Source organism: Zeus faber (genome assembly GCF_960531495.2).
Source record: "Zeus faber genome assembly, chromosome: 10".
Classification (NCBI taxonomy): domain Eukaryota; kingdom Metazoa; phylum Chordata; class Actinopteri; order Zeiformes; family Zeidae; genus Zeus; species Zeus faber.
In genome coordinates, this window is record NC_137199.1 from 22,389,273 (window position 1) to 22,491,772 (window position 102,500).

Here is a 102,500-nt window from a genome sequence, read left to right on the forward strand (position 1 = left end):
TGTGTGTCTGTGTGTGTCTGTGTGTGTCTGTGCCCGTGTCCTTATGTGACTCCACATAGAGGTGTGCACCAAAAACAATCCGCCCGTTCTCATTAAGATGAAAGCAACAGCTCATTCCCGCCTTTGTCAAACGGATTTGAGAAGAAAAGGAGTGAAGACGGAGGAGGGGAAAGTTGAGAGGCGGAGGACCAAAGCAGGAGCCGGTCTAACGGAGACGAAAGAAGAGGAAGTTCTGACGGGGTGGGGGCGGAGGCAGCAGAGAGAGAGTGGGATTTTAATCGTTTTTAAGTTGTCTCTCAACTCCACAACCTGGGAGTCTTAAGAGTCTGTGGCCTTTGAAACACTAAAGTTGCGGAATGAGAGATAAAACTCCTCACCTCAGCAGGATCAAAAAAGATCTACTTCACACCGTTTGTGTGGCTTTGTGTGCGTGTGCGTCTGCGTGCGCGTGTGTGCGGGAGTGTCCGTGCGTGTGTGTCTGTGTGTGTGTGTGTGTGTGTGTGTGTGTGTGTGTGTGTGTGTTTGTTTGTGCGTTTTCATGTCAGTCAATCACTGTCTCTCCTATTGACACCAGTGTTGGTGTGGATGGATGAATGCCGTGCTTGTTTGATTTATCCATAGTGCTTTGAGACAAAAAGTCTCATTTCCCTGTCACCATCAGCGCTGTTATTGCAATCTGACACACAAACAAACATTAAGACTGACACACACACACACACACACAAACACACACACACACACACGCATGCACACGCGCACACACACTGAAAGACAGAGGCACGCACACACCCACACAGATAGACACACGTTCGTTGGGGAATAACAGTTTATGATCTCCCCGGTTCCCCTATCTGAAAGTAGGGCAGCTTTGACTGCAGCATCAGCCCGAGATGAAAGAGTTGTCAGGCCTCAGCTTGGCGCAAAGCACACTTCACTAGCAACAGACACTCAGTCTCAGCCTATCTCCGCTCGCCTGTTGTTCTTTTCAGCTCTGCATGATGTTGCTTGCATTTATAAAAAGAAAGCAAAATAATAATAATAATAATAATGATAATTATAATTATAATAGTAATACAGAAAACCTCTACATGCCACGTCTCTTACCCTCTGCACGTTTTCCCCTCGACTGCAGACCATGGGAGCATGGTTGACAAAGCAGGTACCGTATCTTGACTCTGTGGTTTGTCCTCTAGCTCTGTGATGGTAGAAGCTGTAGCTGCTGTGTGTGTGGGTTTTTCTTGGCCTGGCTTGGCTCTCTAGAACCTGTGGTGCTATCTGTCCGTAGACTAGGGGGGTCCTCCAGTCTCAATGGCCGCTCCCCTCCTCGCACGGTGCGCTGTGGTTACCCACGGTGCACTGCACGGGGGGGGGGGGGCTCGTCTTTGAGCCTAGATGTTGTGGGGTGCTGTAGAACCGGGTGTGATACCACCAGTGCAAAGCGGGTGGTAATGTGCATGGGCGTGTGCGTGTGTGTGTGTGTGTCTGCCTGGTAATCTAAATATCACTGACTCGAAACCCATACTACGCATAACACATACAGTAACTCGGCTCAGGTATTCTGAGCGTGTGGTTTTTTTTTTTGTGCGTCAACACACTTGCTCCACGCAATGAAAAAAAGCTGAAGCTGTAGATGGAAAAAAAAAAACAAAGTAATTGCAAAATTTCATAGGCCACTGATCCAAGCCTTTAATGTTTTCTCACAAACAGGGCTGTTTAGTGTGTGTTTACATGTGGGTATTTGTGGCAACAGTTGGGCACAGTCGAGTGGCTAACAAATTAATCTGTGTGCCTTAATGTGTGGGCGTGTGTGCGCGTGCGTGCGTCGGACAGCCTGCGACTATTTGTTCTCGGCGGGAACCTCGACGGCCGCGGCAAAAAGAAAAACGAAAACGGGGAGAGAACAAAAAGATAACGGCAAACGAGGAAAAGGGAAAACAGCGGTTCTGTCAGGTCACGCCATGATAAAAAAAAAAAAAAACAACAACAACAAAAAAAACAACAACCCACATTCACAGCCAGAGGTTAAAACATCGACAACGACGATGACGGCGAGAGACGGGGGGTGAGGTTGCGGGGGGGGGGGTGTCTTAATAGTCGCCCCCCGTCCCCTCCCACAGCGGAGCGGATCGCCGACAGCTCAGCTCCCCAGAAGCACCGTCCATGCTGTCCTCTAACCCTCCAAACCGAATGCAGTAGCTCTCATTGTTTTATGAAGAGCTGGCTCGGGGAGGAGGAGGGGGAGGAGGAGGAGGAGGGAGGCGGAGGCGGAGGGCGGGGGTAAATCATAGAAGTAGAGCCGGAGAAAAAAAAAGATGGGGGTGGGGGGGGGGGGATTGGGGGTGGGGGTGCTGGCGGGTTGAAGAAGCAGCAGACGGAGAGGGGGGGGGGGGAGAGATCTAGTCAAAGGGCACGTAGAACGAAATCATCACTTTTTTTACGGTCGTCTCTTTCACAATAAAGGGAGGGAGTCGGCGCGGGAGGTTTTTATGTACGGCGGGGCCTTATCAGCTCCATCCGCGAGCGCCCCGCTCAGATTCATGGCTCCGACCTTTCCTTCGTGACCTTTAGAAGCAGACCGCGCCAGATACAGGGGGGTGAATGGCTGAACTTTTTTTTTTTTTTTTTTTTTTTTTTTTTCGCAAAATCTTTACTTTCTATCGCTGATGTACTTAATTCTTGGCGGGTTCACTCTTTCTCTCTCTCTCTCTCTCTCTCTCTCTCTCTGTCTCAGACTCTCTATCTAACACGGGCACACACACACGCCCGCGCGCGCGCACACACACACACGCGGAACCCGCGCACCACAAGCTACGCTGTGTGTGGTGACCCATAACCCAAGGCAATTTCTCCTCCTTTTTAAGGGGATTTCATCAGAGCCCAACTACATTAGTTGGGAGGGTGGACTTAATAGTTTCTGAAATCCCACTTTATTCTTGTTAGTATGAGGGGGAATCGACTGGGCCCCAGCATTAAAGAGAGAGGAGCCTATACTTTTGGCCTGTCCGGGCAGGCCGATCAATGCCCACTATGGATTGTCCTGTCCAAGCGCTTCATAAGTGTTTGGCTGCTTTAAATGGCAACTCCATTTAACAGGCAATCGCTGCTAACTGCCTCTGTTCCCGGCTCGATAGTTGGGGACAATCTATTCCAGTCTCCCTGTTAATACAACGTCGGGAGCTGTCCCTTGATGCAGAAAATGGTATTAATTAAAGATAAAAAACCTTGATTTGATTCCTCTTGTTGAGCCTGAGAACCTGGTTAACTCCCACCCCCGCCCCCCGCCCCCCACCTTCCTTGCATTTCGCCGGCCGAAATGAGACCGCATTCCATCTCTCAGAGGGTCCTTTGTTGTCTTTGCCGTCACCCCGCGGTTGAAGCATATGATAAAATGGCAATCGGGGTGGAATGCCTGTTAATTCAGCCCACCGCCGCGGACGAGATTGCGCTATTTGTATTCATCACGCCGGGGCTTTTTTTTTTTTTTTTTTTTTATTGATGTGGCGATTTGTTAGAGGGCACCAGCCTCCGGTCCAACTTGAGTGAAAATATGTTCATTAATCCACTGAGCAGGTCTCAATGAAAAGCATTTCATATTCATAATATCTGAGTGGGTTGTTTTGTCCTTCACACTCTATGTGGGCACGCTGCCACTGAAAGAGAAATGTCAGGACAGCTCAACAGGGTCTTTCTATCGGGGCTTCTATGTGGCTGTGAGTGTGCGTGTGTGTGTGTGTGTGTGTGTGTGTGTGTGTGTGCGTGTGTGCGTGCGTGCGTGCGTGCGTGCGTGCGTGCGTGCGTGCGTGCGTGCGTGCGTGCGTGCGTGCGTGCGTGCACCCGTCCGTGCGTGCATGTGTGTGTGTGCGTGCGCACGTGCACATATGCGTAGACTTTTTTTTTTTTTCCGCGTTTCCTCGTACGCCGGCTGTTTTTATCCATCATGCTCGCCTTGTTCCTCCGTGTGCCATTGGTAGGATTGAGATTGTCGCATCTCGCTCCCTCCTATATGGAAGAGGAAATCATTGTGACAAGTTTGTTTTTGGCTGTCTGCGCCGCCGGGGGGAAAAACACTGTCATTGTCTGTCACCGCGGCGTTTCCCTCTCCCTGACAGATTAGTGTGGCAAACACACTCCCAGATTAGAGGGCGCTGGGAGAGTGCAATTTATAACGGCGCGAGAGGAAAGTTTGTGGCAAGAGAGCGGATGCAAGGTTATTTTGGACAACGGTTTGAAACAATTTCAGCCGAGGCGGAGCTTACGGTCAGTAATTAACACGACTCTAAATTGACTTTTTTTTTTTCGGCCCCCGAAACATTCTCGCAGCGGCCGTTTCCGAAGATCGTTTAGCGGATTCCTTCATGCAGATTTAAAATGCAGCGGATGCCTTGGGTCGGACCTGCTCCTGCATTACTTGCAGGAGACGGAGCTGGCTTCAGGGCTTTAGATATTCAGTAGAGCTTTATGCATAAGCCGGAGCCAAGGGTTATGAGTTTCTAAACTGCTACCCCACGTACACACACCCACACACACACACACACACACACACACACACACACACACACACACAGCACGGTGTCAAACATAATGTCATTCTCTCATGAGACAGCATTACTCTTATGCCATCAGAATCCCATTACCTCCACTGAATCATAAGTGAGAGAGAGATGGGCTCAGAGAGAGGGGGGGCGGGGGATGATTGCACGCTGCTTTATCAAGTAAGAGAATACCGGGAAATCCATACAGACCTCTCTCCGCAAATAAACTTGTGTTACCAGCCCGGCACAGTGCTATATAGACACAGAGATTGGAAAGCACACGTGGAAATTGACCCGCAGAATTGAATTGATTCTGAAAAAAGTCAATACCTACAGTATGTAACCATGTGGTTAATAAATTGAGTAAAAACACTCGCAGTGAGTGTATGTGGGTGTGGTGTGTGTGTGTGTCTGTGTTTGTCTGTGTGTATTTGGGTTTGTCATCTATCTATATATATATATATATATATAGATATAATGATATATAGATATATAGATGTATGGTCATCACTGACGGCGCAAGGCTCAAGCAATCCAGCATCACTCTGTATTCCTCCCTTTATCCCCCCCTTCCCTCCCACCCTTTCCCCGTGCTCTCTTCCTCCCCTCCTATGCCTCCCCCCTTCCTTTCTTCTCAGACGGGTGTCCTAACCTGTGTAATGGGAATGGCCAGTGCACCATGGGACAGCAGAGCTGGCACTGCGAATGTCAGACGGGCTGGAGGGGCCCCGGATGCAGCGTCGCCATGGAGACCTCCTGTGCCGACAACAAGGACAACGAAGGAGGTGAAGGGCAACAGGGATTAAAAAGAGCAGGCTCCTACAATGGAAGGAGGGAAGGAAGGAAGGAGGGAAGGAAGGAAGGAAGGAAGGAGGGAAGGAAGGAGGGAAGGAAGGAAGGAGGGAAGGAAGGAAGGAAGGAGGGGGAAAAAATTAGGTTTCCTATTTCTGTAACTGCTGATGTACTTAATTCTTACTCTCTCTCCTTCTTATCTCTCACTCTCTCTCTCTCCCTCTCTCTCGCTCTCTCTCTCTCTCTCTCTCTCCCTCTCTCCCTCCAGATGGACTGACCGACTGCATGGACCCAGACTGCTGCATCCAGAGCCCCTGTCAGAACAGCCCTCTGTGCCGGGGGTCCCGGGACCCCTTGCTGGTCATCCAGCAGGGCCCGCTGGCCCAGCCCCGGGTGCGGTCCTTCTACGACCGCGTCAAGATGCTGGTGGGGCGGGACAGCACGCACGTCATCCCCGGAGAAAACCCCTTCAACTCCAGGTAGCGGGGAGGGGCCGAATCCTACCCGCGGCTCCGCCCGGCCTCTCGCTTGGACATGGTTTGTCGGCTCGATGGAAGTCGGCCGGATCGGGGGAGGCGCTGATTATTCGAAATTAATTGACGGCGCGGGGGCCGCGGCAGTGAATGAAAGGACGCAGCTGAATGAGTGAAAGAGGGAGAAATGAATAAACCCCGGTTGATGGACGGCTGAAAAGATCCGCCTCGATGGAATGACTGACTCTCTTTTGTCTCGTTCTCCCGCTCTCGCTCCATCCACCCCCCCCCCCCTTTCCCCGTGCATCTCTCCCCCTTCAGTTTGGCGTCGCTCATCCGGGGACAGGTGCTGACCACAGACGGGACCCCGTTGGTCGGGGTGAACGTGTCCTTCGTCAACTACCCGCACTACGGCTACACGCTGACGCGGCAGGACGGAACGTACGTCCGCCCTCCGCCAACTGCTCCGGGAACTCGATAATTATTTGGAGTGTGCGGGGGGGGGGGGGGGGGGATTAGGCAGAAGGCACTTGTGGTTTTAGCGAAGCAGCCAGTGTGAAAAGCGAGCGGCGGCGGCAGGATGAAAAGGCGACGAGTGAAAATCAAGTTGAGACGAGTGGACAGACGTGCGTTTAATCCTCCCACGGAGAGAGTGCAAGGACGATCTGCCCGATATATTACGAACCAATGGCGGTTGTAAAAGATGTGCAGCATTACCAGCAGAAGAGCACGGTTCTCTTCTAAAGAAGAACAGAAAGAAGACGTAGCGGAGGGAAAGGGGAAGATTTCCGACTCAATATGCACTTTAGTTATATGTTATTGAGATGATTTGTGCGCGCGACCGAGGAAAGTACTTTGATTTCTTTCAGTCGGAAATGTTGAAATATACAGTGACCTTCTTAATTTCATGAAAGAGTCATACTATTTAAATATACCCCAGTGCGGGCGGTTGTTAGATATTCTCCATGCTTTGGACCTATGCTGGGGAGGGGAGGGGACATTTGAGTGGGTCACCCTCTAATTTTAATTGAATACCCGTGACACAGTGGCGTGATTCCGTGCCATCACGACGTCAGTAGATTTTTATTTCAGCGAACGTCTTTTATTTTTTATTTTTTTACCCCTCTCCATTCCAAATGGCCGAGCCACTTAGTGAAAGTACACATCCACCGTACACGCAGAGCATAAATTCACTCTTCCCCCCGCGGCCATATTCCTTTCACACAACCTTCCATCTTCCCCCGTAATCCCCTCCAGGTTCGACCTGATTGCCAACGGCGGCGCGTCGTTGACCCTGCGGTTCGAGCGCGCCCCCTTCCTGAGCCAGGAGCGCACGGTGTGGCTGCCCTGGAGCCAGTTTTACGCCATGGACACCCTGGTGCTGAAGACGGAGGAGAACACCATCCCCGGCTGCGACCTGAGCGGCTTCATCAGGCCCGACCCCCTGGTGGTGGCCTCCCCTCTGTCCTCGTTCTTCAGCTCCAAGCCCGGGGAGAAACCCATTATTCCAGAGACGCAGGTGCGCCATCGCTCACCCTTGGCAGCCGCCTTATCTCCTCCCTGACTTTCATCCGTTTGTGCCCACTCTCGCCGACCGCCTGCTTGTCCGCTATTGTGTTTCGAATTTCCGCCGTCTGTCCTTCGCGTGTCCCTTTGTTCCTTTCCCAGAACCGTGACCCCCCCCCCCCCTACCCCCTCCGCCTCCACATCGCTGTTTCCGTCTCTAATCCCCTCACTAATCCTCGTCTCTTTTCACCGCCTCACTCTGTCTTCCAGGTGCTGCACGAGCAGATCGGGGTGCCAGGCACCAGCCTTAAGCTGTGCTACCTGAGTTCCCGGACGCAGGGCTACCGCTCCCTGCTCAAGGTGACCATGACCCCAGCCGTGGTGTCCATGGGCCTGCTCAAAGTCCACCTGATGGTCGCCGTGGAAGGGCACCTCTTCCAGAAGTGGTTCCACGCCTCCCCCAACCTGGCCTACACCTATATCTGGGACAAGACCGACGCATACGGCCAAAGGGTCTACGGGCTTTCGGAGGCCGTGGGTGAGCAGAGAGGAGGCTGTGTGCGAGCAATAGAGAGAAAACAAATGTCTATTTTTTTTCCCTTCAGTTCTGCACTTACTCACTGGATTATAAATAAACTTTACCAGCAAGGGAGCTCTGACCGTGACAGAGGGAGGCGGCGTTGGTTGAGGTGTCTTGAACATGAAATGATATACCAATTTCCCCACCTCAATGTATTGCCACAGTTAAATGCTTTTTATTCCGTCCGCCTATTTTTTTATCAAGGCTGAACATGCTTCAGCCAGTCAGCTGTAACGGCAGTGAAGGGTTATTAGCCGTCAGGGCGAGTTTGTGGTTAGCTGGCGCGGCAGCACGTAGGAACCATGGGACCGTGGTCCTATTACATTCCACCGCCACAGCGGCTCACAACCGCTGATGGCCGCACGCCGCCATCAGGCTGGAGGCGCGATCGACATCTGGAGCTCCACCCGGGAACGGGCCAATTTACCTCCAATCGCATCGGAACAGATAATGGACATGCAGAATACAGTATATCTCGGTTATATTTCATCGAACGCGGGCACAGATGTAGGCACAGCGCGTAGCCGTCCTCGGCGGTGCTGAACAGGTGTTCTTTCTGATGTGGTAGATGGGGTGCTAGCATGCTTCTTCTTTTAATGGGATCTCTCATCGTAACCGGCATCAGAGTGCAATACGCACACTTGAAGGACTTGTCTGGAGCTTCTCAGTTCATTCAAAGCCAAACATTAAAATTAGGTTTTTTTTATTTGATTTTAAATTTTTTAACTTAAATTAAACAAAATATATTTTTAACAATCCTTATTTTCAACTCCATTTTGAGAGAGGTGAAATGCAATTAAAACCTTGCCTAAACTCCTGGCCTTCGCGTCTATGTTTATGCCAATCAACGGGAATGTGTCAACACAGTTGCATGATGGGGAAGTAATGGTTCCCCAGGCAGAGATTGTTGCCGTGACAACCAGTTTGGCCTGCAGAGTTGGAGGCCTGTCGAGCAAAATGTTTTTAATTGATTTAGCGACACGTGATGGTGTTAGTTGGGTGTTAATGTGGGTTTGAGTATAGGTGCTAACTACCTGCTCTGCATATCATGCACGAATCCCGATTTATATGAACTTTTACTCGTTATGAAACTCTTCATATGAATATGGCCCCCCTGAGATTCCGAGATTACATTTCTATTAAACTGCTTAGATACTTGGCATTTTACCCGTTCGCCTCCGGCCTTCCTCCGCCCCAACACCGATCGAACTCCTCATCCTCCGCCGTGTCTGCCCACAGTGTCCGTGGGCTACGAGTACGAGTCCTGTGCCAGCCTCATTCTGTGGGAGAAGAGGACGGCAACCCTGCAGGGCTTCGAGCTGGACCCCACCAATCTGGGAGGGTGGTCGCTGGACAAGCACCATGTGCTCAACACGCGCAGCGGTACGTGCGCGCACACGCCGTCGCCCACGCTTGGGCCAAATTCGCCGGGCTCAAGGATCCTGCACATGCGCTCACGCCTCTGTGCGCTAATAAGATAATCATTTTTGATGCATTGTCCACTGCGCCATTATCTAAAATGGTTTTGATGTGGAGATGTCCGCCCGCTGTGCCAATCAATGTGCTAATGGAACGGACGCACAGCGTCTATTTCTCAGCGGAGCGGTACACACAAGCAAATGGCTTTCACCGCGCTTTCCTTTACACATAATAGTTAAAAAGCACGCGTTCATGCAAGTTCACGCATACATGAAATATTTCACCTTCAGCCGGCAAGATCCTTCACTAACTAGCTAATGACACCGTTGTGCCCGCTCATCTGTATTCCCCCGTCCATCTCCCGTCCACCCAGGCATTCTTCATAAGGGCAGCGGGGAGAACATCTTTGTGACGCAGCAGCCCCCGGTAATCACCAGCACGATGGGGAACGGGCGGAGGCGCAGCATCTCGTGCCCCAGCTGCAACGGCCTGGCGGACGGCAACAAGCTCCTGGCGCCCGTCGCCCTGGCAACAGGCATCGACGGGAGCCTCTACGTCGGGGACCTCAACTTTGTGCGCAGGGTCTACCCCTCGATGAACACCACCGGCATCCTGGAACTAAGGTGCGGTGAAGGGCGGTGGACCGGGTGGATGGGAAGAGGGGAACGGGAACGAGAGCGAGTGGAGAGAAGAGGGGGACATTTTATGGGCAACAAAACCGGCCGCTATTAAGGATTTGTAATTATCTGAGGATGAGACACCAAAATAGATCGGAATAAAACTAAAAATTGGGTAATTGGAAGTGAGTTCCAAACTATAAAAAGGAGGGAAAAAAAACGAGGAGGGAACAGATTGAGTTTACTACAGAAAGCAGATTGGGATTTTAATTTTGCTGTGCAAACGCCGCTAGAAAAACTGAGTGGGTTGGGTAATTACGGCGGCCGCGACAGGCAGAGGAACGCAGCCGAACACAAAAACGCGTGGCAACAAAAGAATTGAAATGCGCGACATAATCCAAACCTGCCGCATAAAACCCGGCGCGCCGCAAAACAAATGTGCACGGCCAGAATAGAAAAAAAATAAAAATAAAGCACAACAATGGAGAGGTTCTCTGTTCTCAACCAGAACAGCAGTTTAGCCGATCGCTGCCGACGTTCTAACATTTTGAATTTGCTGTTTCCATTGCCTGTCTTGGCCACCATAGAGCACCGCGGGGAGCAAGGGGGAGATGGAGATAACGATAGAGAGAGCGGGAGAGAGAGAGAGAGAGTTCTCACCATTTTTCTTCAGCCATTTTTTTTTTTTTTTTTTTACTCACATTTAAATGCCGTTCTTCACACCACAGCTAGCTCCCTGCACGCTGTTTGAATTAACATTTGTTGTGTTGTGCTTTTATCTCAATTCCACTCTCGAAGGAACAAAGATTTCCGGCACAGGTAATACTTAGTCTGTCTAAAAATAAAAAATAAAAAATTGCATTTCCTGGCAACAATAGCACTGTTTTCCGTGGGAGTCATTCTTCATAATAATGATCTTTATCTGTTTTTATCTGGTTTTTTTAATCTTCCACAGTAACAACCCCACCCACAAGTACTTCCTGGCCGTGGATCCTGTGTCCGGCGCGCTCTTTATCTCGGACACCAACTCGCGGCGCATCTACCGCGTCCGCTCTCTGACGGGCAGCCGCCTGCTCTCGGACAACGCCGAGGTGGTGGCCGGCACCGGGGAGCAGTGCCTGCCCTTCGACGAGCGCTGCGGAGACGGGGGCAAAGCCACCGAGGCCACGCTGATGAGCCCCAAAGGTCAGCCATGTTCTAACCTTAGCCCTAAAAAACACTTCCTCACTGAGCGACCTACCTGTTTAACGACCGCTCGGACCCACGACCAGATCTGCGACCAGTCTGTATGGTACAATACCGCGGCGTCTCAGGGTCAAGCATCTCATCGCGCATCACCCTTTATATACTATATACACTATATACTATATACACTATATACACTATATATACTATATACACTATATATACTTTATATACAATATAGACTTTATACTATATACACTATATACTATATACACTGTATATACACTATATACATCTCATCTCATCACCGTTCGCAGTTTGTCAGTATTCACTACAGTAACGTTCTCAATGGCCACGCCCCCTTACCGTCAAATAACAAGGGTCCTCGCTTATCGACCAATTCACTCAATGACCTGGTCCTAGGAACGAAGCTCGGGCGTTAAGTGAGGAGTACCTGTATCGCCGACCTTTCGCACGGACGGTAATCTACCGAGTGTTTTTTTTTTTTTTTTTTTTATTCTCTTCTCTATCATTTGTCTCTATCTGGAGACTTAACTAAAGCAGGGCAGAAAAGGAAGGAGGTTACAAACCCGATTAAAGTTAAACTTATTAATGGAAGGATTTTTGTGGTTCACTGGAGCTCGGAGAAAGGAGACGAACATTGTGACACCAAACTGTCAAGGATGTCACACTGTCACATTTCCCGCCACTGACGGATACGTGCGTCTGGTGTGTGTGTGTGTGTGTGTGTGTGTGTGTGTGTGTGTGCGTGTGCGTGTGCGCGTATGCATGCGTGCGCGTGTGTGTGTATGCGTAATTCTGTCAGTGCGTGGGCGAGTGCGGCCATTAATGCAAGAGCGAGAGCGAGGGGCAAAAGACATCGTAAGGAGCTACTAATTCCCTCTCACCTGTGAAACATAGCCGACCGGCAATTGGCCATGTTTTCGCTTCCCTTCTTTCTCCCTCTCTCGCCCGTGTTTTTTTTTTTTTTTCTCTCTCTCTCCCCTTCCCAGATTCTATTTACACCTCGTTTTCTCTGTTATGCTCTCACCTCAATTCCGCTCCTCTCTCCCGGTGTCTCCGAGCTATTTCGGGGCACGGCTGCCGAGAACAAATGCGCCCGGCGGAGCGCTCGCTGCCTGCTCGACTGACAGGGCTGACACCGCACCCACCGCTGCTAAAGGGAGGAGGGCGGGAGAGACGCGGGAGGGAGAGGAGAGAGACAAACAAACAAACAGACCAAAAAATACAGACAGAGAGAGAGAGAGAGAGAGACAGAGAGAGACAGGGGGAAATCAGAGACATAAAGAGAGGAGGGCAAGGCGGAGGAGGGATCGCTCCCTCCTCGTTGGGAGTCAGTCCGCAGGCTTTGCGGACTGTTTTGTGGGGATGGTAGCTCAGGCGGTAGAGCTGGTCGTCTAGTAATCTAAAGCTTGCTGGTTCGATTCCAGGCTCCTCCTGCTAGCATGCTGTAGTGTCCTTGAGCAAGACACTTAACCCCTAATTGCTCCTGATGGCTGCGTCCGTCGGTGTTTGAATAATTCTAAGTCGCTTTGGATAAAAGCGTCTGGTAAATGTAAAATGTTTGCGGGGGGGAAGGAAGAATCTTCTCGCCGTCGACTGCTTTGTTCGGGGAGCGGCATCAGTTCAACTCTGCATCACAACGATCCGTGAAACGAAGCGTTCTCCTGCAGTTCAACGCCCGTTCAATCCCTCTTGTTTCCGAGCCCTGTCGGCGTGCTCGCCATCGGTGCCGTCGCCGGAGCCGCATTTTCACACAAACAACGGTAGCGTTTCTGGGGTTCTACCCCCGCGAGTTATTGGGGTTAATCCCGGTGCCCTCTCTCTCCCTCCCTCCCTCCCTCTCTCTCTCTCGCTCTCTCTCCTGTGTCGTCAGGTATCGCGGTGGATAAGAACGGGCTGATGTACTTCGTGGACGCCACCATGATCCGTAAGGTGGACCAGAACGGCATCATCTCCACGCTGCTGGGGGCCAACGATCTGACGGCCGTGCGCCCGCTCAGCTGTGATGCCAGCATGGACGTCAGCCAGGTACTGCGGCGGTGGGGGAGGGGGGCGGAGGGTGGGGGAGGGAGGGAGGAAAGGCATTGAAAGCTGGGGGGCGGGTGGGGGCGGGGGTGATAGATGACGATCTAGCCACCCTGATGAGGAGCTCAGCCGAGGTGCCAGCGTGGAACCCGGCCAGGTAGGAGGGTAGTGAGTGATTGCTTCGGGGAGGGGATTTAAGAGGCTGAAGCCATAGACGAATGAATAGATCAAGGGAGTGAGCGCCGCTGTCACTTTGGGGAAAAATGAAGTACGGACCTGTCTAAACCCTGGCAACCTCTCGCCGGTCCTCCCTCCTCTCGGTGGCTTGACATCGGCCGCTTCTGCCCACTAGGTGCGCCTGGAGTGGCCGACCGACTTGGCCGTGAACCCCATGGACAACTCCCTGTACGTGTTGGAGAACAACGTGATCCTGCGCATCACTGAGAACCACCAGGTCTGTACCGCGAGGCCTGGAACTGCAAATCCCCCCGGGGAGGGAACGGTTTCATATATATATATATATATATATCGGGTTTTTTCGGCTCCAATTAGTTTATCTTCCACCAATTTAGAAAGAATAGGCTGGAATTTTCACAGTCTAGTGTTTTCATAGGGAACGCTCTCGCCTTAAAAGTTGTAGGGTCTACTGGGATGGCAACTTTGATGCTTAATTAGTTGCAGAAGTATTCCAGTGTGACAAAAACTCGCCAGGCGATCAAAGGTTATTCTGGTCAAGCCGCTGCAATAGAGCTACCATTGCTACGATTTCCACGAACAGTATCTCACGCGATCCGCAGGTGAGCATCATCGCAGGCCGCCCCATGCACTGTCAGGTCCCGGGCATCGACTACAGCCTCAGTAAACTGGCCATCCACGCCGCTCTGGAGAGCGCCACGGCCATCGCTCTGTCCCACACCGGCATCCTCTACATCACCGAGACCGACGAGAAAAAGATCAACCGCGTCAGACAGGTATGAGGCCGATTACTGTGTTCATCAAATTTTCCATTTTTCTCACCGGGGCTCAGGTCCTAAAATGGATGTCGTTTCCTCAGGTGAGCACCAACGGGGAGATCTCCCTCCTGGCCGGCACCACGTCAGACTGCGACTGCAAGAACGACGTCAACTGCAACTGCTTCTACGGCGATGACGGCTACGCCCCCGACGCCGGCTTGAACTCCCCGGCATCCCTGGCCGTCTCCCCCGACGGAACCCTCTTCATCGCCGACCTCAACAACATCCGCATCCGAGCGGTCCGGGCCAATCGTCCGGGCCCGGCCGTGTCGGGGATCGGGTTGAGCGGTTCCGGGGTGGGGCAATATGAGGTGGCGTCGCCACGGGAACAGGAGCTGTACGTCTTCAACCAGGAGGGGCTCCACATCCAGACGGTGAGCCTGGTGACCGGGGAACCGCTTTACAACTTCACCTACGGCCCCGACGGCGAGCTGGCTACCCTGGTGGACAACTGCAACAATACGGTGCGAGTGAGAAGAGACGGCTTGGGCCAGGGCGGCGGAGCCGGCCTGCTCAGACTGGTGCTGCTGCCGGAGAACGAGGTGGTGACCCTCGGCCTGGATCCGACCGGCGGACTGAGGAGCGTCTTGGCCCTGGGACAGGAGGTGGCTCTGCTGGGCTACAGTGGCAACACGGGCCTCTTGGCGACCAAAGCCGACGAGACTGGATGGACGACGTTCTACCAGTGAGTGCAATGGTGGCGGAGAACTCTTGTGTTTTGCCTTTCAGCGTGTGTGCCTTTAATTACTTGTCCTATCTGCACCATTCAAGTCATCTGACTTGACTATTCGCCTCTTCACACGTTAACCCGTCTTGTGGCACGGCATTCCCAGCAATTTACACAGCGCACTGCTGCCCTCCAGTGTTACTTCTGGGAATTACACCTAAAAGCAGTAGCTCACAAGAAAGGAGGAATTTTCTTTTCCTAGCTCGCAGAAATTCCTCGACCTATTTTTCAACATGCGCGTCTTTGTGTCGTACTCTCCTCGCCAACCTGTGCATCTCTGAATCCACAGGTACGACAGCGAGGGTCGTCTCACCAACGTGACTTACCCCACGGGCATGGTGACCAGTCTGCACCGCGAGATTGAGCGCTCCATCAACATCGACATCGAGAGCTCCAGCCGAGACGACGACGTCACCGTCATCACAAACCTGTCCTCCGTGGAGGCCTCGTACACCGTGGTGCAAGGTAGAGACACACGCTTTGACGCCTGTATTACACATTAAGTATTAAGCAGACGGAAGGAACTCGCGCTATTTCAATGTGTGCTTCTGCAAACACACACTGCTGCTGAGACAAACTAAGATATTTGGAAATAATCGATAAATTGTGTTTATTCAAGTTTTTACACTTCTGCATTATGTTTTTGGTTACCTTTATTTAATGGGGTCCTGTGATTTTTTTTTTTTTCCAAGAGCCAAAGTGGTAAGTTTCATGAAAACGAAAAAGAATATCCCATTAAAACAGACAGGATACAGACAGCAGGTACAATAATCCTGTTCATGAAAAAAAAACAATTGCACCCTTCAGTATCACCGTCTTCTAATGTGGCTTTGAGCTCGCCGAAGGAGACACCTACACGGTATGGTTATTCCACGACCAGGGTGGAGGCACTCGCAAAGCGTACACTTCGGGTGAATTTAATACCCCCGCCGTCTTGAGGTAAATATGCAAAGGGTCTCCTGACCAATTGATAGCATAATCATTTCTCACTTTTTCCCACCCCACTCTAGTTTCCCCTCTCGCCCCGATTCGAAACGACTAATACGTCGAAATATATGAGTGGCTCTTCGCCGTTTGAATACCATTACAGCTAAATTCATTAACTCATGTAAATGAACGCTCCATATCTCCCCTGTGTGCTCCCTCTCCCCGATCCCTGTTTTACACACGCACGCGCGCGCACACACACGCACGCACGCACACACACACACACACACACACCTAAGTACACACGCGCGCAAACACATATATTCATCGCCCTCACCCGGTTCCCAGGCTCCCTCAGCTTATTCAGTATGTTTAGAGAACAGGGAAAGACCGAGAATAATTGCCTCTCCTTAGTCCCCCACTGACCGCCACGAGTGGCGTGACAGAGGTATGAATCCCGGCCGTTAGAAGTCTGGAAGGCCTTGGAGAATAGGAATAAGTGCTGTGCGTATTTGCCCGAAACAGTTGAGTAGCTGGTGAAAAAATAAAAAAGATGAAAAAAAAAAAAAAAAAAAAAAAAAGTTACTCAGAGAGCTTTTAAGGTTTCCACGGCGCTGTGTGTGTGTGTGTGTGTTTCGAAGCAGTTCTCTGCTGAGTTGGTTGCTGATCGGTCTCTCTCTCTCTCTCTCTCTCTCTCTCTCCCTCCCTCTCCCTCTCTCTCTCTTCATTAACTACTGCGCAGCGAATCCCCCTTGCCCTCGAGCGGCTATACTTCCTCTTTCTCTTATCTCTCTCTCTCTCTCTCTCTCTCTCTCCCTCTCTCTCTCTCTCTCTCTCTCTCGTGCTCTTTCCCCCTCTCTCTTTCTCCATTACAGAGATTGTTCAGATAGAGGGAGCAGGGAAGATTTATCTAACGGCCGCTGTTGCCGAGTCAATGGAAAAAAAAGCTTCTCTTGTCTGTTTGAGGCGGTGTTAAAAATCTGCCTGCAGCTTTATTACAAATTGGCCATATGGATTACTGTCATTTACGGGCGGGGGAGGGGGGGGGGGCCTTCAACGGCAGACACCATCTGATCCTCTCACCTTTTGTAAAGGAAATAAAAGGCACCTCCTCCGCATCTGTCAGGCGTTCCTGGGGCCAATTTTTTTTTTTTTTTTTTTTTTTTTATCTTATCTACAATCATGTCATTGAGATCAAGCTGCCTGTTGGCACACACCAGACAAAGCAATTTACCGACCGGATTTCTCTTTTAAGGTTTTTCGGCGGTGTGAGTCGTTTCCTTTAGTTTCCCCCTCGTGCTTCCTCTCCGGAATATCTGGAGGTTTCTAAAAAAGACAGAAATGGGATTTGTCAGCTCCCTGCCGCCCCAGAGCCATTCCCTGCCATTATCTGACTCTAAAGGATTTGAGCCCCTGGGCTTATGGCTGGAGAGCTTCTTTGTATCTTACGCGTTTGCTAACACTATATTGAATTACGGTTTATATTTTAAATATTTATGACGCGAGTGATGAGACGATAAGTGCCTCACGTCCGTCGCTCTAATTTCCTTTATCATTTCGTAATGCCTTTGCGCCGCAGGGTTGGCAATGGCGGCGGTTCCTCGTTTGAACCTGCGTTTATATTGTTGTACAGACCAGGTGAGGAACAGCTACCAGCTGTGTAACAACGGGACCCTGAGGGTGATGTACGCCAACGGGATGGGCATCAGCTTCCACACCGAGCCCCACATCCTGGCCGGCTCCGTCAGCCCCACCATCGGCCGCCGGAACATCACCCTCCCCACCGACAACGGCCTCAACTCCATCGAGTGGCGGCTGCGCAAGGAGCAAACCAAGGGAAAGGTCACCGTGTTTGGCAGGAAGCTGAGGGTGAGCTGACTTGTTTTCCCGCCTGTCGCCGCGATGCCGGAGCTTTTTGTACTTGCATCTGTTGACACCTACTAAAGCTTATGTCTCTCCACTTAATAGCCGTTTGGTAATCGTTTTACGTCGTCCTTCCCTTCAGGCGCACGGACGCAACCTGCTCTCCATTGACTTTGACCGCAACACTCGCACGGAGAAGATCTACGACGACCACCGCAAGTTCACGCTGCGCATCATGTACGACGCCCAGGGCCGCCCGGCCATGTGGCTGCCGAGCAGCAGCCTGGCCGTGGTCAACGTGTCCTACTCCAGCACCGGCCAGCTTGTGGGGCTGCAGAGGGGCAGCATGAGCGAGCGCACCGAGTTCGACGCGCAAGGGCGCGTCGTGTCCCGCTCCTTCGTGGACGGCAAGGTGTGGAGCTACAGCTACCTGGACAAAGTAAGTTCGGCCTCGGCCGTTAAACTCATCATCATGGGATCACTCCCTCACTCTCTCCCGGGGCCGGGAGAGAGTGAGGGAGTGCATTAATTTGGAGCGGTGAATTGAGCTGATATGATATATCAGTTTTATGATAATGAGGGTTTAAATTAATAAGGTGAGAAAAAAAAGTGTTTCTCCGTCCCATTTCACGGAAGGGAAGTCATCCATTTCCATATATAATACAAAAGGACCGGTTGGTAATGATAATATGAATTTAATATGCTTTTTTTTTTTTCTTCCTTCTCCTATTTCCCTTCCTGCCTTCCAGTCCATGGTGCTGCTCCTGCAGAGCCAGAAGCAGTACATCTTTGAGTTTGACAGCTCGGGTCGTGTCACGGCCGTCACCATGCCGAGCGTGGCCCGCCACACCATGTTCACACATGTCTCGGTGGGCTACATCCGCAACACCTACAACCCCCCGGAGAGCAACGCCTCCATCATACACGACTTCAGCGAGGACGGAAGGCCGCAGGCCACGCACTTCCTGGGCACCGGCCGCCGCGTCCTCTACAAGTACGGCAAACTGGCCAAGCTGGCGGAGATCGTGTACGACAGCACCGCCGTGACTTTCGGCTACGACGAGACCACCGGCGTGCTGAAGATGGTGAACCTGCAGAGCGGCAGCTTCTCCTGCACCATTCGGTACCGGAAGATGGGTCCGCTCATCGACAAGCAGATCTACCGCTTCAGCGAGGAGGGGATGGTCAACGCCAGGTTCGACTACACGTACCACGACAACAGCTTCCGCATCGCCAGCATGAAGCCGGTCATCAGCGAGACGCCACTCCCCGTTGACCTGTACCGCTACGACGAAATCTCTGGCAAGGTGCGGGAATCTATTGCACGGGTTCATGTATTAACTTGTATGTAACGTAATGAAACCCTCAACCTTGCATTACCAAGTCTATTTAGATTTCCCCGTGCGTCCATAGCAACAGCCCTGAAAGGGGAGCCTGAAATCTCTATTTTGAGCAATTGCCAATCAGCTGCTCCACGGCAACATGCTAATACAGAACGGGCAAAGATGTAAAAGCTGAAACAAAATCATCTCCCTGACCTCCGTTCCTCTTGCAGGTGGAGCACTTTGGGAAGTTTGGAGTCATTTACTACGACATCAATCAGATTATCACCACAGCCGTCATGACGCTGAGCAAGCACTTTGACACCCACGGCCGCATCAAAGAGGTCCAGTATGAGATCTTCCGTTCGCTCATGTACTGGATGACGGTGCAGTACGACAGCATGGGGCGGGTGGTGAAGAGAGAGCTGAAGATTGGGCCGTATGCCAACACCACCCAATACCGCTACGAGTACGATGGGGACGGACAGCTCAGCGGAGTCAAGGTGGGTGTGCCGTTTGCACGGGGCGGTCGGCGGTGTTACCTTTCTGGCGAATCCGTTCTACATGTTTTCCACAGTATATTGCTGATTGGCTCCGTTTGTCATCTCAACACAGGTGAACGACCGGTCCATCTGGCGCTACAACTACGACCTGAACGGCAACCTCCACCTCCTGAACCCCGGGAACGGCGCCCGCATCACGCCGCTCCGCTACGACCTGCGCGACCGCATCACCCGCCTGGGGGACGTCCAGTACCGCCTGGACGAGGACGGCTTCCTCAGTCAGCGCGGCGCCGACGTCTTCGAGTACAACTCCAAGGGCCAGCTGCTCCGGGCCTACAACCGGGGGCCGGGCGGCTGGAGCGTCCAGTACCACTACGACGGCCTGGGCCGCAGGGTGTCCACCAGGAACAGCCTGGGCCAGCACCTTCAGTTCTTCTACGCCAATCTCAACCACCCCGCCAGGGTCACACACATCTTCAACCACTCGAGCTCCGACATCTCCTCCCTCTACTATGACTTACAGGTGGGCGCGGACAGGGGACAGGGGTCGGGCGAAAGCATCGGATGGAAGAAAAAAAAAAAATTCTGTATGCAAGTACAGTATGCTTTGAATAAGTGTTAAAACCAACTACGTAAACTCTCTCTGTCTCTCGTGGATCAGGGCCATCTTTTTGCCATGGAGGTGAGCAGCGGAGAGGAGTACTACATAGCTTCAGACAACACGGGGACACCCTTGGCCGTCTTCAGCAGTAACGGACAGATGATCAAACAGGTAACCGGCACGGGTCACACTCCCGAAGCTCGTTTTGTATTTCGGGATGAGTGGAATTAAATATTTTTTCGCGGCTTCCCCTCAGCTGGGCGAGTCGGCTCCGAGCCTTCTTGTAAAATAAGCGTCCGTGCAACACGGTCAATACCGAGCTCCGGGGGCCCATGTTCTTCGGCTTGAACCGTTCCCGCGCTAATCGATGGGGAAGCAAAATCGAAATCCTCCCCGAAAAAAATTCATATTCTCATATTCTATTCTATTTTCCGCCTTCCGCGTTACCAGGTGCAGTACACGGCCTACGGGGAGGTTTACCTGGACTCCAACCCGGAGTTCCAGCTGGTGGTGGGCTTCCACGGCGGCCTCTACGACCACCTGACCAAGCTGGTCCACTTCACTCAGCGGGACTACGACGTGCTGGCCGGGCGCTGGACCTCGCCCGATTACGGCATGTGGCACAAGATCGGCAAAGACCCCGCCCCCTTCAACCTGTACATGTTCAAGAACAACAATCCCCTCAGCGACATGCTGGACGTCAAGAACTACGTCACAGGTAGGTTGGAGAAAGGAGGGCGATGCCAGTGTGTTTCACCGTCCACTGCGCGAGACACTACGTCTGCTGCTCTCAGCGTGGTTCATCGGTTTCTTTCCCGGTACGAGCGGAAAATATGATGTCATACTTTGAAAGACGTTTCGTTCTTTGTCCCTCACTTCCGTCTCCTCCGCTGCTCTAGACGTGAAGAGCTGGCTGGTGATGTTCGGCTTCCAGCTTAGTAACATAATCCCGGGGTTCCCTCGTCACTCCCTCTACTTTGTCGAGCCACCGTATGAACTGCAGGCCACGCAGCACTGTGAGAACGGACAGGTATGTTTCACAGTCCTGTGCACGGTTCCCCTCATAATAACGCGGTTCCATGTGGATCCCAGACGCCCGGCTGTTCATTCTGGTAGATGTTCATGCGACGTACTTTGTGTTCATCACGGCCCAGGCTAAATGTGTTTAATGCCGCCATTCTTAACACATGCCGGTCTTTTCATGGAGAGCGATTTTGTAACTTTTCCAACCTTCTCGTGCAGCTTATCACCGGTGTGCAGCAGGCGGCGGAGCGCCACAACCAAGCCTTCATGGCCCTGGAGGGTCGTCTACTTAACAAAGAGCGCCGGGGGCGCAAGGCCAAGCCGGGCCACTGGTTCGGCACCAGCACGCCCATCATAGGCCGCGGAGTGATGCTGGCGCTGAAGGAGGGCCGCGTGGTGGCCGGCGTGTCCGCCATGGCCAGCGACGACAGCCGCAAAGTGGCTCTAGTGCTCAACGGCGCCCTCTACCTGGACGGCACGCATTACACCCAGGACGGGAAGGACTGCCACTTCTTCGTGAAGGTGGGCTCGGCCGACAGCGACCTGCTGGCCCTCGGGCTCACCAACGGGCGCAAGGCGCTGGAGAGCGGCATCAACGTGACGGTCAGCAGCCGGTCGAGGAGAGGGGCGACCGTGGAGTTTGCGGTGCCGTCATTAGCCCTGAGCGTTCGCTACGAGCTGGCCCTGGACGTGGTGGACGAGGAGAAGGTAAGACTGTTGGACCTGGCCAGGCAGAGGGCGCTGGCCGGGGCCTGGGCCAGGGAACAGCAGAGGGTCAGAGACGGGAAGGAGGGCAGTCGCCTGTGGACAGAGGGGGAGAGACAGCAACTGCTGACGACAGGCAGGGTGCAGGGCTACGACGGCTACTACGTGCTGCCTGTGGAGCAGTACCCAGAACTGGCCGACAGCAGCAACAACATCCAGTTCCTCAGACAGAACGAGATGGGCAAGAGGTAACAGCCTCCCCCGGACTCCTCCACGAAAGGGCAGAACCTCTCTCCCGTCACTTTTTTTCCTTGATCTTTTCCACCCAGCCTTCTTCATCCTTACTCCACTCGAATCCTGCGGAGAATTTAGCCAACTCATGGAACGCTGCAGGGACTTTTGAAAAGAAGAACTGATCAGAAAAAAAAAAGAAAAAAAAAATCTTATTGTTAATTTTACTGCCACCGGCAAAAAGAAAATGTTTATTCCAGCGTTTCTTTTTTTTAAAAACAAACTTTGAACGACTCAAAAAGCACTGATGAACTTTGAAAAACAAACCTGTTGCTTAATGAATAAGAAAATTCCCCTTTTTAAAAAAGATATTGATATTTTTGCCCATATTTTTTGGGTCACACTGAGAGCGGCCACGGCGACTACTGTCTACAGGTGGTGGAGTTGTGCTGCGTCGGTTTTCTGCGGCGAAGGCTTGTCTCCCATACAAACTGCAGGCAGAGAGACCAAATTTAAAAAGAAAAGGGGGCAAAGCCGGTCCAGAGTACGACCGTTCACAACTGCGGATCCGAGGACGACGTCACAAGTTGCGCCAAACGACATAATGTAAACGGCTGTACAACACTACCAGTCATCCCCCCGTCTCAGGCCCACCATTGCCCACGGACTTGTTCTTCTGCCACGGCAGCATATATCTAACCAAGCAACACGCAAACTACTGGCATCCTTGATTTTAAGCATTGCTGAAAAATAAACGATAAATACAGTAAAAAAAAAACTAAATAAAAAAACAAAAACAAACATTATATTTGTGGACAGTGGTATTACACGGCATTGTTTTACTTTGAAATGGGGAGGAGAATCATACTTCTAGATGTGTGTCAGACTACACTAAATTTTCCGGATGTTGCGTATAATGTAGATGCCGTAGTTTTGTACGTTTCAGTCGCGGTAGAATTGTGAGAATTTACACCAAGGCACTTCTGTACAGAGCGATCAAAAACACCCCTCACACGAGTCCAGAAAACATAGTAGTTACATGTCAAAAAGCTATTTATTTTATTTTATTCCTTTTTTATTTATTTATTTTTTCTTAGTACTATATGACAATCATGAGGGAGTCACCAGTTGGACACAAAATGAACTTTAGCGGATGAGTTTATTTTCTTTTGTATAATATGTAACAAATGTTCATTTTGATTTGTATTCATTTTAGTTGGTTGCCAGGGCAAATAATAGTCACGCTAAAAATATAAAATAAAAAAAAAAAAGAGTAATTTATGTAATAAAGTGTTTTAAAAACGGTTTATACTTTAAATAAAGTCTTTAAAACTGTGAAATCTGTTTTTTTTTTTTTTTTGTTTGTTTTTTTTCAAAATATATCTCAATGTACAGTGTATAGACCTACCTTTATGCAGCACAGTAGAATATTGTTCAGAATATCAAGTTTTATATTTCTAAGAGGAAGTGGCTTGTAACGTGCGAAATCTTTAGCTGGTCTTACTACTCTAGAGTTTTGTGACACTCGAATATTCCATATCTAAAATATCAGTCCCCAGTTTGTTTTTTTTAACGTTGGGTTTCTTTTTGGTTGTTTTTTTTTTGTTTTTTTTGTTTGTTTGTTTGTTTGTTTGGAAGCAGCGATATTACTGTCCTAGATCCCGAGAGCAGTAGCAGTAATGGATCCCTCTCACTGTGAAGAGACTCGTGCTGGATGTCATAATGTACCAAATCAGTATTATCAAAAGGATGATTCTTATACACTCAACTTAAACGAGACTCTTCTGAGAAGCTTATCAATAAAAAGTACTTGTTTCTTCAACGACCATGTCTGGTTTTCCTCGCGTCAGGTCGTCGCGTCGTTTGTCTGAGGTGGGGAAGCCTGAAGAGGAGCCGGGGATAACGACCTGTAATGGCGGGTTTTTCGGTTTTTCTAACCCGTCCCGTTAAAAAGTTCTCGATCGGGACAATACAGGAGTAAAACCGTCATCTCTGCAACCAAATTTCAAAAATATGGAAAACAGCACGTGTTTGGATTTGGAAATAAGCAGTGACCACACGTGTTGTATTATGCAGCTGAACAGCCAGCTCCAACATGACTTGGTTTTTTTTTTTTGTTGGTTTTTGTTTTTTAGAATGTGTTTATTGGGAGGGTGGGGCAGCTCTTTGAACACGTCCTAAGTCCAATCACCCGTTCAGATCAACTGTTTACCGACCCCAGTTGCCTTCAGATAAATCACATGCTTGTCTCGGTTTAAATATAGCCGGCGAGGGGGACACGTTATCTGCACCTGCAACTCAATCCCCTCCCAACGCCTCGGCCCGTCGTTCATCTCGGTGTTAGTTATTACATGGAGTATTAATTTTTGTGACAACTAGATAGCGGATCAAAGTTAATAGTTGTTATCGTGAAACGCCGGGGGCTGCGCGATACGGGAAACCATTTTGTAGCCACCCCCGCGCCGGTCAGTTGACCTTGTGCCGTTATAAATAGACGGCGTGACCTCAGCCGCGTGACTGCTGCATGCCGATCTATACCCTCTCCGGCTCTCGCACAAACACACTTACGCTGCGTCGAGACACAAAACCACATCCGCTCAATCAGGCATGAACAATCTTTAATGCAGGATGGTTTTCTTTCTTTCTTTTCTTTTCTTTTTAATACGCCAAAGCAAAAATACATCAAACAATTCATTTTGCGTGATCCGTTTCTGCCATTTCAAGGAATGTATGTGTTAAAAAAAAAAAAATTCAAATCACTTAAATACCAGGATCAGCGAGGGGGGGGGCGGGGGGGGGCTGGGGGGAAGCAGCAGACATTCTATGTTACAACAATCAAGGATGAATCGTCGTCACCTTTTTAGGAAAAAAAAAAAAAAAGGCGTGTTTCATTCATTATCATATGATTTACCTGAAGACATTCATCGGAAACCGGAGTCTGTGCAAATGGAGGAGGCGGATCAATTTCAAGCATCGGCTTCTTAAGAAGGACCCCGTGGCTTACTGGCATCCAGCGGCATTGGTAGCCGTTGTGGATGGGGGTGCGGGTGCGGTGGGGGGCACTGAGGGAATCTGGGGTTTGGGAGGGGGGGCGGGGATGCTTGAGGGAGTCATATCTTACAAAGGTAATAAGATCATAAAGTGCAAAGGAGGGTTCCACACTAAACGAGCCTGAGATCTGGGCGTTTTTAAATATGTGTGTGTGTGCGCTTGTGTGTGTGTGTGCGCTTGTGTGTGTGTGTGCGTGTGTGTGTGCACGTGCGCGTCTGGATCGCCGTACAGGGCCTGAGAATGTTTAAAAGCTCAGTGAGAAGCTGCTACAGGATCAGTGCTGATGCTGCACCACCAGTCTGGTCTCCGGAGAGAGAATATCGTAGACTTCCGAGGGAGAACGACGTTTGGCTTTTTATTTGCACACGAGCAAAGGAGGGAGGAGGGGCGAGAGAGAGAGAGAGAGAGAGAGAGAGAAAGGCTGGAGAAGAGGAGAGGTTGGGAATGGGTTTCCAGGCACAGAGATGGAGACGGGGGTGGGGGTTTGATGAGGTTAGCAGCCGGGCTGATAGCGTTATGTCAGCATGTCCCACAGACAGCAGCAACACAGGGCGGTCCAGCAGGCGGTCAGGCACGTGTCCCCTGTGTCGTCTCTCCTCCGCTCCTCCACCACGTACACTGGAGAGAGAGAGAGACACACACACACACACACACACACACACACACACACACACACACACACACACACACACACACACACACACACACACACACACACACACACACACACACACACACACACACACACACACACAGGGGAGGAAAAAGGGAGACACACAAAGGTATGTGAGAGGGAGATAAGATGGGGGTGGGGGATGTTAGAGAAGCGGCGTGAACAAGCTTTCGGACGATTCTGAAACTGCTTGATTTGGCCACTGCCCTTTCACTGACTCGGCAAGAGAAAAAAAAAAAAAAACAACAACATGAAAGTGATGCCAATTTCGGGTTCAGCGTGCAAAAATGTCAACACATCAAAACAGTAATGCTGTCGATTGTGGTCCACAACTCTGACCACAAGAAAGAGACACGTTCCTATCTATTGGTTTATCACTGTGGTGATGTATTTTCAAATGTACAATTAAATTACTTCTTAAGCATTTTGACTTGCACCACATAATTAGTCAGGGTTTATTCTGACATTACAAAATTAAATTCAAGGACTTTCAAGTACTTTTTAAGCACTATTACTTCCATTTTCAAGGACTTCCTGCAAAACAAATATAATCCATTTTCAATGTGATCTTTATTAATGAAAATATAATCCTCATCTCACTATTCTAGTCTATTATTTATAGTATACTGTAGTATAGTAGTATAATAGTAGTATACTGTGGGTGTGTGTATGTATATATATATATATATATATATATATATATATATATATATATATATATATATATATATATAATCTATTTGTCATCTATTTCTATTAGTGTCTATTTCCAACCATGCTGGATTAAATCAACGTTTCCTCGGCAAAATGTCATGAAAGCAATACTGGAAAAATGTTATTACGTTCCAATTTGAATAACAAATCCAGGAGAAACATCACAGGTTTTCAAATTTCTTTTTTTTTTTAAGAACTTTTCAAGCACTTCCGCACAAAAGGGGATATTTTCAAGCTATTCCAGTGTGTACATTTCTGAGCATGAAAGGCAAGAAATTCAAGCTTGAAGGACCTCAAGGCGTTGACAAGAATGCCAATGATTTGGCAGCAGGGGGCAGTACACCTGTTGGCCAATGGGGGGCCAGGGCCCACAGGTTGAAGCCACATAATCAAGACCAGAGAACTGAGAACAACTGAGAAACAGGATCAGCGCTGGAGGCACGGTGGCGTTAATGACGTTGAAAGCAAACAAATGTTCGCCCTGTTATCGTCGTCAAAAATACAGCTTCTGGTGTGGGTGGTAGCGCCTGTATTTACACAACTCTTAATTAGCCATAGGCAGAGTCGCCAAATTATCAATGCGGAAGGATTTTGTTCCACACGTAAACAAACACAAATTAAATAAATAAATAAATAACATTTAAAACAATTTAAATAATAAAAAAAAATAAAAAACACCACATCTCTCTGCGTATGTGTTTAATCATTCAAGAAAACAAACAAGCATGAAGCATGAAGTCGTCATGCTTTCGACAATCAGGCCGTTGGTTGCGTCAGGCTGTAAGTGAGGGCGTTACCAAGGTGACCAGTTCCCGGCAAAGCACAAAATGACTAGCTTACCCCTATCAATACCGCTCACTGATAATAATTTGACACTGTTGTCACGTAGGTTAATCATTACCACATTTTCCATCACAACGACTCATGGCCAAATTCTCCAATTCTATTCCCTTTGATCAAGCTAAAATGTTGATATTTGTGCCTGCTGTGAAAGCGGCTCTCAACCCCAGTCCTCAGAACCCCATAAACAAACAGCCAGTTAGAAGGGATTGATCCACTCCCGGTTTGCCAGGCAAATTAAATTAACCACCATGTCAATTTAATTAATGACCCTGCAGCACAGAAACTAGAAGTGGTGCAAGGGAACGTAGTTGATCCGTGATCCGTACGGGTCGCCCCCTCCCCCCTCGTCCTCGTCTCGCACGTGAACCGCGGATCGATTGCACAATTTAACCATCGTAGTGAAAAACAGTTTTACTGCCGCTGTCACTTTTTAAAGTGATGATTCCATAAATCTGGGTGCAGAGTTGCAGTGAAAAGGAGATGAAGGCAGACGCCGCTGTGTTTTACTCTGAAGAGCAATGATTGGTTCGCGGTTAACGGTTTACCCTAACCCTGTGTTGCTGCTGCTTTGCCACATATCGTGAAGCAAATGTCAGCGCTCTGCGTCTGCTCGTCGCCATATTGGATCCGTAAAGGTCCGCTGGTAGACAAATACGATGTGTATTGAGAGACGCAGACTTGGCTTCATTCTGACCCGATTTTCATGAAATTTGGTTTGTTATAAATGTGAGAAATTGAACATGATACTGTGATTAAATTCAGTTCCTGGGGGCAGATCTTATCATACCTTTTCATACTTGTTTCATTTTTAAGATTTTTTTTTTAAACATTGGACGTCATAAATGTTGTTTTCATTTAAGACCATGGGCAACAGTTCCTTGCTTTCAGTGTTTTCCAGAATAATTGGAAAGCAAAGATATACAGTGGTACCTCGACTTACGACTGCATCTACTTACGACTAATCCAAGATACGAGCAGCGACAGTCGCGAAAATTTGTATCAACTTGAGACCGACTGCTCCAAGGTACGACCGTGGAAATTTGCCGTTGCAGCGTCGGCGGCCAGTCAGCAGTCAGTCAGCAGTCAGTCAGCGGGCGGACTACATCGTGTATGCACATAGTTCGCGGCTTATCGATATTTTTTTCATATTTACTGTGTTTGTGCTGTGTATTTTGTTTATCTTCACCCTTCATGATTTCATAATTCATATGGGAGAAATTGCTTCGACATACGACTGTTTTGATATACGACCGTTCTTATAGAACAAATTACAGTCTTAAGTCGAGGTACCACTGTATTTGTCTCTTTTTTTTTTTTTTTCTTTGCCGATCCTAAAAAATGATCCGATGCATGACTCAAAACCGGGATAGGATCCAAAAAGTGAGTTTTGTGATCCGTTACACCCCTAGAAACCAACAGTACTTGAGGACTGGAATTGAGAACCACTGTGATTTGTTCTACAATTCAGACTTATCAAAACATTTTTTTATGAATATCTCAAGCTGACTATATTGGGGATGTATACTGGTGCTTTCATAAGATATTTATTTACACACAGATTGAGTAATAATCATTAGTTAGTCGTAGTAGTTGGTTAGATTAGAACACCTAGAAGTCTAGTGTCTGAAGTTTAGAAAATCACACTGCTTTACTGTAAGGCAGCCTATAAGATAACATGTACCCATACCAAGATCTTACAATAATCACAATTCTAGACAAGATCATATATTGACACTATATTGATATTTTGTCCAACCCTTATTGGACCTACATGCTACTTACTAATCCTTATACTTAACATTTCATTCAGATAAGCCTTTCCCACATTGTTCAAAGTCTTTCTAATTTGATATGTTTCAATAAATAACTCTCCCTTATGTGGTAGTACCCACCTGTGTTTTTGGGAGCCTCCCCATACATAGGTCCGGGTGGTGGCCCCCCCTGCCAGCCAAACTGTGGTTGTCCCGCGTACCCCTGGTAGGGAGGCTGTCCGGGGCCAGGGTAGGGGCCCCCGGATCCGGCAGGATAGTTGGGGTAGGCTGGGTTAGGCTGCTCCATGTTCACAGGGTATCCCTGAGGAGGATATCCTTGGGGAGGGTATCCCTGGGGGGGATGGCCCTGGGCCGGGTAGCCCGGGGCGCTGGGGCCAGCGCCTGGATACGGAGGGGGCTGCTCGAAATTCATCTGCACGTCACAGAATCACCTGAACAGCAAGAAGCGGCACAAAAATATAGATATTAGATATAGAGATATTAGAGTCTGTCCTGGGGTAGCCCTGGGCGACAATCAATGTTATTGTATACCATCTTTGACTATTATATTGTATTACTACTACTGTACTGACTACAGTATTGTACAGTTATGAAATGAACACTGTCTTATCCACCAAACTTTTATCATGATATGTGTTTTGAAATAATTGAGGAAGCTCTACTTAAAGAATACAGATTTGGTTTGACATTATTGTTGGATGTGATTATTTTAATTAACATCAGATGAAGACAATGTTAATCTACAAAAGGTAAATAATATGAGAATTATACTTGCAAATCCAAATCCATAAGCAATTAGTACACTTGATTCCGTGAAATAAAACAAAGTCATTTTGATATTGTAAGATTTTCCTCACACAAGGCCTCATGTTTCATAAGTAGGTAGACTTTCCTTAATTCTATTCCAATGAATAATAGCATATCCGCATATATGATACAATGTATATTCAGTGATCACTATATGCTTAAAAGTGATTTTATAAAAACATACTTAAATACAGGTACTCCGTTCCTAGGACCAGGTCGTTGAGCGAACTGTTCGATAAGCGAGGACCCTTGTTATTTGACGGTAAGGGGGCGTAGCCATTGAGAACGCTAGTGTAGTGAATACTGAGACTGCGAACGGTGATGAGATGAGATGTTCAAGTGATTATTTGTCACATACATACACATACGGTCGTACATATATGCAGTGAAATGTCATGACACCCGGTGATTACGCACAAGCTCTATGAGCTCGGAAAATACTCAAATGTGCGTAATCGACACACGGTGCTCGCGCAGGCGGCCGCAAGGGGCGGCGCTACAATCGCGATTCTGGGTTCTATAATTATATAATAGGATTAATTGTCTGTTGTATTAAATATACATCTAAATCCTCCTAAATGAAACTTTACCATAACTTACCTCCAGTACTATTAGGCTATACTGTGTGTGTATGTGTGTGTGTGTGTGTATATATATATATATATATATATATATATATATATATATATATATGGCTTACCTATAAGAAAATAACTTAAAAAATAATAAAAGAAAGTAGATGTGTATACAGTGTATATATAGTGTATATAGTATATACAGTGTATATATAGTGTATACAGTGTGTTGAGTGTATACAGTGCGTATAGTGTATTAAGTATATATAGTGTATATAGTATATACAGTGTATATATAGTATATAAAGGGTGATGCGCACTGAGATTCTTGACGCTGAGACGCTGTGGTATTGTACGCACAATACAGATTGGTCAGAGAGCTGGTCGTGAGTCAGAACGGTCATTAAACAGGTAGGTTGTGATGCGAGGAGTACTTGTAGTCATCTTTGTACATGAGGACAACTCTGTGTGGATTCGGTCTCTAAAGGGACATTAGGGAGTTCCCTCCGGCACCAATGTGATGCAAGCGTTGCCAGGACGGCACAACATATGACACTGGGCCGTGGAACCCAAAGCTCATGCATTGACTTAATGATGCCTCTTGCCAGCACATACATGTCGAATTCTTACCTCGCCCAACACCTTTCAGTGCAAGGGCAATGAGCACAGGACTGTTCACATTAGGCAAATATTGATATTACTAATCATAGGGTAACTGCGCAGTTATCTTAATGTGTGTTAGTTTCACAGAAACCTAGGGAAGGACGCCGGTACCATGCACCTTCCGGTTGTGTCAACGCAACAACTGTAAGAATATGTCAGCCTATCGTTCCCACAGGGCATACTAATTTGTTTGAAAACACAGCCGGGCAAAACACCGTGAACTTAACACACTAAGGTGCTTAGAATTTGTCAAACATTAATACATCCAAAGAGATGCATGGATATATCCATATCCAACTATATACTTGAAGTTAATTGTAATCAATCCATGAATGTAGTTAGATCCATGCCTTGAAAATGTTTCAAATTCCACTTAACAAAATAGATAAGGGAAATTATGTTTTGTGTTACAAGATCAAAACTGCAAGGCTGTACAAATTCACCAGTTCCAGACAGGGTAATTGCTCTCTGTTCATCAAAACACGCTCAATTTTCACACTGAAAGTTAGAACTTATTTTTGGAGTTATTAGAAGCTCATCGTAGAAGGCACAGTTATCCATGTTTGTGACGTTTTGAATGGTTAACAGAATAGTGGGATTATTTCCATGCATAAATCTGCCCTGGTGGAAAAATAGGCATCTTACGGGCACACACACATCGTTGGTCAATAATTTCACAAAGGCTTGGCAATTTGCTTTAGATTACAGCTGATCCACGTTGAGAATGTGCGTGTGCCTCTTATTTTGCAATGTTGTCCTTAAATGAGCTGGACTGAAGTCCATGCAGTAAAACACATCACCTGGCTTCACTCAAGGTGTCTGCGTCCCCAGTTTCCCCAGATAAACCCAGCAGCGCGTTGCCCTTTCCTTGACTTCCGTGTGTGCACTACAAACACCTAAGTAGCCGAGCAGCTCCCTCCTACTCTGCCGTGTGGCCGGGTCCGACTGTACAACCAGGCCACCGTCAAAGGCAAAATACCGTAGTAAACGCACTATCTATGCACTTTGTTGCATTCAGAAGATACTGCCCTGTACGCCTCAAACAAGTCAACGTATTACCAGCTCTTATGGAGGTCGCTCAAAATTACAATGTGTCTTTTTTTTTTTTTTTAACGTTGTATGGTACTGCTTGGCGCCTGTATCTAAAACAATCCTGATATATCTGCCCATGACATCAGTGGGAAAACCCATTCCAAGTTACTGTTGCTAATTTTAAGCAGCCCTAGTCATAAGATGTGTGTAACGCAGCGCGCGTTGACCGTACAGTTGTTTGATCGTAGTGTGTCTAGAATATGTTGCTGCTCTGTTGACAAATGTTAAGATCGTTATTTATTCATCAGGGTTGTTTTTTTTTTTTACTAAACTATTATTTTTTTATTTTTACAGCGCAGCGCAACAACTACTGCGTGACCATATATGGTCTATCATCATCCGGAGATCTTTGACCTTTTTGGTCGAACATTGACGGAGGCGTTAAAACTTCTTCCTCATTCGAACCCCGGAGAATGGAAGCCAAAACACCATGCCACACCACCTCAGGGAGTCCCCCAACCTGCTGGCAGATGCCGTGCACTCTGTAGCCATGGCAACCAGGCTCCAGCCCCGGCTTTCTTAAAAGACACGCGCATTAGCTCCTTTGTGCGTCGGCGCACGTTTCACCGGCTAATGAGAAACACCGCTCGTCCCCCCCCCCATCACAAACTCGCTCGGTCATTCTGCGCTTACGCGGCGGGCAGACGCCGCTTCTGCCTTCCTGGCACAAAGGAGCAGGGTGAAACATAAATCCCAAATGTCGGTTCTCGCCCACAGGCCTGCAGTGGGCGACCGCCTCACTGCGAGGCGTCCGCAGCCAGAGAGACCTGTCCGTGTTACAGCCTGCAGAGCTGGCAGGAACACGTCGGGGGGAGGGAAAAATAATCTAATCTACAGGAGCTGATTTGGAAGAAGGTGGAATAGTCTGCATCGCAAAACAATTTGGTGCACGTAGGTATGAAAAATAACACTTGGCTAGTGTTACGGGCCCAAATGGTAGCTTTTCGTGTACTTCTCTCATTGTAGGCCTGTGGATTCAAGAAGACAAACGACGACTGTAAACAGTAGTGTCCAGTGGGGCTGATAAATATGGAACAATATATTATTACAATTGTAACATGTGGAATTTCACACATGTATAGAGTTCAGTGGTAAGATAAATTAAAAAAATAAAAAGCCATTACATTGCACTATGGGGCCGTTCGAAATACAATATCTGACCAAAACGACTTCGTCAACCATCTCAGACCTCATTTTAGTTATTTATTTCATCGTGAATAATTGAAGACCACGGAGCTTGTGTGTGACAATTACGCCGACGTCCTCCCCGTTGAATCACATTTAAATAGCACCGAAAGAAAAACAACATGACAACAATGAAAGGAAATGACACGAGACTAGTGTTTAACGATCTCCAATAAACCCAGGGGCTCACTGACCGCATCACAACCGGGTGTGAGTTTACCTATTTGGACAAGCACAAATCCTCAAAAAAAAAAAAAAAAAAAAAAAAGACCAAATTTGTTGTTGTTGTTGTTGTTGTTTCTTTTGGGAGGCAACATTGTCCTTTATCTCCAGCAGCTTATCATTTATTAGTCAAAAGGTGTCCAGATATCTCAAGACAAAGAAAACGACTTGACGCACACGCACGATATATGCTACCATCCCATTTGACGTTGGCTGGGGAATTGTGGTTCAAGCTGTTTTTTGTTTTTTTTATCGATTCCAATATCAATTAAAATCATCATTCTCATGATCGACCATGATGATGGGGACGGTGTCGACGCTGTCGTTGACGCCGAGTTCCCCCTCACGCCGAACAACGAGGCCGTGGACATATTTGAAGCACACCTGCAGGCCCACCGTCCACGGAGCACTCAGACGTCCGGCAGCATTTCCCGGTCCCACGGAACTTCACGCGTTTTGGAACAAACAACGGTTGCGGCTGTACACGTACCTTACACCAAATGGGGGCCGGTTGGAATACTCCGTCGACAGCAGGACTCGCCCGGTGTTTATTCTCAATTATGATTGGAAACAAAGAAAAAACGGACCCTTCGGCGTATCGCGCTCGGCTCTGTTTCCCCCCGCAGGAGCCGCCCGTGCCCGCTGGTCTCAGTCCGGGTGCTCGTCCGTTTGTGCGGGGCCGTGACGTCACGGCGTGAACGGTAAAGCACTGGGGGGGCGGGGGGCGGGGGGCGGGGTGGGGGGATGGGGGGGGCGTTGAGTTGAAGAGTGTAACGGCAACGACAGGCTGGCCGCCTGATTGGCTGAGCGAGAGCCTCGCTGTCGGGGAGTGACCAATCGGAAGCGAGAGCGGATGAATCGATGACGCGCTTCAGTGACTTTTGACGCGTCCGGGAAACGGCGAAATAATAGCCTTATTACCATGAAAACCAGAGATTAATGTCTCACAAGGTGGAGGACTAAAACAAAACAAATATATATATATATATATATATTTATGGGCAAATCGGAGATGGACCATTTCTTTATAATATATATATATAATAAAAATAAGATTGTGAATGAGGCCCAACTACTGCAACATAAGCTCTTTGATTTAACAAGTAACTGTCGTCTGCGATTACATTGACCTTACTTACCAGTAGAAATGTCTTATCTTTATGAATTTAATTTAATTTTACTAAATAATTGATGATAACGTTAATACTGCTTAAAAAAAAAATATATATATATATATATATATATATGTATGTATACACTTATTACCTTGTGGGGGTATATTCTGTATAATATAATGTGTCATCGTGAGCAAGAGGCAATGCTGTTTCTCTTCCAGCAGATGTCACTCATTCCCCGGTGTATTTCACTCCCAGTTAAACTGTGACAGAATATTTTGTCTAACAGGTTAATATTTCCTGGCTTATCACTAAACACACCTTTTAATAAAGGCGTTTTACTTGCCGTTATTATTTTCCAACTGTCGCGCAGTACTGCGCGTCATGTTGTGAATATGAATATGTCTGTTAAGTTTCATATTGTGGGGTTGGCTATTCGGTTTGACATTCACCCCTCATAGTTCAATGACTTTTTATCTGTGCAATATTTCTGCGTCAGGCCTGCAGCACTGGCAGCTCCGCACCTTTTTAGACGAAACGGAGGAATCATATTGGTGACATCCTACTGTATACGACATAGTGTTCTGAAGAGGTTATTTGAGCTGAGAGAGGAACCCGAGGCCTTCATGAAGGAGGGTGGGCTGCATGTTTCCAAGCTCTGGTGATGGGCAAATCGCAGATGGACCATTCATTTATAATTGATATGTGACACAAGAGCCGAACACACTGAATCTGAAACTAAAGGGCTCAAGCCACCTTGTTGGGGTGGGGTGAGGGTCATCATCATTGTCCGGAAAACTGAGATCGTGGAAATGTCCACACACTACCAAAAACTGGTCGTTTACTGACATGAAAGACCCTCATGGAGAAGGGCACTCCATACGGCGGTGCTGACCATGTCGCCACAGGAAGGCGAGACTTCAAGACCTCTGCTTTTCAGGTGTTTGCTGACCTCAACATAAGCCATGTCATGCCATGACAGTGCTCCTGGTGAGGTAGGAGAACTCAGACCCGCAGTGCAGCCACGGCAGGAGGAAAAGCCGAGTGGATTGGACAATTCCTGAAAAAACACGGGACAGTTTGTGTCCCCCCCAAAACCAGGAGAGGACGCACCCCGGGCCAGGGGACCCGCAGCCTAGACCTCCATAGGACCTCTTTGTTTCCTCTTAGTATTTCCTCTTAAGATGCTTCATGAGGACTTGTGATATATCATCGTTATGAGGATGCTTTAGGATATATTATTTATGTGTTCATTTGTTATTGTGATTATACCTGAAGCTTCCGCTTTTCCGCATGTACACAGCATGAGGCGTGGCCAGGCTGCTCTGAACGAACGGTGTGGACTGTGGATGAAGCGTGACGAGTGACCTTCAAAACTTGACATATGTAGACTGCTGCGACATCACAATGACATGGTTGCCACAGCAACGGTAGGACTACTCACATTGGTTAGTGTGTGTGTGTGTGTGTGTGTGTGTGTGTGTGTGTGTGTGTGTGTGTGCACAGCGAAACTACTGAAATTAACGTCTAATTAGTCCCACGTCTGAAAAACTCCAGCGCAGACATTTGACGCGGGGTATTCACAGCTCAGTGTATCCCACGAGTCATCACATTAATAATCCTGTTTATCTTGTCGGATACAGTGAATTTTCCCAGATGTCGGGAAGGACAGTCCTCCAATGGGAACTATGCAAACTACGGGTTTTTTCACCCTCGCCCTTGAAAGTGTTTGTACACGCCATGGGCCGCGGTGTAAATGTTATGGGCAGTACAAAGCTGTCCCACCACAACCCCCCAAAAAATGAAATTGTGCATCTCACAATTTAATGTCATGAAATTGGTTACACCGGCTGTGGGGGAGGCGTCGTTCTACATGCCAAATTTGGTCAAAGTGATATGTTAAAATTAGATTAAGAAAACACTTTATTAATCCAGATTCAGGGTTAATGCAGGCATTAGAGTTGCAAGTCAAGAAAGAAATAAAAAAATAAAGATAAAAAAAAGCCTATAAACAGAAGTTCGCAGGAAGTAGCACTATTCTAACTAATGAGCCCAATATGGGCAGGTGGCGGTTATACTGGTAATACGATGGAATATTTCATATGTATACGTACAGGTACTCCTCACTTAACGCCGAGCTCCGTTCCTAGGACCAGGTCGTTCAGTGAATTGGTCGATAAGCGAGGACCCTTGTTATTTGACGGTAAGGGGGCGTGGCCATTGAGAACGTTACTGTAGTGAATACTGACAAACTGCGGGAACGAGACTAACAACGGTGATGAGATGTATACAGTGTATATTTTGTATATATAGTGTATATACTGCATATAGTATATACAGTGTATACAGTATATAAAGTGTATATTGTACGCAGTGTACAACGAAGACTGGTCAGAGAGCTGGTCGTAAGTCCGAACAGTCGTTAAACAGGTAAGTCGTTTAAGTGAGGAGTATATGCATATATATAGTCCGGTGAGATAGCCCTTATCAATACAATTATAACACACTGGAAAACATCATTGGCTTGAACTCATTCAAAATTTCGTTTATAAAACCTATTTTGAACACCGAAGAAATAGCGTTTTTTTTTTTTACTATTTCAAGCATTTTTTTTAAGTTGATGTGATGACTCCATTTTTTTCAGTGTAAGGATAATAATAGCAGTAATGGCCATTATAGTAATAGTAGCAGTAAAAATGGCAGTACCAGTGGTACTGATACTATTACTGGTACTGTACCAGTAAGACTAACACAAAAGGGATAGTGAGTATGAGTATTGAGAGTATTATACAGGCGTTATCGTAAACAACAACAACTATAATAATAATAATAATAATAATAATAATAATAATAATAATAATAATAATAATAATAATAATTATTATTATTATTATTATACATTTATTTATTGATTGCTTAAAATAAAATACATTATTTACATAATGAGGCTGTTTTTTTTTCCATCTATTTGTGTTGTCGCGGTCACTGAACTAGTTCATCCGCCCCTGCGGCCCACTCCGCGTTTCAAACCCTTCGCACCACAGCCTTGGTTCCCTCCCACGTGTCCGTGGTCTGTTCAAAAACATCACGAGGCTCCGCTGCAGCGAAGAGCACATGGTGACTGGAGCCGGAGCCACTGACTCTGCTTTCCCCGTGTTGGAGGGTGTTTTTTAACCTGCCCGGGATCAATTCGATCGCGGCGTTCCGAACGTCGAATCAAAAACCGGTTGCCGCCTCGTTTGCGAGAACTTTTTGTTGTTGTTGTTGTTGTTGTGGTTGTTGTTGTTGTGGTGGTGATTGTTGTTGTTGTTGCTGCTGTTGCTGCTGCGCGTATCTGCTGCGAAGCCATGTCGAGCAACGCGGACAAGTCGAAGAGCTGCCCCATCCCCACCAAGGTGCTCACCCTGAAGGACTGGTCCCAGCTGCCCGACTGCTACAGCCAGACGCCCGGGGGGACCCTGTTCTCCACCACGCCCGGAGGTACGCGCACCACGCGTGCACGGTTGATTTATGCGGCACTTTACGCGAAGTAAATCTTTTTCGGGGGCACGTATGCATGAGCACATGGACGCATACACCGATGCATACACCGATGCATACACCGATGCATACACGGACGCATACGCGGACATGCTTGAACGCAGCCAACGCACGCGCTCACAACATGAGGGGGGGTCGTTGGGGGGCGGCGTGCAAAGGAAAAACAACCTTTAGAGAACCCAAACTCATCAAATGCAATTAGTTGAAGCATGTTTTTGAATATTGGTAGTGAAGGGGCTGGTGTAGTGTGCTCAGGCAATGCATTCCAACAGATAATGAAGTAACTTAATTTGTTTTATTATTAGTATTATTATTATTATTATTATTATTATTACATCTGAGCAATTAGGCTTTATCACAATAAAGTAATGCAAATCGAGAAATGCTTGTCCCTATATAATACTTTTGTATATATGACAAAGGTTGATGAAATAATAAAATATGTATGTCTATATATATATATATATATATATATATATATATATATATATATATATATATATATATATATATATACACACACACACACACACACACACACACACACACACACACACACACACACACACAGTGGTGCAAAATGATGTAACAGAGGTGAGGGGAATAGGCACCCTGAGGACCTGTTTGATTATAGACACCAGTTCAGTTCAAGTGTATTTGTTTTGTGTCTCCGTGTATGTGTTTGTCTAGTGTCCTCCACTCTGTACTTCTATGCATACAGCCTGTTGACTGAGCCGGGTTAACAAAAGGGATTTTCCCTTTCGAGACCATCCAAAGTTATGAAGTTGCGTCGCATATGAAACAACATAACATTGTCTCCATTTACAGCTGCCACTGTAAGAAAAGTGCTGTGCAATTCAAATGGCAAGAGCTGTCTGCCCCGTGACCTCCGATGGGGGAATGGGGAGGGGGGTGGCATATGTTTTCAGCTGTCACAACAGCCAATTGATGGTTTCTATAGTTGTGGTGGTGAAGTTGGAGGCTGCCCTTCCCAACCACCCCCATTGCCTTTAGAAATGGTACAGTTCCGTACTTGGGTTGTGTATCTGAAGAATATGATCTGCATTACAATACAACACATCACAATGCTGATGTATTGAATTGTGATTTCATTTGGTGTGTGAGAACCAAGGTCCGTGGTCACTTTGCTTTCAGAAGTTGACAGTATCTGGTCATATCTGCATGAAATATAACCATATAACAACATTAACTGTTAAAGATAATGTGGACCAAAAAAAAACCCCAATTGGACTAATGTGCTTTTCTTCCAGGTTTCTCCCCTCTATGCTTCCAGCATCAATGCCTCTGTGCTAAAACTTGCGGACTCTAGCCAGGAGAGTAAATACAGAACTCCCCTTTCTTTCCATAACTGCACATTTAGATCGCTTTGCACTACATTTCCGAGGCTAGTTTACATTCCAGCTCCCCCTCCCGCTCCCCTTTTGTACTAAATAGGCAGCTCATTGCATAACATGTTTTTCCTTCTGTGTGGCGGGGGAATGGACACTGTACATTGCTGTTCAAACTCCACCATGAAATGCTCCGTGAAGCAGACCACTCCCTCACTCATATGATAAGCTAGAGTTGGCCCAAGTGCCCGCACACTGTAAACGGTTTGTTTATCTTGCGCGCAGTGTCTCAAAAGCGTCTGTTTTGCTGAGGAGCCGAATAAATGTCACCCCGTCGTTTGTCTGCGCCCAAAACTTTAAAAATAAATCTTCATCTGGCAATATACCGCGCTACGCTGGCCTAGCCAGCCACATGTGGCTTAAATCTCTATGATCCAAAGAGAGTGTGCTGTTCATGTTCCCTGATTTCCTAGAACTGAGTGTAAAGGCAGCCTTTATCCCTCCCCTCTGCTTCACTCCCCTCGCTCTTTTTTTTTTTTTTTTTTTTTTTTTTTTCCCCTCCACTGCATTGAGCACTGGGTGTGTTTGTTTGGCATGTGTCCAGTAGCCTTGTCAACCCATGATACACAGCTCTCCTGTCGGCCCCCTCCCCCCTCTGCAGTTGTGAAGAAGTAAATGCAACATGTCAAATGCAGTGCACACACGTTGAACCGCAGACCGCGTGCCGAACGTCGGACAAAGGGGCTTTTCCCCCCTCAACATACGAGGCAGGAAGTGAATCTGCCATCTTCCTCAGTGTGTTCCACACCTCCTTCATTGAGCCGGTGAACAGTTAACAGCTCGGCCTGTCCGTCTTAAACAACCCCCAGGAACATTAAGCTGGAGAGGGTGATATCGCAGGGTGAAAAAATTATTTTGAAAATAGCAAAGAGTCATCAAGGAGCTTTATGACGAGTGCACAATCGAGATAGGAGAATGCATAATGGATCACGTCCCTCACACTGATGGATACACAGTCAGAACACTGTCTTTTCCTGGTGTTGTTTTTCCTCCTCTAAATGTGTGTTGTTGCTTGAAACGAGTATGTAAGTGTCTTGCATAATCTAAAATTTCAACATGGGAATTCTTTTGTTCACATTTTCTGGCCCATTTGTGTCAGGACAGAGGGTTTATTTACATATTTCAGGTTAGTCCTGAAGCCCTTCCTTTGCTGTGGGGCGGGGCCGGGGAAAACATTGTTCCAATCTTCGCCTCTCTCCTCCTTAACAGGGACCCGCATCATCTACGACAGGAAGTTTTTGTTAGACTGCCGTAACTCCCCCATCGCCCGGACCCCGCCGTGCTGTCTGCCCCAGATTCCCGGGGTCACGGTACCGGCGACTCACCCGATGGGAAAGCTGCAGGAGCTCAAAGAGGAGATCGAGGAAGAGGAAAAGGACCTCGCAGGTGACCGGGCGCACGCACTCTTTTTTTTTTTTTTTTTTTTTCCTTCTTTCAGGGGAGAAGCCAAACTGATACGCGGGGCGATTCGACCCTGGCAGGCAGAACACGTGTCCGCGTGCTGGCGTGTGCAAACTTAGAGGCCGCTCTATGTGGGGGAGGGGTTAAAGTAGGAACAGGAATAACCCGATTGCACATCGCTCCCCTTGCGAAATCTATAGTGTTATTTTTTTTTTTATTTTTTTTTTTTTTTAACCGTCTATACTGCCCTGTTAAGTCCGGGTGAGGAGGCCGTGAGACGTCCTCAGATGCGCGCTGAAGTGGCAGCCCCGCGTTCACTGCGCAGTGTTCTCGTCCCCCATAGATCAACGTGCGTTCCTGCAGGTTCGCACTCGGCTCGGATGCCCTAAAGAGGACCGTGGTAAAGGGGCTGAATTCCGCGGGACTTCTCATTGTCGCCGCGTGTTTATCTTCTGCATCCCTCCGCTGCCGTACGGACTAGGCCCTCTGACCCCCCCCCACCCCCCACCCCCCCTCAAAAACTAGGCCAGGGCAGCCTTGGACCTGAAGACGCCATTAACATCGCTCGATGTGTTTGAGGCGGAGCAGAGGGGCGATGTCGCTCGGATCAACTTGGGAAACAATTTTTGACTTTCACAATTGCTGGCATTGCAAATAATACAAATCAAATGTACACTGCTCCCCTATGGAGAACTGTTGATAATTAACTTTAAAAGTCATACCGGAGGCGACTATTTCCATAACTCGGGTAAATTATTGAGCTTCTTGAACTTAAACTTCCTGTCGTCAGCCCCGCCCCCCGTCTGCACCCAATACCAGGGATGAGGCTACCTGTTATGTATGTCAGTTATTTGGGGTTACAAAAAGTAGTAGCCGGAGTCGTCGTGTGTGACGATACGTTGCACATCACACTCGGTGGAACTTGTGTGGATTCCGTAGACAAGTTGCAGACAGGCTGAGATTGTTGTTGGTGTGGGGACGGGGGTGGCAGGGTAGGTGGGGACAGGTACGGTTACAAAGCATTTTATCAAGCTCAGTTCATTCCACCTGTCAAGATAAGTTAGGATTATCTTTGGGGATTTAAGCTGAGCCTATTTTTTTTTTCTCTCTCTTTTGGTAAATAAAGTGTCAGCAGCACAGGATAAGAGAATTGCTGTTTTTTTTTGTGTTTTTTTTTTTTTTTTTTTTGTTATCATTGTTAATATTATTCAAATGTATTTATCCCCTCTCTGCTTTCCCCCTTCTGCAATAGATGACAACCAGTTTGAGATGGACATCTGAGCCGCAATTCTGTCTCCTGTGGAGAGAATGCTTTGGTTCCGGAATCTCTGTGGTCTCTAGCGACTGTCACGATAAGCTTTTTTTTTTTTTTTTTTTCTTTTTTTTTTCCCCCCTTTAAAAAAAAATAATAAAAAATTTTTTTGGAGGAAACAAAAAAGGTGGAGGAAACCTGTAGGGTGTTGATGGCCCTAATCAAAAAAAAAAAAAAAAAAAAAAAAGTATTAAAGCTTTTCCCTTTTAACGCAAACGGAGAGGATTTGTTGTTGTCGTAGACTCCCTCGAGAGCTGCAGCGGGAAGGAAATAGTATGTTTATTTTGACTTGAGATTATTTTTTTCTTTTTTTTTTTTTTTTTTAAGAAACCTTTTTTTGTAAATAATGATATGGTTCTAGGTTGCCTTTTTAAAAGCAAGATAATGCCAAATGATTACATTAGATTACATTGAGGGTAAAGCAGGGTTTTTTCCTGCCGGCAGTTATTTTCTTTTTTTACTCCCAAAGTGGAAGACTAGTTCCCGGACGTTCTCCCGACTTCCTCGCGTAGAAGGTCATCAGACAGCTTTGACCCAAAGCCTTCTCAGGCTGTGTATTCGTTTTATTTCATTTTCCGTTGGCTAATAAACTGTTATGTGAATAATTTCCAATAAAAAAAATAAAAAAATGGAAAATGGATGATATTTTATTCTGGCATGACATTGGATTATGTTTCAAATGTTTATTCCTTCTTCTCTATTTTAAGTGATGCTTTTGTATGCTTTAGAAATTTACATAATCAGTTTCTCTCTATTAGACTTGTGTTAGAAAGTAATTTCATTAACATTTGACGTGTTTGAAACCGCTTATTGTATCTGATTTCGATTTATTTATTTATTTATTTATTTATTTATGGCGGGGGTTCTATTCCAATTTGGTGTTTCTATATGTTTATATTTGGCTCACTCGGATACCAGTATTGGTACATTTCTAATCTAGTCTAAGGCTGTATAGGCCCTTTATGAGTGTATTATTAGATTTATAGCCCTGTTTGCGGTCTTACATAACCTGTGAGGTGGACGCATGGCATCACAGAAACCTGGAAGCGATCCAACAATGTACAGAAAGGCCACAACAACTTTTGGTTGTCATGATGAGGAAAAGTAAATGTTCCTTACCATGAGATGTTTTCTCATTGGTGAAATTATACATGCATTATACATTGGTGTATAGAGTTGTCCAATACAATGTAGAACTTTTATTAGTTCATGCCATGTGACTGCAAAATAATGTTTTGCTTTAGATAGTGCTCAATAGGTAAAAGAAGGGCAAAATTATTGGGAATATACTTATTTTGTTAGTCTAAAATAAATAGTTGTGGTCTCAATGATAGGTATGCCCATTTGTTGGCAGATTCACAATATTAACTGATTGTCAACATAATATCTAATACACCATAATATTGGCTGTGATGAGCTAAGGTTGAAAATTGCAATGGGCAAATTCAGGTTTTTGCGATATTTGGAGTTCGACACTGGATAGTTGCTTGTTGTTTTCACACAAGCTTTTTGAGAAATGACACATCATCCGGGGAGCACCAAATGTACTGAACTGGCTTCATTTAGGACTGTAAAGTGAAGATCAATGGCTGCGAGAAGAGATCTAAGCTGGTCCCCGTCGATGGGATGTGGGTCAGCGTGCTCAGCTGTCGGATTCTCATGAAACCTGCTGACGTGACGAGCAGTCTGTTTGCATTGAAGGAATGACTTCACTTTTAAGCGTAACTTATCTATTTACTCCAATACAATGAGATCACACGACTGGTCACAGTTGTGCGAGTACATAAAACAAAATAAAAAATAAAAAGTACACACCATGGTGTGTTCAAATCAGGCAAAAGAAAATACCAAAATAGCCGCACAGGTATGAAATTTATAGAAGCCGTAAGAATCTTATTTGGAATAGCACGTGATGTTTTGAGTGAATTAGGGGTTCAGTGAAACATGGGCAAATGAAATGACTCTGATAAGCACTGTGATGTTCTCATGTTGTTTTGTGTATGAGAACAAGGCCAGGTGGCAAAGCATGAGCCAATCTGATTGACGTTCCTTAAGTTCGATTTGAACTGTCCATGCACTTTACTTGACTTGATTGCAGGTCTTGGTCCCAGAGGCATTACCACTGCATGCACTTGCTATAAGAACCAAAAACCTTTAGCTGTCTACTCCACGTTTAGAATTAAGTTTCACACGGCGATAGGCCCTCTGGTACGAACAGCTCCCCAGATTCAAAACAAAATTGTTAGATTCAAAAGCCCAGGCTAAATAGAATTACATACACTGACACTCACATATAATGGAGCTACCAAAACCACACTTAGGTCTATACATGAAAATGAGTGAACTTTCACAATTTCCATAACTTCTCTGACATTAATTGTATGTATTTGAATAAACAAAGCATAAACGGCATTCATTATCGAGTGTTATCAAATATAGATGCAATTTGTATTATTCCACATTTGAAGCAGATGGCTATGGACAAGATAGGCTTGTTAAAAGGCTTAAAGCAACTCCTTTTGCAACTCATTTGGTCATTGTAGAAATCACACATTAAATGCTGTTATGAAAAGTCTCTGGTGACTGAAAACAACTTTTCATTGGACAAGCAGCACCCCTTCCCCGCCTCACTTATGTTGAAATGAAACTTGCTGAACTTGACCCCCTGCCCTTTTCCATGGACCAAATACGCAGCCATTTAATTTCCCCATCCACCCGCCCTACCCCTACCTCTGTGCGGAGGTGGGGTTGGGGGCGGGGGGGTTTCTATTTCTGTCCACCCCTCTTGTTGAAGTCAGTGGAACCGGCCCGGACTAAAGTGCTGGGGCAACGGTGTCAACAGACACTCAAACAGTGCTGGGTCACATCTCTCACTTGGGGGGTGGGGGCGAGATGTGACTGGATAGTACATGTCCCAGACAGGCACGTATGCACTGTATGCATGTACACATTCCCACACAGCTACATTGCAAAATTGCCAGTGACCAATAACTAGGTGGAAGGGGTCGGATATTTTTTTTTTGGCCTGAATTGAGGTCCAGATATTCAGAGAGGGGGTGTAAGCATGCAAACACATGCTTACACTTGTGATGATGAAATATGGATTAAATTGATGTTTTGGCTGGAAAATGTCTCCATTATACCTCTCAATTATCAATTTAGAGTCTTACATCTTAGCTGAATAAACAGCACCATCCTTCTATTACTTTCGGCTCCTACTTTTGCCAGAGTTGATTCAGATAGTTTCAGCAAATACACTTAGCGTACTTGGTTTGAAATCGGTGTGTTTTACACTTGACTGCCATGTTTTGGGGTAAATCTGGTGCTGCTTGCTCATGCATGATTGAACACTGTTTACTGCATTTAAGAGTTCAAACCTATAGTGCATGACATCTGAAATCTAGCCATTGCTTAACATGTTGTTATGGTATAAATACAACATCCATGTCCATGTGTCCAATCTGGATGTGTGGCAGGTTAAGAGAATTCTTAGACACAAAGACACTTCATTTATTAAAAAAAAAGAGCAAATACTATGTTTCTAATGCACAAGGCGGTTTCTCGTACACAGATTAACTGTGATAACTGAAATGTCCTTTCTCAGCCCTGGTCCCAGACTTAGTCTTGATTTAAAAAAATCTGATTTCCAAAAGGAAGAGTAGAGCTAATCTCGGTCTAAATGAAGGCTTCAATTAAACCTGGCCAGAGGCAGGTTTATCTTTGGATTAATGGGTATGGGCCTTCAGATCGACCTTGAGAATAGAGAAAATTGATAATCTGGACTAAGACCAACACAGACTCGTGCAAAAAGTGGGCCGGTACTCACCGGTACGCAGAACGGCCACTTCTACGTTTTAGTCTTTGGCGTACTGTGACTTTTTCTTGCGTGCCGGCACCTCTCACAAGCTGCCAGTACTCTGTTCTGCCCTCTCAAGTGGACAAATCCAGTGGACATAATGTAAAATCTATCATATTTTAGTGAGTCGGAGCAAACTTTTTCTTCTAACTATTAGAACGCATGAGCTGCGAGCTCCGGCTCATGCGCGAGCGATCAGCTCTGAAATTCCAACTTAGATGTCAACTTAAATAGCCCCCGACATGTGAAGTGAATAAGGGGAGCACCGGTACATATTTCTTTCCACTTGACCAAGACCAGACAGAAGGCGCTGACTAGTCCTCAATGAACTTAGTCGCAGGACTTCCTAGTCTAGAAAGTATTCATCTAAAGTTAAGCAACATCTCAGAAATTCATTTTTAGGATTTGCCTAGTCCTGATTTAGATTCAACAGCATCTGTGAAACCGCCCCAAGAAGTTTAAGACTATAATGTACATTTCCATTGCCTTTTCTCTTCCACCACCTGACTTGGCTATTGAACATACTGTACCTGGCTGGGCTGGATAGAGCGAACAGGAATAAAAAAGAAAAGTGTCGAAAACTATTTATGAGGTCGAACCTCATCCCAAAATAGATAAGCTCAAGCTTTGGTGCCCATCATTAGAAAATCTCTCCCCTATGTTGCGACCTATAGAGTGGGAGTTAGGGCCACGAGAGACAAACAGACAACCTTGGACAAACAATCAGGAGGAGCATGTGCCTTGAGGCAGCTTGGAGTGCTTCAATGTACATGTCTATTATTAAGCAAAACAATGAGTCACACCAAATAATGCCTCTGGCCTGTCACTGCCCTGAGCAGATAGTCCCTTCATACATGACAATCTCCAGTCAGAGTCTACTCCAGGCCAGGATCCAGTCCTGTCGGGTGAACGAAAAGAAAAAAAAATTGAATCAACCATTTTCATATGTGTGTAAGCGTTTGAAAGTTGTAAGTGATAAATACAAATATAATATTTAATCAAATACAAATGATGTTACGACGGAAAATCTATATGCAGATTGTTGCAATTATTTGTGGATCAAGAGATATTCGTCTCTCCGTGTTTTTTGCATTCAAAATTCTTAATACAGATTTGGGGATTGCACATTACATTTGTTTGTGAATTGTGGCGCAGAATTCCTTCCATAGGCTTGATCTGCTCACCGCGTGCGCACATATGGGCCACCGCTGATTGTGTCCAGCGACCAGTTCTGCCGTGTCCGCTCGGTTCTCTCCCCACATATATCATTCTAACCATGCACACTTTAAATATTGATTTTGATAATGAGCTAACTGAAATTGTACTACGCACTATTTTACTGCCCTAACTCATATTGTTACATGATCTGCATCGATCAGCTTGCTGAAAGGGAGTTCTTCCTGTGACAGCTGCTGGCCCTAGCCGCTTCTGGTATGATACTATATTCATACCACAGCATGAAGCACCACATGCCCTATGGAAGAATGTCAGAACTGGGAGGGTGTTCCTGAAATCCTGTTTCCCACTTTCATCTCCTGCGCTAGGATGGGTGCGTTGATGTGTACACATGCAAGAAGCCTTAAGACATCTTTGTTCCTCTGTGTGTGTGTGTGTGTGTGTGTGTGTATCAACCCTATCTGTACGCTGTTGGGCAACATGAGATTGAACGCAAACGTCTTTAGATACTGCAGATCAGTTTGCTGTGTGCATGTTCTACGTGAGTGTGTAAATTACGTCAGAGGCCAGATTTCCAATCATTTTTTGTCACATTAACCTCCCAGTCATAAATAGATCCCTTCTATGAAGGCCAAGTGACCAACTTGGATGTCTTCACAAAGCACTGGCGGTATTTAGCAGTAAGAAATGAAGGCCAAAGAAATGCCACTACTTATGTATAGCTAAGGACAAATTAGTTTGCACGAGTAATTTTATCCCTCATTTAAAGTCGGGTCATTTTCTTCAACACATGCGGGCCCATCCATACTGTTACAGAAGTTGTGCTTTTGGACTTAATTTATGGGTGCTCAGTTCAATGAAAATACATTTTACCTTTCAGAGAACCCGGAAAATTATAATACGTACTTAACACGACTACACTGGAACCTGTGTATCGCTTTCTGCATCTATATGTATTATTAGTAGTAGTTGCATTCAGGCATCCTGGTCTTGAAAGGATTTTTTTTTTCTTTTTTTTTTGCAAAACCAAATATCCTTATCCCATATGATTTTCATTTTTTGTAATTGTTTTCTACATTTCTGACAGTGGGGAATATGTCCCTGGGGGTCTGACATTCCTAAACCATCTGTAAACATGACTTTTAATTTGAAAGTGGTTTAAAAATAAAATTCAGAGTAAGAATGCGGGACTGGGCCACTAGATCAGACTTCTTGTACTGATGCATTTCTTGTATAGTTCAGGTCACGATAGAAGCACGTCAATGATGGTATTTAGTTTATCCGTATTTCCACACATCAAAATATTTTGACCGATACGAAGTTGCTTATCTTATCTAATGTCAAACGTTCATCTCATTGCCCTGGTGTCATTAATGGTGATATCAGAGCCCTTTGCAATAGATATATTGTGATTTTTATAATGCAGTGAGAATGGTGAATGATACACGGTGCAGTGTCTGCCAGTCCGCCCCGGTAGACCAATATGGGGCTACGGATACGCCATTATGAGAACCACTGCACTACAGCATGAACCTAGAATTGAAACTATAAGAACTTCATATCTTCAGTTATAAATGATGGGAACTAACATTTTCATTTTCAAATACTTTGGTTAAAAGAAGACGAACCTGTCCTTTAATGTAGCTTTAAACAACAGTAAACATTAAACCCTTTTAATAATGTATCCTTGTGTTTGCGTGGGCTCCTCCTGGTGTCCTTTTATTTATTGCACGGTCTGTATGACTGAATTATGTTTCTAGAGGCCAGGGAAAAGCTTTAACATCGGAATATTTATGTGTGTGTGTGTGTGTGTGTGTGTGTGTGTGTGTGTGTGTGTATATATATACATACATACATACATACATACAGACAGACACACACACACACACACACACACACGCACACACACATTTGATCTACTTATTTTGGATATGAACTGATATAGATACAGTACAAAGTTATTTGAGCTTATCTGAGTAGACAACCAATCCACCAACCCACAATGGGAATTTAAGAGGATGCAGACGCTCACCTTCACCTTTAGCAAATAAAGAGATGCAGGACGACCCTCTCACCCTCCCATGCACATCCATATTGTATGTAGAACAACTGAGAAATGCACTGAGAAAATGGTGTACATAGCGTAAGATATTTATTTGCACCCATGAATAAATCACATCTGATCACAAAAATAATCTTTAAATCTGAAGGATAATATCCAGCAGTAGTTGTAGCTGCATTTAGTACTTGGGCGCTGAGCAAGGGTGCTGTGAGTGTGCACATGTTGGGATGGTTTCACTTCCAGAAATCATGAACATAGTCCAGTTTACGTAGCAGGCTATCACGTGTTGATAGAGGAAATGGTTTGAGGACGTGCAAGGTTCTCAACGGCAAAATCATTCGATCAAGAATTTGGCCGTGGCAATCTTACACCTTACAACTGACAGCTGGAACGCCTAATTGAAGGGTGGAGGTGTTAGGCCCACGGCCTCCCAGCGCCACTAGAGGCTGCTCTTGCCCCATCTGCAGCTCCCCCCTTGAGCCTATTGCACACACCTGGGATCAACTACCTGCATCACTCCACACAGTATTAGGCTCCAGCTTCCCAGTCATTCATTGCCAGACCGTCAACTAGCTTACCCGAGTTGTACAGCTACTGGCGCCATTCCTAGTTCCAGGTTTGTGTCGCTTTGTTTCGTCTTCCCCTTACCTGCTTGTCTCCGCTCGTCGACCAAGGCTGTCCGTCCCTCTCCATCCGGATCCTGGACCCCTCCTCCCGGTCATCGTCCACCCTGCCCAGCCCTGCTCCATCCCTACCTGACCGGGTCCCCCCGGCCAGCTCCACCGTGTGGGCTATTAAACATCCTTCGTCTGCCTCCCGTCTCCCCGTGTCGTGCGTTTGGGCCTCTCCTAGCCCTGGTCGTGACAGGAGGAGGCAATTTGAATTTGACACGATTACAATAATGAGGGTGATGCAGACTCATGACACCACACCTTGATGGACTGGATATCTGGCATACCGGGCATTTTCCCAGTGGGCCGGCGCAACTTGGGCCTCTGTAATTAAAAGAATAAATAAAAGTGGCTAACTACCGCTGCTGCACCAGGGGGGGCCCCCAGTTCGCCAGCGCATCGTTGATCGGTGCACCATCGATGCGCTTTGGCTGTGCGTCCCCTTGCCCCGTTCCACCAAATAAAAAAAACATGTTCAAATATTTAAAATGCATCGATAAAGCCGGGAGTACATCAGCGATTAAGTCTGATCACACAAGAGGGAGCAAAGCCAGGCTGGCTGTTGGATGATAGGCACAACGGCCTGCCAAAGAAAAAGAACATTTGGATTCCTTCATCTGCCCAAGACATGCAATTCATTTTATTTGCTTTTATGTTAATCAAATAAGAATCGAACACACATACACACTCCCAGGGACCCTGCAGTGTAGGGGAATCTTTTTTGTCTTTGTTAAAGTTAAGCATCGCTTCTCTTGCCTTACCTGACCCCCCCCACACACAAACACACACACAGACACAGACACATACTAAATGGTTTGCTGTAATTTGCTGTAATATATTAATATATTTCAGCATCAAGATCACGTAAAGATTCACAGCTATTGATGTTTTTAATGTGAAGTCTAAAAGATGCTTAATTATTTATCATATTCCATAGATTATAGATTTGGTAAAATATATGAATATCTTTCTTAAAGACAAATTCACAAGAGGGCGGTTTCTACAGAACAGTTTAATCTTCGGCTGTGTTTATTCTTATTTTTAACATATCTTTGCTATCAACTGAATCGCATCATAACAAACACGGTGCAAACTTGAAAGCCAATTGCAGATGTACATATTTATTTGGTAGAAATTGGTTGTGTTTTTTTCTACGTCAAAATTGAACGGGGGGGGGGTTCTCATTTCAACGAGGTGTTCAGTTTGGAAAGATAAAAAAAAAAAAAAGGAAAGTATGAAAAGAAACAAACATTTAACAAATCTGACGAGTGTCTGACGTACACGTCATGCCCCACGGGGAGATAATGAACACGTCATGCAGTGACGTCATTTCCTGGCCTACTTGGAAGACTTGGGGATAAATGCTGCATTTTCTTGGAAATTCCGAGTCGGTACTCCCCAAGCCCGAACTAAATGTGTTCCATCGCTTGTTTGGGTAAAAACTGACGCCCGCAGCTCATGTGTTTGTTTGTTTGCTCGGCGGGCTTGTGAGTTATACAAGCGACAGGACGCGTGTTGACATAATCCAAACAACTATTGCGCGGCCGAGCTCGACATTGAACGCGTTCGCGAAGGGAAAAGACGGCCGCAACGGGGAACCGTCTTCGCCGCCGACGCTGTGTGACGTCAGGTGTCTGTGACGTCAGAAGCGTGCTCTCGGTTAAAAAAAAATAAAAAATAAAATAAAACAAGCTTCAAACCGCGCGATCAACCCCGACGTTTCAGTCCAACTGGCGCGCTTCCTTTGCTTTTCTCCGCCGGGCGGGTGTTTATTTTTGTTTTGGTTTTTTTTCTCGCTCGTTTTCCCCGAGCTCCGTCTTCATCGGAACGCAGCATAAGGAGGGAGGAAAAAAAAAAAAACCCCAAAAAACCGGGCTGGGTGGTTACGATCTCCCATTGGTCCAGAAATATGGAATCAGATGACGTGGTATTTCCGGGTTTCTAGTGTCGGTGAAGAGGTAACTCTCGGTCAGCCGCCTCGGCGCAGTGTCAAGCCTCCATCCCGGCCCGCCGCCTGGTCGCCTCCAACGGCCGCTGAAGGTAAGAACGTGGCACGCCGGCCGCTGGGGCTGGCTACTGTAATCGTCTTACCGCCGTTATCCGTTTGTGTGTGTGTGTGTGTGTGTGTGTGTGTGAGGGGGTTAATTGGTGCGGAGGTTTTTTTTTTAATCGGTTTCCGTTACTAGTGATGAGCGCGACTAGCACGGCTGGTAGCGGTAGCAACGCGTGTCCCGTTTTGTTCTCCGCTTATCCCGCTTCTTCTGATGGAGCGTGTCGAAATATTTGAACTGCCCATTAACTTAATGCATGAGAGTCCTATCTAGCTAAAAAAAAAAAAAACAACCACCACAAAATAATAATAATAGTAATAATAATAACAATAATAATAATAATCGTGTGTGTATTTATTATAATATGTAAAAATACACATATATATGTGTGTGTGTCTCTGCGTGCGCAAACACTCCCCCACAAGTTGTTTGTGGTTTGGATTTTCTTCTGTGATATTACTTGTTTCTTAACGGTGTACTTGACCGCAAGCATGTTAATTATATTCAGCACTATCTAGCTCCAAAGAACGCGCGTGTGTGTGTGTGCGTGCGTGTGTTTGTGCCATTTATTAAAAAAAAAAAAAAAAAAAGTTTTATAAATATCAAAAAACGAAACTGTACAAACACAATCTACATACATAAGTGGTGGTGGTTTGGATTTTCTTCTGTGAGAGTACATGCTGCGCTTGACCGCAAGCATGTTAATTCTATTCAGTTGGTACACCCAAAATGGCCATCTAATGTTTAAAGGAAGATGAATGACTCGTGTGCTGTATATTAGTAGAATAACACTTATTTTTACGCATGCCTTTCACCAAAATCACAAACTCGGTAAGCTCGGGCCTTCCTTGTCTAATTTACACGCACAACAGTCTGTGCTATACCTTATTGTGGCTGTAAAGTGTCAAATTCCTGCTTTGACACTTTCACAATGCCCGGTATTACAACCCTTGGATTCAAGATTCTTTGATTTAATACAGAAAATCAGATCTTTGTTTTGGGTTAGAGCTTTCATAATACATTCTTTTACTACTGTTGTGTCAGTCATGGGTCAATGATTGAGTCACATTGAATTGTAAGTGAGCCATAGTTCAGATCCTTTGCTGATACATGGAAATTTCACGGTCATTGGTGGATGTACCCAGCCTTGCCGCAGTGTAGTGAGCAATATCCACACACCAGTGTGTGGTTTCTACTTTTCCTCCTGTTCTGACTTAGTTCTGTATGTGGGTTGAGGCTATCATTTAATAGAACAAAAGGACTCTTTTACTTTCCAGTGCTGAGGTCACCCTTCCCGGTAAGGTTATCAACGGATCGCCCTAGAGTTGCCTTTCCCTAGCCACTGAGTGGGGTGAGCCCAAAGAGTAATGTCATTGGTTGGTGTATCTTCTCTTATCTAACTGGCAGAGCTGTGGTAATTGCTTAGCAGCTGATCTGGCCAATAGGGCTGTATCTCATCGATCACTCTCACATCCTGTCAGACTAATTCCGCAGCCAGCCCCCTCGGTTGTACAGGTGTTCAGTCTCATGTTTCATCCTTTTTTTTTTTTTAGTTTGGGAATGCTTAATGAAGTAAACTGCGTTTTGGATTTGGCAGGTGTCGAAAGCAATAGGTGAGTCTGTTGGAGTACAGGTGAACTGGGTGCAGTTATTTGTTTTCCTCACCACAATTAATAGCTCAAGGGGGTGGCCTTCTGGCCAACGGTCTGAATGACGTGTTGAAATGGGTTAAGCTGAAGTTGGACATGTAACAGAACCTGTTAAATTATCATTAATAATGATGTTTTCTACATTAATATTGTCATGTTTTTTGTTTTACTCTAGGTGTGATCCTCAGAAGACCAGGGAACCAGATATTCTCATACCAACTCCAACTGTAGAGTTTTAATTTTTTGGGATCCTTCAACATTGAGGGCTTTTGATTTAATCAGGACCCCCCCGCAGATTCTCTTCACCTTGACCACACGTCAAACCACTTTACTGCCTTCACTGCTTTCCCACTCCACAGACAGAGTATGGGTCTCTTCTCAGACTCTGCTCTGCATTCCGTCCTCCTCTTTCCTCTTCATGCCCTGGTATGGTTGTATTCTACACTCTCCTTCCTTCCCTGGTACTACATCACCGGCGCCGGGCAGAAGAAATCCCTGTCGACACGGATCAAGGGCCGCTCCACCTCGGGCAGAGCAGAGGGACCCTACCGCTCGGTGGACCACTACGACTCACTCGCCAAGGAGGACTTTCCAGGAAAGGACACTCTCGATAAGCTGTTTGAGTATGCTGTGCAGCGCTTTGGTCAATCAGACTGTCTCGGCACCAGAGATCTACTGAGTGAAGACAATGAGATCCAACCCACTGGTAAAATGTTCAAAAAGGTAGGTTTTTACTGTGGTTTAAAAAGAAATAAATATAAATAAAATGTCCTCACACTCATTCATCCAGTTTGTGACCAAGAAACGTCTAATTCTCTTACTAGCTCATTTTGGGGGAGTATCGCTGGCTGTCATACAAGCAGGTGGACACTATGGTCAGCAATTTTGGGAATGGACTAGCAGCTCTTGGGCAGCAGCCTAAAAGCACCGTAGCCATCTTCTGTGAGACCAGGGCCGAATGGATGATAACCGCCCAGGCTTGCTTCAGACGAAACTTCCCCTGTAAGAACTGCATGCTAAATCGTTTCAGTTCGTAGTTCCTGTGCTGCCTCCCTGTCCTATTTCCATGTTTGCTTTCTCTTGCTGACGAATATTGCGTGTCGCAGTGGTGACATTCTACGCCACACTCGGGGAGGAGGCCGTGGCATTTGGACTGAACGAGGCGGGAGTCACTCATCTTATAACCAGCGCAGAACTGCTCGAGACTAAACTGAAGGTGATCTGATCCCTGATCTTAAAACCGTTATCCTGTAAAACACTTAACTCGAACCGCACTTTCTCAGCGTTGGCTGCCACATTTCCATGTGTCGGATCAAGATAAATCATTATTTGTGTGAAGAGAAAATTAAATTAAAATGCATTCAAATTGTACGTGCCGCAGCTAAATATCGTGTTTCTATAACAAACACCTAAACACACCATTTTATAGCGCTTCAGTGTTTTGCAAACCTTTGCTGATACATGGACATAAAGATGGCTAAAATGTAAAAGTCCTCTTTCTTACAGTTTAGTTTAACATTTGACCATGTGTGGCTAGCTGCTCTGGAAGGAAGTCATTCTGATGTAGTTCTTCACATTTAATTAGCTTGAAAGTTTACCCAGCGGCTACAAATACTTAAATGGAACCTATTGTGCTCCAATTTACACATGTTAATATAGGCCTCTGAGGTCTGTGAGTCTTTGACATGAAGTATATTCCTGGAAGATACCACTCTAGGTTTTCTTAGAAGCCTCTATAACCCTCTTGTTCCCAATAATGGGCAATTTTTTTGTGGGGGGAGCCATCCTCCCAAGGCCCCGAGCTCTGTGAGCCAATGGCCTACAGAGCATGGCTTCCGAGTTTCATTGAATTTACTCCGTAACTTTCCCCTGGTTTTTGAACAAATCTGAGGCGAGAAGTAAGCAATCCAGTTGCTGAATCTTCACTCATATTCAATCTATGAGGCCTAATTTAAAAGTTAGTTCCGACTTTGGTTGCCGTGCTCCAAGCTTGTGGGAGACACGGACAGTGCGACTCGGGTGTGGGAACTTTAGTTTTCATTTTCTGTTCATGACAGAAAATAAGGAAAAGCACAAAAGGTTTCCTTTAAACTGATGTGGGAGTTGAAAAAGGTATCAGCAGCAAGTTATCACCATGCTGAGACCAATCATGTATACAATACTCAAAGCACATAGCAGTGGTACTAGAGCTAGTAGTGGGGATGAATAAAAAGTGTGCTTCTCCAGATTACTTTTTGAAAGACTTGAAATTGAAACTAGGTGGAAATTTAATAACAAATAGAAATTGATATCCATCTAGATCTTTTAGCCACATTTAGACCATTGAATTATTGTGATTTATTATTAATTACTTTTTGCCCGCTCAAGTGACTCAATTCCACCTTTTGTGCTTCTAAAATGTCTGTTTATGTCGATCATTAAAATAATTTGATAATTCTCCCCCCCCCCCCCCCCCCCTCCCCTTCATCTAGAATGTGCTAGCAGAAATTCCTAAACTCAAGCATATAATCTATGTGGACCAGAAAAAAGTGAGCACAGACGGCTACCCAGCAGGACTTACCATGCACAGCATGCAGGCTGTACAAGAGCTGGGGGCCAGGCCTGAAAACAGTAAGTATTGCTCATTAGACTTTAACCTTGTGGCTCTTTTAATACAAGGGCATTGGGTTTGGGATGCACACTTTCCATTAGTTAATCCTCAACATAGTATTTAGTTATTTGTAATTTATATACATTTTTTGTTCCCCGTCACATTAGTACAATAACTTCCATGAGGCTCCATTTTCGCATTCTTGTAGTTCAGTAGTGCAACTTCAAGAGTGTTGGAACAATGATGTCAGTTGTCAGAGTTGCTCAGCTGGTCGCGGTTTGTCTTGCAGTGAGCAGGCCGGTGCTGAAGCCACAGCCTGCTGACCTGGCTGTGGTGATGTACACCAGCGGCTCCACCGGCAGACCCAAAGGCGTCATGATCATCCACCGTAACATGATCGCTGGTATGACTGGCCAGTGTGAGCGCATCCCAGGCCTAGGGTGAGTTTCAGCACTCCTTTTTTTTTTTTGTTTTGTTTGTTTTTTGAGTATTCCTCTTTCTTGTTGACCTTTTGGTATAACGGCAATTCTTCTCAACAAAGATTTATTTATTTAAAATACTGCGATAACACAAATGGTTGTTCAGAGTCCTATAAACCACTTAAATAATCAGAACTTTGTGGAGTCACTTGGCTCCCTCCTCCCTGTTGGTGGAGGCTGGAGGCAGGTGTTGACTTTTGCATTCAAATATTTATTTGTTATTAGTTTATTTTTCATGAACTCTTTCTGCTTGTCTACTTTATGTTTATTTAGTCTACTGCCAACTGAGTTTTATAATATTCCATAGATGTCGCCGTAGCCCCTAAACCTAACGGTATTATCTCTGTGCTCCACCAGCACCAGTGACACCTACATAGCTTACCTGCCCCTGGCTCATGTTTTGGAAATGACGGCAGAGATCTCCTGTGTGACCTATGGCTGTCGAATTGGCTACTCCTCCCCACAGACCTTGTCAGACCAGGTAACTAATTTCATTCAAGGTCCAGGCCGGTTTACTGGTATTCATACTGCCTGGTTCTTATACTTGGCGGATTTTAACCGACACAATTGGTGAACTTGAGAAGTGTATTTTGGTTGATTGCCGCCTGGACCTAATTTTTTCTTCACATTTCTCTAGTCCACCAAGATAAAGAAGGGAAGTAAAGGAGACAGCTCCGTGTTGAAGCCTACACTGATGGCAGCGGTGCCAGTAAGAATCCTTTTCATATTCAATATTTAGTCTTTACCCAGCCACCCGTGCTCCGCTTGTTCTGTTCCCCTGCCGCCCGTTGGCTCAACTCTACCTAATCCTTGCCCTCAGTCTTTGTGTAAATGACTGTTGTTTCTGTTTCTTTACTTAACCAGGAAATCATGGATCGCATCAATAAGAACGTGATGAGCAAAGTGCAGGAGATGAGCTACATTCAGCGGACCCTGTTTACTATGGGCTACAACTATAAACTGGGGCAGATCAAGAGGGGCTATGACGCACCGCTCTGCAACGCGTAAGATCCCGCTCTCCTTCCAATGTATTGTTCAGGGGTAGTGTGTACTTTTGGTTGTCCCAGTTTAACTCGTGTACGTGCCAACTCACAAATTTTGTCCTCTCAATGCGAGTCACAACGTCCTCCGATCGTCCATCCGTAGGTTGTTGTTCCAAAAGGTGCGAGGCCTGCTCGGAGGACGGGTGAGAATGATGTTGTCCGGGGGGGCGCCCCTGTCCTCCACCACGCAGAGGTTCATGAACGTGTGCTTCTGTTGTCCCGTGGGACAGGGCTACGGCCTCACTGAAACCTGTGGAGCAGGAACGATCACGGAGGGTGAGTGGAAGAGGGGTCGATAAGAGCAGTGAGAGTGAGACATGAGCCCATGTGACTCAAGATGATTATGATATCAGTTGTGTAATAATATCGGTTGTGTTTGTTTTTGATAGTTGCAGACATCAGCACTGGTCGCGTTGGAGCTCCTCTCAATTGCTGTGAAATCCGACTCCGGGATTGGGCAGAAGGTATGGGAGGGGGGGGTTGGAATAAACAACGTGTCGTTTGTCACTGTTTCAGTTCTTCATACTGTCCATTTCTAAAAGAAGGGGATGGTGGCTTGATCACTTGTCATGTTTACAGGCGGCTACACCACTAAGGACAAGCCCCACCCCAGAGGGGAGGTCCTGATTGGTGGTCCAAATGTAACCATGGGTTACTACAGGAGCGAGGGCAACGATCACGATTTCTTTGTGGATGAGAAAGGTCAGCGGTGGTTCTGCACCGGAGATGTGGGAGAAATCCACCCCGACGGCTGTCTACAGATTGTGGGTACGCGTGAACTTGACTTTTTTTCTTCGTTGCACATCATTCGCTTTTGCCCGTCGGCGGTCATCTGAGAGCGCTCATGAAAGACAGGCTTTGAATTCCGTGTCACTAATCCATTTGACTGTGCATGTAACCATGACAGATAATCCCTTGTTTCTGCCTTATTACATGGTGCTAATATGATACGGATGCATTTGTGCCGTCTCATTCAGACCGTAAAAAAGACTTGGTCAAGCTGCAGGCTGGTGAGTACGTGTCGCTGGGCAAAGTGGAGTCCGCCCTGAAGAACTGCACACTGATCGACAACATTTGTGCTTACGCAAACAGGTGGGTTTCCATTTATCCGGGGAACGGTGGCGGCAAAGGCGCTAGAGGTGTCACAGTGGGTCTCCTGGTCTGAGTCATTTTGAAAATTGTCGATTCTAATGCAATGTGAGAAATTTCACAAAAAATAAATGCTATTTTTGTGCATTTCTATCGGTTGAGTAGAGGAAAATAAACTGTCTTCCTGAGAATTTGTTCTAGTGTTCAGTGTTAATGAATGGAATAAGGTGCATTATTATTATTATAGAATTATACCATGCTAATCACATAAAATAAGCTATTTTTAGGATGGATAATTGCAAGTTACTTATTCACGATCTTGACAACCCAAAGAGGCGCCGCCCAATTAGGCCTTGCTTTTAAATTCTCACACCTGTTTGACCTGCTTGGGGCTTTAAGACGTCCTAAATGGAACACTCTCACGTCTGTGTCTGCAGTGACCAGAACTATGTCATCAGCTTTGTGGTGCCCAACCAAAAACAGCTGACAGAGCTGGCGAAGGTAAAAGGTATACAAGCGCCGTGGGAGGAGCTCTGCACCAATCCCGACATGGAGAGAGAAGTTCTGAACGCCATAAAGAAGGTTGCTGCCACCAGTAAGTGGCTTGTTTTGATGTTCAATGTTATGTTTATTAAGTCTCACTGTTTTACAGGGTGCCTGCAGGTCATTACAAAGTGACATTTATTAAATCAATATGTCATATATAATTGCTAATGGGGGCAAAGTGTCTTAAGGGAGGGAAGAGGACAGTAGTGTTAGTTGAGACTGATGTCTCAGCTTTGCTCCCGAAGGACTACAAAATTGGTTGTGTTGGTCGCTCAAAACGGCATTAAATGGGTGTTAAGATTCTTATAGTTGAAAATTAAAAGATACAGTATCCCTTATTTGTGACGGTTTGGGTTTAAGCATTCACCAGTCTCTTTCTATTCTGTCTCGTCCACCTAGTTAAGCTCCAACGGTTTGAAATTCCCATGAAGGTGCATCTGAGCCCAGAGCCGTGGACTCCGGAAACCGGCCTCGTCACCGACGCCTTCAAGCTGAAGAGAAAGGAGCTGAAGAACCACTACCTGCACCAAATAGAGAGAATGTATGGTGGAAAATAGCTGTGCCAAAAAAAAAAAAAGAAAAATATCCATCATGCTACAATGTCGCCACGTGTAAATAACATTGACACATTTTGAAATTTTCATCTGTTTATTTACATCTAAGAATAACTTCAACAGGAACGCTGTAGGTTGCGGTAGTTGTTGGCTAAACCGTTTGGCAGACCGTGATAGTTGCTCAACTGCAGTCCTGTGGAAACCTCTTTGTACCCGATTTGTAAAGAATAGTCAGTGTTCCGTGTATTTGCTATGTTTACACATTATTGTAACTTATTCTATTCAGATATTAACAAACGTCCTCACGAAGGCTTGAATACCAGACCTGTCGTTGCTCTTGCTATGGTGGAGTAGTCATGTAACTGTGCCTTTCGTTCCTAGCAGTGCTTGTATAAAGCCATGAAATGTAGGTGGCACTTTGAATAAAAGGCAAATAGTGTGCCGGTTTGTTAGCGGATGGGGTTTAACTGCCATCACATGTTTACAGTTGCATAAGGAGAACTCTTGACACAGGGCGGTGGGGAAAATATCCATGTTGTAAGGTTTAGATCTTCCAAAACAAGAACGGGTCGAATCGGCTTATGTGTGTTGATATCGATTGTTTCCCGAGCCAACTATGACGTTGCTTTTATACTTTTGTGTCCTGCAACGGGGGAGGTCAGACCAAATGTGTAGACATCTACATGACTCAGGAAGATTAGAATAGTACATGTTTTAATATATGAAATTGTCAAGTAGAGGGCAATTTGTATAGAAAGCGCTCCTGTTTAACTTGTCCTCGTGTAATAACCGGAAAAGGATATTAAGTGCAGGAATGCTGAGCTTGACTGAGATGCTTTATATAGCATGAGCTAAAGTAACAACTGGCACACTAAAACTGTCCATGTTTGCCTCAACTTAGACAATAATTCAGACTTAACACAATAGTAAAAATGTTAATTGAATCTTTTGGTATCGTTTGTATTCTCCAAGCAATGTCCTAATTTAATTGTATCAGATCTTGGGGAAACGTGGATTTTGGCGGTCACTTTTAAATGGGTTATTCTGTGTCGATGTTCTATTTATTCCGTCTTTCAAACGATGTACTTTGTTCAAAATTTGTGGTAAATAAATGTCATTTTCTATGCACACACTGTTCAAACTTTTATTAAAAAAAGAAAAGCATAGGCATGTCAAGTATTACAGTGGGGGGGGGGGGGGGACACGACAACTGGAGATTTTCAGCTGTTCCAGTCCTGGAACCGGAAACAGTCACTGGCGATCTTCCAGACAGGCTGATCACTGTTAGAGGAAGACTGTGCTGTTAAGAGGAAGTTCTGGTTGAAAAAACGTGCTTTGTTCCCCTCAAACTTGGCAAGTCCACCGGTTACCACCAATAAAGTAGTCTGGCCCTGGGTCGCTTGTTCTGTAAATGAGAATGTTATGCTTTAATGAGAACGCTATTTATCGGAAAAAGTCCTCCGCAAGGTCAGGTGTTAGAACAGGAACACTTGTTTCATGGAGCAGGACTTGTTATGAGGTACATATCAAGTGACATTGCCAGTGGATATAATTGGTAAATATAGAGTACGCGTATAAAAATAAACAACAGAATATCCAAATTGAACCCTTTGGCTTGATCCAATCTAAGCAGCTGATCCAAAAGGAGAAACGTTGCCATTTCTCTGGAATGTCAAGGTCACTGCTGCATTTATATAATTTTACCAAATTGCATAATTCATCTTTTTGGTATGAAAAGGTGTTTGTGTTCGGAACTTCTCCGTTTTGGTGTTTGTTTGTTTAGGTTAGCAAAAGACTTGAGTTGACTTAAATGAGGAATGAACGCAGTGGAAAACATCTAGGCTGATGTTTCATCTTTTCATCTCTTTTTTTTTTTTTTTGGTTAAAGTTAATCTGTTCTCTTGTGCATTCATGTGCCATTCAAGTAGCTATTCACTAAAGTCTGTAATTACCTGTGTCACATGACAATATGAGAAAAGGTGTTTGGTGCGGAATTATTATTTAAATTCTATTTCCAGAACCCCATAAGAAACTGGCATAACTAGGTGCAATGGCTGCTCTCCTACGATTACTGCGTTGTAGGAGGAAGAAACCTGCACACTGAAAGAAATTCAATTACCCAATTAAGTTAGTTTCAATATGAAAACACAAGGGGGTGGTGTGCCTTCAGGACAGGACTGCAGTGTGATCGCTTCTTGGCCACTTGCATGGGAGATGTTCATTTAGGGGATATTAAAGTGTAGAATGTACTTTTTATTACATGCCTCTGATCAAGGCTTGTAATGATAAACTTAATCCCATTTCTGTTCTATTAAAAACACCCAATTTTCACTCTATTGTTATCCACCCGGACCTATGACATCTGAACATTATTATTATTTTTTTTCCCCCCACATTTGTTCTACCTCACTATATTTCCCCCTTTTTGTTCTTTGATAATGGTGGCACATCCTCAATTTCCTCCAGGGATCAATAGTGTTTTCCCATTTGTTCTACTACTGCATGCCTGCTCAAATAGTAGGCATAACTCTGATGTCACGCACACTACTGTCCACTCTGCACAATGGAAGATAAAACTGTCAGTTAAAGTTACTAGAACATGCCCGTTCAAAATGTGAGACTTTAAGACATTTTAAGGGCACAGTTTAACAAAATGTCAAGGACTCAGTCCCGTGTTCCACAACGGAAGGTGAAACTGCCGGTGAAAGTCATACCAGTGAAGGACAAAAGGTGACTCAGTCGCAGAGCCCTGTAGCCTTGTCTCCTGCTGGCTCGCTGTTCAGTGAAAGTTTATGACTATTTAGTGTCGCGTGTCCAAATTGCACCAAATTCGACACTGCACATCCTTGGGTCCCCAGCAATACACCCGCCAAGTGTGAAGTAAATCATATGAACGGTTGTCATGATAATTGAGGGCATACATACATACATACATACATACATACATACAGAGATTCCTTCCTCATTGTCAGAGAACAGGTTATATGTCTTGTTAGAGAGATCAACTAATGAAAAGTCCAAAAGTACACTTTTTTTCAAGCCTAAAACTAAGGCAAATAGATGGGAGAGATATCCTCTTCCCTAAGTAACTCAGACCAGACCCATAAGAGAACGAGACAAACAAGGATATTAACTGAATATTCACCGTGGACCGGCTGACAATCCAGTGTGTGAATTTGGAACTCGCTGGAGGGAAGGGTCTCAAAGAACTCGGCCAGGGCATCCTGGCCGGAAACGGCATTTCCATTCCAGACCAAAGTCGCTTTGTCCAAGTAAAGGCGGGTTAAGTTCTGCATAGGAGGAAATCCAGAAAAATTTCGAACATATTAATCATTGGAACTAACGGATCCAAACGGAGAGTTCATTCGGTTTATGCTGGGGAAACTAGGCGTAGAGGAATAACGCCCGCCACTCACCCTCCTTTTCTTATCCATGCAGTCATAGTAAATGGTGACGAATTCCTCAGCGTACCTGCAGGACTGGTCAGCGTGGGTTCTGAAATCCTGCACAAAGTACGAAGGGTTAAGGCGCCCGAGGAATACACTTCATCATATACTTCACACTACACTTCTCTTAGGGTAAGAGAAGTGCTTTGCTGCTGTCCTTCAGTACATTTTTGAAGTATCTGATTTATTCATTATCCTTTGCATTATCCTTTATATTTATTCATCATCCTTTGCTCATTACCGATTGATGATGTTCCGTATCCTTTTAAATCACTATGACACGAACTACATTATTTCCTTTTGGAAACTGAATCACTCCTCTTCGGACAAAACATGATCTGCTGCGTCACTCACGTTTTACTTGTAATACTTCGCGTATATTTCGGAGCCGACGCTCGCATACTTCAACCTACCTACGCAGAAACGGCAGTGTGGCATTTATTTTCACTTTTGACCAGCGGAATTGCGTCTTCGAAGTACTTCCGAGTACCAATCCCACCGACGCAAACAACCCAACCCCCGAAAGACGGCCGGCGTAACCGACACCAGATACTAGCTTGGCTGAACACGAGCTCTGTCAAGCGACGAAACGGAGAGGCCCGTGAGCGGGAAGCAGGCTCACCAACGTAGACGCCATCGGAGCGGTGGAAGTGGTTTACGGGACGAAAGTATCCCGCCGGGGCAGCTCGACAACCAACGAGCTCATATCATTCAAACTCGAGACGTTCGCTCCGGACGACGGGCGCCATGAGCGTGCGCCGGGAACTCGGTACGTCCTCCGGTCAGCGTTTCAAAATGAGAGCACCTCTCCGCGCGCTACCGTGACACACGCTGCCAGAGGCGTGAGGGAATGCGGGGGAGTGGGGGGGGGGGTACTCTTGTTTTGAAGGCTAGGAAAATAAACGCGGCGTCAAACGGAAGTACAACACCCCGACTTCCGTAGTCCCGGGTCGTCGCTCCGGCCGAGGTGCGTGGCTGGTGAGGGCCGGCGCCGTTGTTCCGCGCTGAGCGTTCGACCATGGAGTGCTCCGTTTCAAACGTCGAGGTGTGCAACTATGCCTACACCGGGCAGCTCGAAAAACTCAGGCAGTGCATCCTGACCGATAAGACGCTCGCCTGCAAAACGGACCAGGTACGCGGGGAGGGAGAGCGGGGAAACGCGATTCGGCGCTCGACTAGCGCGGTCTGGTGTTTGTTGACGGCGACCGCCGCTCGGTTAACGCGGCCCCCGGGGGCCGGGGCCGGGGCCGGGGGCGGCTCATTGACCTCCGTGTTGTTTCAGGACTGCAGAACCGCCCTGCACTGGGCCTGCTCAGCTGGACAGACGGACATTGTGGAGTTTCTCCTCGACCTGGGAGTGGAAGTCAACCAGCAAGATGACGTAATGGCCCATAACTGCTCGCAGACAGTCACTAATCGTTGTTTTTTTTGTTTGTTTACATATTTTCCGAAATGTTCCCTTCAAAAACAGCAAACACTCTCACCCCCGGGTCCCAACGGAACAAAACAAGCGCAGTATCTCGTTATACCCCTTTCCGACCCGCACCAAATACCCGCTAACATCCGACATTTGTCACAAGTGGGGGAGGAAACCCCGGGTCAAATGACCCGGCGCTAGACCCGGGTTTTGATCGGCTCTGGTGTGAACAGGACACCCGGGTCGACCCGCTAATGTTGGTCCCTTTACCTGCGCTATGCGACGCGCGTTGAAATTCCGGACGCTGGCGCGTAAATAGACAGGGTTATTTACTTTTATACATACATGCAGTGAATTGTAATGCAACGCACCCGGTGATAACACACAATATGTCCTAGGAAAAAAAAATCTTTCTAATAGACCGACTAACTGACTCCTAAAACGTCATACAGTAAGTTGAATACTTATAGAATAGAATAAAAATATATAGAATAGAATAAAATACAATAAAAATAAAATGAAATAAAATGGAATAGATAGAGGGAATATGCTTATATATATGTATATATCCGTATCTGTTATCCGTATCGTTCCACCATTTCATATCCCATTTAGAATCCAAAATCAAAAGTTATTGAGTTATTGAGTATTAGTGAAAGTAATCATTTGGTCGCCGCTGAATGTTTGTATTCTTATAAACAATTCCCTTTATAATTCATTATATGTATTGGGCAACTCGTACATGAAATGCAGCTCAAAGTGCTTCACATTTGAGAAAAAAAAAAAAAAAAAGGCGGATGGGAACAGCCGTAACTTGCCAATATTTCTTAGGTGGAGAAAACCGGGGAATCCCCTTCAATCTGAGAAGGCATTTATTTTTGAAAAGTTTAGTTAAAAGAAATTTTAGTCATTTATGATTTTTTTTTTAATTTTTCTTTAAAATTTTTTATTTTATTTTTTTTCCAATCCTGTATCGGATTTATCAACTACAAATAGGATGTTTCAGGACATCTTCTGAACCACTTAGCTAACAATGCTCTGAAATAACACGACCTAGTGAGGGGGAAAAATGGCATGAAATATCACTGCTGTGATATTGTTACAGTGACCAATTTCTACTTGTTCCTAGGCTTCTTGGTCTCCCCTCCACATTGCAGCTTCTGCAGGAAGAGAGGACATTGTGATCTCACTAATATCCAAAGGAGCTCAGCTGAACGCTGTGAACCAGAACGGCTGCACCCCTTTGCACTATGCAGCCTCCAAAGGCAGATACGAGGTAAGATTATTTTTGGTGCGGTGAGCTCTCCCGCAGTAACATCTGCTGATCGTAATGCGTGGATAATAAAATGCAGACCTCTTTAATTAAAGATCTAACCAGTGGTCAATTTGTGGACAAAGAGACAATTGTATGGTATGCTTAGTAATCTGTAGCCCTAGTTAGGAGTGGTTGTCATCTTCGTCTGTCAATTTAACTGATATTGGGTGACACAGAACATTAGCGCAGTGTGTTTAAACTTAAAAATAACATTACAATATTTAGATACACACACAATTGTGTCACCCAACTACAGGTGTATGAGACTGATGCTGACCAATAGGAAAACTGGTTGCACTGGTCGCATGATGGGATGACAGAAGACTGTATTAGTGTTCACAGGCAAATTGCCTCTAGGCCTATGCAAACTGTATAAAATAACACTCCCTCTCTCCAATAATAGCCTGTCTCTCAAATCAATACACGGTGCCCTCTTCTGTTGAGGTTAATAAAGTCACCAGCTACAATTGAAACTTGATATTTTATTCATTTAAAATATACACCGATCCGCCATAACATTCAAACCACTGACAGGTCAAGTGAATAACATCGCTCAACTCATTCCATTGGCACCTGTCAAGGGGTGGGTTATATTAGGCAGCAAGTGAACAGTCAGTTCCGGAAGTTGTTGTATTGGAAGCAGGAAAAAAATTGTAGCGACTTTGACAAGGGCCGAATTGTGATGGCTAGACGACTGGGTCAGAGCATCTCCAAGACGGCAGGTCTTGTGGGGTGTTCCCTGTATGCAGTGGTTAGTACCGACCAAAAGTGGTCCAAGGAAGGACAACCGGTGAACCGTCGACAGGGTCATGGACGCCCATGGGCTCATTGATGTGTGTGGAGAGCCAAGTCTAGCCCGTCTGGTCCGATCCCACAGAGTCAGCGTGCCCATGCTGACCCCTGTCCACTGCTGGAAGCGCCGACAATGGGCACGTGAGCGTCACAACTAGACCATGGAACAATGGAAGAAGGTGGCCTGATGAATCACATTTCCTTCTACATTCCGCACCCACATTTCTGATCGTGTGGATGCGGATTGAGATCTGGGGAATTTGGAGGCCAAGTCAACACCTTGAACTCTTTGTCATGGCCCTCACACCATTCCGAAACAACCTTTGCAGTGTCACAGGGCACATTATCCTGTTGAAGAGGCCACTGCCGTCAGGGAATACTGTTGCCATGAAGGAGTGTACTTGGTCTGCAACAATGTTCATGTAGGTTGTACGTGTCAAAGTAACATCCACATGAATGCCAGCACCCAAGGTTTCCCAGCAGAACATGGCCCAGAGCATGACACTGCCTCCGCCTTTTTCCCATAGCCATCACAATTTTGGCCCTTGTCAAAGTGGCTCAGATCCTTATGCTTGTCCGTTTTTCCTGCTTCCAACACATCAACTTTAAGAACTGACTGTTCACCTGCTGTCTAATATATCCCACCCCTTGACGCGTGCGTGCGTGTGTGTTACAATACATGAGTGCGTATCGGAACTTTCCGTGATTTTTTTTAATTTATTTTTTTCCTCTCCAATTAATTTACAGTTAGGAAGCCCATTGCATTATAAAATGGATAATATAATTTCCATTAGCAAATGCACATTATTAGTGTAAGTTAAGTTGTCAGCTCTGTGGTTATGTGTTTTGGAGAGACTGATTGTCACATAGTTTTCTTTTTTTTTTTTTTTTTTTTTGGATGACTCTCACCTGGAAAAAACTGATCAATACCAAATCATTTTTCCATACTATTCTAGTTGGACATTAAAAAAAGCAATTTTCTACATATAGAATGCATTTACGGCCTGTCAATGAAAAGCCGTAACACCTATAATGAAGTTCCTCACGCCTTGCAGATTGCCCTCCTGCTGCTGGAAAATGGAGCGGATCCCAACGCCTCTGACAAGCTGGATTCCACTCCTCTCCACAGGGCGTCTGCTAAAGGCAACTACCGCCTGATCCAGCTGCTCCTGCAGCAAAGTGCCTCCACCAACATCCAAGACTCGGAGGGGAATACACCACTGTAAGTGTGTGTGCGTGTGTGTGTGCGTGCGTGCGTGTGTGTGAGTCATGTGTTTTTGTTTTCATTATTTTATCGCAGCCACCTGGCGTGTGACGAGGAGCGCGTGGAGGCGGCCAAGTTGCTGGTGGAACACGGGGCCAGCATCTACATCGAGAACAAAGAGGAAAAGACCCCCCTGCAGATAGCCAAGGGCGGCCTGGGTACCATACTGCGTCGGATCGTCGAGGGATGATCCATCCGGCGAACTGAACCCAACCACGATTGACCCCAATTCCCACCCCCGTCGTCCCATTCCAGCGCATTTGGTTAGGGTTAGGAACTTTCAACAAACGTGCACGTGCATCGGCTTTGCAGCTTGGGTGTGAAGCACTGTTCAAATTCAAGATGGCGGAAGACACACCCTCATTTTTTTTTTTTTTCCTTTCGGTGGAGTCGCCCTGTCAGATGTTAACATGTTGGCACCAACCGTTCTGGGACGTTTAATCGTTGGCCACGTCCTTATAACCCAACTAAGTATTATTATTTTTGCTTGTTTTGCATCGTACAACCCATTCAGTTTGTCCATCCGAGTTGTCCTCTCAGACGTCACCGCTCTTCGGCCTGTTTACGATCACACTAAAACACGACAACTGGGGAGACGCGTCACTGTTTCATCAGAAATGATTTTTATTCTTCCCAGTTAAAAAAAAAATAATAATAATAATAAATGTCTTAATTTCTCAAAAATTCATTGACGTCACTTTCGGAGCCGCCAGCGGAGGCGTTCTAGAAGGGAAGTGAAAGAGGTCGAGTTGTATGGTTGTGTGCTTTTACTTTTACCAGGGTTTTTTTTTTTTTTTTTCCCCCCCCCAAAGGATCCACTGAGGTTTCCATCGTTTTGGTCCGGGGGTCCAGTAATTAAGGAAGAAGCGGTAAAGATTACAAATGTTTTAAAAACTCAGGCAGTGGAACCATCTGATTGCTGCTTTTTTTTTGGGGGGGGGGGGGGGGGGGGGGGTGTCTGTCGGTCGGTCGGTCGGTCGGTCGGTCGGTCTCTGTGGCCCCAAATGGTGTGGGGTCGCACGGGGTTGCTGCCTTTATTTATTTTATTATTATTATTATTATTAGTATTTATTTTTGGTAAATAACACACAGCAGTGCGCATCACACCAATTTGGGAATCATAAGAATAAAAGAGAGAACAGTAAAATAATAAAAATGAATATATATATTTATTTATTTATTTTTTATTCCGAAAAAAAAAAAAAAATAATAATAATAAATGCCCTCGATTAAAAGAAATAAAGGTTGAAATACAGATGTATTACTTATTCGATTCCCCGACGGGAAACCAAGGGTCGCCTGGTTCCCTTTTTTTCCGTTCGGTTTGTCAACGGACCGAACGAACCGCAAACCTCCCGCGGACGTCGAACTTCCGTCCGACGTCTTCCTCTACGTCACGCCGCGGGGGTCAGCTGGTGCGAGTGGGACGCTGCTCTCCAACCCGCCGGGCGTGTGCAGGGTCCTCGCTGGGGATCGTTTGAGCGACAGGCGGCGGACATCGTTTGGCTTCGAGGAGTCCGACGGTAGGTTTTCGTTGGATTTTAAGGTGGGTGGGGGGTGTGTTTTAATCTGACATGACGGGGGGGGGGGGGGGTTGACTGTAGCGCAAGCTAGCGGGGAGTTAGCTTAGCCTGCCTTGACTACCACCGAACCCGACTTTATATCCACGGGGAAGTGGCAATGCCGTTGATTTGCGGGGTCTTTATGGTGCCAAAAGTTGGCACGTTTGTTGGGGTGCGGATTATCCGGAGCTCTTGCGCCAACGGCCACCGAAGCTTTGCGCGTAGGCTACGTGCTACGTGCTACATGCTAGCTGTCAGGGGGAGAGCTCCGTCCAGCCTGAGGTTTGTTTTGCTTGCCGGGAGGTGGGGGGGGGGGGGGGGGGGTGGGGGTCAAAGCCCTGACTTTTCCAGAACGCACGTCACCCGACAGCAATGCCCCAGTCATCAAATAACCGACACGGGCTTATTAGGCGACAGGCCGATCCAACTGACTGGTAACCGCAAGAAGCAACAAGCCGCGGCGGCGTGTGTGCGTGTGGCACGTTTCGCACGCAGGGGCAGTTTAAAAGTGCCGCAAACAGACATTAAATGCAAGCAATGAATAGATAAATCACCAGACTTATTATTATTATTATTATTATTATTATTATTATTATTATTATTTAATAAATCACTAACCAACAACGGTGTGACAGATTGTTGACGTGTCGGCTCATTTCTGGTTCGGCGGAGGCTTAAAGTTCAACGGGGCCCTGTTTGAAATGCCAAGAAGGAGGCGGAGAGTCTACGAGGTCGGGGGAGATCGATGCGCGAATCCTGTCGTGGCTGCGTAGTGGGTTCGGATTGAACGAGCTATTCGCCCTGCGTGGTTCCCCCCCCGTGTAATGGGAGGTGATGGTGTTGACCCCCACCCTTGACTCGTTCGTCATACCAGCCGTTTAATGTGCATTTAAGGCGCAATGCTGCGCCACATAGCACAGTAACACCGTCATTCGGTGATCGTGGTTTCTCTTGTCCTCGATGTTTGGAATGGTTTCGTCGCAGGCCGGTTGCCAAGTTGGTTTTGGTGCCGAAACATCGTGCTGCGGTGTTTGGCGTCCTCTTCAGACGGGAGTGTGGTTCACGTGGCCCGTGCGTGTTCGGGCTGGGAGCCGAACCCGCACCACCACGCCGGTCCCACCCTCCCTCCCTCCCTCCCTCCCTCTCTCTCTCTCTCTCCCGGCTGCAGAGTGTGCGGCGCTGGCTAACGATTTACAAAGTTGAACGCTTTTATTTTTTTTACGTGTTGGTTTGTTTTCGGACAAAGTGGTGTACGAGAAGTATCCGTTGGGAGAACGGAGCGCGGCGATCCGGTCGCCCGTGCAAACGCATTAGGGGAAGTCCCCGCGCCCCCTGTTGCCGTGGCGACCGGGGTGAGAGGGAGGCGAACGGTCTTTGTGACGTCACAGCACGCCCTGCGGACAACTGTGTCTTATAACGCTGGGCGTCGCAGGAGTCCGTCAGTTGAACGAACCGACAAACGAAGAAAAGCCGTTTTCTTCAATACCCACGCATGTACGTATACGATTCCGAACATTGCTCTATTTTTATCAAGTTGTTACAAATTTGAGAGCTCTTCGTCGGTGATCCAATAGGCAACGTGGAGCTGGAGCAAGCCACCGTATTTGGGGGATCGCTCGCGTTGTGATGAACGTCGGTTGGCATTTTTGTACATTCTGTATATCTGATCTATTTCTCTACGCAATTGAATGGAAGTGATACTCCAAAAATGGTGACCGGAGTCCATAGCAACCGTGAACGTTCACATTGATTCCCTATGACTTTTAAAAAAAAATTTTTTTGCCAGGAATAATCTTGTTTATTTTCACCAGAAGATGAACATTTGTGTATTTTGACTATTCTTTCCCTCTCTTGTTCATTCAGTCGATGACCTCAGGCAGCCTGGGTGCGAGCATGGCTCATTGCAATCGGAACGCTGATCTGGAGGCGGACAACTGTGTCGACTGGTCCCTGCTGAACCGCCGCTTGGAATCGTTCCGTGGCTCCGGCGTGGCCCGCAGGGTTTCGGCGGAGAGACTGGCCCGCGCCGGCTTCTACTTCACTGGGGACACCGATCGCGTCCGCTGCTTCAGCTGCATGAAGACTGTGGAGAATTGGTGCAGGGGAGACATACCAGTGGAGAGGCACAAAGAGGTAACATGACGACTCAAAGCCTTTCGCGTTTTCCAGAACAGATGGTTAAAATTGTGCGTGTGTGGTGTTTCTTCTGAAGAGCCGTCTCCTGTCATTGTGCCACAGGTTTCCCCATCGTGCACGTTCCTCAGCTGCACCCACCGGGCCAGTTTCAATCCCGGCCCCAGTAACGGTTCCTCTTACGACGAGGACGTGGAAGACATGGAGTTTCGTCTGAGAAGGGGAGAAGTGGTCGATGAGTCAAGGTATCCCATGGTCCCCCACATGAGCCGCGAGGACGCGCGCCATCGGACCTACGCCGCGTGGCCCTCCTCCGCCCCAGTCAGGCCCCGTGATTTGGCCCAAGCCGGTCTCTACTACCTCGGCGAGAGCGACAGGGTGCAGTGCTTTTGCTGCGGGGGGATGCTGGCGGGCTGGGAGGCGGGTGACACCGCCTGGGAGGAACACTCCAAGCACTTCCCCTATTGCTTCTTCATCCTCGGCCACGACGTGGGAAACGTCCCGGCGCCGGAATTTGAGGAGATGGAGACGGCGGAGGAGAGCGTGGTGCCACGCACACCCTCCCTGGAGCCGATGGAGAGCTTTGAGGAAAGACTGAATAGTTTCACAAGGATCCAACATCCCATCAATAGTGAAAGACTGGCCAGAGCCGGCTTCTACAGCGCAGGTACACATGGGAAGGTGGTTAGTTTACTAGTCTTCTCTCAAATGAGAAACGTCCGATCTAGAGGATGCCTGGGGAGCTAAAATAATCACCCTATTTACACGTGACACACACGCCGGTGGTATCTCTGTAATGATGTGTATATATGAATGAATTTATGCTACAGTCACATTTGATTTATTAATTTTTTTTTATGGACCTTTTAAAAATTGCTATGACCAGTGTGGTGTTTTTATTATTATTATCATTATGCATTTTAACATTTGACCATAAAAGTGTTTTCAGTCGGTTAAAAAATGTATTGTCTTGATTCAGGAATCGAAGACCGGGTCAAGTGCTTCCGCTGTGGTGGAGGTCTGAAAGGCTGGCAGCCAGAGGAGGACCCTTGGGAAGAACACGCTAGACACTACCCAGGGTAAAAAATAAAATAAAATAAAAACTTTGTCGTGCCCAGCTGCAGACATATACACAGAGGGGAATTTTTTTTTCTAATTTCCAATTTCTATTTTTTCTAATTTCCTTCCTCATGCGCCCTTGACCTCTTTTCTCTTTTTACAATTTTGCACCAGATGTAGCTTCCTGCTGGCAGAAAAGGGACCCGAATTTGTCAATACAGTTCAGCTACAAGCGCCACAACGAAGCAGCGCTGTATGTATGATGTGAAATTTCAAACCTCGTTGTTGGATGACCTTCAAAACATGCCACTTATTACCATTCATTAACACCGTGTAGCTTAACGCATTGTCTGTCACATTGCTATGTATGTTAATACATGCTGTCATAGCTTTGACATTATGTGGTAATACCCCGTTTTTATTTATTCCCAGACTTCAAGTCAGAACGGCTTTTCCCATCACCACAATGGTAAATATCCCCCCCCCCTTTTTTTTTCTCTAACTTTGAAAGTCAAAGAGTTGTGTTGTCGTGCGCCGAAGAGTGTGAATATGAACGACCGCCTCTGTATTTAGGCGTTCTGGAATCGGACTTTGCTCGGCGGGCCATACAAATGGGTTTTGAGCCCACCTCTGTGGAGAGAACCATCCTGGAGAAGCTCAGACGGACGGGGTCCAACTACTCCAGCCTGGAGGCGCTCGTGCACGACTGCCTCCAAAAGACTCAGCCCGGTGACGCCGCCTCGTCTGAGGGAGGAGGTAAGTGCTTTACGGGCTCGTACGTCACCCGCCAAATATCAACAAACCGCCTGTTTTGTCACTGTATTCAGGACCGACGGTTTATTCCTTTTATAACCAATAATCAGCTGCATACTAATATAAATCACCCCCACCCAGAGGAGGACCCGCTCGAGAAACTACGAAAGCTCCAAAGGGAGAAACAGTGCAAGATTTGTATGGACAGGGACATCAGCGTGGTCTTCATCCCCTGCGGTCACCTGGTCAGCTGCAAGGAGTGCTCCGAGTCCCTCAGCAAGTGTCCCATCTGCTGCGGCGCCATCACGCAGAAGCTGAAGACGTACATCGCATAATCATTCCCTGCAGCAATGCAAGTCCAGGACAAACGTCTACGCTGCTTCCTCACCCGTGATTTTATAATCAAAATAAAAAAATATATATGTACATTGGGTCATATTATATTAAAGGTGTGTGTGTGTGTGTGTGTGTGAGTGAGTGCGCGCGTGAGAGAGAATGTGAATAAGGGAATGTACATATGATATTAACTTTATTTTCACAATCAGTGATGGTTATCTTTCCTGTTTAGACTTCATAGAATAGTAATAGTGTTAGTTGATAAATGAATGAAGACACTAAAGCACGCGACGCTTTGCCTCAAATTCCTTTCCAGAAGTGCCTTTCTCATTTATATAGAATACTCAGTGTGTGTATATATATATATTTTTATTGTTATGGTTTAAATTGGATTTAAAAAAAAAAACTTTAAACTGTTGGTTTCAAATCACTCGATGTTGTGGACCTTTTTGTCCCAGTTATTATTTGTACCTGGTTTGCATACATTCCAGGTTCAGTTCTGGCTTCCCCGAGTGTCTTCTGTTAACGTTCTGCGATCAGTTTTGACAAATATGTCCTCGGTCACAAAACATGTGTATTCTGTAATCTGCATATGTAATTTTGTTGGGGAAGTACTTTTGCTTTTCAGCCCATTTCACAACCTGTCCCGTGATGACATTTGAAATAAATGCCTTGTCCTTAAAAAAATGTTTCTAGCTTTTAATTTTTGCAAAGAGAAACTCAACCAAGTCAAATTCAAATAACTTGGGGAGTCGTGTTGGATTTCTCTGTACTTTATCTCCTGCGTGCGGCGAGTTACGTCCAATGTGGTCGATTCCCATGGGAAATACGGCGCGCTCCGTGACACAACATTATTTTGGCTTAACGTTGCAGTATCGGAAGCGGCCACTGGATGTCGCACTCTAGTGACGCTATACAGACTAATTATGATGGTGCTGTAATACTCCTGTCCGCCTCTAGGCGTCTCACTACCCGTGCTGTAATACCTGTCTGCCTCTCGGTGTCTCACTACCCGTGCTGTATAACCTGTCTGCCTCTCGGTGTCTCACTACCCGTGCTGTATAACCTGTCTGCCTCTAGGTGTCTCACTACCCGTGCTGTATAACCTGTCTGCCTCTAGGTGTCTCACTACCCGTGCTGTAATACCCCGTGCCGCCTGTAGATGTCTCACTACCCGTGCTGTAATACCCCGTCCCGCCTCTAGGTGTCTCACTACCCGTGCTGTAATACCCCGTCTCGCCTCTAGGTGTCTCACTACCCGTGCTGTAAAACCTGTCTGCCTCTAGGTGTCTCACTACCCGTGCTGTAATACTCCTGTCTGCCTCTAGGTGTCTCACTACCCGTGCTGTAATACCCCGTGCCGCCTCTAGGTGTCTCACTACCCGTGCTGTAATACCCCGTGCCGCCTCTAGGTGTCTCACTACCCGTGCTGTAATACCCCGTGCCGCCTCTAGGCGTCTCACTACCCGCGCCGTAATACCCCGTCCCGCCTCTAGGCGTCTCACTACCCGTGCTGTAATACCCCGTCCCGCCTCTAGGTGTCTCACTACCCGTGCTGTAATACCCCGTGCCGCCTCTAGGCGTCTCACTACCCGCGCCGTAATGCCCCGTGCCGCCTCTAGGTGGCAGCTCTGCACCAGAATTCCTCCCTCGGCTTCGTCGAAACAACAAACCGAACTACGGAGCCAAGCGGCGGGGTGAGAGAGAGCGAGAGCGTCCGAAACCACCGCCTCTGACCGCGACTTTCAAACTCTTTTCTTTTTCCTCCCCAGGTTTGTTGCGAAATCCCGACGGGGGGCGTGTTAGCGAGAACATTCAAAGTTTTGGATTCTGCCCGAATTAAATTCCCACAACAAGGTAAGTTAAGTGTAAAATGGCGGAGAGCGATGTGGAAGTTAGTAGATTGGTGTTTTGCTAGTTAGCATGCTAGCAGGGCTAGCGTAACGCTGCTAGCTGGAGAGCTGTCCCGCTTCTTTCCCGGCGGACAGACCGAAACATTTCGTATTCCCAACAAAAACGCCAAGGGCCGTTACCTGCATTCGCTTAGTCACGCTTTAGTAACCCATCCGTAAACAACGTGTTTGGTGGTTATTATGCAATGCTACTGGAACTCCCGAGGCAAGATGGAGGACGCAAGGACGCGATGTGTGTATGTGTATGTGTGTGTGTATGTGTGTGTGTGTGTGTGTGTGTTCTAAGGCAGGCTAGCTAGCATTAGCTTAGCTTGCAGGTCCAGTCCCGGCTCGGCGGTTTGTTGTTATTACGGTTCCGGTCCGCGGTAACCGAACTCTCGAGCCCGGGAGAGCGACTCTAGCCGAACCAGGGGAACTTTGTCGGAGCCAGAGGGGCTTGAGCCGAGCGAGGGGTCTATGTAGCCCGGTAGCGCCGCAGCACCGGCGTCTATTTTGACAGGCGCCGCCGAACGGCGTCGCCTCGTCGGCGTACTTGGTCAGCGCGGACCGGGCGAGTTGCGTCGGTGTTGCCGGGGCTTGTCTTTAAATAAAACGGCAAATGTTGTAGTCGTTTTTTTCGACAGTTTCCAACGCGATGTCACTCCTCGCTGTCGTGCGGAGAAGTTTATTGCACTCGTTCGGGTTTGGCGCCACTTTTTTTTTTTTTTTTTTGCCCTGCGCCCCTGGAATCCAGCTTGTCATTCACATGAACACATCCCCATCCAGGATCGGAACCACGATCTGGTTGTTCACCCGAAAACATTTCCACAAACAGGGAATTCTACCTGGAATAGATGGTGCGACGTGCTCCACAGAGACCCACTGAGATACTCACTTTATGCACCCGAGGAAGCTGCGAAAGGGTGATAAGAATTAAAAAAAATACAACGTGCAATGAACCTAAAAACCAACTCAATGTGGCGATAAACAATAAAATAGACGATGCACAAAACAGGTTTACATTGATATATTTATAATAAAATCTATGTATACGCGCACACATACATACACACATACATACACACAAACACCCATCCGTCCATACATAAACACATACATACATACATACATACCTGCCTACACACACATATACATACATACATACATACATACAATATACATAATGTGCTCTATGTACCGGATCAAAAAAGTATTTGACCGAGGGGCTAAGTGGCAGTTTTTTTTTTCTGTAGGTGATTAGTTATGTATCAAATAGTATAGACGTGGCTGATAACGGATGGTTACTCAAATGTATTACAGTGACGGGCTGTTGATACTAAATCTAAAATGAAGCAGTGGAAGCATGACAGTGATACACAAGTTTCATGACCAGTTTGTGTTTGGTTGATAGTTTTGGTTGAAACCAAACACCTCTTGGATGAATATTTATTTATTATTATTATTTTTTTTTGAACCGCCCCCCCCCCCCAGATTAATTTGAGCATTAGTTCCTGCTCAGTGCCTGTATCTGTTGCTTTAATTTGTGAATGACCCGCTGTGCGTGTCACTACTACTGAATGGCACACCCAGATCACAGCGACTACTCAAACTGCGTGAAAACTCCTCCCATTCACTATTTTATCATTTTCTAATCCCACTTATTCATTGAGGTCATCGATGTCGCTGGTTGCAATTTGCATTATCAATCAATGGGGATTTACATTCAAATCATTTGTTTTGGAAGCGTTAACATTGTTTATTTCCATTGACCTCAATATGGAAACAGTCTCTCACACACAACAGTGCAGTGTCCCCCCCCCCCCAGCCTACTGTTTCTTGTTGATGTTGGTACTGCGTTCTGATTGGCCGAGGGGCGTGTGGGGTGGAAAGGGGAATTCCATATTTGGTGATGGAGGAAGACCCATGTGTGACGCTGCTTGTGTAGGGGGGGGAAGGCAGCCAATCAGAGCACAGCTAAACATGACAGCAGCATTAAAGCCCGCCCCCTGTTACCATGTGAAAGTTTTATTTTTCATATATATATATATATATATATATCACCTTTATTTCTGTGCTGTAAAAATCACATCTCTTTACACTGGATGTTGCACCCTCAAAATAGCTGTATGTTGTATTTTAGGTCACATGCAACCTCTTCTGTCCTGAACTTTCTGAGGATCTCAAGCCAATCTTAAGTTGAAGTTATCCAGAAGATGTTACAGAAATGATAGCGGCACCAGAAATACCGTCAGAGTTCCCCTATCCTCAGTAAGTAGTGGCTTGTTTCTTCTTACTCAAGATGATTCAAGATTCAAGATTTTTATTTGTCACATACATATACATACTTCCATACATATATGCAGTGAAATGTAATGAAGTGTGGAGTTGGGGTGAGCACGTATCTGATGGGTGTTCTTGTTCCTCAGGGATACAGACACCCGTTTCTCTTCAGACACAGACTTCTCTGAGGATCCCGATGGAAGGAGTGCGATCTCAGTCAAAGGAAAGGTGCGTGCGATCCAACTGAAACACCAGACCTCCTTGTCATTTTTTATATTTCTGAGCATGTATGCAAATACAGTATATGCCAATCCGTGCATGGTTAGACACTTTGATAAATCTGTTTTTGTTCTTTTTTTTTTTTTTGTTCTTTTTACATGGTACTTTCATGATGACCCAGTCAATGGGCAAATTCATATTTTAGTCAGAAGCTTGAAAGGCCCTTTCTTCTCTACATGTGAGCCTTTAAAGCTTGCCACAGTTTGCAGCTCTTTTGCATTTTACTTTAAAGGCCACCTCTCCTTTCCAATCCAAAAGGATAGTGGGTTAGTGAATTGTATAATCTAAATCCTTAAAGAATGAGAAAATCTAAATCGCATGCCTTTTGTGCCACAGTATAGTATTGTTTTGTTTTTTTTTTCCCACAAAATTCAGTTTTTCATAACTCCATTCAGGAGAGTTGCAGCGCTGTCAACAGCATAGATGTAACTCACATTACCTGCTGTATCATATTTATAATTTATATTTCTTGTCATTTCTGATTCTGTTTCTATTCCACCCCAGGGAGGAAAAAAGGGGAAGAAGGCAGCAGGGGAGAAGGGTAAAGGAGGGAAGGGAGCGGGCAGGATCAACGGCCACCACCAAGAGAATGGCATGGAGAACATGATGCTGTTTGAGGTGGTGAAGATGGGCAGGAGTGCGATGCAGGTATGAACCGCGGCAGCATCTAGTCCATGTCCTCTCTCAGCAATCATTTTAATTATTTTCCAAGAATCCCAGAGAAGTATTTCCCATGCTTTTTTTTTTTTTAAGGCGTCTAAATTTTATATCCCTACAGTCTGTTGTTGACGACTGGATTGAGTCCTACAAACACGACAGGGACGTTGCTCTCCTGGACCTTATCAATTTCTTCATCCAGTGCTCGGGATGTAAAGGTGTGTGCGCAGATCTTATTGTCTTGAACCAAAAAAAGAAAACATAGAAAGGATAAAAGGCTAGATTTGTTGACACACTCTCGTAGACAAGAGCTTTGAACTGAGCGTGTATCCGCTACGTGATCTTCCTGCTCATCAGCGGTTGTGTTTCTCAGGTGTGGTCAGTGGCGAGATGTTCCGGAACATGCAGAACTCTGAGATCATCAGACGAATGACAGAGGAGTTTGATGAGGTATTAACACTTCTATCGACCGCTCTTCACCCCCCCCCCGAACATTATTTTGTTCATTAAGCACAATTCATTTGAAGAGTTTTTGGTTTTGCCTCCAGCTGGCCACCCTGAACATTTCCACGTTGTCTTGTCTCTTCTGCAGGACAGTGGCGACTACCCTCTGACCATAGCGGGGCCCCAGTGGAAAAAGTTTAAAACCAGCTTCTGCGAGTTCATCGCCGTGCTGGTGCGGCAGTGTCAGTACAGCATAATTTACGATGAGTACATGATGGACACGGTCATCTCTCTCCTCACCGGACTGTCGGACTCACAAGTCCGAGCGTTCAGACACACCTCAACGCTGGCAGGTGAGCGCCGTCCTGTTTTATGTATTTTTTTTAAATTGCAGTGAGTGGAGTTTACTCTGGTATTGATCGATAACGCATCACGCTGGATGCCAACATCTCGAGTGTCGCTGTGTGTGTTTTCCGCTAGCCATGAAGCTGATGACGGCGCTAGTGAATGTAGCTCTGAACCTGAGCATCAACATGGACAACACCCAGCGCCAGTACGAGTCGGAGAGGAACAAAGTTGTGGCAAAGCGAGCCAATGACAGACTGGAACTGCTTTTGCAGAAACGCAAAGAGGTAAGGCCCACAACCCCTCTCTGATACAGAGATGTAGCTGTTGACACTCACTACTGGCAATGTATTTATTTATTTTTTCCGTATGGCTTGATTTCAGTTTGCGGCTCTAACTTATAACACGACGCAGGAATTTGAAAATGTGTCAATACTTACTCTCAATATATATCCATTTAAAATATGTCCAGTATTTTCTAGTGCTTCAAACTAACAAAATAAACATGTTTTTCCAAGTGATGTGCGATGATAAACATGTAACAGAATGACTTGGGGAGAAAAACATTCCGACAGACTCGTAGCAATGTAGCAACAAAATGCAACAGTCTGTTCTGTAACTTTGTGACGCACAACAGGAATACGCAATTGGCCAAAGTGAACAAAAGGAACACCCCACCACCAGAAATTCACCAAAAACTGACACACTTTCAATTGTTTGTCGTTTGCAGCGATTGCCTGGAAGTAGTCAACTCCTATGATGTGATCCCCCCCCTCTCTTTTTTGCCAAACGGTTCCTTGATGATGACCTGAGAGTGTTTTGGTTTAAAATAATGTCTTTCTGATTAAAGCAAATATCATATTTTTTGGACCCCAATTAAACAATGTACTCTAATGATCGTTTAAAGCTTTAGAAGTGTATGCAATTGTAAGAGCTAAATGTATAGTGTGTCAGCATTTCAACCTTTTTTTTGAGTATTATTGTTCCCTAGAGCGATGCAGTGCATTTATGCTCATCGTATTGACACGCTGTCATTCTTTGATGAAAAACAAATGGACTAACGGGAGAGAATGCGGCTACATTTTTTGGTTAACTACTCAAATATGACTAAAAACCAATATACATTTTCATTGAAGCACTGAAGCTTTACCAATTGGCTGCCAAAATAAACACTGCCTCTAATATAATAACAGTCATTAATGGTCACATAAAGGTCTTGTTCTCAAATCCAAATGGCTTCAGTGACGGCGAAGCCAGTGTAAAAACCTCTGTGGTTATCTGACTGAGTGTAATTCCACGAGCTTTGGCAGTTCATTTGGTTATGTAACAGCAGGTCCCACTGGGCGTCCATCTGCTAGCACACATTGCAGCCACATCACAGTATGGTGGCATAGTTGGCTGTCACACACGGTCTCATTATGCTAACAATGCCTTCCAACCAGCCTCGCTGTAGCGGCTCGGTCAACTGTTAATGTTTGACTAGATCATTAGTCTTAAATATTGCTCAAAATTATGCTTCTCGTTTCAGCTCCAAGAAAATCAAGATGAGATTGAAAACATGATGAATGCAATATTCAAAGGCGTGTTCGTCCACAGATATCGGTATGGATCCACATATCCACATTTATTCACCATTTTGATTTCTTATTTTGTCATTCAAATGTCAACGGTGTTTTTTGTGTGTGTTTTAACAGTGATTCTATAGCAGAAATCAGGGCTATTTGCATAGAAGAGATCGGCGTGTGGATGAAACTCTACAGCGATGCCTTCCTCAACGATAGCTATCTGAAGTATGTAGGATGGACCATGCACGACAAGGTTAGTCAAAATGACAAATCCCAACTCCACAGCATGAAAACCCCAAAAAAGACCTCGCTAACTGTGCTAACGTTGTTTTCCAGCAAGGAGAGGTGCGTTTGAAGTGTCTGACCGCTCTGCAGGGTCTCTACTACAACAGAGAACTCAACACCAGATTGGAGCTCTTCACCAGTCGTTTCAAGGTCAGCGCCACCTGCTGGACATTACAAGCACCCAACAGATGAAGACAGAATATGATTTTGCCTACACATCCAGTTTAACGTATTGTTCTCTGCTTGTTTGAACAGGATCGTATTGTCTCGATGACCCTTGACAAAGAGTATGATGTTGCAGTTCAAGCAATAAAACTGCTCACTCTTGTCTTGCAGTAAGTAGGCACTCTTGATTGTTCTTAGAGAATGTGTTGTTACCCACAAAATACACATGCTTTTTTCATTATGCTATTCATTAGAGTTACTTGGCACATAACTGTTTTACAGTCTAAATGTTGAATGCATTTGTTTAACTTAGCATTTTATAATCTCCTTAAATTCTGTACCACTTCTTACATTTTATTTTACGTTGTGTAGTTTTCACACCGTGCCTTTTCTTGAATGAAAACTATGAATGAATCTATACACTATAAATTCACTCCTTTACTGTGATTTATCTTTTAAACTTTGTTTTCTCCTTTTTTGAAGCACTTTGTAATAAAAATAGAAGTGCTCTATAAATAAAGTTTATTTGAATATTATTTAACTTTGTATTATAACTAAGTTCAGTCATGCTGACCCTGTATGTGGTGATGTGTGTGTCTCTGCAGTAGCACAGATGAGGTGCTGAGCCCAGAGGACTGTGAGAGCGTTTATCACCTGGTCTACTCTGCTCACAGGCCCGTCGCCATAGCAGCCGGAGAGTTCCTCTACAAAAAGTAAGTCGCTTTCGAACCTGACTCTGAATCTTTAAGGAGTATTAACATAATGCTGAGCAGAGGATTGTGTTGCGAATATAGAGTCTCTCGTTCCTGCTCTGGGTCTAAAGGATGACGTGTGACAGTAAATGTCTTAAATCTGACCTATTATGAAAACTCGCCTTTTTAGTGCTTGTCCACATACTTTTGGGTCTCTGATGGGCGTACTAACACACAAACTGTGAAATAAGACAACTCAGTCAGTTTTTAAGGGGCTGTTTATTTCATACAACATGTGGTGAAACAAGCCGTTCAGATTTGCGATCCCTTCCTATGTCACTTGGTGACGTAACTCCACCTACCAACTTTGCCTAACCCCACCCACGGCTGGAGAATAACAAGCACTGCTGGGAACTGTTCTGCTTACAGTACAAATCTCTGGACATGTACAAATCTTTTAAAAGAAAGAAGAATATAAACTGTCTCTGAAGAAACTGCAGACGATGTAAATATAAGTATTTAAAAAAAACAAAAACATTTATCTTTCTAAAAGATTTAAATAAAAAAGTATGTGGTAGATACACTGAAGGCTGCGGCACACAATCCGCTGTTTCTCCAAACGAGACCAATAAAAATACTGTGTTTTTATTGTAGATGTGTTTTTTTCCGACATGAAACCCCAAAAAATCCCAGCATATGGTGTCCCCTGACAAGTATGGCGCACGGCAGCGAATGTCTGAAACTGGATTGCTTGTTTCCCGCCTCAAATTTGTTCAGAAACAGATTTTGGTGGACTGATTTGGTGAAATCAGTGACAGTTATTGGGCTAAATACAACAAAATGCGGAACTGAATCTCAAACCCCATTGGCTCACAGAACTAGGGGCCCCAGGAGGGTGGTGCCACCCACTAAACAGAGCGTCATGGAACAGGATGGTTAAGAGGCATGTTAAAATGGCTAGAATGTGTGTGAGTGGTGTTTTCAGCAAAAAAATTTAAAAACATTTTTTGGTGACCTCAGAGACCTACTGTATATGAACTTGGTTGAAAATAAGCATAATAGGTCCCCGTTAAATTGAGTTTTGCGAATATTAAGCCTTCAATTTTGTGAAATGTGAATTTATGAGGTTTTAGTTTCAACATAAACATTTTGTCTTATTTTATTTGTATTCTATTTGTATTTTATTGTATGTATTGTATTCTCATATTATTTGTATTTCTTTGATGTAGAAGAAGTTGCCTTATTTTGCCACAAGTCAGCGTTTCTCATGTTAAACCTTATGTTGAACCTAATACTAAAGCCCCTTTCACACATGCAGTCTATCTCTGAGATGTTCATGAACATGTCATGTGTGAATGGGAGCAGGGATTGATATTCAAGGAAATCTGTACTGCAAACTTCCCACCTCAAGACCGAGTAACATTTCAGGGAAAATGCCGGTACGGCTGTGTTGCGAATGAAAGCAGTAAAGGCACGTAAAGGGTTATGTCCATCTGACGAAAGATGCTTTCACGTGGCGCGAACAAACCAGTGACAAGATTCCACTGATGGCGTATTTGAATGTGCGACTTGTTTACGGTTGCCTTGCTAATGCTTTTGCGGGTGATTTGATAACTAACAAGCAATTCAAGTAATTTGGTTGCAAACAAGTTCCTTTTTTCAAGAATGGCTGGAAACTGGACAGATTAAGACATAAGGGTGTTCCCCTCAGTGCACGCAGAGGGGGAAATTGATAGGCAGCTGGCTGGAACAGGTAAAGATGCCGTAATGTACCTGGAAATAATAAGAGACGTCTTCCACTGGGTACACGTACATCCGGCTCTGCCCCATCTTCTGTGGAGTTTTATAGCGGTTGGCATCCATAACTGTTGCATCTGCTGGACTGTCCCATCGATTCCGGCATTGCCGAGGCGTGTTTGAAAAGGCACAAGACGGAAATGTTCCTGAATGTTGCTGAATGTGTGAATAGTGAAAATCACTAGCAGTGCCTGAAACGTTATCCCAGTAATATACAGAGAACTGTGTAAAAGAGGCATACGTCATATCGTACAAACAACAAGAATTACAACGACAAGCTTACAAAATGCACAGGGATAATGTCTCAATGAGGAATTATAAATAAGTGGAATCATAAATATCGTTTGTATATGTGTGAATCGTCTACGTCCAGACACTGATGTGAAAACAGCTCTACGTGTGTCCGATCCTCCAAATAAAACAAACAAAAACAGTGTGTTTTTAGTTGTTTTATTTGGAGGGTCAGGGCATGGAGGGACTGGCTGCAAGTAGAGTTTGGTATTGCTGAGATTTTAACAGTTCTACTACTTGTAAGCGACACTTCTTTATTTTTTAAGAGAGAAACCGATACAAATTATGAGCAAAATTAACACTGCTTTATTTGCTGCTTATTACTCATGGAAAGGGGGCAATCGGGGCACAATCTACACTGGACGTGCCATTGTCACTCACTCAGAGCAGGGTCTCCTCGTACGTGTGTGAGAGCCAGGCAGAGGGGTCTGGCCCCGCCCCCCTTGCGTGTATCTCCAGCAAAAGATATGCGCGGTGAGAGGAGAGATGCCTCTTAGACGAATATCTTCATATTAATGCAAGTTAGAAATGGGTTGTATAGCCAAAATACATACAAAATCAATTTTATTAATTTCTCCAATACTGTTAACAATACAGGAAACGTCGGCGCTTATCACTTTTATGGTCTTTAATCGTTAAGCCCTGGGCCAGGTCAGTACCCAACCATTTCCACGAGCGTGGCTGCCTAGGAAGGCTGTGCTCCTCCCCTGCACACCGAATGGTCAAATATTTGCATTGAACAGCTGAATCATATTCGACTGACACAATTCTCTGGTCCATCCCTACCATATACTTAACTGTCCTACTTACTTGTAGAGGGAAATCCAAGAAAATCCTTGTACTTACCTGGCTGAAGTTCTGTGGAAAAAATAGTGCCCTCTGCCCGGTACCAAATATATACTACTTACCTTAATACTTTCCTGCCTTTCTTTATTGAATAAGAGATGACATTTGTCTTAAAAAAATATGTTGTTTTTTTTCCCCCCATCTACCTAAAATGGCCGATAATATTAACATCAGACCAAATAAAAAATGTTATTCATAACCCGTCTCTGTTGGAAGTTACACACTAATCTCAGGTTTTAACTCATGTTACTTCGAGTCAGTGAGCAGTGTACCAACCTGTGCAACTCTCCATCAGATTGTTCAGCCAGAGGGAGCCTGAAGAAGAGGGTGTCCCCAAGAGGAGAGGAAGACAGAGCCTCAACGCCAACCTCATCAAGACCACAGTTTTCTTCTTCCTGGAGAGTGAGGTATGCTCTTCTCTTCTTTGTGTCGGTGGCTAGAGCCGCCCAGACCTCCACCCTGACCCACATTGCTTGTGTGTTCCTCAGCTCCACGAGCACGCAGCATACCTGGTGGACTCTCTGTGGGAGTGCGGTGCAGAGCTACTGAAGGACTGGGAGTGCATGACCAGCTTGCTGCTGGACGACCCCCTGCCCGGGGAGGAAGGTACGGCACTCATTCTCACACTGTTTCTGTCCGATATGTGAAAGTAGTATGTTGTAGGTAGGGCTGAACGATTAATGGAATTCAAACGGACATCGCAATGCAATAGAATGCAATTTTCAAATTGCAAAGGCTGCGATTAGGGGGGGAGAAAATATTTAATTTGTTTTATGTTACACAATCTAAAGCAGTGATACTCAACCCACAGCTCGCAAGCTGAATGCGGCTCTTTTGTGACTAGTTGCGGCTCTTTAAAGGGTTATTTTAAATTAATTAAAAGTTCTAAAAGAATATTTCAATAAATTTTGTCTGAGACATTGTCTGCAGTATTCAAAACTTTCGCATTAAGGTATTTTCGGACCAAACAGTTCTGGGAACTAAGAGCTGGAGAGTTCCCCTGAGAACTAAATACCTTCAAGACATTTTTTTTTCTGGTTGCATTCGCACCGCCAGTAGGAACGCTAAAATGACTTCAGCACGAGTTCTGTGTTTAGTATTATTATTAAACTTTGACTGATTACACCTTATCAGTCCACCGAAATCTGTTTCTGAACAAATTTGCGGTGAGAAATAAGCAGTGAAGTTGCTGAATTTTCACTTATATTAGATCTACAAGGTGTAATTTAAAAGTTTGCGCCCAACTTTCATTAGGCAAGGGCATGCATTGGGACACCACGCAAAGATTTACTGTTTCATTCAATTAACATCAGAAAATAAAATAATGAGAAAATAAATAAATACATCTACAATAATAATACAATCTATTAATGTTTTATTATTGAGCGATGCGACTCGACCTGGCGGGACTGTCAGTGCGCCGGGGGTGAGGGACCGTGCACTTAAATCTGGACCAATCACCATGCATTTACATCACTGAAGGTTTGTCTCGTGCAGGTTGGTCCCTGCCCTTGAATAGGAGCTTTAAAAAAAAGTCCTTCAAAACTGAGTTCTAACAACAATGATCATTCCTAGCTCCTGCAGTGCGGAAACAAAAAAAAACGGGAGGGTTCCTCCAAAAGTTCTTAGAACTGTGGAACAGTTCCTGCGGCGCGAAAACGCCTTTAGACACATCAACCTATGACTGCTTCGATTATCTGTTAACGGAGTGATCAATGGCTGATCGCCTGGTTCCCACTGACAATTTTATTATTAATTATTCGTAATTAATTATTTTATTACCGTACATAAGTAATAACCTAGAGCCGCAGCTTATCACTGGACTCCAACCACGTCACGTGACACCATCGTGTCCCTATCCTCCATCGGCTTCCACGCTCTAAGCACCACAACAGCCTCCATGCAATTAATGTATAGCAAAAAACGCTTTAATATAAATCTGCGTTTTTTTTATTTAAACCATTTAACTCAATTTAAGTGTGATATTCCAGAGAACACGGCATCTACCGCTGCAAGCGCGGCAGACCTGCACAGTGGAGTCGGCTTGTCGCTTTCTCTGCGTAACTTTCAGTTTGCTCTCTACCCTTATACATTTGTACATAATTTGTGTATAACAATACATAATACATCTGTGTTTCCAATGGTAATAAAATCATAGTAATTGTATGGAAATGGTAATAATAATAATAATAATAATAATAATAATAATAATAATAATAACTTGCAATTATTGCATACATACATGCTTTTCATTCCATAATAACATATTACCAGTAGCCTTGTTTTAAAATGAATTTAAAATGGTTTGGAAGAAAGGGACATTTCACAAAATTGTCTCATTGCAAGAAGTTGTTTTGTTAATGTGGCTCCTGAGCTGGGAAAGGTTGAGTACTACTGCTGTAGAATGATTTATTGCTTGAGTTTAGTGAATAATACAGAAGATAAGGAACTTTGCATACTCAATCGCAATTGCAATATCGTTCAAAAAAATATATATGTATCGCAATTTGATTTTCCCTAATTGTTCAGCCCTAGTTGTAGGTGTGTTTAACCCTAAACCTTTTATCTCTTGTGCTTTGCGTGTAGCTCTGACTGACAGACAGGAGACGGCTCTGATTGAGATCATGCTGTGCACCTTACGACAGGCGGCTGAGTGCCACCCACCTGTAGGCAGAGGCACGGGGAAGAGGGTATGGGCTGCAAATATTTTAAGCAGGGCACAGCAGTTGGTGTGAGAGTTTGTTTGCTTGCATTAACTTGACAGAGGTGTAGAAAAGCATGCTAATAGAATGCCGAGCATTCAACAAGCTGTTGTTGTTGTCGTCAGGTGATGACGGCCAAGGAGAAGAAGGCTCAGCTGGACGACCGGACCAGAATGACTGAGCTTTTTGCTGTATCATTACCCCCTCTTCTGGCCAAGGTAGGAATGATGATGAGAATAAACTTTATTTGTAAAGTACAGGGGTCTCAAACTCAAATGACTCGGGCTGTATTGAACATATAACCGTTATTATATTTTGTTCTGTTTTATATTCTTCATACATACAGTTAAATTGTGTGGATTAATTCAGCAATTGATTTTCTGGCCAGATTTAACAACATTAACATGTAGTGGGCTGCCTTCTGGTGGGCTGGATGGTGCCTCTGGGCTTATTGTTTTAGACCCCTGGTATAGCTTTCATATGCAACATGCGACTCAAGTTGCGTTACGTTAATATAGGGCAATCAAGTAATAATATTAAAGAAATAAGAAAACAAGCAAAATTAATTGAATGAAAATAAATAAATATTATACTCTATTCCACTTTAATTCCAATACATTGAAGACTCATGATCATTCCTCAGCAAATTTTTTTCTATCACTATTTCTCTTGAATTATTGATCTTGAATTATTAATCTTGAACTACTCTTGGCAGTTCTCAAAAAGTTCTCTGATGAATCCTCACAATAGTTCAGCTATGTCGCACCCAGTGCTCCGCGGTGATCAGCGTGTGAGAGGTGTGCTACACTCAGAAATGTTGTGTTGTGTGTTTCAGTACACAGTGGACTCGGAGAAGGTGACCAATCTGCTGCAGCTGCCTCAGTTCTTTGACCTCGAAATTTACACCACAGGACGTCTCGAGAAGGTGCAAAAGGCCACATCCTTGTCAGAAAGCACAGAAGTTTTATTTGTAATTTATGTTTTGTCTTGACTACAGCTAAAGGTCATTCTATCGGCACAAACAAACCGGGGTCGTTCTAGGTTGTCTCGCGTGTTGGCGCGCATCGTAAGTTCAACCCCGAATACCTGTCTTACCCCCCATAGCACCTGGAGGCTCTGCTGCGTCAGATCAGGGAAATCGTGGAGAAGCACACAGACACTGAGGTCCTGGAGGCCTGCTCTAAGACCTACCACGCCCTCTGCAACGAGGAGTTCACCATCTTCAACAGGGTGGACATTGCACGATCCCAGCTGCTGGACGAGCTGGTCGACAAATTTAACAGGCTTCTGGAGGACTTTCTGCAAGAGGTACGGCTGCCGAGCACACAGAGCTGAAAACAAGCAATGCTGGTTATTCAATAAGCACCCAATCGCAATTATTTGAGCATTTAGATTCCACAATCATATGCTTCCATCCAAAATTAAGGTGAAATTCAAGCTATTGCTGCTATACTGCAATTTATTCAGTAACACACTGCAATTTATGCAGTAACATGTATTGATTTCATTATTGTCATGATGCCACTGAAAGAAAGCAATAACATTTACTCATTACCCGGTCCTAGGACGAGTGTAGCCTCTTAGTGTTTCATACTTTAATTAAGCACGTAAAGCTGCAACACCACTTTGTTTCCAGGGCGAAGAGGTTGATGAAGACGATGCCTACCAGATTCTCTCCACTCTGAAGAGGATCACAGCTTTCCACAAGTAGGAGACATTATCCTGTAGTACCGCTTACTCTAACCAGTATAACCAGTATATTTCTTGACTTTATGTCAAAAATGTGTCTGTGCTTCTGAATCGACACTTCCTGTTTTTCCACCTCAGTGCGCATGACCTTTCTCAGTGGGACCTCTTCACCAGCAACTTCAAGTTGCTTAACACTGGCATAGAAAATGGAGACATGCCCGAGCAGGTAAGTGTGCACAATGTTGTGCATGTGAGACGTTCCGTGCGCTCTGGCAGATTTACCCCCCTGCTGACTGTCGTTCTCCCGTGTGAGTAGATCGTGATCCACTCGCTGCAGTGCACCCACTATGTGATCCTGTGGCACCTGGCCAAGCTGTCAGAGGGTGGCTCCAGGAAGGTGAGGCAGCTAACTCTGGCTTCTCGTTCGCTGGATGGGGTGTGAGTGAGTGAGTGAGTGATGTTAAAGACAGTTTGGATGTTTGTTTGTCTCCCCCCGCTATCAGGAGGACATGGTGACCCTCAGGAAGCAAATGAGGGCGTTCTGTATGATGTGTCAGCGCTACCTCACCAATGTCAACACCGCTGTCAAAGAGCAGGTAATGTGCAACTTAAAATGCCAACTTATTGTTGGATCAGTTTTTAGAAGAAGAAGAAAATGGCACAAAGCAGATAAAAAGTATGTGGAAATAAAACACTATTACATGAAAGAGTGAAACTCTAGAAAATTACATTTCTAAACCAAAGCCTTATTTTTAGATATTAGACTATCTAATAAAGAGGTATTGGCATTACAATCTTTAAATTGGTCTACTATTGAGAGAATAGCTTTTAAGCTTTTCCTTAAATTAAAAGAGAATGTTGAAGTATAAATGCAAGCACATCATTTAAAGACCCTGAATAAAAGATGACCTAAAAAACAATGATACTAAATGATACTCATTTAGTTAGATTCCAGAGGTTTGGAGCCCTGAAGGCAGGGCCAGATCACATCTTGTTTTCATTTTGCACCCGGGGACCTCAGGCTGCAATTTGGCTCAAATAAGGTTAAAAAGCCTTTGATATATATTCATACCAGGCCTATCCGTGCCTCAAAGTGATCTTGGATTTTTTCCCTCTGTAACCCAGCATGAGTTAATTTTATTTATCTATTTAAATAGTTGTAAACCTCATCACCAGTGTTTCCCGCCGTATTGCACTTCTTGAGACGAAGGCTAACCATTTCCATTTCTCTCCATACTTTGTTGTTTTTCCCTGCAGGCCTTCACCATCCTGTGCGACGTCCTGCTGATCTTCAGCCACCAGATGGTGTCCGGGGGCCGAGAGCACCTGGAGCCCCTGGTCTACTCCCCCGAGGACTCGCTGCAGTCAGAACTCCTCTCCTTCATATTAAACCATGTTTTCATCGACCAGGACGACGACACAAATAGCACAGGTACGCAGGGCAATGGCACATGCTCGAAAACAACAACTCTTTGCAGTACTTTCTAATGATGGAGGTAATTGGCAAATATGGTAAAGGAAACAGGTTTTGACAGGTTTTGGGTTTTGTCGTCTGATGTGTTTCGCGTTTGTGCCGCGGTTGCACCTCTAGACGGGCAGCAGGACGACGAGGCAGGGAAAATCGAAGCCCTGCACAAGAGGAGGAACCTTTTGGCTGCCTACTGCAAGCTCATCATCTATTGCGTGGTGGAGATGAAGACTGGCGCAGACATCTTCAAGCAGTACATGAGGGTACGGCCTGACCAGAAACCAAACTGTCGGTGTAAGTCGTTTTAGCTCGCGCCAAAGCCGCCGTCACTGATTTGTCGGAAAAATGTTATATTTGTCTGCAGTATTACAACGACTACGGCGACATCATCAAGGAGACGATGAGTAAAACACGGCAGATTGACAAGATTCAGTGTGCGAAGACCCTCATCCTCAGTCTCCAGCAGGTCAGTGCTGCTTTAGCAGGAGTCAGTGCTGGGTGATGTATCGATTTGATATTGTGATTTGAGACAGGATATCGTCTGGGATTTACAATCATAATATTGCAATGTAGTTACATGTTGACCGTACTACAGTCGTGCAATTTTCTGAACTTGGTAGACTGATTGTTTCTCAAATATTTCTTGTGCATAAATATCTAATTAAAGTCCTCAAATATTGTTGATAATCGATAACAAAAATTATTTGATATTGAGGCATTGCATTTAGTAATAATATTGTAATCTTTGACTTTGCCCAATTGAGGCGCTGATCCCAGTCGTACTGAAATCTCCACTCTGCCGTCATCTCCACGCAGCTCTTCAACGAGATGCTGTCCGAGTTGGGCCACAGCTTCGACCGCTCCTCCTCTTCGTTCTGCGGGATCAAGGAGCTCGCCCGTCGCTTCTCGCTCACCTTCGGCCTCGACCAGGTCAAAACCAGAGACGCCATCGCCATGCTGCACAAGTCAGTGTCCTCACTTCCCTCCTTACGTTGCGCATGTCTTAGAGTATTGGCCTGGGCACATTGTTTACCCCCCGTGCATGTCACCATGGTGTGTATAGCACCATTCATGCACAACATGCAGCTAAAAGTGCTTTCCATAATGGAAGGCAATGAAATAGTAATAATAATGATAATAGTAGTCATAAAAAAGCAAAAAACGCACTATTTTATAACGCCCGTGGTTTGTAATAACTTGAGGGCCTTTGGTATGACCATCTTGCAAGCAATATTTACAATTTTGCCTTTTTTTGTATTAATCATTAACTGTTAAAATAACCATTATTTCTCTTCAGTTATTGGTCTCTTATTATTAGATTTGCATGGTAATTCCCAGCAGTGAGTGCTGTGACAGGTGCCAGGGAGTTAGGTGTGCATGAAAGATGCTTGTTATCTTCCGAAAAGTCAAAGAGGCAACTAAATGATGCTTGACATCCTGGTATTTACTGAGTTGGCCTCATCCTCATCCTCTTGTCTCTCAGGGACGGCATCGAGTTTGCGTTCAAGGAGCCAAGCCCCCAGGGAGAAGGCAACCCCCCCCTCCACCTGGCTTTCCTGGACATCCTCAGCGAGTTCTCCTCCAAGCTCATGAGGCAGGACAAGCGCACTGTGTAAGTCTGAGTGTCCCACTGCATAACAGCTGTTTTCCCAACAACTTGTGCAACTGTTGTTTGGTTCAAGTCGCGCGCGCCCCCCCCATTTGGAATGCGCACCTGGTGTTTTGTGTTTGGGCGTTTGTCTTATGTGTGTAAATGGTTGAATGAAAATGTGCATTTATCTCATTGATGGCGTGTCTTCCTCAGCCACATGTACCTGGAGCGCTTCATGACGTTCCAGATGGCGCTGCAGCGGGAGGACTGCTGGCTCCCCCTCATCTCCTACAGGAACTCTCTGCAGGCGGGTGGCGACGACGACACCATGTCTGTGATGAGCGGCTACTCGAGCAGAGGCTCCTCGGTTCGCTCCAAGAAGATCAAGCCCACTGCCGCTGCCACTGCCGCCGCTGTTGCCTCAGCCGCGGCGGCCAAAAGGAAGCTGCCAGAGGGTATTCAAATAAACACCCAAATTATTGTGCCATTTCTGTTTCCATCCATGAAAAAATTATCCCGTGAAAATACGAGATTTTCCTTTAATGAACAGTGTCAGGATTTGGAAGACAAATGCTACATTGAGATTTTGCTAGCATCTGTTGGCTGGGCAATATATCATTGTATTATCGATATTATGATATGAGATTAGATGTGCCTGGGATTTTAGTAATCTTAATTTTTAGTTAACAGTTGTCTCTAAGGCTGCAGTACAGTAAAGTAATGTCATTTTCTGAACGTTGAAGACTGTTCTACCTGCTTGGACAGGATATCAAATGATTATGCCGTGTATTACTACTTATGAGAGCATCAATAGTCATCCTGAAACAATTAGTAATGTGGGTATTATGACCGACCGGGTAGAGGCATTGATTAGAACAGTCCATGGAAAAAAATAAATGCAATTACATTCAAGGACAACGTTTAACTTAATTGTGATATTACAATAACCAAAATCCTAGACGATATCTGGCCCCATATCAAAATATTGACAATATTGATATTAAATTGATGTATCGCCTAGCTCTAATGGAAATAGACCTACTAATGCGTACAATAAGCTAGCAGCCTTTAAAAATTTTAAATATACCATTTTAATATACCACTAACCTAAAAATGCAGTAATGTTGCTTCAGAGTGAATAGCAAGTGTGTTAAACGGCGTGCGTTCCTTCACTTCCAGAGGAGAGCAGCAGCAGCAGCGAGGTGTGGCAGCAGAGCATGCAGACTCCAGTCATGATGCCGTCGCCCCATCTTACCTCCACTGCCATGAGGGAGCCCAAACGGGGACGGGAGGACAGCTACATGGGGGTGTACCCTCTCCCGCACGAACAGCAACAGGCTCATCAACACCCGCACCACCATCCACAGACGCCCCAGCACCACCAAACCCCGATGGATTACAAGTACGGAGGCCTCCTCTCCTCCCACAAGCGTTCAGTTTTTGCATCCTGGTTCCGATCGTTTCCAATTGTGAATTGATTCTGGGAGTGAGTGCTGTCCCCTGAAAGTCAATGAGTCGAATCATCAGCTGGAAGATTCTTCAAGTCAAGCAGTCGTTTTTTTGGGTTATTTTTTTTTTTTTTTTTTTTTTTTTTTTGGTCGGCCAGTGTACATTTCAGTAACAAGATAAACAGACGCTGACAACATGCGCAGGGATAACATTTCAATGAGGAATTATAAATAAGGGGAGTCATCAATATATTTTTCGATGTGTCAATCGTCCTTGCTGGACACGTATACGAACACGGCTCTCCGTGTGCGGCGATCGCCATGCCCCGTCCTTGCACCGTTTTTAGTTATGATTTTAATGGTACCACTACTGTAACCGATACTGCTTATCGATCTGGTACTTTAACGGTACTCTTATCGGTTCTTTTTTATTTTTCAAGACAAAAAGACTCAAGCAAATTAAGAGAAGAATTTACACTGCTTTATTTTCTGCGCATGACGCATTGAGAGGGGGCGATCGGGGAGAGAGTCACAGAGAAAGTGTCCCATTATGTGCGGATTTTCCAACCCACTTGTTTCCTTACATAAGGAGACCTAAAATAAAAGGATCTACATCTTAAATTAAACACACTGTTTTGGCGCCGGGATCGCAGGCCTGTACCGTCGAAGAGGGAGACACAAAAAGGTGCACAAAAGGGGGATTGCGCCCTCTCCGCGCGTCCCCTCGGGATGACGTCCCCGCACCAAATAGTTTAATATTCGCATTGAACAGCCTGATCCCATTCGACTGTTGAGCCAGGTACAGCCATACTGGAAGCTAAATATTTAGTATTGGCTGGTGCCTATCTGATCTTTTCCTTTGACTGAACATAGTTAGTTCATTGAAAACAAAACAGACAAAATCCTCTTTTTTCCCCCACAAGAATAATGTAGTTGTTTTTGTATCGATTTATGATATCGGCTATTCCTCAGTTTCGCGCTACCTGAGAAAAATGGTCTGCATTGCGCAAGTCATTGTGTAAACCTGAGAAAAGTCTACAGGCTTTTTTCGGTCAGTGTAATTAATTTTTTGGGGGATAGGATGAGAGGGTGTTAAAAAAAAAATAAAATAAAATAAGCCTAAATACATTGGAGCACGGTAAGCAGTAATTTCCCATTTGTGCAATATTAATTTAAGGGGCAAATTAAAACACATTCATGTTCTCGGAAGCCTGCCAATGCCGGGCCCGTTGAGACGCTGACTGACTAGTTTACTGGCCCGACTTGACTTTCCGCTGGCACCGGACCAGCTTGGCCGCTCTCAGCGTCTATGTCCCTGTAAGTTAAACCAACAGTTTCCTGACGTGCCTCCCTCTGCAGTTCTCAGGTGACGTGGATGCTCGCCCAGAGGCAGCAGGAGGAAGCTCGCCAGCAGCAGGAACGGGCCATGAACTACGCCAAGCTCAGGACCAACCTGCAGCACGCTATGTAAGAGACACACACACACACACAGCTGCTCATGCGCGCAGCTCTACCTCCAAGTCCGTTTGCCCTTATTTTGCGTCTGTTTTCTCTGTGCCCAGTCGTCGTGGCACCGGGCTGATGGAGGAGGACGAAGAACCCATCGTGGAGGACGTGATGATGTCCTCCGAAGGTCGTATGGACGACCTGAATGAGGGCATGGACTTTGACACCATGGACATTGATCTGGTGAGAGAACATAGCTTTTCTCCTATGGCTGGGCGATATTGACTCAATCAAATACCACACCGTGTTTTGGACTAATACCTCAGTATCGAGGATTTGAGATATTTGAGAAATGATCTAGTTTCATGCCGGTGAAAAGGTGTCAGTGTTGGGCGGTGCTGATCTCCCTGCTTTAACCATGCCATTTCGTCCCCCAGCCTCCGTCTAAAAACCGCCGGGAGAGGTCCGAGTTGAAGCCAGATTACTTTGACCCTGCATCTATCATGGACGAATCAGTAAGCACCGCACACCTTTTTTCTCCTCAGCGTTCAAACCCATCTGCTCTCATTTTGAAAGAGGAAGTAGGTCCGGGAACTGGGCTTGGCCTTAAAGGAACCTTTCATGTTTCTGTTCCGCCTGCTGTCGATATTCGGTGCCATATGACAAACAAGTGGGAGATCAAGAAGAAGAACGGGCTCAGTAACTGGCCATAAGAACATCTGAATCTGTACAAATGCACCTTATTTATCACACAAGGGAAATTTAATCTGACCAGGGTGCACGCCGATAACATCAGCAGCCACTGTAGCTATAGTGAGATAAATTATTGTTTTTGTCCATTTAGATTCCCATACCACGAAAAGGAAAGGAAAAGTTCAACTTGATTATTAAACATCTGTAGAATAAAATCACCGGTGTACTATCCACTTAATAGATTTTAATTGCAGAAAATAGTCTTTGCTGGGCGTCCTCGCCGGTTGCCCCGGGGTTCAAGTCAAAGTTGAAGTCGTCGCCTCTACTCGTTCCAAGATTCTTGCAGCTCTCCAACCAGCTCCACAGTCCATCCGTTGATGGCCTTTTTTTATCGCTCGAATGTGAGGACTTTTCGGCGGTTTGTCAACGCGCAACTTTTCATATAAACGTAGCGTTAGGTTTCATGGCGGTGGGGTATAATAATGTGTGGTACATTACCGTCTGCCTTCTGGCTACTTTTTGTGGACAAAGCAACTTACTAAAGATCAAATCAAAACAACTTCTGCTCCTCTGCACATTGGGACTGGAGTGCTGGAACAGACGTGGCCGAGAGCTGCTCGTGTGCTCCTTCCCTCCGCTTTGGCTTCAAATCTTTCTGAGCTTGGAGCCCTAGTCCGTGTTCCCCCTCCTTGGCCCTCCGTCTTTTTTTGTTTTGTTTTTTCCCCCCGTATCCTTTAAACTCCTCTAAACAATCGCCTGGCGACAGAGGCAACCCCCGGAGGGGCTAGTTTTGTTTTTCAAGTGCAGTCGACCATCTCATAAATCAACTACCGTCTATTTAAATGGGTAAATGACACAATGCCGATCCCATGTTACTCATCTAAGGAACCGAGCAAAAATATAATAAAATATATATATAGTGGCGTTTTTTTTTTGTTTGTTTGTTTTTTTCCCTCAAATGCTAAAAGGTGAGACTCATTAAAACAAGAAGAATAACTATGAAAAGCTTTGATTTATGTTAAAGTATGAAGTCACATGTTGTATGAGCCTGAAGCCCTTTATATCCTTGTCCACTTTTAATTGATAACCAAAACTGTATATTTGCAAATAATAATTGATTGGTAATTAAACTTTTACTTGTTCCCTTTTAGGTCCTCGGGGTGTCGATGTTTTAAGCCGATTTTAAGATGCTTGGAGAAGAGAAGAGGCGCTTTGTATTTAAAGAGAATTTTAGATGCGAGAACAGACGTGTTTCCTGTATTTAAGAAAAGAAAAAAGGAAAAAAAAAAAAGGAAAGAAAAAAAAAAAGAAGAAAAAAAAAAAAAAAAACATTTCTGACTTGTACTCCATGTGGACCAATGACCCACACTCAGTGTTGCTTGCTCAGAGAGGACTTTGTTTCAAATATTTACTTTTATAATCTTGGGTAAGCTCTTCCTATTCGGAAATAGTGACGGGCCACTTCCAAACCTATTACAAATCAGACATGTCTAAATAAAAATCCATGATAGTCTTTTGGCTTTGTTAGATATTTTTTTTTTTTTTTTTTTTATATATATATAATTTTTTTTTTCTTTGAAATGGGGATGAATTGGTGTGTTTAATGTAAGAAATCTATTTTTTTTTATGTCTAACTTTTTTCTCCTATTTTTTTTTTTTTTTTTTATATAATAGTAGAAAGTAACCAGGTGTGAATTAGTAATTTATAAACAGACTAGTAGCTTGCTTGTACTGTGTTAGCCAGGAGGTCTTTTTTTTTTTTTTGTTTTGTTTTTTGTTTTCCTTTGTGTTTTTAAGTTGTTTTTATTTTGTACAACCCACCCACCCCCAAACCCACCCACCCACCCACCCACCTATTGCTGGACCTGTTTGTGGTCCTGATAACCACTGGTGGTTCAGATGGAGAGATGTCACGTAGAATCAGTCAGGATCCCTTTAGTGCTGTGAAGATTCCCAGACACTCCATTGAACGCTCCACACTGTCGAGTACAAAGTCCTAAAGCTTACCCAAAGGTTTGGATCACTCCCCAGCCCATGTTTCCCTAGAAGCAAGCAGAACTCTTCCCTGGTAGTGCCACTGTGTGGACTATGAAAAGCGGCGCGTTTGAAGAGAATAAACCTTTGACGAAATGACCTTCTTGAAATCCAGCATATTAAATGTTGAAATGGGTATCTCTACATTTTAAATAAAAGTTATATAAGAATCGGTGCTGATTTTATAAATGTGCTTTTGGTTTTCTTATTTTCAAAATTGCAGTCACAAAGTTTGAGAAATGTGTAAGAAAACGTTAAAAAAAAAAAAAAAAAAATCAGCATGTCAATCCATGCGTTAAGGAAGATTTTTAAATTTGTATTTTTATGGTTTTTTCTTTGTCTTGATAATGTCTTCGGGTTTCTACATTTTTTCCTACGTGTAAATTAGTTTGGATAAAGCTAATGAAAAGACTTGTGAAAATTCAGCTTTAAGGTTTTCTCTACGCGAAAAAGGTCCTGTTGCGAAACACTTAAAACATTTTCAGATGTTAAAACCGAAAGCTAGTCATTCAGACCCTTCTGAAGGTGAACGTTATTCAGCAGTGCTCTTGGCAGCTAGACAAAGCTTAGATTTTGACACATACTATGTCATACACACAAGTTTTCTTGATATGTATTGTCTACTGAGGTATTTACTTTGTAGTCATTCCATGCCTAAGCCTTAAACATGCTTGTGAAGGTCACCTTCTCTCACAGTAATCTTCCATGTCAGAGGATCAGTCATGTTTAAAAAGGTGGATAATTGGCTTTCTTAGGACATGAAACCTGAGGTGGTCGGATGTAATGTGATAAAGTAGATAAACAGCCTGTGTGTGTGTTTTGCCTAATTATTTTATGTAAGTTAAAAAGAAATTCCTTTAAAGAAAAAAAAAGTACTGTTTATTGTTTGTTACTTTTACTTACCACTACATTGGTATAAATTCTTATTAGATCGTGTATATGTATGTATGTGTGTGTGTGTATATGTGTGTATGTATATATATACATACACACATACATACATATACACACACATACATATACAACATTTCAAGCTTTATTTTATTTTCTTTTACCTCACAACCATTTCTGTGTTTTTATTTTTTCCTCTGCGCTCCTACCCGCACACTTTGTTGTCTATACCCCCCCCCCCCCCCCATCCTCTTCCACTCACTCTGTTTCTGATTTGTACTTGTCTGGAGACAGTAACTTTTGAATAAAAATCAACACATTTAATCCGTGTAGCTGTTTCCTGGCAGAGCTCCCGGCACCGGGCTGCGCCTCTCGGGGACGGGGGCCGCGCATTTGTGACCGGTCCAAATCCGCCCTGGCCGTAAGTGTTTATTGTTCCCAGAACCGGGGGCCTCTCTTTTCGTTTATTTATTTATTTATTTTAACTCGGTTGTTTTGTTTTTGTTTTGTTTTGTCTCGTTTTTTTTTTGTTTTTTTTTTCCTTTCGCGGCACAAGAGGGCGGTGTAGGCCAGGAAAGAATACCATCGTTGGGCGAATATATATATATTTTTTTATTTTGTCGGGGAGACGACGCGGTGGCCCTCGGCGTCTCCTTTCGAGCCGCGCGTAAATTGCTTCCGTGGCCGCGTAACCTCGCGGGGTCGTCCGCGCCGCCCGCCCCGCGTGGTGTCTGTCCTCACGGGGGGGGTTCTATGCGCCGAGACCCACGCGTTCACGATGAGAGGACGCGCGGGGGGGGGTGAAAGCGAAAAGGCGCTCTCTCCTCTCCCTCTCCCTCTCCTCCCTCTCCCTCTCAATCCCTCTCGCTCGAAGTACAGGAATAACAAATAGCGGCTCGATGGCGGCTTATTCGGAATGGGGCCCCGGGAGAGCCACACTCGTGTCCGGTCTGTGATACATGAAGAGGCCCGTCTATTACCGCGTCGGTCCCTTCATTACTCCTCTGCTCGCTGAGTAGCTACGGGGGGGGGGGGGGGGGGGGGGGCGTTTTGGGGGAAAACAAAAAAAAAAAAAAAACCCCACGCAGCCCACGCTGCCTCGGCCGCCGGGTTGATGCTGTCGTCTGAGCGGGCGGCGGCGGCGGCTGCGGCGGCCGCTATGGAAGCAACAATTGGGCGCATGCGGACGAGAAGAGGAGTTTCAGGACGAGCTGTTTTGATGCCGTGTTTTTTTTTTTTTTGTTTTTTTTTTTTAATTAACTCACAAACGTGCGAAGGGGTTTCGGGTTTTCCCTTTGATTGTGATTTTTATTTGTTTATTTATTTACTGATTTATTTTCGTCCGCACAAGCGATCCTTTCCTCCCGGGGGGGGGGGGGGGGGGGAGTCGCGCCCGTGAGGTCAGGGCTTGGGAGGTTATAACCCGGAGCCGTGGCCTTGGTTTGCGCTCCCGGGTTCATATTTGCTCCTGATAACCCGCAGCCCTGACCCCACGTTAGGAGCAGAAAGGAGGGGGGGGGGGGGGGGTCAAGGAGGGTTGAGAACCACAGTTTTACTGATAAAAAAAAATACAAACAAACAAAAAAAAAAAAGCGAGCGGAGGCTCCGCGGCACAAACGCGGCCTGTTTGAAGCGACATCTCAACAGCAGACGACTCCCCCGGAATTGTAATTCCGCGGTTAAATGATTGATGAACACGTTTGATGCGATCCCGTCCTCTTTTCAGAGGGGGGGGGGGGTAAAGCGGCCGACCCGGGAAACTCGTTCAACGGAGCCCGGCTCCGGATGAAGGAGAGCGAGGGACGGGCGGGGCGAACGGACGGACGGTCCCGGCGGGAAGCGCTCTGGTCGAGACGGAGAATTTATTGGAAGGAGGAGCGGCGTCCTTCCTCCGGTGACATTTCTCCTTCAATAACAACCAGGGAAATGTTGTTGTATCAACACCCGAGAGCGAGGATCTCCCCCCCGGCTCAAACGCGACGCCCTCGTTCCGTAACGCACCTCGGTGACGCCCATCGCGGAGAGCCGGGTTTTACCAGCCGGGCTGAGACGGGGGCCGGGGCAGGTCAGAGATACGGGCAGGCGGCTTGGAATAGACAGAGAGCCGTGGGGAACGCCCCCTGGCCGGTTCTCTCCGCATTGACGGAGGAGGGCGGAGGAGCCGAAGGCGTGCGGAACGAGCCAACGAGTGACGGGGGGAGGAGGGGGATGTTGTTGCGGTTCAGAGCGGAGGAACGGCGGGATCCGTCTTTCATCCCCGCGGCGGGGGGGCCGAGGCGGTCCGGCACGAGGAGGGAATCCGTCGCCGCCGGGAGCCGCAGGTGGCCCCCCGGGGGAGGGGGGGTCGGGGCTGTCGACCTGGAGAGGCGGGAAGCCCGGGGACCCCGGAAATGGGATTGTTTTCCGCACCGCGCCTGTCCTCGCCTCGCCCTCCCTCGGCGTGACCCGCCGGGGCCACAATCCGCCCGCCCCCCCCGGCTCCGAAACGAGGGTAATAATGATTTCGCCGGCGGCGAGGAGAAATACGACCGGGGGGCCCCGACGAGGAAGGGGGGATGGGGGTACGTCGGAGCCGGTGACGTCACGCTGTGCCACATAATGCACACGTTTCCCTTTTCCCCACCTTCGAGTCCTTGAAGCCAATGCAGAGGTGACCCGGGATGCCTTGATTGATGTCTGGGCTGAGCAGCGCTGCTAAATCACGGGGGTCTGGCT

At 45.6% G+C, this 102,500-nt stretch overlaps 8 protein-coding genes across 9 annotated transcripts in view; 6 read left to right on the forward strand and 2 right to left on the reverse strand.

Annotated features, from left to right (window-relative positions):
- The window catches only part of tenm2a (teneurin transmembrane protein 2a), a gene marked incomplete at both ends in the record, with an annotated part of 167,439 nt that extends 145,350 nt beyond the window's left edge, over positions 1-22,089 (forward strand). Inside the window, 23 exons of the mRNA XM_080008600.1 lie at positions 5,171-5,317; positions 5,593-5,803; positions 6,119-6,238; positions 7,055-7,316; positions 7,574-7,841; positions 9,123-9,266; positions 9,676-9,925; positions 10,718-10,738; positions 10,875-11,104; positions 13,002-13,156; positions 13,506-13,607; positions 13,951-14,124; positions 14,208-14,851; positions 15,183-15,358; positions 17,454-17,689; positions 17,826-18,122; positions 18,433-18,990; positions 19,239-19,508; positions 19,621-20,031; positions 20,170-20,280; positions 20,560-20,827; positions 21,009-21,139; positions 21,352-22,089. Coding sequence (XP_079864726.1) covers positions 5,171-5,317; positions 5,593-5,803; positions 6,119-6,238; positions 7,055-7,316; positions 7,574-7,841; positions 9,123-9,266; positions 9,676-9,925; positions 10,718-10,738; positions 10,875-11,104; positions 13,002-13,156; positions 13,506-13,607; positions 13,951-14,124; positions 14,208-14,851; positions 15,183-15,358; positions 17,454-17,689; positions 17,826-18,122; positions 18,433-18,990; positions 19,239-19,508; positions 19,621-20,031; positions 20,170-20,280; positions 20,560-20,827; positions 21,009-21,139; positions 21,352-22,089 — 5,924 coding nt within the window. The remainder of the gene's footprint in view (positions 1-5,170; positions 5,318-5,592; positions 5,804-6,118; positions 6,239-7,054; positions 7,317-7,573; positions 7,842-9,122; positions 9,267-9,675; positions 9,926-10,717; positions 10,739-10,874; positions 11,105-13,001; positions 13,157-13,505; positions 13,608-13,950; positions 14,125-14,207; positions 14,852-15,182; positions 15,359-17,453; positions 17,690-17,825; positions 18,123-18,432; positions 18,991-19,238; positions 19,509-19,620; positions 20,032-20,169; positions 20,281-20,559; positions 20,828-21,008; positions 21,140-21,351) is intronic.
- Positions 22,090-25,452: 3,363 nt separating this feature from the next.
- On the reverse strand, positions 25,453-34,327 carry LOC307235665 (cysteine-rich and transmembrane domain-containing protein 1). Its single transcript, XM_080007824.1, has 3 exons — positions 34,156-34,327; positions 29,242-29,552; positions 25,453-25,737 (listed from the first exon to the last, which is right to left on the reverse strand). The coding sequence occupies exons 2-3, from the start codon at positions 29,531-29,533 to the stop codon at positions 25,634-25,636; spliced, it is 396 nt and encodes a 131-aa protein (XP_079863950.1). The 5' UTR covers positions 29,534-29,552; positions 34,156-34,327; the 3' UTR covers positions 25,453-25,633.
- A 3,547-nt stretch (positions 34,328-37,874) lies between these two features.
- On the forward strand, positions 37,875-43,078 carry eif4ebp3l (eukaryotic translation initiation factor 4E binding protein 3, like). The gene is made up of 3 exons (XM_080008031.1): positions 37,875-38,260; positions 40,939-41,115; positions 42,383-43,078. The coding sequence occupies exons 1-3, from the start codon at positions 38,128-38,130 to the stop codon at positions 42,409-42,411; spliced, it is 339 nt and encodes a 112-aa protein (XP_079864157.1). The 5' UTR covers positions 37,875-38,127; the 3' UTR covers positions 42,412-43,078.
- A 9,047-nt stretch (positions 43,079-52,125) lies between these two features.
- acsl4a (acyl-CoA synthetase long chain family member 4a) lies at positions 52,126-61,327 on the forward strand. Its single transcript, XM_080008494.1, has 15 exons — positions 52,126-52,247; positions 54,083-54,630; positions 54,732-54,909; positions 55,014-55,123; positions 56,379-56,517; positions 56,787-56,937; positions 57,334-57,457; positions 57,614-57,685; positions 57,841-57,980; positions 58,123-58,295; positions 58,409-58,483; positions 58,599-58,787; positions 58,997-59,111; positions 59,546-59,703; positions 60,054-61,327. The coding sequence occupies exons 2-15, from the start codon at positions 54,274-54,276 to the stop codon at positions 60,209-60,211; spliced, it is 2,139 nt and encodes a 712-aa protein (XP_079864620.1). The 5' UTR covers positions 52,126-52,247; positions 54,083-54,273; the 3' UTR covers positions 60,212-61,327.
- An 11-nt stretch (positions 61,328-61,338) lies between these two features.
- nxt2 (nuclear transport factor 2-like export factor 2) lies at positions 61,339-64,421 on the reverse strand. Of its 2 annotated transcripts, none has more exons than XM_080008495.1 (4): positions 64,277-64,421; positions 63,625-63,711; positions 63,354-63,498; positions 61,339-61,613 (listed from the first exon to the last, which is right to left on the reverse strand). In XM_080008495.1, exons 1-4 carry the CDS (start codon positions 64,289-64,291, stop codon positions 61,429-61,431), a joined length of 432 nt encoding a protein of 143 aa, XP_079864621.1. In that variant the 5' UTR covers positions 64,292-64,421; the 3' UTR covers positions 61,339-61,428. The 2 variants fall into 2 exon arrangements, with proteins under 2 accessions (XP_079864621.1, XP_079864622.1); XM_080008496.1 differs by lacking the exon at positions 64,277-64,421 and adding an exon at positions 64,068-64,232.
- A 193-nt stretch (positions 64,422-64,614) lies between these two features.
- On the forward strand, positions 64,615-69,256 carry psmd10 (proteasome 26S subunit, non-ATPase 10). Its single transcript, XM_080008596.1, has 5 exons — positions 64,615-64,786; positions 64,937-65,035; positions 66,201-66,347; positions 68,234-68,400; positions 68,479-69,256. Exons 1-5 carry the CDS (start codon positions 64,673-64,675, stop codon positions 68,630-68,632), a joined length of 681 nt encoding a protein of 226 aa, XP_079864722.1. The 5' UTR covers positions 64,615-64,672; the 3' UTR covers positions 68,633-69,256.
- Positions 69,257-69,849: 593 nt separating this feature from the next.
- Positions 69,850-74,951, forward strand: xiap (X-linked inhibitor of apoptosis). The gene is made up of 8 exons (XM_080008376.1): positions 69,850-69,965; positions 71,868-72,137; positions 72,243-72,804; positions 73,117-73,216; positions 73,371-73,449; positions 73,629-73,665; positions 73,770-73,952; positions 74,091-74,951. Exons 2-8 carry the CDS (start codon positions 71,871-71,873, stop codon positions 74,282-74,284), a joined length of 1,422 nt encoding a protein of 473 aa, XP_079864502.1. The 5' UTR covers positions 69,850-69,965; positions 71,868-71,870; the 3' UTR covers positions 74,285-74,951.
- A 1,064-nt stretch (positions 74,952-76,015) lies between these two features.
- Positions 76,016-98,677, forward strand: stag2b (STAG2 cohesin complex component b). Its single transcript, XM_080008375.1, has 34 exons — positions 76,016-76,142; positions 78,318-78,445; positions 78,604-78,685; positions 79,241-79,384; positions 79,515-79,611; positions 79,767-79,843; positions 79,986-80,190; positions 80,318-80,469; positions 81,711-81,784; positions 81,877-82,000; positions 82,084-82,182; positions 82,288-82,367; positions 82,803-82,910; positions 86,119-86,230; positions 86,312-86,429; positions 88,410-88,513; positions 88,651-88,743; positions 89,361-89,450; positions 89,630-89,833; positions 90,162-90,232; positions 90,353-90,440; positions 90,531-90,611; positions 90,718-90,810; positions 91,472-91,646; positions 91,806-91,945; positions 92,047-92,148; positions 92,499-92,647; positions 93,166-93,294; positions 93,487-93,728; positions 94,453-94,675; positions 96,081-96,188; positions 96,284-96,410; positions 96,605-96,682; positions 98,012-98,677. Exons 2-34 carry the CDS (start codon positions 78,402-78,404, stop codon positions 98,033-98,035), a joined length of 3,837 nt encoding a protein of 1,278 aa, XP_079864501.1. The 5' UTR covers positions 76,016-76,142; positions 78,318-78,401; the 3' UTR covers positions 98,036-98,677.
- Positions 98,678-102,500: the final 3,823 nt, after the last annotated feature.

What these genes read in the sequence shown, in the direction of transcription:
- LOC307235665 (XM_080007824.1), bottom strand. Translation starts at nt 29,533, where the DNA reads ATGAATTTCGAGCAGCCCCCTCCGTATCCAGGCGCTGGCCCCAGCGCC. An exon ending in GGAGGCTCCCAAAAACACAG is followed by an intron (nt 25,738 to 29,241) that starts GTGGGTACTACC and finishes CTCTCTCTCCAG; the next exon opens with TGTACGTGGTGGAGGAGCGG.
- eif4ebp3l (XM_080008031.1), top strand. Translation starts at nt 38,128, where the DNA reads ATGTCGAGCAACGCGGACAAGTCGAAGAGCTGCCCCATCCCCACCAAG. An exon ending in GTTCTCCACCACGCCCGGAG is followed by an intron (nt 38,261 to 40,938) that starts GTACGCGCACCA and finishes CCTCCTTAACAG; the next exon opens with GGACCCGCATCATCTACGAC. An exon ending in AGAGGAAAAGGACCTCGCAG is followed by an intron (nt 41,116 to 42,382) that starts GTGACCGGGCGC and finishes CTTCTGCAATAG; the next exon opens with ATGACAACCAGTTTGAGATG.
- acsl4a (XM_080008494.1), top strand. Translation starts at nt 54,274, where the DNA reads ATGGGTCTCTTCTCAGACTCTGCTCTGCATTCCGTCCTCCTCTTTCCT. An exon ending in CACAGACCTTGTCAGACCAG is followed by an intron (nt 57,458 to 57,613) that starts GTAACTAATTTC and finishes ACATTTCTCTAG; the next exon opens with TCCACCAAGATAAAGAAGGG. An exon ending in ATTTGTGCTTACGCAAACAG is followed by an intron (nt 59,112 to 59,545) that starts GTGGGTTTCCAT and finishes CTGTGTCTGCAG; the next exon opens with TGACCAGAACTATGTCATCA.
- nxt2 (XM_080008495.1), bottom strand. An exon ending in GCATGGATAAGAAAAGGAGG is followed by an intron (nt 63,499 to 63,624) that starts GTGAGTGGCGGG and finishes CCTCCTATGCAG; the next exon opens with AACTTAACCCGCCTTTACTT. An exon ending in GGATTGTCAGCCGGTCCACG is followed by an intron (nt 61,614 to 63,353) that starts GTGAATATTCAG and finishes TCTCATTTACAG; the next exon opens with AACAAGCGACCCAGGGCCAG.
- psmd10 (XM_080008596.1), top strand. Translation starts at nt 64,673, where the DNA reads ATGGAGTGCTCCGTTTCAAACGTCGAGGTGTGCAACTATGCCTACACC. An exon ending in TCGCCTGCAAAACGGACCAG is followed by an intron (nt 64,787 to 64,936) that starts GTACGCGGGGAG and finishes GTGTTGTTTCAG; the next exon opens with GACTGCAGAACCGCCCTGCA. An exon ending in AAGTCAACCAGCAAGATGAC is followed by an intron (nt 65,036 to 66,200) that starts GTAATGGCCCAT and finishes ACTTGTTCCTAG; the next exon opens with GCTTCTTGGTCTCCCCTCCA.
- xiap (XM_080008376.1), top strand. Translation starts at nt 71,871, where the DNA reads ATGACCTCAGGCAGCCTGGGTGCGAGCATGGCTCATTGCAATCGGAAC. An exon ending in CTTTTCCCATCACCACAATG is followed by an intron (nt 73,666 to 73,769) that starts GTAAATATCCCC and finishes CTCTGTATTTAG; the next exon opens with GCGTTCTGGAATCGGACTTT. An exon ending in CGCCTCGTCTGAGGGAGGAG is followed by an intron (nt 73,953 to 74,090) that starts GTAAGTGCTTTA and finishes ACCCCCACCCAG; the next exon opens with AGGAGGACCCGCTCGAGAAA.
- stag2b (XM_080008375.1), top strand. Translation starts at nt 78,402, where the DNA reads ATGATAGCGGCACCAGAAATACCGTCAGAGTTCCCCTATCCTCA. An exon ending in ATGGAGACATGCCCGAGCAG is followed by an intron (nt 90,441 to 90,530) that starts GTAAGTGTGCAC and finishes CCGTGTGAGTAG; the next exon opens with ATCGTGATCCACTCGCTGCA. An exon ending in CAAAAGGAAGCTGCCAGAGG is followed by an intron (nt 93,729 to 94,452) that starts GTATTCAAATAA and finishes CTTCACTTCCAG; the next exon opens with AGGAGAGCAGCAGCAGCAGC.